This window comes from Hylobates moloch, unplaced genomic scaffold (assembly GCF_009828535.3).
Source record: "Hylobates moloch isolate HMO894 unplaced genomic scaffold, HMol_V3 SCAFFOLD_1, whole genome shotgun sequence".
Classification (NCBI taxonomy): domain Eukaryota; kingdom Metazoa; phylum Chordata; class Mammalia; order Primates; family Hylobatidae; genus Hylobates; species Hylobates moloch.
In genome coordinates, this window is record NW_026652276.1 from 113,124,559 (window position 1) to 113,267,086 (window position 142,528).

General features: G+C 40.7%; 1 protein-coding gene and 4 long non-coding RNA genes across 13 annotated transcripts; 3 read left to right on the forward strand and 2 right to left on the reverse strand.

Moving 5' to 3' along the window:
- Nucleotides 1-33,575: 33,575 nt before the first annotated feature.
- Nucleotides 33,576-41,583, reverse strand: LOC131384306 (uncharacterized). Of its 9 annotated transcripts, none has more exons than XR_009215023.1 (8): nt 41,424-41,583; nt 40,158-40,238; nt 38,715-38,836; nt 37,917-38,136; nt 37,719-37,829; nt 36,860-36,937; nt 36,037-36,160; nt 33,576-33,695 (listed from the first exon to the last, which is right to left on the reverse strand). It is a non-coding gene; the product is annotated as an uncharacterized LOC131384306 (long non-coding RNA). The 9 variants fall into 9 exon arrangements; XR_009215025.1 differs by having other exon boundaries at nt 33,634-33,695; nt 35,930-36,160; nt 37,917-38,090; XR_009215028.1 differs by having other exon boundaries at nt 33,634-33,695; nt 35,930-36,160; nt 37,921-38,136.
- A 6,688-nt stretch (nt 41,584-48,271) lies between these two features.
- Nucleotides 48,272-53,870, forward strand: LOC131384319 (uncharacterized). Its single transcript, XR_009215044.1, has 3 exons — nt 48,272-48,443; nt 52,797-52,944; nt 53,652-53,870. It is a non-coding gene; the product is annotated as an uncharacterized LOC131384319 (long non-coding RNA).
- A 5,369-nt stretch (nt 53,871-59,239) lies between these two features.
- Nucleotides 59,240-108,492, reverse strand: LOC116812113 (zinc finger protein 736). The gene is made up of 6 exons (XM_032757785.2): nt 108,313-108,492; nt 107,556-107,720; nt 102,063-102,343; nt 79,484-79,610; nt 78,886-78,981; nt 59,240-67,770 (listed from the first exon to the last, which is right to left on the reverse strand). Exons 3-6 carry the CDS (start codon nt 102,063-102,065, stop codon nt 66,713-66,715), a joined length of 1,284 nt encoding a protein of 427 aa, XP_032613676.1. The 5' UTR covers nt 102,066-102,343; nt 107,556-107,720; nt 108,313-108,492; the 3' UTR covers nt 59,240-66,712.
- Nucleotides 108,028-119,290, forward strand: LOC131384312 (uncharacterized). Its single transcript, XR_009215036.1, has 3 exons — nt 108,028-108,246; nt 116,248-116,590; nt 119,182-119,290. It is a non-coding gene; the product is annotated as an uncharacterized LOC131384312 (long non-coding RNA).
- Nucleotides 119,291-120,116: 826 nt separating this feature from the next.
- On the forward strand, nt 120,117-121,601 carry LOC131384315 (uncharacterized). Its single transcript, XR_009215040.1, has 3 exons — nt 120,117-120,199; nt 120,462-120,537; nt 121,407-121,601. It is a non-coding gene; the product is annotated as an uncharacterized LOC131384315 (long non-coding RNA).
- Nucleotides 121,602-142,528: the final 20,927 nt, after the last annotated feature.

Genomic DNA, 142,528 nt, shown 5'->3' on the forward strand with positions numbered 1-142,528 from the left:
ATATTAAACTCTTATTGTATATATGGTTTGCTATTGTGAGTATGATGCAATAAACATGCAAATGTATCTATCATTTTAATATAATAAATTCTTTTTTTGGGTAGATTCCCAATGATGAGATTTCTGAATCATATGGTAGTTCTTAGTTATTTGAAAAATTTCCATATTGTTTTTTATAGAGGTTGCATTAATTTATATGCTTTTTGCTGACAGTGTATAGAGTGTTCCCCTTTTTTGACTTTTTTGCCAATGTTTATTATGTTTTTTCTTTTTAATAGTAGCCATTATTGCTAATGTAATATCTCACTGTGGTATTACTTTCTGTTTCTCTGCTATTTAGTGATATTGAGCATTTTTAAAATATGCATATTGGCAATTTGTACGTCTTTTTTGAAAAATGCCTAGTTATTTGCCCATTTTCAATGGGATTCTTTGTTTTTATTACTATGATGATTTGAGTTTGAGTTATTTGTAAATTCTAAATATTAGTTCCATGTTGGCACATAGTTTGCAAATATGTTCTTTTATTCTGTAGGTTGCCTGTTTACCCTGTTATTTTTTTTGCTGTGCCAAAATTTTTTAGTTTGAGTCCCATTTGTCTATTTTCCTTTACTTTTGTTTATTGCATGTTTGAGGTTTTAGTCATGAATACTTTGCATAAACCAATACCCAGAAGAGTTTTTCTCACATCTTCTTTTAGCACTTTTATAGCTTCAGGTCTTACTTTAATTCTTTAATTCATCTTGAGTTGATTTTTGTATATGGTGAGTGATAGGGATCTGTTTCTATTCTTCTGAATATGGTAATCCAATTTTCTCAGCACTATTATTGAACAGGATATTCTTCCTCTAGTGTATCTTGTGATCAGTTTAGTCAAATATCAATTGACTGAAGATATGTGACTTTATTTCTGAGTTTTCTTTTCTTTTTCTTTTTTTTCTTTTCTTTTTTTTGAGATGGAGTCTCACTCTGTCACCAGGCTGGAGTGCAGTGGCACCATCTTGGCTCACTGCAACATCTGCCTCCTGGGTCAAGCGATTCTTCTGCCTCAGCCTCCCAAGTAGCTGGGACTACATGAGCACGCCACCTCCCAAGTAGCTGGGACCACATGAGCATGCCACACACCCAGCTAATTTTTGTATTTTTAGTAGAGACAGGGTTTCACCATGTTGGCCAGGATGGTCTTGATCTCTTGATCCTGGTCTTGATCTCTTGACCTTGTGATCCACCCGCCTTGGCCTCCCAAAGTGCTGCGATTACATATTTCTGGGTTTTCTATTCTGTTTCCTTAATCTACATGTCTATTTTTATACCAGTACCATGCTGCTTTGGTTACTACTGTGTTGCAGTATAATTTGAAGTCAGGTAAGTGATGCCTCCAGCTTTGTTCTTTTTGCTTAGGATTGCTTTGGCTCTTTGGGCCCCTTTCTTATGAATCTTATGATAGTTTTTCTCTAATTCTGTAAAAAATAATGCGGGTATTTTGATAGAGGTTGCATTAAATCTGTAGATTGCTTTGGGCAGTATGGTTATTTTACCAATATTAATTCTTTCGATCCATGAGCATGAGCCATTTTTCTTTTTGTGGCATTTACATTTTGTCTAATCAATGTTTTGTGGTTTACCTGTAGAGATCTCTCATTTACTTGATTAAATATGTTCTTATGTATTTTATCTTTTTTGGTAGCTATTGTAAATGAGATTGCCTTCTTGATTTGGTTCTCAGTTGGATCATTGTTTGTGTATAGAAATACTACTAATTTTTGTATATCGATTTTGTGTCTTGACACTTTACTCAATTCATTTATCATATTTAAAAGACTTTGGTAGAGTTTTTAGGTCTTTCTAAATATAATATCACATCATCAGGGAACAGGAATAATTTAATTTTATTTTTCTAGTTTAGTTGCCTGCCTTTCTTTCTTTCTTTCTTTCTTTCTTTCTTTCTTTCTTTCTTTCTTTCTTTCTTTCTTTCTTTCTTTTGCCTGATTGCTCTGACTAAGACTTCCAAGACTATATTAAATAGGAGTGGTAAAAATGGTATCCTTTTCTTGTTTTGGTTCTTTTTTTTTTTTTTTTTTTTTGAGACGGAGTCTCGCTCTGTCGCCCAGGCTGGAGTGCAGTGGCGCAATCTCGGCTCACTGCAAGCTCCACCTCCCAGGTTCACGCCATTCTCCTGCCTCAGCCTCCCAAGTAGCTGGGACTACAGACGCCTGCCACCACGCCCAGATAATTTTTTTGTATTTTTAGTAGAGACGGGGTTTCACTGTGGTCTCGATCTCCTGACCTCGTGATCCGCCCACCTCGGCCTCCCAAAGTGCTGGGATTACAAGCGTGAGCCACTGCACCTGGCCTTGTTTTGGTTCTTAAAAAGAATTTTTCTCATTCATTATAATTATAATGTTACTTCTATGTTCAATTTATTGAGGGTTTTCATCATGAAGAAATGGTGAGTTTTATTAAATTCTATTTCCACATTTGTTGAGATAACCATATGGTTTCTGTCCTTAATTTTGTTCATGTAGCTTATTATGTATACTGCTTTGTGTACTTTGAACCATTATTGCATCCTTGGTATAGAACCCACTAGATCATGGTATATATATATTTTTATTTTATGTTGGATTCAGTTTAGTAGTATTGTGTTGAAAATTCTTGCATTTATGTTCACAAGGATATTGGCTTATAGTTTGTTGTTGTTGTTGTTGTTGTTGTTGTGTGTCCTTGGCTAGTTTTGGTATCAGGGTGATAATGACCTCAGAATTACTTAGAAAGAATTTCATGGCCGGGCGTGGCGGCTCATCCCTGTAATCCCAGCACTTGGGAGGCCGAGGCGGGCAGATCACGAGGTCAGGAGGCCAAGACCATCCCGGCTAGCACAGTGACATGCCGTCTCTACTAAAAATACAAAAAATTAGCCAGGTATGGTGGTGGGCACCTAGTAGTCCCAGCTACTTGGGAGGCTGAGGCAGGAGAATGGCGTGAACCTGGGAGGCGGAGCTTGCAGTGAGCCGAAGATCGCGCCACTGCACCCCAGCCTGGGAGACAGAGCAAGACTCTGTCTCAAAAAAAAAAAAAAAAAAAAAAAAAAAAAAAAAAAAAAAATTCATTATTCTCAATTTTGGGGAAGAGTTTCAGGAGGATTATTATTAATTCTTTGTACATTTGGTAGAATTTGTGCATTCATCTGGTCCTGAGATTTTCTTTTTCAAGACTTTTGTTATTACTGATTCAATCATGCTACTTATTATTGGTCTTTTCAGACACTCTGTTTCTGCCTGGTTCTATCTTGGGAGGTTGTATATTTCCAGGAATTTATTCATTTTTTTTCTAGGTATTCAGGTTTGTGAGTGTCTAGTTGTTTTTAATAGTTTTTAGTGATCTTTTTTATTACTGTTGTATCCATTGTAATGTCTATTCTTTTACTTCTGATTTTGTTTATTTAGATCTCTCTTATTTTTGCAGTTAGTCTAGCTAGCAATTTATCAATTTTGTCTTTTTGAGGAACTAACTCTTTATTCTGTTGATCATTTGTATTGTTTTTGGTCTTTATTTCATTTGATTCTGTTCTTATTTTTGTTATTTTTTTTCTTCTTCTAACTTGGAATTTGGTTCGTTATTAATTTTCTAGTTTCTTGAAGTGTCATGTTAGGTCCTTAATATGTAAGCTTTCTACTTTTTTGATGCAGGCATTTAGTGCTATAAACTGCTGTCTTAGTACTATTTGTGTGGTGTCTCACAGGTTTTATTATATTGTGTCTCTATTTCCAATCTGTTCCCACAAATTTTTACTTTTCACCTTAATTTTTTACTTGAGATGGGGTCTCACTCTGTCACCCAGGCTGGAGTGTAATGGCATGATCTTGGCTCACTGCAACCTCCACCTCCTAGGCTCAAGTGAGCCTCCCACCTCAGCCTCCTGAGTAGCTGGGACCACAGGTGCACATCACCACACCCAGGTTTTTGTTTTTTTGTATTTTTGGTAGACACAGTGTTTTGCCATGTTTCCCAGGCTAGTCTCAAACTCCTGACTTCAGGTGATCCAACTGCCTCAGCCTCCCAAAGTGCTGGGGTTACAGGTGTGAGCCACCACCCCCAGCTGACCATCTTAATTTCTTAATTGACACGGTGACTGTTTAAGAGCATGTTGTTTAATTTCTTCGTACTTTTAGTTTCTGAAATTCCTCTTCATATTGATTTGTAGTTTATTCTACTGTGGTTTAAAAAGGTGGTTGATATAATTTTGATTTGGGGGGGTACTTTTTTGAGACTTGTTTTATTGCCTACCACATGGTCTATGTTGCAGAATGTTCTGTGTTTTGATGACAGGAGTGTATATTCTACGATTGAGTGGGAAGCATGTTCTGTAGATGTCTTTTAGGTCCATTAGGTCTAAAGTCCAATTTAAGTTCAATAATTATTTTTCAGCTTTTCTATTTCAATGATCTCTCTAATGCTGTGAGTAGAATTTTAAATTTCTCCACTATTATTGTATTGCTGTCTATCTCTTTCTATACGTTTAGTAATTTTTTTAAAAATCTGGGTGCTTTGATGTTGGGTGCATATATATTTAGAATTGTTATATCCTCTTGCTGAATTGAATCTTTATTATTGGATGATTACCCTCTTTATCCTTTTTGTTACTGTTTTTTATTTAAAATCTGTTTTATTTAATGTAAGTATAGATACTCCTGTTTGCTTTTGGTTTCTATTTGTGTTACTATATTCCTCCCTTTACTTTTAGTCTGTATGTGTCTTACAAGTAAGGTGATATTCTTGTAGGCAACATAGTATTGAATCAACTTCTCTTATCCATTTCCTAAATCTATACCACATGATGTGGAATTTAATTGATTTGTATTCAAGGTTAATATTGACATATAAGGTTTTGTTTTTGTCGTAATTTTGTTTTCTAGTTGTTTTTTTAATCTATTTATATTTGTGGTTTGATAAAATTCTGTCGTGTTGTGATTTGATATTTATTCTTTTTCTCTTTTTTTAAGATCTATTTTATACTTTTACATGTTTTAGTGATGGTGAATATCAATCTTTTGGTTTTATATTAGAAATCCTTTGAACATCTCTTGTAGGCCCAGCCTAGTGGTAATTAGTTACCCCAGCATTTATTTGTCAGGGTAAGACTTTATTTCTTCTTCATTTGTGAAGGTTAATCTAGCTTAATGTAAAATTTTTGGCAGGCAGTTTCTTTTCCTTTCATCTTTAAAAGTGCCATCCCATTCTCTTCTGGCCAGTGAAGTTTCTTTTGAGAAGTCTGCTGTTAGTCTGATGTGGTTTCCTTTATAAATGACTAGATGCTATTCTTTTGCTGGTTTTAGAATTATTTCTTTCATTTTGACTTTAGATATTCTGATTATCATACACCATGATGAACCTCTTTTGCAATGTATTTTGCCGTGATGGCTGGGCTTCCTGTATATGGATGTCTAACTAACTCTGTTGAGAGGTTTGAGAAGTTTTCTTAAACTTTGTTTTCAATTATTTTCTTAAATAGGTTTTCTAAAATGTTGATTTTTTTACCCCTCAGAAACACTGATAATTTGTAAGTTTAGTCACTATATTTAGTCCCAAACATCTCAATCTTTGTTCATTCTCTTTTATTCTTTTTTCCTTATTTTTGTCTAAGTAGATTATTTTGAAAGACCTGTTTTCAAGTTCTGAAAATTCATTTTATTCCTGTTCTCATCTATTATTGAATCTTTAAATGTATTTTCTTTTTCCTTCAATAAACCTCCATAATTTTTGTTTGGATTTCTTTTAAAAGATATCTACCTCCTTGATACATTTCTCATTCATTCTCTGAATTTATTTATTTATTTTTGTATTGGTTTTCAGATTTCTCTTGCATCTCTTTGAGCTTCTTTAAAACCTATTTTTTAAAAGTCTTTTAAAGTCTGACATTTCAATGAATTTTTTTGTTAGAATACTGGAAAATTATTGTGTTCTTTTGAACGTGTCATAAACCTTGCTTTTCCATGCTTCCTGTGTCTTTATATTGATTTCTGCACATCTGAAGCAACAGTTTCTTCTTTTTATTTTGAATTTACATTCATTGGAGGAAGCTTATTTTTTGAAGTTATTACCATGATGTTTATTGCATAGGGCCATTTGGCTTTACTTCTAGGTTTGTGCAGTGGCAAAGACTCTGCATAAATTTCTTGAGTATAAACAAATATATATATATACACACACACACACGTGTGTGTGCATGTGTGTGTACAACAAATACAATGTTTTATTGGCTTAGGAGTCATCTTTTATCTGAGGTTGATTTTTAAAACTGAGTCTCAGAAAACAATTGATGTATCTTTGTTGTGTTGGTCATTGAGGTTCAGCACAGTATGACACCTGACTTAATAGGGTGAGGGGTTAGGATGGGGGTAGAAGATGAGAAATTACTTAATGGTTATAATGTACATTATTTGAGTGATGCATGCCCTACAAGCCCTGACCTCACCACTATGGAATATTTGCATGTAATTGAATTATACTTGTACCCCATACATTTGTATAAATAACTTAAAAAGAACCACAAGAGTTTACTGTCTTGTTTGTTTATAAATACAAATACATTATGAATGTTTCCCATGACATTAACTATTATTGATGCAGGAGCTAAAAAGAAATTTTAATTTTAATAAAAAGCAGCCCCCAAATTATTTCTTTTCTAACAGAGCAGTGTGTAAAATTGAGCTGCAGACATAGATAAGCAAGATGGAAGGTTGCACAAATAAATGCCGGCAGTTGTGTCAATAAGAAAAGGTGCTACCTGGGGACTAAGCATGTTCAGAATGGTGGCTCTATCTTCCCTTTCCTTTGTAAACCATGTGTACAGTAAGAAGCAGGTAACATGGTGGTAGGCAACATGGCATCAGCCAGGCAAAGACCCCATTTGCATTATAGAAGATTAGGCAGGGGCAGCCAGCTTCCCCATGCACTGTGTAAACATCACACCTGGCCCAACAAATATTTGGGCCCCTATGTAAATCAGACGCTGCCTCCTCAAGCCAGTCTATAAAATCTGGTGCACTTTGCTGCAGGCCGGAAATCCACTCAGGCAACCCTCTCCCTCACAGGAGAGAGAGCTATTTTCCTTTCTCTTTCTTTTGCCTATTAAACCTCCACTTCTAAACCTACTTCTTGTGTGTCCACATACTCAATTTCCTTGGCATGAGACGACAAAACCCACGTATTTACCCCAGACAGACGACACTGCTTCATTATGTGATAAATTTATTAGTTAAAATTGCTATATTAAGAAATATAGCACATTTTAAGGCTGCTGCTGGACAGTGCAATAACTGCCATATACAAATAGGACACCAATTATACTTAGCGCCCAGGCACGGAGACTCATGCCTGTAATCCCAGCACTTTAGGCTCCCAGGGCAGGTGGATCACTTGAAGTCAGGAGTTTGAGATCAGCCTGACCAAAATGGTGAAACCCCATCTCTACTAAAAATACAAACTTTTTTTTTTAGTAGAAAAAAACTTTTTTCTATTAGTGGGCATGGTGGCACACTCCTGTAGCCCTACAAGGGTGAGTTAAGAGAATCGCTTGAACCCAGGAGGCAGAGGATGCAGTGAGTTGAGATCACATCACTCCAGCCTGGTTGACAGAGTGAGACTTCGTCTCAAAAAAAAAAAAAAAGTATTACAAAGCTCTTGTTTCCCTGCACTTACTATTTATGAATAGTTTAATGAAATATGTTATTTTTAAAAACATTTTCCATTTTGGTATGTAAAAAACTGGCATCTCATTATTTTAATATGCATTTTAGTAACTAGGTAACTCGGTTTTGTATATATTTAGTGTATTACTTTTTGAATTGCCTAGTCATGTCTTCTGCTTATTTTGCTATTCAATTATTTAACATTTTAGTGATTCATATGAGCTCCCCATTATAGTAACCATTTGTCCAAAATTATTATATATATATATATATCTCCATTCAGATTCCAGTGTTCATTCTCGATGTTTTTGAGAGAAAATGACTTCCTCCCCTCTAAAGATTTCCACTCTCTAAAGAGCTTAAACAAGTACCAATTACTCAAACACAATTAGGGAAGTTTAAACATTATCTAATTGAACTTTATTTGTGGAAAATACATGTTCTCACCTTTCCATTATTATTTAACCATGTATAGAAAGGAGCCCATACATTCTGGGCTGATAAATCTCTTTTTAAAAAGGGAAAATGTATTCTGTCAAAGAGGGGACCAAATTCCAAGTTCACACTGCACTTTGCTAAACATATTGCCTTTGTGTTAGCTGTGTTCTCTCTGAAACACAGAGCTGCTCACATCACGGCCCTCTTCCAAAACATTTGATGGCTCAGAGCAGCCAACACAACCGATCCCCTATTCATTTTTCCAAGATCAACACCTCTTATTATCACAACCCTACACAACATTTCCAAACTCTATTCTCTACTCACACTCCGCTTCTTGTCCTGCTTGGTCCTCAAATAAGCCTCATATTTTTATACTCCAAGGCCTATACATAAACTGTTTTTTTCCTAAATGTACATTTTCCCTTTCCCACATCTTTCTCCTCCATATGGCAAGCCCTGCACATTTGAGAGCATTACTTTCTCTTTCCATTTGAATGTTCTCCATGTGTTCTTGCTGTTTGTGAGGCACTGGTGAGTTTTAGAACTGGAATCATATTTTATCCATCTTTGCAGTTCTAGAGCCTTGCACAGGGGTAATTGTCAATAAATGGTTCCCAGTGCAAACTTGCTAATGGTGATATTCAACAGATGAGAAAATGAGCCAGAATGCCTAATAATCCAGATTGCTTTTCACTATTATTTTGCTAAAACTCCCCCACTGTCATTAGCAAAATAACAATGATAATAATGATACTAGTATTAAATACACAAGATAAGTCAGTTATAATTGAGCTGGTAACATGCATGACTTAAATTATCTATTTATTGCTAGTTTCAAGATAGTCCTCATCCACAAACAGGAAAAAACAGGAAACAGACCCTCAAGTGCTTATCACAATGCAAACTCTTCCAATTCTATAACTTGCTCAGGCACCCTCATAAAATAAACGAGGCACACTGGTGACCCCCATCTCAGACACACTCTAAGAGAGATAGAAGGTCTTCCTCTTACTGTCCTCCAGTACACGTGACTCCTCCTGCTTCAAAAACAACAATAGCAAAATAATATCTCCTAGAGGCTATCACACTTGAACTTGGACAAATTTTTAGATTTGATTAGTAATTAGGTCAATACAGTTGTTGCCCTTACTTGACTCATATCACATGTTATAAACCTCTTGGGATCACACCAATACAAATTCCGAGGCAAAACCTTGAGTTTCTATATTACGTAAAATAACAATAACCTCTTATAACATAAAACAATGGACCTGTTCTCAAGGCATTGGCCCTACCCAAAGAAAACTAAATTTCCCAAACACTTATGAAGTTTACAGCTTCAAGTCTCTTCAAAAGTAAGCTACGTATGAGTCTTTGAACAGGGCTCAGCACTTTCAGTGAGGTTAAAAGTGTCCACAGGGAAGGTTTTAAAAGACAGGAGAGTCCCCCACTATCCACCACACAGAAGACCATCAGAATGTTAGAGTCCATGCCCACTTCTCCACTTCTAGGACATCTCCCACCATGTGAAAGACCATCTCCATTCCACAGCCTAGCCTTTCCAATGAGAACATGGTAACAATTCAGTCTTTGGCAGGATTTGTCCAAAGTTTCACTCTACTTTGCCACTGGATCTCACTCTGCCTGCCTTCTGCTTTAGTGTCTTGTTGACCTCCCCTTTTCTAAGGGCACACAAATCCCAGTCAGTTCTTTCATGTACTAACACCACCTCTGCAAGCCCCTCCCTCCACAAAACATCCCTCTCACTTCCTGACCGTCACAGAAGTGAAGGTCTAACTTATGTTTTCAAATACTAGCTAGAATGTGCTGTAATCTATTTCTGGAAGCCAGAACCCTGTGCTGGCACACTTCTTTTTCTCTCTTGGTGTGCCCATCTTTTCCCTTGATGTGCCTCATAGGGAGGCCTCTGCACAGAGGAGGTTTTCAGTTAGTATTTCTTTGGTGAATGGATCATGACTCTGTGGCGGGTAGTCTGGAAGGGGTCAGAAGCACAGCCCTGGAGACACACTTAACAGTTTGAGTTCTAATAGCTGGCCGCCTCCCTGGGTCTCTATTTCCTCATTTGAATCCTGAGGATAATAATTACATCTACATCTCTGTGTAAAAGAGTTGTTGTGATGAATGAATGAGATGTGGCAAGAAAAAAAATTAGGATGCTGGTAGCTAGTGCTCAATAATTGTTAGATCTTCTGACTTCTGCTCCTACTGCTATCATGCTGAGTGTGTTTCTACATAAAAAAGCTAACAACCAATAAAGGGTAAAAATTAAAGTATAACTTTAGATTTTTGACTTGTCAAACTGGAGACCTATTGGGGTAATAAGTCTAGCACAGGCAGAAGAGAAAATGAAATACTTAATTTCTGGTTTATCTGATTTAAAGCAAATACAGGCAGGTCTGGCTAAGAAATGATTTTCACCAAAATTTGTCTGTAACTTGGATGCTGTAGGTTAAACTTATTTAAAAACAGTCTAGACAGATTCATTTGTAATATAAACATGTTATAGTTTCTGATGTTTCAGACTGGATTTCTGTTTGTTTGTCTATTTATTTATTTTCGAGATGGAGTCTCACTCTGTCCCCCAGGCTGGAGTGCAGTGGTGCAATCTTGGCTCGCTGCAACCTCTGCCTCCCGGGTTCAAGCAAGTCTCCTGCTTCAGCCTCCTGAGTAGCTGGGATTACAGTCGCCTGCCACCACGCTCAGCTGATTTTTGTATTTTTTTTTTTTTTTTTTTTTGAGACGGAGTCTTGCTCTGTCGCCCAGGCTGGAGTGCAGTGGCGCGATCTCGGCTCACTGCAACCTCCGCCTCCCGGGTTCATGCCATTCTCCTGCCTCAGCCTCTCCGAGTAGCTGGGACTACAGGCGCCTGCCACCACGCCCGGCTAATTTTTTGTATTTTTCGTAGAGACGGGGTTTCACCGTGGTCTCGATCTCCTGACCTCGTGATCCGCCCGCCTCGGCCTCCCAAAGTGCTGGGATTACAAGCGTGAGCCACCGCGCCCGGCCTGATTTTTGTATTTTTAGTAGAGATGAGGTTTTGGCATGTTGGCCAGGCTGATCTCAAACTGCTGACCTCAGGTGAGCTACCTGCCTTGGCCTCCCAAATTGTTGGGATTACAGGCATGAGCCACTGCGCCCAGCCAGGATTTCTGGGTTTTTTTTTTAGTTTTTTTGAAGGGACACAAGAGACAGCAGTGGCTACTATCAGACTTCTTAGAGACAAGCTGGTCCAATGAGATTTTACAAAATTTCATTTACTGCCAGGCGTGGTGGCTCATGCCTGCAATCCCAGCACTTTGGGAGGCTGAGGTGGGCAGATCACCTGAAGTTAAGAGCTTGAAACCAGCCTGGCCAACATGGTGAAACCCTGTCTCTACTAAAAATACAAAAGTTAGCTAGGCATGGTTGGCAGGTACCTGTAATCCCAGCTACTTGGGAGGGTGAGGTAGGAGAATCGCTTGAACCTGGGAGGCAGAGGTTGCCCTGAGCCAAGATCACCCCACTGCACTCCAGCCTGGGTGACAAAACAAGACTCGTCTCAAAAAAAAAAAAAAAAAAAAAAAAAAAAACTTACTATAAAGGTAATAATGAAATAAATCAGAATCTATAAATAAGAATTTGATCAGTGCTAACCACTCCACTTTCCCAATACACATATACTTCTCCCTTTTTCTTGAGCATAACACAAAACAAACACGTGGCCACCCACCATCTACTCTCCAGTGCAGAACAGATAAACGAAGGTACAAAGCAAGCTTCAGAACACACAGACCACCATGCTTACCCCATCTAAATCAAGAGCTGCTTTAAAAAAGAGGCAAAATCAATGAGAAACTGAGAAAGTGAGTGGCTATTCTGTTCTCAGCACTTATTGTCACAAGAAGATGAAACATGCACACACACTCTCTCATTCTAAGGCAGAACATCCACTTTCCTGAGGAAAAGGTGATTTTACAGCATGTAACCCAATGCCACATTCTTAGCAAGATGACAGTGGTTTGTTTTTTTTTTTTTTTTTGGAATGGAGTCTTGGTCTGTCACCCAGGCTGGAGTGCAATGATGCGATCTCCACTCACTGCAACCTCCACCTCCCAGGTTCAATTGATTCTCCTGCCTCAGCCTCCCGAGTAGCCGGGATTACAGGTGCACACCACCATGGCTGGCTAATTTTTTTTAATTTTAGTAGAGATGGGGTTTTGCCATGTTAGTCAGGCTTGTCACGAACTCCTGACCTCAAGTGATTCACCTGCCTTGGCCTCCCAAACTGCTGGGATTACAGGTGTGAGCCACCGCGCCTAACCAACAGTGGTTTTGAGTGTGCGAAGAATGAGCATATTACAGACACCCTTAAGACACATTACATGGCCTGGCTTACCTGATATAATTTTTAATTTCTCTGAAGTAAACTCACTAAAATTCGAAAACATGTATTTCTTTATTCACTTATTTCATTAATTTTCTCAGGGACTTACAGAAAATATATTCAACTTTCATTCACTTAATCTTACCACAATAGATGGTCTAACATATTTAGAAGATAGCTGTATGTAAGGCATGCCCATACCCCAAAGCATAGCAAATTCAACACACCAGGGCCTTGAGGAAGCCAACACTATAATAGTGCAAATACACAAATATTTTTTTAAAAATTCATCGCCCAACAGACAGCATGTGTGGTCACCACTATCCCGCACTCTTTAAAATAAGTAGCTATGCATGGCTTATCCAAAAGTTAGCTTATACATGCTTGTCACCAAAAATTAGTTCTAAACGTACTATTGATTCCAATCTTGGATATTCACAACAAGGCAATTATCTGGTAAGTTGCATTTATAAATAACATATAATTAGGCTTCTAAACCCACACATATGGTTGGGTAACAGTGAGGCAAAGGACTCTGAGTTATTTGTAGAGTACCTTAAAATTTAAATTTTCAAAAATCACACTTAAGCTTAGTTTTAGAAGTATTCTCTTTAGCATCTCTTCACCAAGCTATTCCAATTTTAAAAAATGAGGAGTAGGGAGGGCTTTTTAAAGTTTGATTCCTTCCTATTCAGTTTATCTTATCTAATAGAGAGATGAAATAAAGTGTGGAGTCTGTCTTAATAGAATTTATGGTTGTGGTTATTCAGAAATATCCATGCTCCCAAGCAAGAGATGAAAAATCACATTCTCCCCAAAATGGAGAGACCAGTGCTCCCTGGGGCCCAAAGGGATGTTCAGGTTGCATCTGTCAGGATTGACACCACAAAAAAGAAACTTCTTTGGAGCACAGTGGGGGTTACCTGAGGTTTTGGCAAGTCATTTAGATGACATCAGAGACAAGCATTGCCCAAAATGAGAGTCCCAATAAGACTTCCATGTGAGATTGTCTTAAGAGGATTGTGGCCCAGTTCACACATAAGAGGATGGCTGTGCAGCCCAGGGAGACAGATAACCTTCTCTCAGGAGCAGAAATCTTCATGTAAAAGATGTCCACTTGCTGAGTAGTTGAAGCACGCCCCGACAGAATTCTCTGGGGATCAGATTGCACACTGTCTCCTGAGTTGCATAAAGCACAGAACAACATGTCTGCATAACAGCTTCTAGCATGTACCAACTCAGCAGAAAACACATCACAATCTATCGTGTTCCAAAAGGATTTTATTTGCCATGGGAAAAAAAATGAATTAGCCTGGGTGTGGTGGCTTACGCCTGTAATCTCAGCACTTTGGGAGGCCGAGACGGGTGGTTCACAAGGTCAGAAGTTCAAGACCAGCCTGGCCAAAATGGTGAAAACCTGTCTCTACTAAAAATACAAAAATTAGCTGGGCACGGTGGCAGGTGCCTGTAATCCCAGCTACTTGGGAGGCTGAGGAAGGAGAGTAGCTTGAAGCTGGGAGGTGGAGGTTGCAGTGAGCTGAGATTGTGCCACTGCACCCCAGCCTGGGTGACAGAGCGAGACTCTGTCTCAAAAAAAAAAAAAGAAAAAAGTGAATGAATATAGTAGGAACCCAAGGGCTGTCTAGGGGTAGATAGTAAGTCTGCCATCACCAAATGTATTTAAATGCTGGCTAGACAATCACTCTGTGGGAATAAGTTTCACTCTTTGCAAAAGGGGTAAATTAGATCTTTTTCTTTGGCACCCACATGTCTAGTGAGATCCTAGCATACAGTAGATACACAGCAACTTTTGTTTACTAAATAAACTTTATTTTCACACAGATTACTGATAAGCAAAATATTGATATAATGCTAAGACATTAAGGGATCAGAAGACCACTCATGTTCTATATGGGGTTCCAATTAAGAAATAAGTTGAAAAATCAGGCAATGAAAGGAGTTCTGACGCTCTTAAGTATCATAAGATCTACTCTGATAGACTTCAGCCATTGTAAAAGTCCCAGCTTGGTTCCTACTAAAAGCCTCTTTCCATGAATGTTATGCTTACAAGTCAAACAGATAAAGCATCACTAAAGCAAACATAAACTACAAAGCTCTTAAAATTTAGGTGTACATTTCATTTGAAAATTATCCAAAAGCTCAGGCCATCTATAAGAAATCTCTTCTTTGACTTTTAGTATCAAGAAATTAAAAAGAAAGAAGAAAAAGGAGAAGTGGGCAGTAGGAAACCATTTAATTATTTTAATAGGTAAGAAAATGACATTGACCTTTTCACTGTTACATGAGTACTTTTCATGCTTCATCCATGCCAGGTACAAAACTTTTAACCAACTAAAACACATTACAAGTAGAGAAAAAGCTAAAAACACGAAAAACATGTACATAACTCTATAAAGGGTAGAAAACATGCTCTGTTCATAAACATTGCTTAATCCAACATTCCAGTATCAGTGAGGCATCAGCATGCACCCAGCTGTAAAAGCCAAGATCGGAAAGTCATCCAGCCCTTCCCAACACCATTCCATTAGCAAGTTTTCCTACCTCTTAAACCTCTACAAATCCATCTGAGCTCCCATCTTTACTGCCACGATGCTCCAGTCCACCACTAGTCTTCAAAATTTTCATAAACTAGCCTTCTAACTGATCTCCTTCCAGAGAGAAGGCCAATTGTTATTTCCTCTTACCAGGGGAAAAATAGTCCTTAACATGTAAATATCATCATGCTGCTTTTTCTTTTTGAGATGGAGTTTCACTCTTGTTGCCCAGGCTGGAGTGCAACAGCGCGATCTCGGCTCACCACAACCTCCGCCTCCCAGATTCTAGTGATTTTCCTGCCTCAGCCTCCCGAGTAGCTAGGATTACAGGTATGTGCCACCACACCCGGCTAATTGTGTATTTTTAGTAGAGATGGGTTTCTCTATGTTGGTCAGGCTGGTCTCAAACTCCCGACCTCAGGTGATCTGCCTGCCTCGGCCTCCCAAAGTGCTGTGATTATAGGCCTGAGCCCCCGTGCCCAGATAATCATCATGCTGCTTTTTGGACCAACACTTTTCACAGCTTTCCACAGTTCTTACAAGGCTGCTCTACTCCCTACCTTCTTCACTATTCCTGTCATTTACTTCATTCAATATTTTTTCTTCTTCCAAACACACTGTACTTCTCTCACTACCCTGGACACATCCACCTTTTCAACCTCAGGGCTTCTGTACCAGCTGTTCTCGGAAGCATTCTTTCCCTCCTGTCACCTATCCCCCAGATATTAGTTAAAATGTCACTTCCACAGGATGCCTTCCTTGACCTGCATCCCAGCATCCTCCATTTCTCCCCCAACACAAAGGCCAAACTTTACTTCATAGGTTCTTGTCATACTTAACTTTTAGCAGTTAACACAGATATAAATAACCTCTTCATGGCTAGATGAGTCTTTTTCAATGTGACATATCCTCTGTGAGACTAGCAACCGTCTCTCTTTATACCAGTCTGTGGCCCAGGGGTTGGAGACCCCAATGTAGGGCAGTTGCATTTATTACCAGCACACCTATGTTGTGTAGTGCCTGGCATAAACCAGGTAGCCAATAAAAAGCTATTGATCAAATGCAGGACTTATAAGGTAAGGTTTATTTTTTCTCTTAAAGGAGAAAAAAATGCTTTAGGTAAAGGTAACATGCTGTACCTGTGTCAGATGCAAATAAGACCTCAGGAGTCTGCCTGAAGAAACTTAAAATAAAAGATCCCTTCATCAAAAGGTCACTTGTTGGATGGTTGTCACAAGTTAGGAATGGGTGTACCACCTGTACCAGCTCAGTGAGATACATGTTCCCCATCACAAAACAAACACATGTCTGCCACACCGGCTTAGAGTCTGAATTTCTGATGAGAAATAAAATGGTATCTAGAAAACCCCAGAGAATGATATTCCATATATCAGTGAGCATCAGTGGCATTTTTAAAAGTATCAGACATCCAGCAAATCCTATATGTACCAGTTTAGCCATATATATATATATTTTTTTTTTTTTTTTTTTTGGGGGTGATGTTCCCCAAATGTGTGCTGGTGCTAGCCCGGAAGCTGTGTAGAATTTTGTAATGGAATGTGAATTGCTCCCCGGATCTGGGCTCACCTTCTATCTCCTAACCAGTAAGCAGAGAGGGAGGACAAATCGGCTAAGCAGGGAAAATTTCTTTCCTCTTCTACATAACCTCTCACTAATGCAGAGCTGACGACGGTCGCCAGCGGCCCATGGCCCTTGCCAAGCGGCCCGCTGGCCAGTGCGTTCTGCGCTGGGTGGGATCCCGGTGCCCTCCAGGGCTCCTCTCTGCCTGGAAAGGAAAGTGCCCCGTTGAGCAGTGGGATCGGCCGCCACGCCCCGGCCTCACACTTGGCCGGGGAATGGGTCACATCCTCGATGCGCCCTTGGCCCAGAAAACATGCAGCTTCCCAGGGAGGGGGTCGGTGATGGGAAGAACCTCCCCTGCGTCTTAGCAAACATGAGGGTAGCAATTTTCTTTTTTTTTTTTTAACTTTACTATTTATTTATTATTTATTTATTTATTATTATACTTTAAGTTTTAGGGTACATGTGCACAACGTGCAGGTTTTTTGCATACCTATACATGTGCCATGTTGGTGTGCTGCACCCATTAACTCGTCATTTAGCATTAGGTATATCTCCTAATGCTATCCTCCCCCCTACCCCCACCCCACAACAGGCCCCGGTGTGATGTTCCCCTTCCTGTGTCCACGTGTTCTCATTGTTCAATTCCCACCTATGAGTGAGAACATGCGGTGTTTGGTTTTTTGTCCTTGCGATAGTTTCCTGAGAATGATGGTTTCCAGTTTCATCCATGTCCCTACAAAGGACATGAACTCATCATTTTTTATGGCTGCATAGTATTCCATGGTGTATATGTGCCACATTTTCTTAATCCAGTCTATTGTTGTTGGATATTTGGGTTGGTTCCAAGTCTTTGCTATTGTGAATAGTGCCGCAATAAACATACGTGTGCATGTGTCTTTATAGCAGCATGATTTATACTCCTTTGGGTATATACCCAGTAATGGGATGGCTGGGTCAAATGGTATTTCTAGTTCTAGATCCCTGAGGAATCGCCACACTGACTTCCACAATGGTTGAACTAGTTTACAGTCCCACCAACAGTGTAAAAGTGTTCCTATTTCTCCACATCCTCTCCAGCAAGTCAATCCTAAGCCAAAAGAACAAAGCTGGAGGCATCACGCTACCTGACTTCAAACTATGCTATGAGGCTACAGTAACCAAAACAGCATGGTACTGGTACCAAAACAGAGATATAGACCAATGGAACAGAACAGAGCCCTCAGAAATAATGCTGCATATCTACAACTATCTGATCTTTGACAAACCTGACAAAAACAAGAAATGGGGAAAGGATTCCCTATTTAATAAATAGTGCTGGGAAAACTGGCTAGTCTTATGTAGAAAGCTGAAACTGGATCCCTTCCTTACGCCTTATACAAAAATTAATTCAAGATGGGTTAAAGACTTACTGTTAGACCTAAAACCATAAAAACCCTAGAAGAAAACCTAGGCAATACCATTCAGGACATAGGCATGGGCAAGGACTTCATGTCTAAAACACCAAAAGCAATGGCAACAAAAGCCAAAATTGACAAATGGGATCTAATTAAACCAAAGAGCTTCTGCACAGCAAAAGAAACTACCATCAGAGTGAACAGGCAACCTACAGAATGGGAGAAAATTTTCGCAACCTACTCATCTGACAAAGGGCTAATATCCAGAATCTACAATGAACTCAAATTTACAAGAAAAAAACAAACAACCCCATCAAAATGTGGGCAAAGGATATGAACAGCCACTTCTCAAAAGAAGACATTTATGCAGCCAAAAAACACATGAAAAAATGCTCATCATCACTGGCCATCAGAGAAATGCAAATCAAAACTGCAGTGAGATACCATCTCACACCAGTTAGAAAGGTGATCATTAAAAAGTCAGGAAACAACAGGGTAGCAGTTTTCTAAGAGAGGCGAGTGGGGAGGGGGCGAGGGGGCCCCGGCAGAGGCTGTTGCTAGGGGCAGAGGTAGCGACACTAGACTGTGGGTCAGTATGAGAAGAGGAAGGAAAGCCCCAGAACTAGCAACAAATTGTTCCAGCGGGGCCGGGGGCAGTGGCTCAAACCTCTAATCCCAGGTCTTTGAGAGGCCAAGGCGGGCGGATCACTTAAGGTCAGGAGTTTGAGCCTGGCCAACATGGCGAAACCCCATCTCTATTAAAAATACAAAAATTAGCCGGGTGTGGTTGGTGCCTGTAGTTCTAGCTATAGGAGCCTGAGGCAGAAGAATCTCTTGAACCCGGGAGGCAGAGGTTGCAGTGAGCCAAGATCATGCCACTGCACTCCAGCCTGGGTGACAGAGCGATACTCCATCTCAAAAAAAAAAAAAAAATTGTTCCAGTGGGACAAGGACTCCTCCCTTTTTTTCTGGGTTCACAATTGCACCCGGCACCAAGCCCCCAACCTTGTGCAAGGATGGTACACTCCACACTGACGGTTTTCAGTAAAACATGTACCCTGCCAATGGAATTTTGAGGAACAATAGATGCCCCCATGACCAGGCCCTGGCCCCCTTCTTTCCTGGGCACCTTAGATAGTAGTAGGACACACCACAGCTGCCAGCCAGGAAAGGGCCAGGGCGCAGGGCTGCTTGCTGCCCCCTTGATGCCAGCGTCCTCTGCCCAGGAGTATCAAAGTCCACAGAGCAGAGCACAGCAGATCCTCCTACCAAGCACCCTCGGGAGGGCACCCCAGGAAGCCACCTCCTAACCAGCACCCCCATACTTTGTGGCTGCAGTGGAAAGCAGGCACCCTAGTCTCCAGGCTTCCCTGTCAGGGAGAGACTGGAAAGAACATAAGAGAAAAGTTCCTCATTCTGCAAGGTGAAGGATGCCAGGAGAGAGAGGGCACAAGATGGGGAGCAGCGTCAGGAAGATGTCTCTGGACTAGAAGACTTGCGCCACAGAATCCTGGTGGTGCTACAAAAAAATAAATTTGGCTGGGCACGGTGGCTCACACCTGTAATCCTAGCACTCTGGGAGGCCAAGGTAGGCGGATCACGAGGCCAGGAGATCGAGACCATCCTGGCTAACACAGTGAAACCCCGTCTCTACTAAAAAATACAAAAATTAGCCGGGCGTGGTGGCGGGCATCTGTAGTCCCAGCTACTTGGGAGGCTGAAGCAGGAGAATGGCGTGAACCCAAGAGGCGATGCTTGCAGTGAGCCGAGATCGTGCCACTGCACTCCAGCACTCCAGCCTGGGCAACAGAGCAAGACTCTGTCTCAATTAATAAATAAATAGATATAAATTCAGCCTAGTATTCTGGGAGGCCAGAAAGCCCCGACTTTAACTGAGGGACACAATGACGTTTTGGGTCCCCTGGAATTAACATCGGCTCAGAGCCAGTGTCCAGTAGTCCCCAAAATGTCTGATCGTTTTCCTTTCCCCACTGCACAATTACCCTGGTAAAAGGACGGAGGTCTGCTTGGGGAAGGATGGGTAAAAGATTCACTACGTAAATTGTCAGTAATGTAGTGGGGTCCTTCCTCAAAACAATCTGGCCTCCCCTTCATTCAAGGGGTTCTGGGTCTGTAAACTGGCTCAAGTCTGGAAATTGATTGAGGTGCCATGATTCTCTGTTTTTATAATTTAAATTAGTCTTTTGTCCATTCAACCTAGAAGTTTCCTCCTTATATAAATTAAGTAGGAATGCAGTAGGCATCCTATCAGTTTCATCTCTAGGAACACTGTGATTAATTAGCCAATGCCAGAGCTCTACACAAGTGAGACTATTCTGACTGCCACTTTGCCTCTGCTGTCCATTATGGTAGCTACACCCACCTTGCCTTTGATGGCTGAGTGCCACCACTTGGCCCCTGCCACCTTGGGATCCAGTGATTCCCATTGAATTTAAATTTTGTAGCTGAGTGACTGCATTTCCCACCATTAGATCTGACATACAGAGAAGAGCAATTACAGGGCTCTGCAAAGATGCAGGTGCTACCCCCACAAATCTGTCACAAACAATATCAGAAGGCATTGGTCAGGGGTATATCTTCTGGACCTTCCCAGCTGGGATGAGTAGGTCTAAAGTGACTAATCCACCCCACCATCCCAATCTCTCTAGGCCTTTTGATACCTTCCTCTACATTAAACCAAGGGAGATCAGGCATTTTCAGCTCACTCACAGAGGGCCATCTTTTAATCCATATTTCAGCTAACCAAGCAAATAAACTATTAGGAACTTTTTCAACTCCCCAGGCTGCAACATGAAAAGCAGAGTCCCTACTTAGTGGGCCCAAATCACTAAATTCAGCCTTATCAAACTCTGTGTTTCTTCCACTGTTATCCCTTACCCTTAGTATCCATTCCCATGCCCATTCTGCAGATTTCTGTTTATATAGAGAACTCAAACAGTTCTTTTGGAGTGTAGCATACCTTCTCAGGGTCACACTCTGAACCCCACCTCTAGGGCCCACAGGGACTTTAGTCTAGTTATAGATCTAGAAGCAAACGGGATGTTGGGGGCGGCTCCTGTGAAGAATCAACATTATCTTGCCTGGCAACTGCCTCAGGGGAGTCCATCTAGAGGAACAGAATATTCTCAGGCAACCCAGGGCTTATCTCCTCAGACAAAGGTGGAAAGGCTGATGGCATGGGTTGGGAAGGGGATGTTGCCACTCCTGGGGATGGGGAAGCTGTTCCTTCTGGTAAAATAGGTTCATCAGAGTTTAAAAATTCAGTATCCGCAGCTTCATCAGGGTACTCCCACACATCCCTATTCCAAGTTTCAGGATCCCATTCTTCTCCAATCAATGCCCTCACTTTAATAGTAGACACCTGGAGAGGCTGTGCATGCATCTTCCATTGCAGGTCAGCCACTCGCATGGTAAAAGCTTCTGTCTGTTTTTCCACAATCTCAGCTCTTTCTCTATAGCAGATAAGACTCTCTTTCAGGGCAATCTTAGCAGATTTGAGGCTCAGTATTTGCTTCTGAAGCCAGGAGATGGCATCTCTGATGTCGTCATTTTCTTTCATCACTTTGTCCACTGAACTTAGGAGAACCAACAAGCTTCACTATGTTCCATGGTTCTCCACATATGGTCAAAGTTATTATGTGTAGAGTCACTAAACTTCTTGCCCCTCACAAGCAGTAAATCAGGAGCGTCAAATGCATTTATTTTGCATAACTCTCTAAACAGTTCATGCCAAGGACTATCAGTGTTCTTCATAATATTAGAAGTAGAGTCCTCAGCATTTTGGGGTCTAATCATATTAAGCAGCCAACTCCAGAAACCCCAAGACCAATGAAAGAACTCCATCCTTAATATTCTGTTAGAACCAATACTGGTACCAAAATCTGTATTAGAGTTCTCTAGGGGGGCAGATTAACAGACTATATATATGTGTGTATATATATATGTGTGTGTATATATATGTATATATGTATATGTGTATATATGTATATATATGTGTGTATATATGTATATATGTATATATGTATATGTGTATATATACACATATATATGTGTATATATACGTATATACGTGTATATATATACGTATATATACGTGTATATATATATACGTATATATATGTGTATGTATATACACACACACATATGTAAATTAATATAAAATATTATATATATAAAATAAACTCCCATATATACGGGAGTTAGTTTATTAAGTATTAACTTACATGATCACAAGGTCCAACAACAGGCTGTCAGCGAGCTGAGGAGCAAGGAGAGCCGGTCCGAGTCCCAAAACTGAAGAACTTAGAATCTGATGTTTGAAGGCAGGAAGCATCCAGCACAAGAGAAAGATGTCAGCTGGAAGGCTAGGCCAGTCTCGCCTTCTCACATTTCTCTACCTGCTTTGTATTCACTGGCAGCTGATTAGATGGCGCCCACCAGATTAAGGGTGGGTCTGCCTTTCCCAGCCTACTGACTCAAATGTTAATCTCCTTTGGCAACACCCTCACAAACACACCCAGAATCAATACTTTGCATTCTTCAATATAATCAAGTTGACATGGAGTATTAACCATCACACCAGGCAAAAGAGTAACATCACCTAGGTGCAGGTTCCACCTTTATTTCACAATGTTCCACGTGGGCAAGGCCCAAGCAGAAAGTCACATCACCTAGGTGATAGGCCCAGAGATATGTCACAATGTCCTCCTTGAAACATGGCCCTGGCAAAAGAGTACCAACACTTGTGTGCTTGATCTAGCAGTATGTCACAATGCCCTCTCTAGGCAGGCCCTAGGAAGGAGGGTCACATAAACTGGGTGCTGGACCCAGCAATATGACAGACTAATACATGTGGAATAAACACAGATGAGGCATGAGAGCCAAAACACCTAAAGGATGGGTCTAAGACATGCCAAAATACCTTCTGTGGCTCTGGAATAGGCAGGAGAGTCACATCATCAGGGTGCTGGGCCCAGCAATATGCCATAATTCCATCTTAATTCAGGACTTAGGCAGAAGAGTAACATCATTTGGGTGCTGGGCCCTGCAACAGATCAAAATTTCCCTTTGTGTGCATGATTCAGAAAAATGAGGATAGTCATATTACCTAAGGGCTGGGCTCAGAAATATGTCACAATCCCCTCATTGTAAAGATCCAGGCAAGAGAAGGAAGTCGTATCAGTTATGTCATGGGCTCAGAGATGTGTTCCAATTTCCCCAGTATGCAGGCTTGAAGTAGAAAAAAAGAGTCTTATCACCTAGGTGCTTCCCTATGTTTTTGTCACAGTCTAACATGTGGGCAGAAACTGGGCAGAAGAACCACATAAACTGAGTGCTGGGTCCTGAGATATGTCATAAGGCTCCCTTAAAACAAAACCCAGGCAAGAGGGTTACATCACCTAGGTGTGGGTTCCACCCACATGTCACAATGCTCCATGTAGTCAGGACCCAAGAAGAAAGTCACATCACCTAGGTGATAGGCCCAGAGATGTGTCACAATGCCCTACGTGAAGCATGGCCCTGGCAAAAGAGTACCATCACCTGTGAGCATGGCATAGCAAAATGTCACTATCCAGGTGAGCAGGACACAAGTAGGAGACCTGCACCACCTAGGTAATAGGCCCAGAGATATGTCACAATGCCCTCCTTTGGGCATGGCCCTGGAAAGAGAGTACCATCACCTGTGTGCCTGGCCTAGCAATATGTCACTATCACCACCCATATGCAGGGCCCATTCCAGAGAGGAGAGTCATGTCAATTAAGTGGTGGACACAGTGACATATCACAGTAATTTCTGTGGTCATGGTGCATGCAAGAATGTAACATCACCGGGGTGCTTGATCCAGATATACGTCACAATCCTTACTGAGAGCAGGCTCCAGGCAGAGTAGTCACATCACAAGAGGTTAGCCCAGATAGATATCACAGTTCCATATATGGGCTGGAAACAATCTGGAGAGTCAAATCACACAGGTGCTTGGCAAAGATATATATCACAATCACACTGGCAGAGAATTCCAGGGATGAGATTTACAATGTCTTGTTTTCATGTGTGAGAGTTGGCTTCATATATGTGAGACAGTGACAGTTCTTACGTCAGCTGGGTGTGCATACAAGACTCAGAATTTCACTTGTGTGCTGGGCCATGTTATGACACTCTCTGTACAACACAGGTCTTTATATAACATGTGTGAGTATTGTAATCTTCTGTGACCTTTATACTAGAAGGAGATCGAGGACATTACCAATGTCCCTAAACCTAGTCATGAGAGTAAAAATTTCTCTTATTGGCTGGGTCCACATATGAGAGTCATTATCATGCCTGTGAGCTGTACCTAGGTATATGTCACAATCCCTTCTGTGGTTTTGACAGGCAGCACAGCCACATCACCTAAATGCTTTTCCAGAAATATTCCAATATTCTCCTTGTAGGCAGTGTCCTGAGAGAACAGTCACCAAACTTGGGGACTAGGCCCAGCTCTATGGCACAATGCCCCTTTTGGGCACTGTCTAGGCAGGAGAGTAGAGTCATATCACACAAATGATGGGCCTAGAGATATTTCACAATGACACCACCCAGGCAAAAGAGTCGTATTGTTTGGTTGCAGTGCTGAGAAATGCTACAATGCTGACTGAAGGCAGGGTCCAGGCAAAAGGCAGGCACATGTAACCTAGATAATGGGTCCAGAGCTGTGTCACAATCCCTGCTGAGGACATTGCTAAGACAGGAGAGTCAAACTATCAAAGTGCTTGGCCCAGGTATGTGTCAAAATCTGTCAAACTTATGCTTTGATTCAGCAAATTCGAAACACTTTTTTTTTGTAGAAATTATGAAGTTATGTATTGTGAAAACACTTTGTGATGTCCTGTTTTATATCACAGAATTGAACTTCATTTTAATGAAACATGCTCCAAATGCTCTTTCTGTAGAAACTGTGATGTGACCTTTCTGGACTTATTGAGCTTTTATAGGAATATACCAATATCCAGCCCTTAATAATAGAAACAAACTATCTGTGAAAACGCTTTGTAATGTGTGGTTTTATATCACAAAAGGGAAACTCTGTTTTGATTCAACAAGTTCTAAACACACTTTTCCTGGAATCTAGAAAGTAAAGTTTCCAAAGCTATTGAGCCTTTATTAGAAAATATAAATATTCAGCCCTAAAAACTAAAAAAAAAAAAAAAGCTATCTCTAAAAATGCTTTCTGATATGCGGTTTTCTATCACAGAATTTAAACTGTGTTTTGATGAAAAAGGTTCCAAACACTCTTTTTGTAGAATCTAAAAAGGGGCATTCCAAACTTTGAGTCCTTATAAGAAAACATGAATATCCAGTCCTAAAACTTAGAAACAAGCTATCTGTAAAAATGTTTTGTGATGTGCTGTTTTATTTCACATGATTAAACCCACATTTTGATGAAACAAGTGCAAAACAATCTTTTTGTGGAATCTTAGTAGTAACATTTCCAAACTTATTTAGCCTTTATGAGAAAATTCAAATATTCAGCCCTAAAAACTATGAACAATGTATCTGTGAAAATGCTTAGGGATTTGCTGTTGTATATCACAGAACTGATCCTGCATTTTTATAAAACAGTGTTCAAAACACTCTTTTTGTAGAGTCTAAAAAGTTACATTTCTGAGCCTACTGGGCCCTTATAAGAATATGCAAATATTCAGTCCCAAGAACTACAAAAAAACCACCTGTGAAAATGCTTTGTCGTGTGCTGTTTTATATCACAGAATAGCACATGCGTTCTGATTCAGCAAGTTACAAACACTCTTCTTGTAAAATCTGAGAAGTGACATTTCTTACCCCATTGAGCCCTTATGGGAAAATATTAATATCTAGCCATAAAAACTAGAAATAAGCGATCTGTGAAAATGCTTTGTGATGTGCTGTTTTATATCACAGAATACAACCTGTGTTTTGATTCAACAAGTTCAAAACACTCTTTTGTAGACTCTAAGAAGTGTTATTTCTGAAGCCTTTGAGCCCCTATACGAAAATACAAAAATCATGCCTTAAAAACTAGAAACCGGCCGGGCGCAGTGGCTCACGTCTGTAATCCCAGCACTTTGGGAGGCTGAGGTGGGTGGATCACGAGGTCAGGAGATCGAGACCATACTGGCTAACATGGTGAAACTCCGTCTCTACTAAAAATACAAAAAATTAGCTGGACATGGTGGCAGGCGCCTGTAATCCCAGCTGCTTGGGAGGCTGAGGCAAGAGAATGTTATGAACCCAGGAGGCGGAGCTTGCAGTGAGCTGAGATCATGCCACTGCACTCCAGCCTGGGCGACAGAGTGAGACTCCATCTCAAAAAAAAAAAAAAAAAAAAATACTAGAAACAAACTATCTGTGAGAATGATTTGTGATATGCTGTTTTATATCATTGAATTGAATCAGCGTTTCTATGAATAGGTTTCAAATGCTCTTTTTTTTAAAATGTAAGAAGTGACATTACTGAACTATTGAACTCTTATAGGAGCATAAGAATATCCAGTCCTAAAAACTAAAACTAGAAACAAGCTTCTGTAAAAACGCTTTGTGATGAGCTGTTTTATATCACAGAATGGAAGTTTTGTTTTGATTCAACAAGTTCAAAACACTCTATGTGGAATCTAAGTAGTGCTATTTGTGAATTAAGACCTAACAAGAAAGTACAAATATCCACCCAAAATACTAGAAACAAGTTATTTGTGAAAATGCTTTGTGTTGTGCCTTTTTATATTACAGCATTGAAACTGTGTTTTGATTCAGCAAGTTTCAAACAGTCTATTTGTAGGATCTAAAAAGTTGTGTTTCTGAACCTATTGAGCATTATGAAAAAATACAAATATCCAGTCCTAAAAAATAGAAATAAGCTGTACATGAAAATGCCTTGTAATGTGCTGTTTTACATCACAGAAAATAACCTGTGTTTTTATTCAATGAGTTCAAAATACTCTTTTGTAGAATCTAAGAGGTGACATCTCAGAACCTATTGAACCCCTATAAGAAAATTAGAATATCAAGCCCTAAAACCTAGGAACAAGCTATTTGTAAAAATGCTTTTGATGTACTGTTTTATGTCCCCAAGTTGAATCAGTGTTTTAATGAAATAGGTTCCAAACACTCTTTTTCTTAGAATTGAAAGAGTGACATTACTGAGCCTACTTAGCTCTTATAGGAACATAAGAAGATCCAGTCCTAAAAAATGGGAACAAGATATCTGTAAAAACGCTTTGTGATGTGCTGTTTTATATGACAGAATGGAGCCTGTATTTTGGTTCAACAAGCTTGAAACATTCTTTTTGTAGAATCTAAGTGGTACCATTTCCAAACTTAATAAGACCTTATTAAAAAGTACAAATATACACATGAAAAACTAGAAACAAGCTATCTGTGAAAACATTTTGTGATCTGCTGTTCTATCTCACAGATTGAACATGCATTTTGATGAAACACATTTGAAACACTCTTTTTGGGGATTCTAGGAATTGACATGTCTGAGTCTATTGAGCACTTATAGGAACATAAAAATACCCAACCCTGAGAACTAGAAACAAGCTATCTGTGAAAACGCTTTATAATGTGCTGTTCTATATCACAAAATGAAACCTGTGTTTTTATTCAACAAGGATGAAACACCCTTTTTATGGAATCTAAAAGCGATGTTTCCAAACTATTGAGTCCTTATAAGAAAATATGAATTTCCAGTCCTAAAAACTAGAAACAATCTATCCGTAAAAATACTTTGTAACGTGCTGTTCTGCATCACAGAATTGAACCTGCATTTTCGTGAAACAGGTTACAAACACTCTTTGTGTAGATGCCAACAAGTGACATTTCCAAGCCTATGAGCCCTTATAGAAACATATGAATACCCAGCCCTAAAAACTTGAAAACAACCTACTTGTGAAAATACTTTGTGATGTGCTGTTTTATATCATGAAATTGAAGCTGCATCTTGATTAAATAGGTTTCAAACACTCTTTTTGTAGAATCCAAGCAGTGACATTTCCAAGACTAATGAGCACTTCTAGGACCATACAAATATCCAGTTTTATAAACTAGAAACAAGATATCTGTGAAAATGCTTTGTGATGTGCTATTTTATATCCAAGAATTCAACCCGCATTTTGATGAAACGGGTTCCAAATAATCTTTTTGTAGAATCTAAGAAGTGACATTTCCCTGCCTAGTGAGCCCTTATAAAAACGTACAAATAGCGTCTTAAAAATTAGAAACAAGCTATCTGTGAAAACGCTTTGTGATGTGCTGTTTTATATCACAGAATTGAACCTGTGTTTTAATGAAACAGGTTCCAAGCAAAAATTACATAGAATCTAAAAGTCACATTTCCTTGCCTATTGAGTTTTTATGAGAACATACTCATATCCAGCTCTACAAACTAGAAAAAAGCATTTTGTGATGTGCTCTTTTTTAACGCAGAATTGAAAGTGCATTTTGATGAAACAGTTTCCAAACACTCTTTTTGTAGATGCTAAAAAGTGACATTTCCAAGCCCAATGAGCCTTATAGGAACATATGAATATCCAGTCCTAAAATCTAGAAACAACCTATTTGTGAAAACCTTTTGTGATTTGCTGTTTTATATCACCAAATGGATCCTCCATTTTGATAAAACATGTTCCAAACACTCTCTTTGCACGATCAAAGAAGTGACATTTCCAAGCCTATTAAGCCCTTATAGGAACAAGTGAATATTCAGTCCTAAAAACTAGAAAAAAAGCTATTTGTGAAAATGCTTTGTGATGTGCTGTTTTATATTTCAGAAGTGAACCTGCATTTTGATGAAACAAGTTCCAAACACTCTTTTGGTAGAAATTAAAAATGGCATTGCTGAGCCTATTGAGCCCTTATAGGAACATACAAATATCCAGTCCTAAAAACTAGAAACAATCTATCTGTGAAAACGCTTTCTGATGTGCTATTTTATAGCACAGCATCGAACTTTTGTTTTGACAAAATAGGTTCCAGTCTTTCTGTAGAATCTTAGAAGTGACATTACTGAGCCTATTGAGCCCCTGTAGTAATATATTAATATCTAGTTCTATAAACTAGAAACAAGCTATATGTAAAAATGCTTTGTGATGTGGTATTTTTATCACAGAATGGAACCTGTGTTTTGATTCAACAAGTTCAAAACACTCTTTTTGTGAAATCTAAGAAGTGACGGCTCCAAACCTATTTCTTCCTATTGGAAGAAAATAGGTATATCCAGCTTTAAAAACTAGAAACAAGCTATCTGTGAGAACACTGTGTGATGTGCTGCATTATGTCACAGATTGGAACCTGTGTTTTGATTCAACAAGTTTGAAAGTCTTTTTGTAGAATCTAATATGTGATGTTACTAAATCTATTGAGCCTTTATAAGAAAATACAAATATCCAGCCCTAAAAAGTAGAAACAAGCTATCTGTGAAAATGCTTGTGTTCTGCTGTTTTGTTTCAAAGAATGTAACCTTGTTTTTATTCAACAAGTTTGAAACACTTTTTTGTAGAATCTATGAAGTGATGATTAGGAACCTATTGAGCTCACATAATAAAATACAAATATCCAGCCCTAAAAACTAGAATCAAGCTATCCGTGAATATGCTTTGTGATGTGCTGTTTTATATCACAGAATTCAATCCACATTTTGATAAAACAGATATTAAACGCTTTTTTGTAGAATCTAAAAAGTGACAGTTCTGAGCCTATTGAGCTTTTATAAGAAAATATGAGTATCTAGCAATATAAACCAGAAACAATCTGTGAAATCTTTCTGTGATGTGCTATTTTTTTTTCACAGAATGGAACCCGTGTTTTGATACAAGTTAGAAACACTATATTTGTAGAACCTAAGAAGTAATTTTCTGAGCCTATTCAGGTTTTATAAGAAAGTAGGAATATCCAGCACTAAATACTAGAGACAAGCTATCTGTAAAAAAGTTTTGTTATTTGCTATTTTACACCACAGAATTGAACTTGCATTTTGATGAAACAGGTTCCAAACATTCTTTTTGTAGAATTCAAAATAACAATTTTGAGCCTATTGAGCCTTTATAGGAACATATGAATATCCAATCTTAAAAGCTAGAAACATGCTATCTGTGAAGACACTTTGTGATGTGCTGTTTTATATCACAGAATGGAATCTATGTTTCGATTCAACAAGTTTAGAACTCTCTTTTTGTAGAATCTAAAAAATGACATTTCTGAACCTGTTGAACCCTTATAAGAAAATACAAATATCTAGCAGTAAAAACTAGAAACAAGCTATCTGTGAAAATACTTTGGAATGTGCTGTTTTTTATTACTAAATTGAACGTGTATTTTGATGAAACATGTTCCAAACATTCTTTTTGTAGAAACTGAGAAGTGACCTTTTTAAAGCTAATTTAGCCCTTATAGTAACATATGAATATCCTGCCCTTAAAATTAGAAACAAACTCTGTATGAAAACACATTGTGATATGCTGTTTTGTACTACAGAATGGAACCTGTGATTTGATTCCACAAGTTCAAAACACTCTTTTTGTAGAATCTAAGAAGAGACATAGATGAGCTTATTGAGCTTTTATACGAAGATACAAATATCCAGTCCAAAAAACTAGAAACAAGCTGTGAGAATGCTTTGTGATGTGCTGTTTTATATCACAGAATGGAAACTATGTTTTGATTAAATAAGTTTGAAACACTTTTTGTAGAATCTAGGATGTGACATTTCTGAATCTATTGAGCCCTTACAAGAAAATACAAATATCCAGCCCTAAAAACTAGAAAATAGCTATCTGTGAAAATGCTTTGTGTTTTGCTGTTTTTTCTTTTTTATCACAGAATGGAACCTGTGTTTTGATTCAACAAGATTGAAACACTCTTTTTGTAGAATCTAAAAAGTGACATTTCTAAACCTATTGAGCCCTTATAAGAAAATACAAATACACAGTCCTAAAAACTAGAAACAAGCTCTCTGTGAAAACTCTTTGTGATGTGCTGTTTTATATGACAGAATTGAACCTGAATTTTGATAAAACAGGTCCCAGACACTGTTCTTGTAGAATCTAAGAAGGAACATTTCCTACAGGAACTTATGAATATCCAGTCCTAAAAACTAGAAACAAGCTATCTGTGAAAATGTTTTGTAATGTGCTATTTTATATCACAGAATAGAACCTGTGTTTTGATTCAATAAGGTCAAAATATGATTTTTGTAGAATCTAAGAAGTGACATTTCTGACCTGTTGAGCCCTGATAAGAAAATATGAATATCCAGGCCTAAAAACTAGTAACAAGCCATCTGTGAAAGTGCTTTGTGATATGCTGTATTAAGCCACAGGATTAAACCTGCATTTTGATAAAACAGGTTCCAAATGCTTTTTTTGTAGAATCTAAAAAGCGACACATTTAAGTGTATTGAGTCCTTATAGCAACATACAAAAATCCAGCCCTGAAAACTACAAACAAGCTATGTGTGAAAACACTTTGTTATTTCCTATTTTATATAACACAATTGTACCTGTTTTGATTCAACAAGTTCGAAACACTCTTTTTATAGATTCTAAAAAGTTATGTTTCTGAACCTATTGAGCCCTTATAAAAAATATGAATATCTAGCCCTAAAACCCAAACATTCTATCTGTAAAAATGTTTTGTGATGTGCTGTTTTATATCACAGAATTAAACCTGCATTTTGATGAAAGAGGTTTCAAACACTTCTTTTGTAGAATCTAAGTGACATTTCAAAGCCTATTGAACCTTTACAGAGACATATGAATATCCAGTTCTAAGAGTGAGTAATAATCTATTTGTGAAAATGCTTTGGGATAGGCTATTTTATATTACAGAATATAAAATATTTTGATTCAACAAGTTTGTAACAGGCTTATTGTAGAATCTAAGAATTGATGTTTCTGAACCTATTGAACTTTTGCATGAAAATAGAAATAACCAGCCCTAAAAACTAGAGATAAGCTATTTGTAAAACACTTTGTGATGTATTGTTTATATCACAGAATTGAACGTGCGTTTTGATGAAACAAGTTCCAAACACTCTTTTTGTAGAATTTAAGAAGTGGCATATCTGAGCCCATTGAGCTTTCATGGGTACATACAAATATCCAGTCCTAAAAGCTAGAAACAAATATCTGAGTAAATGCTTTGTGATGTGCGACCTTATATCAAAGAAAACACCCGTGTTTTGATTCAACAAGTTAAGAACACTTTTTTTATAGTATTTAACAAGTTCACAACTAACTCAGTCAAAATGGAGCATCTGGGAGGCAGGGGATCGCTCTTGTCTGACTCTCTTGATCCTTGTCTGACTCCTCCCATGGGAGACAGGGTTCTTCGAGAGCCTTTCTTTTTTTTTTTTTTTTTTTTTGAGACAGAGTCTTGCTCTGTCGCCCAGGCTGGAGTGCAGTGGCGCGATCTCGGCTCACTGCAACCTCCGCCTCCCGGGTTCACGCCATTCTCCTGCCTCAGCCTCTCCGAGTAGCTGGGACTACAGGCGCCCGCCACCACGCCCGGCTAATTTTTTGTATTTTTGGTAGAGACGGGGTTTCACCATGGTCTCGATCTCCTGACCTCGTGATCCGCCCGCCTCGGCCTCCCAAAGTGCTGGGATTACAAGCGTGAGCCACCGCGCCCGGCCCTCGAGAGCCTTTCTTGCAGAAGGCATGATATGAAAAAGCCAACACATGAAAAATTATATGTTGAGAGAGTCCAAGTGTCATGGAATCATCTGTATCAGCACTGAAAGATTCTGTAACTGTGGGGAGGAAGGCTTCTTAACTCACATCTATAGTAGTCCTCTACCTGCTGCCACAGCTCTTGCATGTCTTAAATCATTTTCCTATGATTTAGAATCACTTTCATCAGATAATGCGCCATTTTCAGTGTGATTTTAAATAATCTGTAATGTTCCTGTTATCCCCATAACTGTACCCTATGTAAATCTATACATAGAAAACATTTTTCACGTGGTTATATAAGTACAGTATGATCAAAAGTGTTGCTATAATGATTCCTCCTGCTTTACTTAATGGTTTCTGAGTTGACAATTGTCTTACCTATTCTCAGTATGTACCTAATTCATCCTTCACTTGTCATCTTTTATCATAAAGCTCTATTCTCCTTGTATTAATATCTTTGCCATATTTCACAGGGCGGAAAAAGGTGGGCTTCTCAACAGGCACAGTCAGTTTGAAGAATGTGGCTGATTCTACAGCAACGTGCTTTTCTAAGGATGACAAAAACTCACACAATCCCTAGAAAGGCTGGTATGAACCTAGATTCCACACAGTCTGACCTGCAATGGGGTCAAGAGATGCTTCACTACTTCACACGTTTTGGTCACTGGTAAATCTTAAGGTACTTTGTTCTCTCTTGTGTGAATTCTCTCTTTAGATATGTCTTCTGACCATTTGTTTCTATTCCTGTGTTAACTGGGTCTAAACATTGTACAAAGGTTGAAAAAAAACACTCCAATGGAAGTTTCCCGAGAGGCTGGTGTTCAATTTCTGAACTCACATGTAGATGTGTATTTTTTCCATAATCAATTTTACCTTTTCCCCTGCCTCTGACAGCTGTCTCTTCTTTTCTGATCACTCACGTTCTTTCATTCTCAGCTTCCTGAGTTGAGAAGGGAAATACATGCACATGATTCACTAGCCCATGTGGGATTCTCTCTTCCCTTCTGACGTCTGAAGGTCATGATTCAAAGGTCATTTGCCAACCTTCCCATAAGTGAAGCAACTGATCCTCACAACTGAAGGAAGAATTGACACCTCCCATTGAGGGACAAAGAAAAATCATACTCTGGCCTGCTAGCAAGTCACCTGTTATTACCAGCTCATCTTAATAGGTCTATAGTCCTATTCTTTAGTAAGTAAGGGCTATTACAAGCTTCAATGAGATGCACTATGTCTGCTTCTGGGGTCAGCCTTGAGATTGACACAGCAAAAGCTCATTTTAGTTTAGTGTGGAAAACCAGACCTCACCAACTCATCAAAACTAACTCCATCAGGATGGAGTAGGGATCGCTACTCATCTTTTTATTTATTTATTTATTTTATTATTATACTTTAGGTTTTAGGGTACATGTGCACAATGTGCAGGTTTGTTACATATGTATCCACATGCCATGTTCTTTTGCTGCGCCCATTAACTCGTCATTTAGCATTAGGTATATCTCCTAATGCTGTCCCTCCCCCCTCCCCCCACCCCACAACAGTCCCCGGAGTGTGATGTTCCCCTTCCTGTGTCCATGAGTTCTCACTGTTCCTACTCATCTTACTCCTCCTGTGGCAGACCTGATTCTCCATCAGAGGCTAATGCCAGAATCCTGACAATCAGTTTTAGAGTGATCCTTCCGGAACATGGTGTCATTAACACTGCAGTTCACTACTGTACATTTCCATAATTGAGGGATGGAACTCTTATCATTGACTTTAAAGATCCTTATTGAGAGATAATGCTAATTTGAGTGCTGGACATATATACTGAATTAGAAATCATCTAAATGGCTCCTTAGTCAGGGTGTTATGTCCTGAAAATTGGTGACAACTGCATATCATCCACCCTGGTGTTGATGATATGGTTCAGTTCATATGATTTTCACAAGGTTCAGTTCATAGAGAGTGAGTGCAGAAAAAGAAAATGGCCTAAAAAGGTAGGTTTGCTGTGTTGCCTTCACACTACTTGATTCATGGTTCTGACTCTAAGGATCTCACTTGGTACTTGATTTCATGTGAAGGACATGTAAAATTCCAATAACTCTAGGAAACAGGAACAAAAACACTTCAAAGAGAAAGTTAATGCACTTGTTTCTGATCACCTAGGCCATCCTTCAACACATGCTGCCTGGAGTGACCTCAAGCAAGGAGTGTGTTGTGAGGTGCTAAAGCTGAAATGGGAGCAGGGTCCTGTCCTCACCCTAAATGAGGTCACAGTTTAGTGCAAGTGAAAAGCTAGTGGGGACATCACTACTCCTGCTGTGCCCTTGGAAACTAGAAACACAAAACCTGAGTCTGGAAGGAATCTAAGGAAGGATTCTGCTCTTGAGCAGACACGAGTGCATCTGAAGTTTCTGATCTCCTGTGAGAACAATGGGAAACACCAGACAGTATACAAAGCCCATAATTTAATTCATCAAATTGCTAACAGAGAAGTAAATGGACATGAGGCTGAGATGAAGAAGAAGAAAACTCAGGAAGAAGGTCAGTCTCACATTTGGAGCCCATTTCCCTGAGTTTCATCATTGGATTCTGAAAGGGACTACTGAGATGCAAAGAAGCAGAGCAGCTTTTGCACACATGCATGGGACTAGATGAAAAAGAAGTGGATTGAGGGTCTGCCAATGAATGTGACCCCTACTGAAGTCCTCTGGCTTTGGCTGGAACCCAGGAGTCACACACCAGCAATAGAGCTGGACAGGAAATACTTTGGCCTTTGTAGGGGCTGAGCCTGCACTGATGACCTCAATTGCTGAGTATGTAGAGGGCTGACTATATAAAGGGCATCCAGGTGTGCTAGGAACCCTGACCATACCCCAGAAGTAGACTCCCATCTTTTCTGCAGCAAGATAAAATGCTAGTAGGCTTCAATTCATTGCTAAAGATTATTAGTCAGCATCCTACAATTAATTTAAGTAGACTATTCACATGGCAGGAAAATACAATGTAATATGACCAAAAGCTAAGACTGTGATAATGAATCCAAAGGTGACCCAAGCATTAAATTGAACGATGCCAGTACCAGTACCTCTTCTTCCCCCTAAAAAATTACAAACGAGAATGTAGGAAGGAAAAGAAAATATGAAGATCGAACTAATAAAGCATGAAGAAAAAACTCAATTTTATACTCACTGAATTTGCCACAAATATTGCAGAAAATATTCTCAAGGACATTGCAGTTGTCTACTTTCATTGGGATATGGTTCATACAACAGTATTTGTGTCAATGAATATCTTACTCTTTCTTGGCAGTCTTTCTTTTTCTGTAGATTTTGTAATTGCCGAGCTTCATCGCCACCTTTTGGACTTCAGCTTCTATAGATCTCCATGAAGCAAAGACGGCTTGCAGGTCAATTTTAATTCCTGGAAAAGATAAACCCCTTTTCTTTGTATGCATGCAAGTGGACCTGAATCCTTGGTTCAGGTAGGAAGAGAAGAAGGTGAGAAATCTGAGGGCAAAATCTGTTTTTTCCCTTTCCAGGGCAAACTCATTTTCATGCTATGGGGACTCTGACAGATAGCATATCTTCCTGGCTAAGGCTATTGGACCTCCAGGCTTTCCACTGTTAATCCATGGATTCATCATCTACATTTCATGACTTTAAGAAAGACTTGAGAGAAGATATTTAGCAAATAATAATTGAGCAATGACATGAATATACTTCAAATAACTGAACTGTAGACTTCAACATGGTTAGATGGTAATTATCATGTTATGAATATTTTACCACAGGTTAAAATGTTTCACAATTTGAAAAAGAAGTAATTACCTTCAGTTTTCTGAGTTCTACAATTTGTAACATTTCATCCCCTGCTTTTTCCTGATCTGCAGCAGAGCATCTTTCTTCTGTTTCTGCTCTGTTCAAAGTCCACTTTCCCTTCCCTGACACCAGCTTCACTGAGGCTGGTTTAAACCTAACAAAACATTCTCACCAACTAATGAATTCTCACAAGGAATTCCATATAGATACTCTATGATCTTAATCTCTTAAGACATGAAATATTTGTTTTCATCATAGCCAAGATGCAATGCAAATCCTGTCACAGACGTGGGTTATATACCTCTGAAATTCCTGAGGTATTTATTGAAATAGCATCTTTCAAGTTCTTTGTAGAAATTTTTTTTTCTGATTTTTGCACCTAGAATAGAAACAAAAACTGTACTAGGATTTTGATAGAAACAACAGGTGATCTAAAAAGATGAAAGAGCAACCACATCTATCCCACAGCCGCTGCTTGGTTTCATGGGAAAAGTAGCTGGCCCAGTTCAGAGCTAGGAGAAATGTCAAACACATGAAGAAATCAGAGGTGATGAAACATTGTGAGTCACCCACAACCTCCCTGCTTAGGAGATGATGCAGAAGTGTGCATCATGAGATGCATGAGAAGGTGCAAAGATGTCCAAGTCAAACAACTCAACTGAACTTTTCTTAATGGAATATTTAAAAAGTGGTTCAATAAAAAACTTTCTCCAATTTACATTGAAAATTCTCTGTTCAAGACTAAGCGGGGTAGGCACTGTTTAATGTGCCTAGATACCTTCAAAACTTATGTATTTTCTGTTTTCTACATATCTTGAAGGGCAGTGCTGAATGATGTGTAATTATCTGGGTTGTAAAACTAAAACATACTTCCTATTTCCTTGAATATAAGAAATTATTGTGGTATTAGCATTTTTTATAGATCATTGTTCAGAAGAAGGTTCAGCCCCTAGACACCCAGACACTTTTACTACGATGAATAGCAAGTGAAAATGTAGAGCTCAGTTTACCCAATAAATAAAAGGCTCAAAAGCTAAATTATGGCACAACTTAGCAGCCAAATTCTTATCAAGTACAGACTTTTGACATACTGATCTCTCTCCAGTTGCAACTGACAACATGCACTTTGAATGATGTCATTTGAAATGACCACTTATTACCCTGTCCAGACACACTTCTTATTTGTTATTTGGAGGGTTTTCTCTTCCTCATGAGATGCAGTGCAGTTCTTTTTTTCACCTTCCAGCAGTTTGTCGCCTCTTCCCTACAATCTTAGAGGAATTTTGTGTCAGTATAATTGTTTATTCCTTGAGCTCTTTAATTTCCCCTAAAAATCACGTGGTGCTCCTATAAATTACCTACATCTCCATCTCTCTCTCCCTTGAGAGGAGGGTGCTCTTTAATCATCAAGAATCTGGCTCTTCTTGCAGTCTCATTTTTTGACTGGCTCCCATGTTTATGTCTGTTAATAAGGTTGTATGTTTTTCTTCTTCTGTTAAGCTGTCTGTTGTCAGTTTATTTCTGCAGTGAACCTTTAGAGAGGAGAGCAGAAGCTTTCCTTCCACCCACACAATAGAACTATAAGGCAGAAAACTTTAGAAATAATTTTCTATTTAAGTGGTGAAACTTCATACTTTATTTCTAATAAAGAACACAATGGTAAAAAAAAAACTTATGGCCGGGCGCGGTGGCTCACGCTTGTAATCCCAGCACTTTGGGAGGCCGAGGCAGGCGGATCACAAGGTCAGGAGATCGAGACCACAGTGAAACGCCGTCTCTACTAAAAATACAAAAAAATTAGCCGGGCGTGGTGGCGGGTGCCTGTAGTCCCAGCTACTCGGAGAGGCTGAGGCAGGAGAATGGCGTGAACCCGGGAGGTGGAGCTTGCAGTGAGCCGAGATCGCGCCACTGCACTCCAGCCTGGGCGACAGAGCGAGACTCCGTCTCAAAAAAAAAAACAAAAAACAAACAAACAAACAAAAACTTATTTTTGACTGAAAGCTCTGTTGACATTCTATCAAATGAACATCAAACTATTTAATTTTCATAATGTTAATGGCAGAGTTTTTATAATTCTTATGCTAATAAATCTTTTCCCTTTTTATTTTGTAAAACACAATATCCATAATGATAATGGCTTCTGATAAGATTCTTACATAGATTCCTCAGGATTTAGCTGTATGTTCTTGAAAACATCTTAATTTTAAATATTTTTTTCAAGATGGTGAATTAAACAGAGACAGCCATTCAACAGGTAGGACCATGAATATGCTGAGTCCTAAATGGAAAGAATTGAATTAGAAATCCATGCAACAATGGGAATAATTTCAGAAACATTGTGTTGAGCAGAATAAGGCAGACACAAAAGAGTACCTATGGCATGGCCTGCATCTATATACGTGAAATTTTAGATAAAGTAAAATTAACCTTTGATGAGAAAGGGATTGGCTGGTAAGAGGGAGAGTTTACTTTCTGGGGTGACATAATATTGTACATCTTGAAAGGGGGTGGGAGTGTGCTGGTTTCAAAATTAGTAAACTCACACTTAAGATTTGTATATTTTCTTCTATGTCATGTTCCTTAGAAGAAAATTTTATTAAAAAGTACTGAATTCAGTTAATGTTAGTCTTGCTAAACCATTCAGTGTGAAGTATGTTGATATTTCCAATTTAGCTGGAAATACATCTAAAATAAGATGAGGTGATGAGTGGATGGAGGAACGGAAAGATGTGTAGATATGCATTAAGTCATGTTCATTAAAATGTTAACAAATCAATGCTGTATGTATGAACATTTTTATAATAAAATGTTGATGGTAATTGCAAAAATCACTTGTCTCATGTCAGTGATTTTTCCTTTCAACAAGAGTTCCAAAATAATTATTATTTATGTTCTATATGTTTGAACAATTTTAAACACAATATCAATTGGATGTTTTCCCTGTCAATTGATCATGGAGTTGCAAAATGCAAGGATACACAGAGAAATCTTGCAAAGGTGCTGCTGTCTAGGTTTTGGTTTTCAGGACAAAGACCAAATGGAAAAATTAAGCCTCATGTCTCTTTCTAAGGTAGAGGATAGACACAGTGTCACATGACTATACAAAGGAATTTTACTTAGTAATGAAAAAGAACAAACCATTAATATTTAAAATGTTATAGATCAATGTGAAAATGATTCTTCTGACTTTAAAGAATCCAGAACAACAAAAATACCTGTCCTGCATGATTCCATTACATGAAGTGGCAGCTCAGGGGAAGAATAATAGAATGGAGGGAGAAGGACAGATGAATTAGAAAGGGGGAGGAGAAAACTTTGGAGAGGGAAGAATGTGTTTATTATCTTGAATCTGGAATGTGGTGATGCTTTCATTGCTGTATCCTTGTGTAAAAGTCAGCAAATTGTATTCTTTAAAAAGATGCTATTTACTATACAGGACATTACAAAACTTAAACTGTAGGAAGGAAATCTGATATCCAAACTATTAGTTTTTATTTATCTGACAAAAACATTGCAAATATTTTTTAAAAAATAATTACAGAACTTTACACAGAAATTTATAATTCAATTTAAAATGGAGATAAAAAATACAAACTTACAATGGTCAGGAAGCCAAGGTCTTTTAAATATTTAGAATTTTGTCATACGTTTTGTGTAATATATCCAAAAATACGCCAGCACTGTTTGGAAAAATAAGAAAAATATAAGAAAAAATCTTAAAGTTATAGATAAAATTATTACATAAAGATATGTTTATATACACACAAAACTGACAGTGGACAGCTGCTATAATAATACCTGGGTTATATTCCAACAACAATAATCAGATTGTTGTTTAGCAGAAGTTTCTAAAAACACTAACCTATAAAAATTAATGTTTACTTGCTGCTGAAACAGGGGACTTTATGTCAGATTTTCAAAGTCCATAAATATTATCATAAAATAGTCTTCTTGGAATTATGATTAATACTGTGAGAATTGAAGTTAGTTAAAAACACAATACCAGGTCACCAATCAGAAAAGTTCACCTTCATATGTTAGAGCATTGCACCCAAAGCAATCAGTAGCAACTTGAAAATCCATATGGAAAGCAATACAAACTTTCTGGAATGAATGGCCAGCACCAAAAAAGGCACAGATATTATTTTACAATCACCAGATTTACAAGTATTGGGAGAGAAAATAAATTCAAAATGTAATTTAGACCAATCCACACACCAAGACTCAGTTTTGTGCATATAAAACCTCTCTATAAAGCAGCCTCTGAGTTCTGTAGCACTTTTGTCTTTAGCCTCACAGAGGAGGTGAGTAAAGCCTGGGCTCCTGGGAGAAATGCACTTTCTGTACCCTCTGTCTGAAAGGAAGCAGGAGCTCTGAACACAATTGTTAGATGTGAATCAGATGCACATGAAAAACAAGCGCCATCATGAGGTGGTGAAAGTCACAATCTTAACCTTTGGCTGGGCCCTGTTATGAAACTCTCTGTACCACCCAAAAAGTTCATACAATACACATTCATGTTTTAAACTATGTGAGCATTGTACAAATATGCAACTCAGAACCTTACTTATTGCCCTAAGCCTAGCTATGAGAGGCAAATATCTCTTATTGTTTGAATCTCAGTATAAGCTTAATTGTCAAGCCTGAGAACTGAAGCGCAGTATATGTCATAATCCCATTTGTGGGCAAAAACTAGGCAGGGGGGTAATATCCTTTAGGTGCTGTGCCAAGCAACATGTTACAATGCCCTCTCTAGGCAGGCCTTAGGAAGAAGGGTAACATTAACTTGGTGCTGGACCTAGCAATAGGACACAATTCCACATGTGGAAAAAACCCAGCCAAGAGATAAAAGACAAAACACCTACAGAATGGGCCCAAGATATGTCAAAATACCATGTGTGGCTCCAGCACACGCAGGAGAGTCACATCATCAGGGTGCTGGGACCAGCAATATGTCATAATTCCCTCTTTATGCAGGACCCAGGCAGAAGAGTGACATCATCTGCATGCTGGGCCCAGCAGTATGTTAAAATTCCCTTTTTGTGGGCATGGTTCAGGAAAGAGGAGAGTCACATTACTTAAGTGCTGGACTCAGCAATATGTCACAATCCCTCCATTGTAAAGGCCCAGGCAGAAGAAAGTCACATCACTTAGGTCATGGGCTCAGAGATATGTCCCAATGTCCCTAATAGGCAGGGCTCAGGCAGAAAAGGAAAATCATATCACCTAGGTGCTTCTCAAGGTGTATATCACAATGTAACATGTGGGCAGAAACCAGGCAGAAGAGCCACATTACCTGGGTGCTGGGTCTTCAATATGTCACAAGCCACCTTAGGACAAGACCCAGGCAAAAGAGTTACATCACCTAAGTGCAGGTTCCACCCTTATGTCACAATGCTCGGGCCCAAGCAGGGTGTCACATCACCTAGGTAACATGCTCAGAGATATGTCACAATACCCTCCTTGGGGAATGGCCCAGGCAAAAGAGTACCATCACCTCTCTGCCTGGCCTACACATATGTCATTATTCTCCCTGTGTGCAGGGCTTATTCAAGAGAGGAGAGTTACATCACCTAAGTGGTGGACACAGTGATATGTCACAGTGATTTCTGTCATCATGGTGCAGGCAAAAATATAACATCACCTGGGTGCTGGATCCAATGATATGTCACAATATTTACTGAGAGAAGGGGCCAGCAAGAAAAGTTACATCACGTAGAGTTTGGCCCAGGTAAATATCACAATCCCATATGTGGGCTGGAACTAGTCTGGAGAGTCAAATTACACAAGCACTTGGCAAAAACTTATATGACAATCACACTGGCAGAAAATTTCAGGAATGAGATTTACTATACCATACATGTCCTGTTTTTATGTATGACAGTTGGCTTCATTCATGTGACAGAGTGACAGTCTTTACTGTCAGCTGGGTGTGCACATGAGACTCAAAATTTCGCCTGTGTGCTGGGCTTTGTTATGGCACTCTCTATATAATCCAAAAGTTTTGTAAAATATGTGTGGGTGTTGTAGGCTTCTGTGAAATTTTTAGCAGAAAAAGATCCAGGACATCACTCCTGTCCCTAAACTTAGTTACGAGAGTCAAAATTTTCCTACTGGCTGGGTCCACATATGAGAGTCGTTATCATGCCTGTGAGCTGTGCCTAGGTATATGTCACAATCCCCTCTGTGGTTTTGAGACAGACAGAACAGCCACATCACTTAAATGCTGGGCCAGAAAAATTCCACTATTACCCTTGTAGGCAATGCCTTGGCAGAAAATTCACATAACTTGAGTGCTAGGCCCAGCTCTGTGGCACAATGCCTCTTGTGGGCAGTGTCTAGGCAGGGGAGGGGATTCATATCACCTAAATGATGGGCCCAGAGGTATGTCACAATGCTTTGTGTGGACAGGGTTCAGACAAGAGTCATATAATTTGGAAGCCGTGCTTGAAAATGCTACAATCTCCACAGGAAGCAGGGTTCAGGCAGAAGAGGAGAATCATGTAACCTAGATGCTGGGTATAAAGGTATGCTACCATCCCCCCTGAGGACACTGTTAAGACAGGAGAGTCAAATCACTAAGGACCCTGACCCTGATATATATCAAAATCTCGGCTGGGCGCGGTGGCTCACGCTTGTAATCCCAGCACTTTGGGAGGCCGAGGTGGGTGGATCACGAGGTCAGGAGATCGAGACCATGGTGAAACCCTGTCTCTACTAAAAATACAAAAAATTAGCCGGGCGTGGTGGCGGGCGCCTGTAGTCCCAGCTACTCAGAGAGGCTGAGGCAGGAGAATGGCGTGAACCTGGGAGGCGGAGCTTGCAGTGAGCCGAGATTGCGCCACTGCACTCTAGCCTGGGCGACAGAGCGAGACTCCGTCTCAAAAAAAAAAAAAAAAAAAAAAAAAAAAAAATCTCATGTGTGAGCTAGACCTAGGAAGGGTTATTAAATCACTCTGGAGCTGGGCAAAGGTATATGTCACAAAAACACCAGTGGAAAGGTCCAGAGATGAGAGTCACCATTCTGCACATGTCTTGGCTTCAGGTATAAGAGGACTGGTCTCAGGTATATGGCACATTATCACCTGTGGGCAGGGAGAAGGTAGAAAAACCACATTGCCTGGGTGGGTGTGGGTCCAGTGAGATGTCACAATCCTCTTTATCCAGGAACCTGTCCCGATAGTCACGTAGGTTCTTTTCTATTTTCCCTAAGCATCAGCCGGTTTGAGAAATAAAGGCACAGAGTACAAAAGAGAGAAATTTTAAAGCTGGGTGTCCGGGGGAGACATCACATGTCGGTAGGTTCCATGATGCCCCACAAGCCGCAAAACCAGCAAGTTTTTATTAGGGACTTTCAAAAGGGGAGGGAGTATATGAATAGGGTGTGGCTCACAGACATCAAGTACTTCACAAGATAATAGAATATCACAAGGCAAATGGAGGCAGGGCGAGATCACAGGACCACAGGACTGGGGCAAAAGTAAAATTGCTAATGAAGTTTCGGGCACCATTGTCATTGATAACATCTTATCAGGAGACAGGGTTTTGAGAGCAAGTGGTCTGACCAAAATTTATTAGGCAGGAATTTCTTCTTCCTAATAAGCCTGGGAGTGCTATGGGAGACTGGGGTCTATTTCACCCCTACAGTCTACAGACCATAAAAGACGGCCATGCCCTGGGGGCCATCTATAGATCTACCGCCAGGCGTGTATTCTCTTTCCCAGGGATGTTCCTTGCTGCGAAAAAGAATTCCGCGATATTTCTCCCATTTGCTTTTGGAAGAAGACAAATATGGCTCTGTTCCACCTGGCTCACCAGCGGTCAGAGTTTAAGGTTGTCTCTCTTATTCCCTGAACAATTGCTGTTTTCCTGTCCTTTTTTTAAGGTGCCCAGATTTCATATTGTTCAAACACACATGCTCTACAATTTGTGCAGTTAATGCAATTATCACAGGGTCCTGAGGTGACATACATCCTCCTCAGCTGACAGGATTAAGAGATTAAAGTAAAGACAGGCATAGGAAATCACAAGGGTATTGATTGGGAAGTGATAAGCATCCATGAAATCTTCACAATTTAGAGATTGCAGTAAAGACAGGCATAAGAAATTACAAAAGTATTAATTTGGGGAACTAATAAATGTCCATGAAATCTTCACAATCCATGTTCTTCTGCCATGGCTTCAGCTGGTCCCTCTGTTTGGGGTCCCTGAATTCCCACAACATCTCTTTATGGGCAGGAACCTGCCCATAGTTTTAAATTGCTTAGGTGCTTGTTCCATGTATCACACAATTTCGTCTGTGGTCTGGGTTTAGGAAGGAGAGTCAAATCACTCAGGGGCTGGGCAAAGTTATATGTCCCAGTCACACACTCGGAAAGGTTAAGAAATAAGTTCCTGCCCATGAAGAGTCACATCACCTGGATACTGGTTTCAGTGATATATCTAAGTCCCCCCTTTGCACAGGGCTTAGGCAAGAGAGGGGACTCACTTCACCTAGGCAATTGGCCTAGATATATGTCACAATGGCTCTTATGTGCAGTACCAAGGCAGAAGAGTGACCTCTCATTGGTGCTGGGCTGAGCAATATGTCAAAATCTCCCCTATGGTCAAGGCCCAGGCAAGAGAGGAGAAACATCACCCAGGTGCTGAGCCAAGTGATATGCTACAAAGCTTCCTGTTGGCAGAGCTCAAAAAGGAGAGTCATGTCACCTGGGTGCAGTACCCAGTTATGTATCATAATGCACCACAAGTGCAGGGACAAGGCAGTAGAAGGGAGTCACATCACTTACGTGATGGATCTAGATATAAGCCACAATGCTCTTTGAAGGCAGGGTTCAGGCACAAAATTCACATCACCTGGGTGCTGGTCCCAGTGATATGTAAAATTTCTCTTTGTAAGTAGAACCTAAGAAGGAGTTTTATATTGCTTAGGTGCTTGTTCCACGTATCACACAATTTCACCTGTGGTCTGGGTTTAGGAAGGAGAGTCAAATCACTCAGGTACTGGGCAAGGTTATATGTCCCAGTCACACGCTTGGAAAGGTTAAGAAATAAGTTACACAGTCCCACACAGGTCTTGGCTTCGGGTATGAGAGTCAACACCTCCTATGAGTTTGGTAGAAGTACAGGAGTCACAGTCTCAACAATGAGAAAGATCCGTGTGTAAGAGCCTCAATCCTAGTTGAAGATTGTGTTCCAGTAGAAGAGTCACAGCCTCACAGGTGTGCTGAATCATAGTTCAAACGTCACGAAACCTACTGTGGATCAGACCTATGTATGAGAGTAACAATTTCAACCTTCAACTGCTTTTTATGTGTGAGATTTAGTACCTCACTTATAGGCTCTGTTTATGTGTGAGAATGACAATCGTGTCAGCTGGATGTGCATCCCAGAGTCACAATCTCACCTGGTTGCTGTTCCCTGTTATGACACTCTTTGTACCACTCAGGCTTTATATAATATGCCTGTGTCATAATCCTCTGTGAACTTTATACAAGTGGAAGAACCAGGATTTTACCCTTGGCCATAAGATTGGCTATGAGAGTCAAAATATCTCTACTGGCTGGGTCCAGGTATAAGGGTTATTATTGTGCATGTGAGCTGAACCCAGGTATATGGCACAATTTCTCCTGTGGACAGGGACAAGGCAGAAGAGTCACATCACCTGGGTAAAGTCTCAAGTAGTATGTTACCAATCCTATTATAGAAAGGGTTTAAGAAAAAGAGAGGAGTCACACTACCTAGTTGCTGGTCTCATAAATATGTAATAATCCCCTCTCTTGGCAGAGTCCAGAATAGAAAGGAGACACATACAACCCAGGGCACAAGCTGGAGAGACACATCATCTAGCTGATAGGCTCAGAGATATATGATAATATCCCCTGTTGACAGGGCCCAGGCAGAAGAGTCACATTACTATGATTCTGACCCAGTGATATGTAACAATGCACCCATGGAAAGGAATTTGAGGAATAAAGTCTCAACACCTGGGTACTAGGCCCAGTGATATGACACAATCTCATCATCTTTGAGGGTTGACACCTTTAACTTTTAGCTGAGTGTCTATATTAGAGGCACAATCTCACGCATGTTCTGGGCCAATATATAACCCTCTCTATGACATCTGAGGGCTTTGTAAAACCTGCATGAGTGTTGCAAACCTCTCTGAGGCCCACATGCTCGTATGGACTCACAATCTTACATATTGCCCTAAACCCAGGTTTGATAGTCAACATCTCTCCTTTAGGCAGGGTTAAGGGAGAAGAACCATTATTATGCCTGTGGGCTGGGTCCAGAAATGCGTCACCATCCCACCTGTGGCCAGATCCACATAGAAAAGTGACAATTCCAACTTTGTGCTGTATTCCATTGTTAGACTCAGGACCTCAAGAGTGGGCACTGTAAACGTGGGATGGTGACAACTTTTAATTTCACCTGGGTGTGTAATTGACAGTCCCAATCTGAACTTTCTGCTGGACCCTGTTAAGAAACTCTCTACCACCAAAGAGTTTATACAATATAAGTTAGTGTTGTAAGCTTCTGTGACCTTGGTACAAATATGCAACCCAGGACCTTACCTACTGCCCCAAGTGTAATGATGAGAGGCAAAATATCTTCTATTTGCTGAATCCCAATATAAGTTTGATCATCATGCCTGTGAACTGAAGTAAGGTATATGTCATAATCCCATTTGTGGGCAAAAACTAGGCAGGAGGGTAACATCACTTAGGTGCTGTGCCAAGCAACATGTCACAATGCTTTCTCTAGGCAGGGTATAGGAAATTGGACCACATTAACTGGGTGCTGGACCCAGCAATATGACACCATCTCATGTGGAAAAACCCAGCCAAGTTATAAGAGCCAAAACACCTACATAATGGGCCCAAGATACGTCAAAATACATTCGGTGGCTCCAGCACAGGCAGGAGAGTCATATCATAAGAATGCTCAGCCAAGAAATATGCAATATGCCATAATTTCCTCTTTTTGCAGAACCCAGGCAGAAGAGTAACATCATCTCAATGCTGGGCCCTGCAATAGGTCAAAATTCCTTTTTTGTGGGCATGGTTCAGGAAAAAGAGGAGAGTAACATATTCTGAGTGCTGGGCTCAGCACTGTGTCAAAATCCTCCTATTGTGAAGGCTGAGGCAGAAAAAGAAGGTCACATCATCTAGGTCATGGGCTCAGAGATATGTCCCAATGTCCCCAGCAGGCAGGGCTCAGACAGACGAGGAGAGTTATATCGCATAGGTGCTTCCCTAGGAATATGTCACAATGTAACATGTGGACAGAGACCAGGCAGAAGAGCCACATCACTTGGGTGCTGGGTCCTGAGACAGGTCACAAGGCTCTCTTAGGACAGCACCCAGCCAAGAGAGTGACATCACCTGGGTACAGGTTCTCTGCTCATGCCACAATACTCCATGTGGGTAGGGTCCAAGGAGGGAGTCACTTCACCTAGATGATAGGCCCAGAGATATGTCACAATGTCCTCCATGAAGCATAGCCCTGGTAAAAGAGTACCATCACCTGTGTGCCTGGCCTAGAAATATGTCACTCTTCAGATTGGCAGGGCCCAAGCAGGAGAGTCACATAACCTAGGTGATATGCCCAGAGCTATGTCACAATGCCCTGCTTTGGGCATGGCTCTGGCAAAAGAGTACTCTCACTTGTGTGCCTGGCCTTGCAATACGTCACTATCCTTCCTTTGTGCAGGGCCCATTCCAGAGAGGAGAGTTACACAACCTATGAGGTGGACACATACCCTAAACTCAGGTATGACAGTCAACATCTCTCCTATAGGCTGGCTTCAGGGATGAGAACATTATTATGCCTGTGAGCTGGGTCCAGAAATGAGTCACCATCCCAACTGTGACCAGAATCACGTAAGAAAGTCACAATTCCAACTTTGTGCTGTCTTCATTTGTTAGACTCAGGACCTCAACAATAGGCTTTGTAAATGTAGGATGGTAACAACTTTTACTTTCACCTGAGTGTGTAGTCAAGAGTCACCATCTTAACTTTTTGCTGGGCCCTGTTATGAAACTCTCTGTACCACCCAAAAAGTTTTTATGATATGAGTTAATGTTGTAAACTTCTGTGAGCTTTGTACAAATATGCAATGAAGGACCTTACCTATTGACATAAACCTAGTGGCGGGGGCAAAATATCTCCTATTGGCTGAATCCCAGTACAAGCTTTATAATCATGCTTTTGAACTGAAGCAAGGTATATGTCATAATCCCATTTGTGGGCAAAAAAAAAAAACAAAAACTAGGCAGAATGTTAACATCACTTAGGTGCTTTGCCAAGGAATATGTCACAATGCCCTCTCTAGGCAGGGCCTAGGAAAGAGGCTCACATTAACCGATGGCTGGAGCCAGCAATATGATACAACCACACGTGGAAGAAACCCAGCAAAGTGATGAGAGCCAAAACACCCACAAAATGGGCCAATGATATGCCAAAACACCTTCTGTGGCTCTGGCACAGGCAGGAGAGTCACATCATTAAGGGGCTGGGCCAAGCAATATGCCATAATTCCCTCTTTATGCATGGCCTCTTTATGCAGAAGAGTAACAGCAACTGGGTGCTGGGCTCTGAAATATGGCAAAAGTCCTGTTCATGGGCATTGTTCAGCAACAAGACGAGAGTCACAATACCGAAGTGCTGGGCTTATCAACATGTCACAATCTTCCCATTGTAAAGGCCCAGACAGAAGAAGAGAGTCTCATCACTTAGGTTAGGGGCTCAGAGATATGGTCCAATGTCACCAGTAGGCAGGGCTCAGGCAGAAGACAGTCATATCATGTAGGTGCTTCTTTAAGTATATGTCACAACTTAATATGTGGGCAGAACCCAGGCTGAAGAGCCACATCACCTGGTCCTGGATTGAGAGATATTCACAAGTCTCCTTTAGAAAAGGACCCAAGCAACAGAGTTCCATCACCTAGGTGCAGGTTCCACCCTTATGTCACAATGCTCGATGTGGGCAGGGCCCAGAAGGAAGTCACATCACCTAGGTGATAGGCCCAGAGATATGTCACAAAGCCTTCCTTAAAGCATGGCCCTGGCAAAAGAGTACCATCACCTTTTTGCCTAGCCTAGCAATATGTCACTATTCAAGTGGCAGGTCCCAAGAAGAAGAGCCACATCATCTACATGATAGGCCTCTGATATGTCAAAATGTTCTCTTTTGGGCATGGCCTTGGCAAAAGAGTATCATCACCTGTATGCCTGGCCTAGGAATATGTCACTATCCTGCCCTGTGTGCAGGGCCCATTCCAGAGAGGAGAGTTACATCTTCTAAGTGATGGACACAGAGATAGGTCACGATGATGTCTGGGCATGGTGCAGCTGGGTACTGGATCCAGTGATGTCACAATTCTTACTGAGAACAGGGCCCAGGCAGAAGAGTTCTTTAACACTTCAAGGTTGGCCCAGGTAGATATCAAAATCCCATATGTAGGCTGGAACCAGTCTGAAGAGTGAAATCTCACAGGTGCTTGGCAAAGATTTATATCACATGAAGTTTATATCAAATGATTATCATGATGAAATAAAATTTTAGGGATTAGGTTTACAATAACACACATTCTGTTTTCATGTAGTACAGTTGCCTTCATCTGTCTGTGATGGTGAAAGTCCTTACTGTCAGCTGGGTGTGCATATGAGACTCACAATTTTCTCCATGTGCTAGGCCCTGTTATGACACTCTCTATACAACCCAAGGGTGTTATAAAATATGCGTGTGTTATAATCTTCCGTGACCTTTTTACCAGAAGGAGACCGTTTACATCACTCATGTCCCTAAACCTAGTTATAAGAGTCAAAATTTCTCCTATTGGCTGGGTCCACATATGAGTCATTATCATGCCTGTTAGCTGCGCCTAGGTATGTGTCGCCATCCCCTCTGTAGTTATTAAACAGGCAGGACAACCACATCACCTAAATCCTAAGCCAGAAATATTCCAATATTCTCTTTGTAGGCAGGGCCCTAACAGAAAAGTCACAAAACTTGGGTGCTAGGCCCAGCTCTATGGCATCATGCCCCTTGTGGAGAACATCCAGGCAGGAGAGGAGAGTCATATCACCTAAATGATGGGCCCAGAGATATGTCACAATAACTCCTGTTAAAAGGGCCCAGGCGAGAGAGTCATGGATGCAGTGCTTAGAAATGCTACACTCTTCGCTGGAAGCAGGGTTCAGGCAGGAGAGGAGAGTCACATAACCTAGATGATGGGTCCAGAGATATGTGATGGTCCCTTCTGAGGACACTGTTAAGATATGAGAGTCGAATCACCAAGGTTCTTGGCCCAGGTATACATCAATATGTCATCTGTGGGCTATAACTAGGCAGGATTATTAAATCACTCAGGAGTTGGGCACAGGTATATGTCACAATAACACCTGTGGAAATGTTCAGGGATGAGTCACCATCCTGCACAAGTCCTGGCTCCAGGTACAAGAGTCGTTATTAGGCCTTTGATCTGGTCTCTGGTATATGGCACAATGTTACCTGTGGGCAGAGAGAAGAAAGGAAAGTCACATCAGCTGAGTGGGTGCTGTTCCAGTGAAATGCCACAATCCTCCTTGTGGGCAGGACTCTGGAAGAAGAGTCACATCACCTGTATGCTGGTTTCACTGATATATCTAAATCCCCCCTGTGGGCAGGGCTTAGGCAGGAGAGGAGTCAAACTTCACCTTGGCAATTGGCCTGGATATGTCACAATGGCCCTTATGTGCAGAACAGACAGGAGAGTGACCTCACCTTGGTGCTGGGTTCAGCAATATGTCATAATCTCTCTGGTGGTCAGGGCCAAGGCAAGAGAGAAGAAACTTCACCTAGGTGCTGAGCCTAGTGATATGTTACAAAGCTTCCTATTGACAGAACCCCCCTCCCCCACCACCAAAAAACAGTCACATCACGTGGGTGCAGTACCCAGTTATGTGTCAGTTCATTGTAGATTCTGGATATTAGCCCTTTGTCAGATGAGTAGGTTGTGAAAATTTTCTCCCATTTTGTAGGTTGCCTGTTCACTCTGATGGTAGTGCACATGTACCCTAAAACTTAAAGTATAATAGTAATAATAATAAAAAGAAAAAAAAATAAAGCCCTATCTAAAATTTCTTGTGGAACAGAGTTCCATCGAAGCCAATGTAAAAGACCTAGGTAAAAATAATTATTCTTGCTGCACTTTATGCAAATAATCAGGCCAAGTATAAGACTAAAGTTTATTTCACAAATAACTCAGTCCTATCATGATTTGTTTGTAACAGAAAAGAGGACTGGATAAAGATTATGTTTCAAAACTTATTACACATTTGTCATTAAATTCTAAACTCATTAGTTTTGAGTTTTTGCCTACATTTTAGACCAACCCTGCTTATTCCTGGGAACCAACTAGCTGATCTTCAACTGCAGCTCAGAAGAAACAAAAAGGGATGGGTAATGTAAAAATATGGATTAATATTCTACTTCTGGGCAATTATTCTGCAAATCCTGCAGAGTGATGGGAATAAATAGGGTGCCCATCCCGATCTCAGCAAGCATAACTATAGCCACTAGTTATCTGGGTGTGTCAAAAGACATTCTTTTCTCTCCCTTGTGGAAAGAGGACTCAATTCCACAGCTTCATCTTAGCATTCAGCTCATGATAATGAGTCTATGCAATCCAGAGACATATTTTTGTCCCAACCTCAATTCCAAGCTTCAAGTTGAAGTCCTAGGAAAGAATACTGGATCTGAGAAATCCACAGGCAGATGATAATGGAGGTTAAAAGGCACAGTGCAGGTGAGCATGACTAATTCCAGCTGATTAAGCCAAGCCTCCCATTTCATAGATAAAGATCATGCTAGGATCTCTAGAATGAGGTCTAGTGAACTCCAGAACCACTGACAGCAGGGGAGATAGGGTAAGAGCAAATATTTCCAGGCCTTCCTGTTAACCAGGTTTAAAGCTGCTTGGACACCGATGGGTGGCACCCTGTCACAATCACTGGGACTCGGGGATACAAGGATGGAAGGGGAAAAGAGAATATTCTTTCTTCTATCTGTCAACATACCCTAGGTATTTGCTAGCACAAAAAAGGAACCAGGAACACCTGCTCCTCTCTTTCTAGATGAGTAGCCATTCATTCATCTTCAGTCTATACCCTTTTCGAATGCATCCTGAACCCTTGGGACTCCTTTAAAAACATGCTTTTTTCCTTTTATCTCCTCTGTCTTCTCTTTACAGATAGGTAATCATGTCTTCATACTATGGGACGGTCCCCTCAGATGCATCCTCCAAGCTTGGAAGAATTAATTTCCCAAACCTTAGACTGGGTGGCTTAAGATTGGACTCAAGACAAAAGAACCCAGAAGCCTGATATGCTGGCAAAAGGGTAAAAGTTTGTTTGTTTTTTCTTTTTTTCCCCAGTCGGGCTTCTGGTCTCCCTCTCCCTATGCAAACTGGTAAAAGACCTTGGAATTTTTGAGTTGTCCTTGCCACCTTCCCCTTGTTTCGTTTTAATACATGTTTTTTAATAACCCAGTTTGATTCTTCCCACCTTCAGGCTACCAAACTTCAGTCACACAACCAGAGCCTTGGACATTGGCCCCTTTCACAGGGAACGCTAAGATAGGCCTCTTAGGGAGATCTGACTGCCATTTTTCTGAAACAGTGCCCCCTGTCAGCAGGAAGCAGTTAAAAGTAATTTTTGTCCTCATCTTTATTTTGATTCTAACAGCAGTTAGATGTACTTCTTTAGAGAGGGAAATAACAGTTAGAAAACAGCCAAGGGTCCTGGGTGAAACCCCGTCTTCAAGCCTAAAACAGCCTGAAGGCTAAAAAAATCAGACTGCTGGTCTCAGATGAAGCCTGCCTTTTTCTAACTGATTCTCTCAAATAATGTCCACCTGCACACTGGAGGAAGGGAGTGGAGCCATGGAAAGGTTACCCCTTGTGCAGGGAGGAGGAGCCTGGCCTCTTCAGTTTCTGTGTGATGGTCTGGTGTTCACCAATCTAGGAGGTGGGGGCCTGTAAACAGGACTTCGACTTTTTTTTTTCTTCTGGTTTTTAACCCAATCAACTGTACTTCTCATCCTTCAGAGTGTCCCTGAGCCTAATCTTTCCTAGTCATGTGACAAGAACCCATTTTTGCTGAAGGAAAGTTCTGCAACATGAGGATTTGGAACCCTCATTTAAGATAAGCTTAGTATATGCATGTGGGTCTCTTTCTGGCTTCTGTTTCAACATTTTTCTGTCTTTATGCCAACACCACAGTATTTTGATTACTGTAAATTTGCAATATATTTTTAAACAAAAAAAGAATAATGCCTCTGAGTTTATTATTTATTTCCAGGTTGTTTGGCTACTTGTGGTTTTTTTGAGTGTTTATAGAAATCATAGGGCAATATTTTGGTGGCTCACTCCTGTGATCCCAGAACTTTGGGAAGCCAAGGCAGGTGGGTTGCTTGAGCCCAGGAGTTTGAGACCAGCTTGGGCAATATGGTGAAACCCCGTCTCTACAAAAAATACAAAAACTTGCTGAGCCTGGTGGCATGCACCTGCAGTCCCAGTTACTTGTAAGACTGAGGTGAGAAAATCAATTGAGCTTAAGAGGTCAAGGCTACAGTGAGCCATGATTATGACACTGCACTGCAGCCTGGGTGACACAACTAAATATTGACTCAAACATTCTAGAATATTTTAGTGCTTCTGCAAAAAGTACCATTGGTTTTTTTTTGAAAGAGATCTCATTGATTTGTAGATCATTTCGAATACCATTAACGTCTGAAGAAATCTGCATGTTCTAACTCTTGAAAAATAGTATGCTAAAGAATTTGTCGAGTTTTCATATATATGCAGGCATGCTAGTTTTCTTTTGGCTTTTAACTTCCAGTTATATTTCATTGTAGTCACAAATAATACTTTTTATGATTACCATTTGTTTATGCTAAAACTTGCATTCCAGCTTAGAAGTTTGCCTATCTTAGAATACGTGCCATATGCAATTAGAAATACTATGTATTATGCTATTGTCGAGTGAAATGTTTTGTAGATTATTCCCAGGTCTTATTTTTAACTTTTTATTTCTCTCTGCATTTGCCTTTATCTTTCTCTTTTTTATTTACTTTCTTTTCTATTAATTTTATTTTTATTTTTTTCTCATTACATTCTCTTAATTTCAAATTTTCTAGAATTTTTCATTTGTAATGTTTTAATTTCTTGTATCTTTTATTTCCATTCATATCCCCTCATATTATTTTTCTCCATGTTTTTCTCATTCTTAAAATTTTCTTATTTTATTGCAAATTATTCCATTTGTTCACTTCTCTTGTTTTTATTGTATTTTATCTTCATCTTCATTTTATTTTCACTGATCTTAATTACATTTGTTTTTATTTCAGTTTGTCCTTACTATTTTTCAATTACTTTAAATTTATTTTTAAATTTTATTTTCTTTCTCTTGATTTGTTTCACTTTATTTTTCTGCATTTTGCTTTGTAAAACAGAAGGGATGAGCTATTTTAGACTGACCTAGCCATAGTGGTCAAGACTCATTTGCTGAGGCTCTCTGGCAGCCACTCTACCCCAGGAGTCTCCAACCCAGGGTATAGTCAGGGCCTCCTAGCGAGATTGCTAAGATCCCTCAGCACATCTTTCATTGCTATAGGCCCATCTAGCATTCAGTGTCATGGGCCATTTCTGCTGCTTTCTGAAGCCCCCTGTAAGCCTTAGTGTTGCTAGGCCAAGATCCTGACTGCCTCTTTGTGTCCCAGTGGATCCCCCACACATAATCCAGGGCACTGACTTCTTTCCCAGGAGAGGGCCACACCCACTCCACTGCACCAGGGCATGTCTGGACCATATGTGTGTCTTTTCTTTGTTATAATTTTTTTGTTTTTTGAGATGGAGTCTTGCTCTGTCACCCAGGGTGGAGTGCAGTGATGTGATCTCAGCTCACTGCAAACTGCAATCTGTGCCTCCCAGGTTCAAGTGATTCTCCTGCCTCAGCCTCCCAAGTAGCTGGGATTACAGGTGTCTGCCACCACAACCAGCTAATTTTTTTTCTTTTTTGTATTTTTAGTAGAGACAGGGTTTCACCATGTTGGCCAGGCTGGTTTCAAACTCCTGACCTCAGGTGATCCACCTGCCTCAGCCTCCAAAAAAAGTGCTGGGATTACATGTGTCAGCCACTATGCCCAGTTGAGAAAAAAAAAATTTTTATCTTGACATATAACAGACTTATTATGAAAACATCAGCTTTATTGGTAGATATACATGCAAATATATGCAAAAATGCTAATCATGTGAGATGAACATTTCTACATTTTATTTAATGATTTCATAGAGTTGCTATTTTACCCTTTCCTGTCTTTATATGTTCAATGGGAAAATCCTCAGTGAAGACTCCTCAGTATGACAGACAAAATGTTGTGCAATCTAATCACTGATAGATGCAGTGAAGTAACTTCTGGTTTTCATTTGGAGCTCTCACAGCTAGGGTTAAAAACTCTTGGTTGTAAACTCACATGATGAGGAGTTATAGTATGCTGTCCTCTTCTGCACATTTGTCTGCAGTCATAATTTTTTCAACTTGCCAAGGGAGAAAGTGGGAAATTCTTTCCCTCAGACCTACTCATCTCCCTTTCATAGGTTTTCAGGTTGTGTACTGTCCAGATTGCTTAGAAGCTCATGATCACAGAGGTCGTTATTTGTCAAGAGAGAGCTTTGTTGCAGGATTAAGTGAAGGTGTTTACCACTCAGGGCCTATGGTTCCTCCAGAGGCAGGATGAACTTAAAAATCATTCCTGAATCCAGAAAGGAATGACAGAAGTTGGGGGCTGCCCACAGGAGAAAAAAAAATGCTCCCTTTTGCTTTCCAAGTGGTCACTGCTTATTCTGGCATTAATCATGCTTCTGACCACGATGTGTTTCTTAGTCATCTTTCTTGGTATTCCACTGATTGTGCATCTAAGGAAAAGAGGCCTGGATGAGAGTGGTAAAGAGAACAACTGCATCCTTATATACCTGATGCCTTGGTGAGCTTTGAAGCACACTGAGCAGAGTCTGAAATCCTTCCTCACTATGGGGTAAGTTGTGTCAAATTCGACTCCCATGGAAATGGCACCAGGTTCAAGATGTCAAAGAAGAGACTCAGAACCAGTGAATGAGATATGGAGTTTTACTGGGGACTTACATAGACAGAAGGTCCAGTGTCAGTGGGCTTAGCAGGATAACCATGCCCACTTGCAAAAAGCATGCAGTTTGTATGGCATTTTTATTTAGCACTTTTTTCTGAATAACCTTTCACCTATCAGACTTCCTTTAGCAAAAAAGGAATGGCCTCAATCCCGTGTGGCCTGTGTTCCATGCCACAGGATGGGACAGACCAGGGGCTCAGATGTTCCTCATAGATAAAACAATAATCTCCAGATTGGCCCCTACTAAATTTTTTAGCTTAAGACTCTGAACATTCAGAAGCATTTTTTTTATACATGGTCAGTCTCCAGGTATGCCCAAGTCAAGTTAACACTGTCAGTTGCATCCATCATACAGGCTGGTTCAGGCAGTAGAGGTTCTTCTTCCTGAGACTCTAGATTCAAAAAAGTTTTTGCTTTTTCTGGAATCATTGGGTTGACAGTTTACTAAAAGGCCTGATGTGTGTGCACATTGCTGGTACAGTTGTCTAAGTTAATGAGATGTCTTCATTGTTGGTAGGGCCTGTTCCTGTTACAGGTGTGACTGGGTGTGTACAAGCTGCTGGGGTGCCTCTTCTCCACTTTCATTGGACCATGACATTCTGGGGCCCCAGTTCCACTATTTTCCAAGGTGGGACATGCTGAACCAGACCCTGGAATTGTGGTTCAAGGTGACCAGGCTGAGGCTGCTCTTTAAAAGGCAGAACTGCCAGGTCTGTGTCTTATTTTCCTTGTCATTCTAATGTATCTTTTGGCAGTGACCAGAAAAGAGTCTGTGACAGCCCTCCTGCTAGGGTTGGTACTATTTATACATGACTCTTAAGTGTCAAGGTAGGTTGAGAGAATCTCTCTTCCTGGCACAGCCTGAGTAGGCCAGAACACCGTGACCCTTAATGCTTGGTTCATACAGTCTTCAGAGGAATTTCAAAAACCATAGGATGTGGGGGGCAGAGAAAGAGCTGGTACAAATGACAAGTTGCAGGTGAAATAATTGGAGCCAGGAAGAGAATGGGACCTGCTTGGGACAGTACACACACTGCCTGGGTACAGCTGAACAGTCAAGCCAGTTCTGATTTGGGCCTTGTGCAGTGGGATTAACAGGCCCACTTCCACTCTGGCCTGGATGCTGAACACTTTGGTTCTAGACCAAATGTGAATTCCAGACTCAGGAATTCCAGTTGGGTTTCACAGGCCAGTGGAGTGAGGAGGCCCAGGTGGGCCCACAAAAGTGGCTGTGGGTAGGCTTACCACACATGACTGGTTGCTTCTATGCCTACACTCACAAGAAAGAGAGATCTTCTTCCTCAAAGGCAAGCCCAGGGAGATCTGAGGCTCATGGGAGCAAATGAAGAAAACAGGTGATGCCTTAGCCCAGTGCTTTTGCCCCTCCTGGCTTGTGGCTTTGGGGGCTCAAATTGCTCATCAGAAAAATAGGCAATGAAAGCCTCTGAGTGATTGGCTGCTCATCCCTTTTACCAGGACACTGCACTGTGCTCACTCTGCAGCTCTAGGTACAGCCTGTGCTTCAAAAAGCTGGGGGATCTCTGGGCTGAGTTCAGGGCTGAGAGGGTTCTCCCCCTCAGGGATTCCTCCTGTCTACCCCTCTGTGCCCACCTGACAGCTCACCATGTCTGCTGTGTGCTACCCTTATTGCATGCTCTTTCCAAGCCCATGTCTCCCTGGGTTGGCTTGGGGCACATGCCCACTGAAGCCCAGGTGGCCTGACCATCCTTCCTCCAATGTACAGCCTCAGGCAGGTGCCACCCAGGTTTTCTCCTAGAATGTGATCTCAGGGGATCACAGTAGCATATTCTGCTCTAACTTATTGACTAGTTAATCAGTAAGTCACTTAATGTGCCAAGATGGGTGTGGGCCTTGACACTCTTAATCTCCTTCCTCTAGTGGGGCTGCACTGGGGGTTGCCATCCTGATTTCTTGGTGGAAAAAGCTAGCAGGCGAGGCAGGACTCAATGGCCAGGGACAAGACAGAGCACCGTGGCTGGCCTCACCCAGGGCCCTCTGAGGCTCCTGCATGCAGGAGGGCTCCATGGAGCCCCAGACCCCTTTTCTAGGATGGTGCCCACAGCCCCTTCCTGGACCTTCAAGAAGGGCCTACTCTTTCTGCAACCTGTACCTACTGGTCTCTAGAAGGTGAGCATTCATTTATCTTTGTGGACATGGCCTTCTGCTTCATTTCCATAAGAAATGCCTAGGGAATCCTGGGCCTGTGCCAGAGGTTCTCTAAGTGTCAAAGTCAGTAAGAGTCTCAAGAATATAATAGTACTTTCTGTACATTACTATCTCAGGGTTACTTTTGCCCAAAAATGTGTAAAAACAAATATTAAGATTTTTATCCTTTACATTATCTTAATTAGGTCATCATACAAACCTTTTATTTTCCTCCCAATCATTGAATTTTTGTTTTCTTCTTTGTTCAAATCGTTATCTGCTTTAGAGGAAAAAACTTAAAAAAAAAAAATGCTACACAAATACTAACAGCTAACAGCAATTTATTTAAAATGTAATTAGATTTCTTAAATAAGTAAATAATTTAAGTAAACTTAGTTTATATTACTTGTATAAATTATTTTACATCTCACCCTCAATCTTAAAAAAAAAATCTAGCTAGGTATGCAATTCAAAATTGATAGATTTTTTTTTTAAATAGGCAACTTAAAAACATTTTATTGGACAAGATGGGTAATATTAATTCTCAAATATTTTATCTTAGAACTCAACACACTTGACAATTGATATTCATAGTATCTATGAAAGTGACATTCTGAACGTGCTTTTATACTTGCCACAAACTTAAGAGAAAAAAATCTATTCTGGCCTTCAGTAGTAAAACTTAAAGAAATAACATTAAATTTACTGGCTAAATTACCCACAAAAACTGAAATAGATTCATTTACTTGTTCTTTATCTTTCAGCATCTGATAATGAACAGATTTTAAGATGTTCAGAATCTACTTCAGTATAGCAATAAGGCCAAACAGCTCTTGTGAAAGAATCATTAAAATACACAGAACAAACCTATCATTTATATTACTTTAAAAAATCACCCAATTCATAGTCCAAAAGAATACCAACCTTACTGGATTTTACTACTGGCAGAAAGTGGGTTTTCTCAGGACCTGATGCAGCATAACCACTCTATATATCATCCAATTGCCCCCAAATTAATCCAGAACTGAAGGCTGATCCTGCCAGGTCCTAAGAAGACAGTCTTGACACACACATAATTTTCATTTAGGCTTGTTTCCCACTTCTACCTCCCAGTAATGTCTGTCAGAACTACACTTCTGACAGCCCAGGAAAGCAGGGCAGAAATAAAATCTCCTTGGGTTATAACATACATTTGGCTTTGTTCTTCCATCACACAGCTTTTCTATCCTCGGAGACAATAAGTTGAGGATGTGCTGTGTTAAGATCTAAAATCGAGGACAGGTGTGGTGGCTCACCCATGTATTCCCAGCACTTTGGAAGGCTGAGATGGGTGGATCATGAGGTCAGGAGATCAAGACCATCCTGGCTAACATGGTGAAACCCCATCTCTACTAAAAATACAAAAAATTAGCTGGGCCTGGTGACGGGCACCAGTAGTCTCAGCTATTTGGGAGGGTGAGGCAGGAGAATTGCTTGAACCTGGGAGGCGGAGGTTGCAGTGAGCTGAGATCACGCCACTAAACACCAGCTTGGGTGACAGAGCGAGACTCCATCTCAAAAAGAGAAAAAAAAAATAAATCTAGAATTAAATCTACTTGAAATGGCTTGATAGTTCTGTCTAAGACAGAATATAGAGGAGGAAGACTAAAACCATATTTTATATTTTGTTAATCTATATGAAAAGAGTTAGGGCATTTTAGGTTTCAATACCTGTGGTGCATACTCTTAACGTGTCAGCAATTCCAGGTTTGACTGCATAGAATTGGCCTCTACCTCCCCCAGTAGATGTTTAAATGTAGAAACAAAATCTGAAAATTTTACAAGGTTTTCACTTAGTTTTGCTAAAATGTCCATCTCTTCATCTTGTTTCAATTGTAAGAGTCAATTGTGTGGCATGGATACAATTATGCTCTCTTCATATGCAGAATTAACGTCATTTTTTTTTTACTATAGATATTTTCCATTTTTCACCTGAGACCACAGGCTAATTTCAAAAAGAATATTTACTTCTAATTATGTAGCTTCTATTACATAGCTAGTATTGTCTTTGTTTACTTCATGTATATGCTAAAAAGACCTCATGAATTATGAAACATTCAACTGTTTACTTAAATTGGCCCAATAAATTTAATAAACTCAATTATGTCAATTTTACAAAGTAAAATGAACAATAAAAATTGGAATAGCATTCTCTAATTGAAACAAAATATAAAATATACTAAATAACATACAATACACGCACTATGAAATTACTCACGTGAAAATTATTTTGTGAACACCATTAAATTTTATCAAAGTCACTTTTATAATCTCTGAGGGGATTATACAAAGAATGTTTTATGAAATTAGATGAAAATTACATATTATGTCTATGGTGAGCAACAGACAGACAAACAACAAAAAAAGAGAATTTGCACAAGATGATTCTAAGCCAGGAGCAATAACATTTTAGATAAATCAATTTAATATACAGCAGAGAAAACAGATTTGCTTTCAAAATCTTTGAAGTTTCTGGTTTGCTAGTAAGTGATCAACACTTGTAAAATTATGTTTCATTCTAATATTTTTCTTTTCTTCTCAAAGTAGGTACACAACCATAAACACATAAGATTACTTTCTCTATAAATCTGTTACATCTGAAGTTTATTTTACAGTTATATATCTATACATTTAAATCCATGTAAACCAAAACTAAAGGTCTGTATGTTTAGCAGACCAGAGAAGTCATATGTTCAACAGAAAAAAAGTAGGATAAAATTTTGTAAATAGTTGTTCAGAATTCAGAAACATATAGCTCCAATTATAATCTTGGTTATAACCATCATAATAACCTGTAGTTACAAGAAAACAAAAATGTAAGTTGTAGAAACCATATTCTCTAAATTATTTTAAGTTAAAGACCACTGACAAAGGGATCACTAGAGATGTTAGTCCACCGTCACCCAATAGTATATTGTTACCTACAACCTTGGGTTAAGATGGGATAAATTAACATCAATGGCAAGATACACATTCAATGTAAAATAGCCTTAACACAATAACAACAATTTTGGTTTATTAAAACAAATTAAGTTCACACATTGTCATTAAAAAGGCATTTTGAAATTCACTGTATTTTAATTACCTTAATTTGCAAATGGTAAGGCAATTTCCTTCTAAAATTCAAATTGTTTCTCTTACTAAGCAGATTATTATCCTGATCACTTACCACACTCCTATCATCCTGTCATTTACGATACTGCTGTAAACTAACTACTAAGTGGCCTTTCCACTTAGAATTTCTTCATGTATCTTAGATTTCAGTTTATGTAATCTTCCATGGAAAAGTATATAAACCTGTCCATCTAACATAGAAGAACCTCTCATAACTCTGGTGCAGCAACCATTGACCATGTTCTTTCACATAAATTCTAGAAATGAAGACACAGCATCAAATATAAGAGTTAAATTACATCAAAATTTGCTTTTGAAAAATACTGAATCCTTTTAATATAAAAAAGTAGGTTCCTTTTAGAGAAAAGTGATCGAGATTGCTGATTAGAAGCAGCTAGACTGTGTAGTTCTCATAGACAGTAATGCAAGGTATACATAAATACAGCACCTGCAACTGAAACATCCAGGTACTTGCATTGAGAATAATCAAAGAAACAACTTATGGAGAATGGAGTAAAGCAAGGCAGGACAATGGGCCACTGGGGAAGAACATGGAGCCAAGGGAACCTCCCCACCCAGTAAAGCAGTGAGTGCATGTGTGACCCTAGGAACCCATGATTCTCCTACAGATCTCTGCAACCTTTAGGTGAGGAGATACCCTCATGAACCCACTTCACCAAGGCCTTCAGTTTAACACACAGAGCTACATGGAGTCTCAGCAGAGCAGCCACTCAGGCCTGTGCAGATTCAAGAGCCTTAGATACTGGCTTTCCAGAAAAAGTAGCTGCAACTCGAGCAAAGCAGGAGGTTACACCCCTGAACATACCCATAGGAAAGAGGCAGAATCCAGGGGGCTGATAGTGATGGTCTGTGGGACTCACTTCAACAATGCCTCACACGGTAAGACCTACTGGCTTAGAGTCTAGCCAACCATTGGTAGCAGCACTGCACCTCCCTGGGATGGAGCTACCAGAAAGAGGAGTGGGCCACCACCTTTGCTGCTTGGGCAACTTAGCCATTCCAGCCTTCAGGCTTTGAAGAGCCCAAGCTGACCGGGGTGCAGAAAGGATCTCCTAGCACAGTACAGGTGCTCTAAAAAGACATGGACAGACTGTCTGTTAAAGCAGGTCCCCCGTTTCCTTCCTTCTCACTGGAAAGTGCTTCCCAATGAGGGTCTCCAGCTACCACCACCAGCGCTCTTTGGTTGATGGAGTTCTGAAACCCCTTTGGGATACAGTTCCTAGAGGGAGGAGTGAGCTGCCATTTTTGCTGTTTGTGTGAGTTAGCTGTTCCAGCCTTCTGGCTTTGGAGAATCCAAATAAACTGGGGGTGGAAGTGGTACCTCTGAACAGCAGAGCTGTCCTACAAAAATATGGCTAGACTGCTTTCTTAAGTGGGTCCCCAATCATGTTTTCCTCACTGGGTAAGACCTTCAACAGGGGCTTCCAGCTACCTCCTACAGGTGCTTTTGTGCTGGAAACAGGTCTATACCTACCTGGGATGGCACTCCCAGAGAAAAGGGCATGCTGCCATTGTTGCTGTTTTGCAGCATTCAGTGGTGGTAACTTCCAGTACTGGAAAATCTGAGGTGAGTAGAAACTGCAGTGGACACCCAGCATACTGCAGCAGCCCTTCAGAAGTGGTCAGATTGTTACGTGAGTGCCTGTTCTCATATATTCTCACGAGGCAGGTTCGCCAGGCCTGGGCCACTAGCCAATCATTGCCAGAGCTACTGAGCCAGTAGCAACTTAGCAACTCCCTGGACAGAGCATCCAGGGGCCTCTGCAGTACAACTGTCCTTGCTACCCTCAGACTAATAAAAAATCCAAAACCCTAAGTGCCTTACTCACACCTCAAACTGCAGTTTACTCAAGGAGAGGAAGCCAGCCCATTGTCCATGGGTCCCACAAACTACCCACTGCTCCTCACCAGACAGTAAAATCCTAACTTAGCCAAAAGTAGAGATCCTCCATCCTGGGCTGGCTGCACTGAGTAATTGCTGACCTACAGCTCTCTGAGATGCAGCCCCCAGAAGACAAGAAAAAAGATGAGGCAGCAACCCAGCTCATGTGGTGGCCAGAGGGTTTGGTGCAAGAGCATCTGCAGTAAAGTGTGGCCAGTGATGGCCATTTCCATAGGCTCAACTTTCTCCCATAAGAGACTTTAGCCCTAGGAGAACTGTTGGGCCTAATTTCTGCAGGATGGTCTTGCAAATCAGAAGAAGCTGGTCCAACTGAGCACTCCTTGGTCTGCTGGCCTCTCCCAGGGACCCAGTCTGGCCACAGCTGCTTAAGGGGCAGTCTCAGGTACCCTGGAAGCTCATAACAGAGCATATGCACTGGAGGGACATGCCTGACTCATGAAGAGCTCCAGCAAGGCAGCCCCTATGACTGCACCAGCCCACATTTCTTCCCCATACTGCAGCTTCCTGCGATACCATTGCAACTCCCCATATTTCTTTGCTGGCACATGTCTGCAAAGGCACGTTTGGCTTTGCTTGCCCCACGAGCAAATGGGAATGCAATATGCCCTGCCACCCCCAGCAACTGCCATTGTAGATGAAACTTTGGTGGGCAGAGAGCCAGAAAACTCCACCCCTGCCTTTGTGGTAAAACTGTGCAGAGAACAGGGTATCCTCCCACACTCTGAACAATCATTCCTTCTTGAGGGGCACAGAGAAGGCATCAAAACCTTTACTGGCTAGTATCCTGCCCCAAGCCAACACCACCTTTAGTGCAACAGCATGCAGTCTCCAACAGGTATCCCCCACTCCCCTCCCAGCTGCTTTGCTCCTGCCACTGAGGTGAATACCCAAAGACAGGCAGAAACCCCATATCCACTAGCACTCTGCTCCAGCTATAGCACCTTAGACCCACAGAATCACAAACTCCAAATCTCAAGGAGCCAGAGAACACAGTTGGGGCTCAAAACAAGTCCCCCGGAGTTAAGAGTATGCAGACTCTGGGTTGTGAGCTGAGCACTGCCCGCCCACCACCACCACCAAACAAAACAAAACAAAAAAACCTCCCAGGAACAAAGCCTGTTGGCTGCATCCATCTTATACCACAATCAAATACTCAAGACCATCAAATAGAATTAAAAAAAAAAAAAAGCCCATTCAAAGGTCAGCAACCTCAAAGATATACCCACAAAGATAAGACAAAATCAGTGCAAAGATAAAAACACAAAAAGCCAGAGTGGACTTCTTTCATCCAAATGACCAAATTACGTTTCCAGCAAGGCCTAAGATGACAGAAGTAGAATTCAGAATATGGGTAGAAATAAACTTCACTGAGTTACAAAAGTAAGTTGCAACCCAATGCAAGGAAGGAAAAAAAAATTGCAGGAACTGATGGAAAAAACAGCCAGTCTGGAGAAAAAATGTGGCCGACCTGATAGAACTGAAAAACACAATACAAAACCTTTATAATGTAATCACAAATATTAACAGCAGAATAGGCCAAGCAGAGGAAAGAATCTCAGAGCTTCAAGACTGGCTTTCTGAAATCAGACAGACAAGAATAGTGAAAAAAGAATAAAGAGGAATGAACAAAACCTCTAAGAAATATGGGATTATGTAAAGAAACCAAATCTATGATGCAAGAGATTGCCTGAAAGTGATGGGGAGAATGAAAACAACTTGAAATACATATTTCAGGATAACATCCATGAGAACTTCCCCAACCTAGAGAGGCCAACATTCAAATGCAGGAAATGTGGAGAACCCCAGTAAGATACCCCACGAGAAGGTCATCCTCAAGACACATAATCATGAGATTCTCCAAGGTCAAAATGAAAGAAAAAATATGTTAAAGGCAGCTAGAGAGAAAGGCCAGGTCACTTCTAAAAAGAAGCTCATGAGAAAAACAATGAATCTTTCAGCTGAAATCCTACAAGTCAAAAGAGATTAGGGGCCAATATTCAACATTCTTAAAAAAAGAATTCCAACACAGAATTTCATATCTGACCAAGGAAAGCTTCAGAAGTAAAAAACATATATGATCCTATTCAGATAAGCAAATGCTGAGAAAATCTGTTACTACAGGATCTGTCTTAAAAGAGCTTCTGAAAAAAGCATTAAATAAGAAAAAGACTATTACCAGTCACTACAAAAGCACACTAAAGTATACAAACTGCGGACACTATAAAGCAACCACAGAAACAAATGTGCAAAATAGCCAGCTAAGATCCTAATAACAGAATCCAATCCACACATATGAATACTAACTTTAAATGTAAATGGGCTAAATACCCAAATTAAAACACAGATGGCAAGCTGAAAAAAGAATCAAGATCTAATGGTATGCTTTAATCGAGACACCCATCTCAAATAAACTCAAAATAAAGGGAAAAAGAAAAGCCTACCAAGCAAATAGAAAACAAGAAGCAGGGGTTGCAATCCCAGTTTCTGACAAAACAGACTTGAAATTAACATAGATTAAAAAAAAGGGGGGCATTACATAATAGCAAAGCGCTATATATGCACCCAACATATAAGCAACCAGATTATAAAGTAAGTTCTTAGAGACCCTCTAAGATGATAAATGTTCTTCCACTGTCATTACATTTATACTGCATTTGTTCAGTATTAAATTTCAGATGTTGAACACAGTATGAGGACTTGGTAAAGGCTTTTCCACATTTTTAACACTTGTGGAGCTTCTCTCTAGTATGAATTCTCTTATGTCTGATGAGGTGTGAAAACCAGCTCGATGCTTTGCCACATTCTTCACATTTGTAGGGTTTCTCTCCAGTGTGAATTCTCTTATGATTAGTCAGGTCTGAGAAGCACTTAAAAGTTTTGCCACATTCTTCACATTTGTAAGGTCTCTCTTCCATATGAATTCTCTTGTGGTTAAAAAGGGTTGACGAGCGGGTAAAGGCTTTGCCACATTCTTCACAGATGTAGGGTTTCTCTCCAGTATGAATTCTCTTATGTTTACTAAGGGCCGAGAACCACTTAAAAGCTTTTCCACATTCATTACATTTGTAGGGTTTGTCTCCAGTATGAATTATCTTATGTTTAGCAAGGTCTGAGAACCACCTATAGGCTTTGTTACATTCTTCACATTTGTAGGGTTTCTCTCCAGTATGAATTCTCTTATGATTAGTAAGGTCTGAGAAGCACTTAAAGGCTTTGCCACATTCTTCACATTTGTAGGGTCTGTCTCCAGTATGATTTCTCTTGTGCTTAATAAGGGTTGAGGAGCAGGTAAAAGTTTTGCCACATCCTTCACATTTGTAAGGTTTCTCTCCAGTATGAACTCTCTTATGTTCAGTAAGGTTTGAAAACTTTTTAAAGGCTTTGCCGCATTCTTCACATTTGTAGCATCTCTCTGCAGTATGAATTTTCTTATGTCTAGTAAAATCTGAGAACAACCTACAGTCTTTGCCACATTCTTCACATTTGTAGCATTTCTCTCTGCTAAAAATGTCTTTTTGTTCAGTGAAGATTGAGCACAACTGAAAAGCTCTGCCACATTTATTACACTGACAGGTTTTGCTATGGGTAGTTGACAAACATTGATGAAGGCCATTATAACTGCTTTTCTGCCCCTTGCAATTACCCACACTTTGGTTGTCTTTCTTTAAATGTAAATTATTAAGGTCACAGCTTCTATATTTTCTCAGAATCACTTTTCGAAATGCATCTTTTATGTCATGCTCCGGCAACATCTCTGCAGTAAAATGAAAAGAGCCAGCTGGAGAAAAAAAATAAAATTCTCCCTCATTAGACTCAGGTGAATATACTTCACAAATACATACTTATACAAAGCGCATTAATGAAATGACAATAAAATACCACAGGCTCCATATTCTTATAGACATACAAACCTAACAGAAATATACGGACCAAAATGCCTTTGCAAGAAGTCTAAGACCCAGTTAAGCATTTGTGGCACACCAAGTGAGCAAAATGCCAAGAACCACATAGAAATGTAATAAAAGTATTTCATATTTACCCACCACAGCCATTCTTCATCTTATGATGACTCTAACTATAGACTCCAAACTCCTGTCTTCCCCCTCCAAAAATAAATAAAATAGTGGCACATGTGTCCATGCTTCTGGCTTATTGAGATCTTACCAAAGACTAATTTCTATATTCCATGACAGTGTTGAAAGGAAAGGTGGTATACATTGACAGTTTTGGAGAGCTGAGACCAAAGGTAAATGACTGTTAAAAGAGAAGAAAGACTTCAGTATCATAGACAGACAATGGGTATAGCAAGTGACTAAGGGATCTCAATAAGAAACATAGTGAATGGCCACGAGTGGTGGCTCACACTTGTAATCCCAGCACTTTGGGAGGATGAGGCAGGTGGACCACCTGAGGTCAGATGTTCAAGACCAGACAAGCCAACATGGTGAAACCTTGTCTCAACTAAAAATACAAAAATTAGCAGGGTGTGGTGGCAGATGCCTGTAATCCCAGCTACTTGGGAGGCTAAGGCAGAAGAAAGGAGAATCACTTGAACTCAGGAGGTGGGGGTTGCAATGAGCCAAGCTCGTAACATTGCACTCCAGTCTGGGCAACAAGAGTAACACTCAAAAACAAAACATGAGGAATATTTTTTAACTAAAAAACACACAAACTCAGAGAAAACATCCACAGAACAGGCTTGAGAGACTCCAAGAATCTCTAGCCTAAAAAATTGGTATCATATTTGCTCAGACAAAAGTCACTTAATACAGATTTTGACATGTGGCTTTTTATTATACAAATTGCAACATTACAACATATACAAAACATCAAGATAATATGGCTCAAAGATAAAAATGAATATCCAGAAATCAATTAAAAAAAGAAGATGTAAAAATTACGTGAGACAATTTGAATTAAAGTCTCGATCTATTTTTTAAAAGAAAAAAAATAAATTACCCTAGAAAATCAAAATTACATCTCAATGATGCTCAATTAGTAAAATGGAAGTTAAAAAAATGAAATAACAAAAATGAAACCAACAAAAAGATAAAAAGCACAGAAAGAAATAAAAATTTTGTAGTAGAACTACAAAAAAAGACTAATATGCACTTCAACATTAGTAAAAAATATAATAAAATCAAGAAGCTCAGCAAATTTCAACTAAGATTAACACAAAGAGATTTCTAACAAGACATAACATAAGCAATGTTTTAAAAGTCGCAGACAAGAAGAGAATCTGGAATTTAGGAAGAAGAAAGAGACGTGTTATTTATATGCATGCTTCTGCAAGATTACGAGTAAATTTAAGAACATAAATCTTTCAGGCAAGAAGCGAGTAGGATGACATAGTTAAAGCACTGGAAAAAAAAAAGTCTAAGCAAGAATACTATATCCAGCAAAGGTATCCTTCAAAATGAAAAAAAAATCTAACTATATCATGATATATATCAAGATCTATATCAAGATCTAACTATATCATGTCTTCAAGAGATTCACTTTAGATCCAATAAAAAAAAGACTGAAAATGGCAGGATGAAAAATAGATTTTATGCGAGTGTTAACCAAATGAGAGGAGAAGAGGCAACAATTAAGTTGAAAACTGTCATATTTCACATAATTTACTTTAAGTCAAAATTGACAAGAGACAAAGTAGGACATTCAATTATAGTAAGAGGGTTCATTCACTGAGAACCTATAAATACAAGACAGTTTTCCCAAACACATAAAATACACATTGACAGAATTGAAGCAAAAATAGACAGCAATATAATAATGGAAGGATACATCAACATCCCACTTTCACTAATAAATAAAGCAAGACAGAATATCAATGAGGGAACAAAAAACCTGAATGCACTATAAAATAATTACACCTAACAAATGTATACAGACAGCAGAATACACATTCTTTCCAATAGCTCATGAAACATTTTCCTAGATGGATGACCTGTGACACCACAAAAGTCTTAACAATTTTTTTTAATTGAAATTTTATGGACAATTATTTATGGTCCAAATGGAATGATTTGAACTAGTTAGAAATCAGTTAACAGAAGAAAAGCTGAAAAATTCAAAAAAGCATAAAAATTAAACAACACACTTTTTTTTTTTAAGATGGAGTATTGCTCTGTCACCAGACAAGTGCAGTGGCATGATCTCGGCTCACTGCAACCTCCACCTCCAGGGTTCATGTGATTCCCCTGCCTCAGCCTCCCCTCCCGAGTAGCTGGGACTACAGGCATGCACCACCAAGCCCAGCTAATTTTTTGTATTTTAGTAGAGACAAGGTTTCACCATGTTGGCCAGGATGGTCTCGATCTCCTTACCTTATGATGTGCCCAACTCAGCCTCCCAAAGTGCTGGGATGACAGGCATGAGCCACCACACCCAACAAACACACTTTTGAGCATGCTCTTTTTCAAGGGTTGGAAGACATAATATTGTGAAGATGTCCATGCTGCTTAAAGTGACCCACACATTCAACACACCCACCCCTTTTTCAATTTTAAATTTTACTTTTCCTGGCCAGGCGTGGTGGCTCACGCCTGTAATCCCAGCACTTTGGGAGGCCGAGGTGGGCGGATCATGAGATCAGGAGATCGCGACCATCCTGGCTAACATAGGGAAACCCCGTCTCCACTAAAAAAAAAAAAAAATTAGCCAGGTGCAGTGGCGAGCACCTGTAGTCCCAGCTACTCCAGAGGCTGAGGCAGAAGAATGGTGTGAACCCGGGAGGCAGAGCTTGCAGTGAGCCGAGATCATGCCACTGCACTCCGGCCTGGGCGACAGAGCGAGACTCCATCTCAAAAAAAATAAATATATAAAAAATAAAATAAATTTTACTTTTCCAAAAAGAAAAAAAACCCACAAAATTACGTAAGGTCTCAAGGGAACATGAAAAGCCTGACAATCTTTAAAAAGAAGAAAAATATTGGAAGCATTATGCTCAACAATTTCCAAACACAAAACAAACCTACAGCAATCAAAGCACTTTGGTACTGGTATAAAGGTAGAACACCAAAGTAATGAAACACAATGCAGCATAGATATAAACTCTTTAATATATGGTCAAGTGAGTTATTTGTACACCATATTGAAGCATTATCCACAAAAGCCAATAGGTAAAAGCAATTTAAACTTTCCTTACCAAATGAATTGATAAATATAATTTAAAATACAAAAAAGGGAATATTAATCAGCTTTTTAACAGCAGGAAATCTTCTAATATTTATTATAAAGACAAATTTTGAAGACAACATGCTAAATTAGTAAGCCAGCCACACACAAAAAAATACTGTATGAATCTACTTACACGGAATATCTAAAATAGTTACATCCTTAAAAACAGAAAATAGAATGATGTTTGTAAAGGGCCAGACAATGGGAAAAATGACTAGTGGATTCATATGTATAGCATATTTCTTTTACAAAAATAAAATGTTCTAAAGATACGTTGCTAAAAATGTCAATATACTTAACAAAGCTGAACTATATATCTGAAAATATTAAAGAGTATACATTTTTTATTTTTTAGACAGAGTTTTGCTCTTCAAGCCCAGGCTGGAGTGCAGTGGTGCCGTCTCGGCTCACTGCAACCTCTGCCTCCCAGGTTCAAGTGATTCTTCTGCCTCAGCATCTGCAGGAGCTGGGATTACAGGTGCACACCACCACACCTGGCTAATTTTATACTTTTACTAGAGACGGGGTTTTGCCATGTTGGCCAGGCTGGTCTTGAACTTCTGACCTCAGGTGATCTGCCTGCCTTCGCCTCCCAAAGTGAAGGGATTACAGGTGTGAGCCACCATGCTCGGCCCTTGTATTTCTTACAATTAAGAATAAAACAATCATTGACTACTAACAACAACAACAAAAAAGCAAATATACAAGTAATAAAATAGGGGTAATATTTACACAGGCAAACAAACACAGAAATAATTATATCGGCAACATATGTATGATTAATATCTGACTTTTGTCCAAACGTTTTAATGTGTACAGAGTTGAATTATTGTCATACAAAATTATGATACATAAATAAAAACTAAAAACACAATTAATGTGACATAGCCTACTGTAAAACATAAGCCACTAAAATATAAAACGGTGGAACAAAATTTAACAAAAAATTAACCAAAAAATATTTAATCAACATAGTGTACTACTAAACAATAATTATTCTAGATAGCCATGCATTTTAACTGTGACTGCACATATTTTGGTATTTTTGTTTAATTTCAACTTTTCCTATAGGTTCAGAGGCCACATGTCTAGGTTTGTTACATGGGTATATTATGTATTGCTAAGGTTTGGAATAACTGCTACTACTACTCAGGTAGATAGCACAGTACCCCATAGGTAGCTTTTCGGGCCTTGTCTCTTTCCTCCCTTCCTCCTCTAGTGGTCCCCAGTGTCTATTGTTTTCATTTTTATATCCATGTATACCCAATATTTAGCTCTCACTGCATGTAAGAACATGCAGTATTTGTCTTTCTGGGTTTTTTTTTTCCATTAATTTACTTAAGTTAATGGCTTTCAGCTGCATCAGTGTTGCTACAAAGAACATAATTTTTTTTGGCTGTGTAGTATTTCAATGTGTATATAGGTACCACATATTCTTTATCCAGTCCACCACTGGTGGGCAACTAGATTGATTTCATGTCATTGCTGTTGAAGACAATAAAGTTTGAATCACTAGTATACAGTGAAAGCATAACGTTTTATAGAAAATGCATTATAATCATTCATAAAAAGCTTTGATGAGAAAACATGAATAGGCACTTAAATAACATTAGACACACTTATTATGTCATTAATGTATAGCTGCTATTTTTGCACAAAATGTAGGCAAGGCGACCTTTGGAAGCAAAGCATTACATACTAAATAATATAAACAACATAAATACAGTACAATATGGTATAAATAAAATAATTAGAAATAAATTTATACAATCACATAGACAAAGTTTGAGAAAAGTTGATGAAAATGCTAGTAACTTTTTGTATGCAGTAAACTTAAACATATAAATCAAAGATTATAATATATGGTGTGCCTATTATCTAGTTCACTTTTTATATAACATATGTATTTGAGCACATTACTTCAGAACTTGTGAAATTACAGGCTAGTTGTTACACACAAATCAGAAAGAAAAACATATATATAAGACACAGCCCTAGTAGTCTTCATAGTAAAGATAAAATTATAAAATAATAGTTATTAAGAAATAGGTAACAATTTGGAATTTACTATGTGCTGGACAGTGTTCTAAGTAACCTATGGTATTAGTGTTTTTAGGAATTCTGTGAGGTGAGTAGATAAAATCAACTATTCCACAGTAGAGGCATTTGTCATATAGAATTTAAATTTCTAAGTTTAGTTCCTGCTAAGAAAAATATACTTTTGAAGTGAAATAGATGTTTAGATTTTCTTGTACTTAATCGGATGCTTTGTGCTCTGATAAAAGTTCTCACTTTCATTTTCTGTATGATCAACTGACTGGAAATTATAAAGCAGAAACATGTAACATCTGTCCCGGGCCTCTCTCAAATCTCTTAACCAAATCTCCCTACTCCTCTCACAGATGTCTAACATAACTATGCACAGATTTTTAAAAAACAGCTTCAAAAATTTGGACAAATTTTCCAGATCCCTCAAAGCAATAGAAGAGCAGTTATTTAGATCCTTACAGCATAAAAAGGAGTTGTCTCTCACTGTGAATGCACCAGCAGATTAAATGGATAGAAGACTTAAAGAATTCAAAAGCTTAATAAGCATACATCAAAAAATTGTCCTCCATGACAGTAAGAGACTTTTCAAGAATAGCCTCCCAATCCACATTTTAAACTCTTGTTTTCTCCTTCACTTATGGACCTTTCATATGTGTTATCTGCTAAATCATTCATACCTATCTGAGTGTATGGCTATTCTTTCCACTCATTTCACATCCAGTCCAGTAATACTTTCTATGCTGCAGAAGGTAACCAGGTCTAGCTTAAAGACTTTCCAACACAACTGTTCTTTCCTTCAACAGCAATTGGTCTAAGTAAAACACAATCAACTCCCAGTATTATCCTCAGGAGAAATCTAAAACAATGGGTCTGTTTAAAGTTCTGATTAATAGAGTCTGTCTCCCTTAATATGAAAATGATGGAGTATTGAGAATTACAGTTTGTATCTGCTAGAAGGTGAATGTTGTTATAATACTAGAGGAACTGCCATGCCACAGTCATCTAAGGAAGCAAAAGATTATAGAATCTGACAAGAAAATGAGGAAAAATCTCTTTAACTTAGAAATTACACACAAAAGTCCAAAGACATAACTGAGAACATGTTTGTGAAGCACTAAAAAATCTATAGCCTGGCTCATTGCTACAGCCATTCTTTAAGCAAGTCTTTAAATATAGATTAGATGGCTGTTTTTAAGTTTTCAAATTTCATAAAAGGATCACATAACAAAAAAACAGAAAACATACCCCACTTGAAGAAATAAATTTCCAAAACTCAATCCTTAAGAAAAGATCTTTGCATTATCTGACAAAGATGTCAAAATAATGATACTAAGTATGCTCAATAACAAAAATAGAACAAAGATTTTAAAAAAAGAACCCAGTAGAAATTGTGGCAGAAAAATAATTGTTGAAAAATTTTGTAGAGTCACAACAGAATTAATGATCAGAAAACAAAAATCAGAAAACTAAAGACATTTATAAACATTGAGTCATGAAAAAAATAAAACAAAAAAAGTTGAAAAACATCAACATGGAATATGTAACTTATTATATATGATTAAGGAGACCAATGTATTCATGACAGGAGTCTTTGAAGAAGAATGCAGGGGAAAAGTCATAGAGAGGTTATTTGAAGAAAAAAGGGACTCACTAAGAACTTCCTAAATTTCAAAGTGATGAAAAAAAAATGCTACCAACCAAGGATACTTAATCTGGGAGAAATTTACTTTAAAAATAAGACAAAAATAAAGACTTTCTAATATGAACCAAAGGTAAGGGTGTTCATTACCCCTAGAAGAGTCTTATAAGAACTACTACATGGAGTCCATTACGTTGACAGACATGGTGGTTCACACCTGTAATACTAGCAACTTTGTAGGCTGAGGCAGAAGAAGAATCATTTTAGGCTGGGAGTTTGAGACCAGCCTGGGTGATATAGTGAGACTCCTTCTCAAAGAAGAGACCTTGATAATAATTTTGTTTTTCAGGGACAGGGTTTTAAAACCTGCTAGAACTAAAGATTGATTGGAGTCATTTTGAAAAGGCAGGTCCTCATATAGGTGGCAAACTTGAAAACCCTTGGTCTTTGGCTACAGCTCAAGAAATGGTTCAACTATTTTGACTTAAAATTCTGTAGTGACTCCATAACCATCTCCAGCTCCTTCCAGCCATAGCCTAGGAGTGGTTCTGCATATCCAGAGACCCAGGGAAAGATGCCTATTTGTGGTTATAGCAGTAGGTCTGCAGACCTTGGCCTTTACTGTGCTCTCTGAAACAGTTCAGTGACTCAGTTTCAGCACTGAGAGTCACAGTCTGTGGCAAGTTCTGCCAACCTAAGTATTCAAAGAGTGACTTGGGGAAATCTTGCCACATAGTAAGAAACACACACATCAGGCACACCATATACCAGCCGCACTGCAGAACACTGCCCTAGTGCTGGCCCTACAGATCAAAGTCCTAAAGGGAATTCAGTCTGCCAAGAAGTAAGACAGGATTAACAACTACCCAGGCTCCTGGTAACAAACCCACTAAAGGCAAACTCCACAACAGACCAAGAAGCAGCCATGCAACCCACGTATAACCCCTCTCCACTGCATACCCAAAAAGATTCTATCAGCTAATTGACCCAAGAGAAGATTTGTACCTGCTGAGAGCAGTCTATAAAATTGGAAAATTTAGATTCAATAAATGCCCTATTAAAATTTTAGTAAAATTTTTCAAAGTAATAGAAAATTCAATCTTAAAATTTATATGGAATTACAAGAAACGCTGAATATCCAAAGTAGTTTTGAGGATTAAAAACAAAGCTAGAGGCATTATACTTTCTGATTTTAAACTACATCTGAAGACTACTGTAATAAAAACAGGATGATGTGTGCATAAAAATGCACACCGATATCAGTGGAGCAGAATGGAGAGCCCAGAAACAAATCCATCCATGTAAGATCAACTCATCTTTGACACTGAGCCACTGAGAATGCATAATGCAGAAAGTACAGTCTCTTCCATGCTTGGGGCTGGGAAAAGGGAATACCCACAAGTAAAATAAAATTAGACCACTTTTCTTATAATATTTAAAAATTAAATATAAAATAAGGACTCTAATGAATGACATAAATTCTTAATAATCCTAAAAGAAAACATATGAAGAAACCTTAATATTGGTCTTGAAGTGAATTTTTGGATACGACTGCAAAAGTACAGCAATAAAAGCAAATATAAACAAATTAAACTGCATCAAACTAAAACACTTCTGTAGAACCAAGAAAAAATAGAATAAGAAAACCACATCTGGTAAGTAGTTAGTATCAAAAATATATAAGAAACTGATGCAAATAAAAGGCAACAACTATAATAGTAATAATAACAAAATTTAAAAATAAGCCAAGGACTAAATAAATGTTTACAAATGAAAACATACAGTTGGGCAACAGGTATATAGAAAGGTGCTCAATGTCACCAATCTGGCAGATGCAAATTAAATTCATTGTGAGATATTACTTTATACCTGTTAGGACTGCTAATATCAAGAAGAAGATGTATAACAAGCGTTGACAAGAATATATTAAAGAAAAGATGCTGTACAATTTTGGTGACGTGCAATTTTTTAGAGACATTATGAAAGCTAGTGTGTAGGTTCCTTTGAAATTTTTTTAATAGTACTACTTACTATACAATTCAGCTATCTCATTTCTGCATATACAATAAATTTACTATCTCAAAGCAATACCTGCACCTCCATGTTCATTGAAACATTTTTCACAATTGTCAAGATATGAAAGCACCAGCTACTCGGAGAGGCTGAGGCAGGAGAATGGCGTGAACCCGGGAGGCGGAGGTTGCAGTGAGCCGAGATCGCGCCACTGCACTCCAGCCTGGGCGACAGAGCAAGACTCCGTCTCAAAAAAAAAAAAAAAAGAAAAGATATGAAAGCAATCTAAAGTGTTTGTGGAAACTGACTGTACAAAAAAAACCATGGTATATATACAAAATAGAATATTATTCAGCCATAAAAAATAATAAAACTCTGCCATTTCTACAACATGGATGGACCTAGATGACGTTATGCCAAGTGAAACAGCACAGAAACAGAAAAATACTGTACGATCTCACTTCTATGGAGAATATAAGGTTGGACTCCTAGAAGAAGAGAGTATAGAGGTGAGTGCTAGGCCCTGGAGGTGGAGAAAGTGGAGTATGTTGTTCAAATGGTACAAATTTTCAGTTAAAAGGCAAACAAGTTATGGTAACCTAAGGTACAGCTTTATGACTACCGAAAGTAATACTGTTACGTATGCTGAAAATTTGCTGAGAGATCTTAATTGTTCTCACTACAAAAAAGGTAACTTGTAAGGTCATAAATGTGTTTGTTCATTAATTTGATTGTATTAATCATTTCTTTATGTATACACATATAAAATCAATATATTGTATACAATACATAGGTATTCAATTATTATTTGTGAAAAAATTCGCGTTACTGGGATTATATGTGTGTCATACACATGCATATATAAATGTGTTTATATATATACATATGAATGACACAATCACAGTAAGCTTTATACTAAATAAAATCACAAAATGATGTTATTTAAAATAAAGTTAAAATTGAGAGTTTAATATGGACTCAGCAGGCCGGGCGCAGTGGCTCATACCTGTAATCCCAGCACTTTGGGAGGCCAAGGCAGGCAGATCACCTGAGGTTGGGAGTTCGAGACCAGCCTGACCAATATGGAGAAACCCCGTTTCTACTAAAAATACAAAATTAGCCAGGTGTGGTGGCACATGCCTGTAATCCCAGCTACTAGGGAGGCTGAGGCAGAAGAATCGCTTGAACCTGGGAGGTTCAGATCGCGCCATTGCACTCCAGCTTGGGCAACAAGAGCAAAACTCTGTCTCAAAAAACAGAAAACAAAACAAAACAAAAAATACTCAGCAATGTTTTAAGCTCCCCAATGACATAGTATATTTAATAAACGTATGAAGTAGATACACTGAACTATATTACATACAGTTGCGGAATTTGGCCATATTTCCCAACATTTGTTTATATGAAAAGAACATTTGAAGTAACACAATTTTAGAGTTTGTTTCATTTAGGGAGATGCTTAGTGTTTTGATATAATTACTGAGCATAAATTTCTGTAAAATCACATTTGAAGGCTCCATAGAATAGAAAATTATAAAGCAGGAAGTATACATCTTTTTGTGGTGTTCCTGGGATTTCTGATCCAAATTGTAATATCACCAAAACTTATATATTTAGACACTATCCAAAAACAGAACTTAAAAAATGGTTTAATATAGTTTCTCAAAAATACAGATATTGCTGTTTCCCCAAAGCAATGGAAAAGCAGTCAAATCACACATTTTCTGTCAAGCCATGAAAGACTTTCATTATTGCTGTAAACTAAAAACAAAACAAAACACACACACACACACACACACACACATTACTGAAGGGGAAGTACAGTGCTTGGAAAATTCACAAGAATGGGACAAAAAATGTCCCTATGTTAAAGCAAGAGAAAGAAATGAAGGTTTCTCAGAAACCATTTCCACTGGAGCAGAGCTTCTGGAAGCATGTTTAAAGGTCTGGCTTCCTCCTTGACATTGGGAACCGCCATTTGTGTCATTTGCTTCATTCACTCCCACCTACCTGGGTGTTTGGCTACTGCCTCCTGTCTCTTCACTTTCCAGGGCTCTTTTCTTTGCTCCAGACAGGTCATCAAGTCTGGCTTAAAGATAGCAAGACCTGTTTTATTAGAAAAAAATAACATGACTCTTGCTAGGATAATCCGATTACTAATCTAGTACTGTGCTCAGCAGAGAAGAGAGAACATTATAGAAGACTCTAGAAAATTAATTTCAATATACTGTTTCCTAACAGAAACTTTAGAATATTTAGAAAGTATTTTAAATTTGTGGTTCTTAGCTCTATTACCCAGTAATACTGAATCAAAAATCAGCTGTGAAAATTGCATTTTTAGGTGTGGGTAACAATATTTTATGCTACTAAATTTCTGATATTACCACTAATTTAGACTGAAGTATACAGATGAGCTCAAAAAAGGGAAAGATTAACGTTAAGATGAAACATCTTGAAAATTATATTTTCTACCTCAACAGATACCCAATTTTTTCTTTTTGAAGCAGGATTCTGAAACTCATTTATGCAAAGCAGAACCTCCAAAAGAACCAGAAGAAAACAAAATATTTAATGTAGAATATGAGTTGTATATTGAAGTTATTCTCACCCAAGGAGACCAGGTTTCCATAGTTCTCTAACATCACATCCCTATACAAATGCTGCTGAGCAGAGTCCAGGCATTCCCACTCTTCTGGGGAGAATTCTATGGCCACATCCCTGAATGTCAACACTCCCTGGAAAACAAAACATATTTACCAAGTGACCATAGAAAGAATTCTTGATTTGACATCAGGTAAAATGACAGTAAAGAGAGCTGGCTCTGACTGATGTGAGTTACTGGAGTTATCCAATAGGATACTTTCTAGCACAGAAATATTCTCTAGTGTATTTTTAACTCTGAGAAAAGATGGCATAAGATCATGAAACCAGTGTATGTGCAATACTTTTCTTGATGATACAGTATAAAATAAAGGACATTAACACAGGCATGTACATTTCTTAATGCTGTATTTACATAATACAAGAAAAGTTGTCTATAGCTCCCATATGGAAACTTCATGGTGAGTTAAAAGCATACTTCTCAAATCTTATTGTGTATAGCAATGAACAGGAGATCTTGTTAAAACCTAGATTTTGACTCTGAAGATCTAGGGTAAAGCTTGAGTTTCCAAATTTGTAAGAAGTTTGCCAGTGGTATCGTTGCTTCTGGCCCAAGGAGAATATTTTGTCAAAAATTCAGTAAGTGGCACAGCCTAGGTTTTTTTGACCAATAAAGATGAGAGTCTTCATTTTCCATAGCAAACGATATGCAAAGAGAAGGTAGGAAGAAAGAAGAGCTGTCAGATTAAACATGGCTTAATCTTGTTTTTGCACATCACTTGATAAAACTCCCCAAGGTACCTATTAATAGAGAAAAATAATTAACTGTAGAGTGAAAAATACCTGTCAGAGAGCATATTTACCAAGTAAATAAATTAAGATCAACTATATTAAAAGAAATTTGTATCAGGTGCTGATTAACAAAGAAGGATACAAGACTACTGTGCTATTATTAACATTAACACAAAAAAGGGTCAACTTAATCTGAGTCTAGTCATGAGGAAACATCAGTTTTAAGCAAAATGTAAGCTACAAATATCTCCCATGTTCCATAAGCTCTAATTTTTGGTTAAACTTTTTTTTTTTTTTAAACTTTAAGTTCTGGGATACGTGTGCAGAATGTGCAGGTTTGTTATATAGGTATACATGTGTCATGGTGGATTGCTGCACCTATCAACCCGTCATCTAGGTTTTAAGCCCAACATGCATTAGGTATTTGTCCTAATGCTCTCCCTCCCATTGCTCCCATCTGCTGACAGGCCCTGGTATGTGAGGTTTCCCTCCCTGTGTCCATGTGTTCTCACTGTTCAAATCCTACTTATGAGTGAGAACACGCGGGGTTTGGTTTTCTGTTCCTGTGTTAGTTTGTTAGTTTGCTGAGAATGATGGTTCCAGCTTCATCCACGTCCCAGCAAAGGACATGAACTCATTCCTTTTTATGGCTGCATAGTATTCCATGGTGTATATGCGCCACATTTTCTTTATCCAGTCTATCATTGATGGGCATTTGGGTTGGTTGCAAGTCTTTGCTATTGTAAATAGTGCTGCAGTAAACATACGTGTGCATGTGTCTTTATAGTAGAATGATTTATAATCCTTTGTGCATATACCCAGTAATGAGATTGCTGGGTCAAATGGTATTTCTGGTTCTAGATCCTTGAGGAATCACCACACTGTCTTCCACAATGGTTGAACTAATTTACACTCCCACCAACAGTGTAAAAGCATTCCTATTTCTCCACATCCTCACCAGTATCTGTTTCCTGACTTTTTAATGCTCGCCATTCTAACTGGTGTGAGATAGTATCTCACTGTGGTTTTGATTTGCATTCCTCTAACGACCAGTGATGATGAACTTTTATGTTTGTTGGCTGCATAAATGTCTTCTTTTGAGAAATGTCTGTTCACATCCCTCGCCCACTTTTTGATGGGGTTGCTTTTTTCTTGTAAATTTGTTTAAGTTCCTTGTAGATTCTGGGTATTTGCCCTTTGTCAGATGGATAGATTGCAAAAATTTTTTCCCATTCTGTAGGCTGCCTGTTCACTCTGATGACAGTTTCTTTTGCTATGCAGAAGCTCTTTGGTTTAATTAGATCCCATTTGTCAATTTTGGCTTTTGTTGCCATTGCTTTTGGTGTTTTAGTCATGAAGTCTTTGCCCACGCCTGTGTCCTAAATGGTACTACCTAGGTTTTCTTCTAGGGTTTTCATGGTTTTAGGTTTTACATTTAAGTCTTTAATCCATCTTGAGTTAATTTTTGTATAAGGTGTAAGGAATGGGGGTCCAGTTTCTGTTTTCTGCATATGGCTAGCTGGTTTTCCAAGCACCATTTATTAAATAGGGAATCCATTCCCCATTGCTTATTTTTGTCAGGTTTGTCAAAGATAAGATGGTTGTATATGTGTGGTGTTATTTCTGAGGCCTCTGTTCTGTTACATTGGTCTGTATATCTGTTTTGGTACCAGTACCATGCTGTTTTGGTTACTGTAGCCTTGTAGTATAGTTTGAAGTCAGGTAGTGTGATGCCTCCAGCTTTTTTCTTTTTGCTTATGACTGTGTTGACTATATGGGCTCTTTTATGGTTCCATATGAAATTTAAAGTATTTTTTCTAATTCTGTGAAGAAAATCAATAGTAGTGTGATCGGAATAGCATCGAATCTATAAATTACTTTGGGTAGTATTGCCATTTTCATGATATGGATTCTTCCTATCCATGAGCATGGATTTTTTTTTTTTCCATTTGTTTGTGTCCTCTTTTATTTCCTTGCTTTAGCATCCTAGAGAGAAGTCTCTTCTATTTTTTATTCAGAACTTTCTGAGTTATCCTGGGCAATAAAGACCATTCTCATTAAATGTGCATTTTTCTAAGCAGTTTTGTATAGATTTAATGGAAGCTAAACAGTACATGGTCTCCTTCTTCACTGATAACCAAAGACCTGATCCCATCTCAAACAGGAATCTTGGGCCTCCACACCCTTCCATGTTGGACAGCCACAAAAGAAACATTTGTAATGTTGCAGGTATAAATTCATGGTGACAATTTTTTCACGGCTTATTAAAAGCTGGGATGTAGGGAATAAGGAGAAGGCTCTGGTATATAAGGAAAAGGTATTTCTCAGAGCCCCTTGACTATCATGAGAATAAAAAGTGAAAAAGGAGTTAAACTGATAAGGCAAAACATCACAAGTAGCATGTTGTGTGAAGTCAGGGACCCTGAATGGAGGGAACAACTGGAGCTGCGGCAGAGGAATATGAATTGTGAAAATTTCATGGACATTTATCAGTTCCCGAATAATACTTTTGTAATTTCTTATGCCTGTCTTTAATCTCAATCTGTTATCTTCATAAGCTGAGGATGTACGTCACCTCAGGACCACTGTGATAATTGTGTTAACCGTACAAATTGATTGTAAAACGTGTGTTTAAACAATATGAAATCATTGCACCTTGAAGAAGAACAGAATAACAGCAATTTTTAGGGAACAAGGGAAGACAACCATAAGGTCTGAGTGCCTGCAGGGTCAGGCAAAAAGAGCCATATTTTTCTTCTTGCAGAGAGCCTATAAACGGGCATGCAAGTAGGAGAGATATCACTAAATTCTTTTCCTAGCAAGGAATATTAATATTAATACCCTGGGAAAGGAATGCACTCCTGGGGGTGGTCTATAAATGGCAGCTCTGGGAGTGTCTGTCTTGTGTGGTTGAGATAAGGACTGAGATACACCCTGGTTTCCTGCAGTACCCTCAGGCTTATTAGGGTGGGGAAAAACTCCGCCCGGTAAATTTGTGGTCAGACCAGTTCTCTGCTCTTGAAACCTGTTTTCTGTTGTTTAAGATGTTTATCAAGACAATATGTGCACAGCTGAACCCAGACCCTTATCAGTTCTGTTTTGCCTTTTGTCCTGTTGCGTCAGAAGCATGTGATCTTTGTCCTGCTTTTTGCCCTTCGAAGCATGTGATCTTTGTACCTACTCCCTGTTTTACACCCCCTCCCCTTTTGAAACCCTTAATAAAAACTTGCTAGTCTGAGACTCAGGTGGGTATCACAGTCCTATGGATATGTGATGTCACCCCTGGTGGCCCAGCTGTAAAATTCCTCTTTTTGTACTCTTTCTCTTTATTTCTCAGCCGGCCGGCACTTATGGAAAATAGAAAGAACCTATGTTGAAATACTGGGGGCAGGTTCCCCCGATAGTAGAGAAGTAAACATTTGCAAGTTCTACACACATGATATTTCAGAAGAAAAAGTGGACACAGTCTCTAACCTGAGACACATTCACCTCAAAATAAGCCATTTCTTTCTTTTTCTCCTTCTCTGTGATCCCTTTCCAGGTGTGATTATCTGCACAAATTACACCTGTTTCTTGAGAATATGCCTTTGAAGTATAAGCAAAACTCCTTCCCCTGAAACCACCACACCCACAGGCAGAAGGACCTAGAATTGCAGATAAAGTCTGCCTTTGTCCTTTATCACAAGAGAGGTTCAGAACCAGTAAAGTCCTACATAAAACCCAAAATGTGAGTTTCCTCTTTCCAACACTCAGTTGCCTTTCTCTGCCACAGACGCCAGAAATTTCTATTGCAGTAATGGGAATATGGGCCACACTGACCTGCCCCTACCAAATCCAAGCAGAGCAGTCTCTATGATCTTCATTTGGAACTAAAGCTAAACTCACCTCTCGTGAATGTATCTGAAAGCACTCGTGATTGACCCCGGGCTCACCTTAGCCTCACTAGCCTCACATGTGGCACTTAATTCAAACAACATGGCTGCAGGGGAAGTGGAGCAAGATGACTAAATAGCACCCTCCAGCAATCATCCCCCAGATAAAACACCAAACAGAATGACCATCCAAATAAGAAGCATCTTCAGAAGAGCAAAAAACTCTGGGGAGTGATCACAGGACCTAGTTTTAGCATCAAATCAAAGAGGCATTGAAGAGGGTAAAAAAGAAAGCCGTTAATTGCCAACAGCAGCCCTCCTCCATTCCCTGGCAGTGCAGCTCAGCAGAGAGAGAAAATCCGCATTCTCCCTTACAGAAGGGAGAGTGCGGTGATGGTGAGACTGTGCAGTAAAACTCAGTGCTGCCTGTCATAGCAGAAAGCAGCATGGGGCAGAATTCAGCCAGAGCCTACAGACGGAGCACTCGGACTAGCCCTAGTCAGAGAGGAATTGTCCATTTCAGTAATCAAAACCTGAGTTTCAGGTAGCCCCACCACCATGGGCTAAAGCACTCTGGGGTTCTAAATAAACTTGAAAGGCAGTCTAAGCCACTGGGACTGCAACTCCTGGGCAAATCCTGGTGCTTTGCTAGGCTCAGAGCCAGAAAACTTGAAGTGCATGTGACCTTGTGAGATGCCAACTGGGATGGCCAAGAAAGTGCCTGCATTACCCTTACCCTAGGCACAGGCAGTGCAGTTCACAGCTCCAGGAGAAAATCTTTCTTTCTACTTGAGGAAAGAGAGAAGAGTTAAAAAAAACTTTGTCCTGCAACTGGGACATCATCTCAGCCACAGTAGAATATGGCACCAGAAAAAGCCCTGAGGCCCCTATTCTAGGACTTAGTTCCTGAGTGACAGTTCTAGACATACCTTGGGCGAGAAGAAAACACACTGCCTTGAAGGGAAGGTATCAGTTTTGGCAGGATTCATCACCTGCTGAGTAAAGAGCCCTTGGGCCTTGAATAAACATCAGCAGTAACCAGTAAGCAGTAACTTGCTGCAGCCCTTTGGCTGGTGAGACCCAGTGCAGTGCAATCCATGCTGCCGCAGCCATGTGGAGAGACTCCTGCTTGAGGAAAAGAGAGGGAAGAAGAAGAGACTTTGTCTTGAAGCTTGATTACCAGCTCAGCCATAGTGGGGTAGCTGTAAGAAGATAGCTCCTGAGGTCTCTGATTTCAGGCCTTGGCTCCTGGATGACATTTCTGGAATGACCCTAGGTCAGAAAAAAACCCACTTCCCGGCCGGGGGCATTGGCTCACGCCTGTAATCCCAGCACTTTGGGAGGCCGAGGCGGGCAGATCACAAGGTCAGGAGATGGAGACCATCCTGGCTAACATGGTGAAACCCCGTCTCCACTAAAAAATACAAAAAAATTAGCCAATGTGGTGGTGGGTGCCTGTAGTCCCAGCTACTTGGGAGGCTGAGGCAGGAGAATGGCGGGTACCCGGGAGGCAGAGCTTGCAGTGAGCCAAGATTGCTCCACTGCACTCCAACCCGGGCTACAGAGCAAGACTCCGTCTGAAAAACAAAACAAAACAAAAAAACCCCACTTCCCTGAAGCAAAAGAAGCAGGCTTGGCAGAGTTCACCACAAGCTGACCGAAGACTCCTTAGGTCTTGAGTGGATATCAGCAGTACTTGTTGTGGACTCTGGGTGGTGGTGGTCATGGGGAGTGGCTTCTTATGCTTGATAAAGGAGAAAAAAGAGTAGGAAGGATGTTGTCTCATGGCCTCGGTGCCAGCTAAGCCACAGCAGAATAGGGCACCAAGTAGATTCCTAAGGTTTCTGACTCCATGTTCTTGCTACCAAAGGCATTTTGCTACCCCCAGCCCAGAGCTCACTGTCCTGAAGGAAAGGACATGAGCCTGGCTGGATTCACCACCTACTGAAGAGAACTTGGGTCTTGAGTGAACATCTGCAGTAGCTAGGTAGTGGTCACTGTGGGCCTTATGTGACAGCCAGTCCTGTGCTAGCTTGGGGTCTGACTTAGTGTAGTCCTAGTGATGGTGGCCACAGGGGTGCTTGTGTTACACCCACCTCAGCTCCAGGCAGCTTAGCATGGAGAGAGAGAGAAATTCCATTCATTTGGCAGAATGTAAAAAAATAGAAAGAGTCTGCCTGGTAACCCACAGACTCTCTTGGATCTTACCTATGACCACCAAAGTGGTACCTCTACAAATCTGCAAGCATCACAGTGTTATTTAGGTTGGGGTGCCCCCTAATGCAGATACGACTGCAATGATCAAAGACTTAGATTACAACACTCAATTCCCTTTGAATACTTGGAAAGCCTTTCTAAGAAGGACAGGTATTAAAAAGCCCAGAATGCAAAAACTAAAATAAATACCTAACTCATTAATGCCCAGACTTCAATGAACATCCACAAAAATTAAGACTATTCAGGAAAACACAACCTCATTAAATGAGCTAAATAAGGCACTAGTGTGCAAATCCTGAGACAGAGATATGTAACCTTTCAGACAGGAAATTCAAAAAAGCTCAGCAAAATTCAAAATAACAAAAAAAAAAAAAGAAGAAATTCAGAATCTGATCCAATAAACTTGATAAATTGATTAAAATCATTTTGAAGAATCTAGCAAAAATTCTGGTGCTGAAAATTCAAAAGACATTGAAGAATGCATTAGTCTCTCAACAGCAGAACTGATTAAGCAGAAGAATTAGTGAGTTTGAACACAGGTTATTTGAAAAGATACAGTGAGATGAGACCAAAAAAAAAAAAAAAAAGCCTCAAGAGGGCAACTCTAAGAAATATGGCCTTAAAGAGGAGGTAGAGAAAAAGTTCTGGGTAGAAAGTTTATTCAAAGGGATAACTAGAACTTCTCATACCTAAAAAAAAAGTATTAATATTCAAGTACAAGAAGGTTATAGAATACCAAGCACAATTCACTTAAATATGACCACCTGAAGTTGTTTTTTTTTTAGACAGAGTCTCGCTCTGTCACCCAGGCTGGAGGGCAGTTGCACAATCTCGGCTCACTGCAAGCTCCACCTCCCAGGTTCACGCCATTCTCCTGCCTCAGCCTCCCAAGTAGCTGGGACTACAGGCGCCCACCACCACGCTTGGCTAATTTTTGGTATTTTTTAAGTAGAGACAGGGTTTCACCGTGTTAGCCAGGATGGTCTCGATCTCCTGACTTCATGATCCGCCCACCTCAGACTCCCAAAGAGCTGGGATTACAGGCATGAGCCATCGCGCCCGGCCGACTACCTGAAGATCTTTAATAAAACTCTCAAAGGTCAAAGACAAAGGATTCTAAAAGCAGCAAGAGAAAAGAAACAAATAACATTCAAACAAGCACCAATATGTTTGACAGTGGACTATTCAGTGGAAATCTTACAGGCCAGGAGATGGAAATCTTACAGGCCAGAACTTTTATCCTAGAACAATACATCCAGCAAAAATATTCTTCTACCATAAAAAAAAAAAAAAACTGACAAACAAGCTGAGAGATTTTATTAACACCCCCAGACCTGTCCCACAAAAAATGCTAAAGGCAGTTCTTCAATCTAAATGAATAGGACATTAATGAGCAATAAGAAAACATGTGGTACAAAACTCACTGGTAATATGAAGGACACAGACAAAGACAAAATTTCTAGTACTATAAATGTGGTGTGTAAACTATTCATATTTTGAGAAGACTAAAAGATTAGTCTATAACTACTTGTAATTATGAAAAGTAATAACTCTTTCTCTACCTCCTTAAGGCCATAACTCACATTTCTAGTTTTGAGGCAGTTACAGTTATTAAAAATACTAACCACAACAAGTTTAAGACATAGACAGTATAAGATATAAATACAAACAATAAAATGTTAAAAAGTTGGGAGATAAACTGTAGTTATTAGTTTTCTCTTTGCTTTCTTGTTTGTTCATTTTTACAATATGTGTTAAGTTGCCATCAGTTTAAAATCATCGGTTATGTTACTTGCAAGCCTCATGGTAACCTCAAATAAAAAACCTGTAATAGACACACATACATAAAATCAAAAAATTAAAACGTACCACTAGAAAAAATCATCTTTACTAAAAGAAAGACAGGATGAATGGGAGAGCAAAAAGGAGAGAAAAGACCACAAAACAGCAAGAAAGCAGGTAACAGAATGGCAGGTGTAAGTCTTTATTTATTAATAACAACACTGAATATAAATTAACTCCCCAATCAAAAGACACGAATTGACCAAATGAGTTAAAACAAACAAACAAATAAAAAAACCCAAGACCCGACAATTTGTTTCTTACAAGACACACACTTCACATATGAAGACACAGAAAGACTGAAAATAAAGGGATAGAAAAAGATATTTTACGCAAATGGAAACCAAAAAAGAGGAGGAATAGCTATGTTAAACAAAATAGACTTTAAGACAAAAACTATAAAAACAGACAACAAAAGTTATTATAATAAAGTGGCCAATTCAGCAAGAGAATACAACAACTGCAAATTTATATGCACCTAACATTGGAGAACTCAGACATATGAAGCAAATATTAGAGCTAAAGAGAGAGAGATCAACCCCAATACAACAGAGACTTTCAACAGTAGACAGATCATCCAGATAGTAAAATCAACAAATAAACATTGAACTTAATCTGCACTATGAACCAAATAGACCTAATAGAAATTTACAAAGCATTTCATCAAAAAGCTACAGAATACAAATGCTACACTTTAGCCCCTGGATTATTCTCAAGGATGGACCATAAGCTAGGTCACAAAATAACTCTTAAAATAATCTCCCCCCAAATAAGATTATATCAAGTATTTTCTCTGATGATAATAGAATAAAACTAGTAATCACTAACAGAAAAAACTTTGGAAACTATACAAAACACAGAGAAATTAAAATATGCTCCTGAATGACTAGTAGGCCAATAAGGAATTTAAGAAAAAAATTAAAAATGTTCTTGAAACAAATGAAAATGAAAACATAACAAAACTATGAATACAATGAAAGAAGTACTAAGAAGGTTTATAGCAGTAAGTGCCTACATCAAAAAAAAGTTAAAAAAAAATCTCCAAATAAACTATTGATGTATCATACAGAACTAGAAAAGAGCAAACCAAACCCAAAATTAGCAAGAAAAAATAAAAACTATAGCAGAAATAAATGAATATAAAAACAAAAATTCAAAAGAAACATAATGAAAAGTTAGTTTTTTGAAAAGATAAAATTTACAAAACATTAGCCCATTGGCTAAAGATTTGGGATTCAGGGTCCCATGGTGTTTGAATTACTTTCAGGTCTGAAGGTGCCAAGTGCATTGAAAGATGGGGCTGGAATGGCTGATTACTGTGCTGTGAAGCTATTTTTCTACAAATCTGGCTGAAGTGCTCTGGAAGGGACTGTGTATTAAAAATAGGCAGATAAATATTCTGCCTGCAGATTTTGGGGCAAGCCAAAGAGAGAAAAGCCTCTCTGAACTAAAGCCTTGTGTGTACCTCCTGTGTTTATATCCTGTCTGGTAATTCTGTACAGTGTTTGGAAAACATAATTAAAAACAAAATTATCTCCAACTTCAGAGACACTCTAAAATGGTAGAAGAGAAAGAAAATTTTTTTTTACATAATTAAACCACAATGTGATATCCATCATAGGCAATCTGCTGAGGTTACAAAAGCAGAAATAAAAATCACCATATTTAGTCTTTAAGTAGAAGACTTAACAGCATAATTTGTCATATATAGTTCATCCTAAATTAATCAGGTAATTGAGAAGCCTATATGTATATTGGGTATATTCAATGAAAATTTAAATTGGCTATATTCAAAAGCAAAATAAGCTTTCCTTGGCTTCATAATATTTTATGAAGTTACCTACTGTAGGACAGAAAGGTAATCCATTTACATTTCAATGCAATGGTTTCCAGGTCCTAGAGAAAGACATTTCTAAGTTAAAAAGGCTGACAACGTCCTATTTAACTATTTAAATGATGTACATATATTTAATAGAGATACAAAATAAATTTACATATAAAATTTTTCTAAAATTATTTTTTAAAAGGAGAGCAAAATGTCTTATCTTCAAGTTTGATAATTTAAGTCTGGTATTTCTAATTTTTATTTGCCCTTACAACAGCCAAGTCTAAGACCATGACCTTGAACTCATGGACATCTGATTTCCAGTAGGCATTTGAATCAGGCACCCGAGGAGTGGCATTGGGTACAATTTGTTCACATGAAAGAGGGTTTAGTCAGGAAGTAAAGGCAGAAGAAAGATGCTATGAAGGACTGTTAATCTGAAATAATCTGAATAATCAATAAAGCCTCAAAATCCAATTTTAGAGTTTATTCAAGTGAAAAGCTAGAAATAGTCATCCCGGAGACAAAAGCTCTAGTGAAATAAGTTGAGTGCTTCATAGGTGAAAGTTAAGTTCTTATTTCTACAGGCAAAAAACAAATTTAACAAGACTACAACAGTTTCTATACAAGGCTAGCTTAAGATTTACAAAAAATTAATTGGTTACAGTATTTTTCCAACTTTTCTTTTTTACAACTGGTTTTTCTTTCCTTTTCAACCTAAGCGTGTATTTAACATTTCATCTTAAGACAATGCAATAGCCATAGGTAAGAGGGAGGTTAATCTATAATGGAAGTCAATAGTGAAGGGGAAAGAGGTCTTCCATAGGGCACTTTGGCCATTTACAACACCTGACAAAAGAATGCAGATGTAGAAGTAGGTGTAATCCATAAACTGAAAAACAAAGGTTACAGCTGCCTTGTTACTGCTGCCTGTCATATTACCCAGATTTTGTACTTACATTCCTTTAAGGCCCAGAATAATTTAGAGTATCAAACAGCTTAAATTTTGAATTATTTAGTTTCATAGGACCTATGGGCAGGGGAAATTCCAGAGTTAGTGGAAAGACTAATTTGTGCTACAGATAGTGGCTCAGAAAGGGTTAGGCTCTGGCTTATTTCTGTGTCTATGCAGGTAAATGAGACTATGATCAGGTGACTCAGAAGCCCAGTTGACTGGATGGAGCAGGTTGTTGCCACAGATTTAGCGTCTGAGGACAGGGATAAGTCTAAAGTCTTCTAGGCACTTGTATCTGGCTGAAAACTCTGGGAGCAAAGAAAATGTGGATGCAATTTGTAAGCATGGAGATTTGTCCCAAGAGGATTGTGAGCACATTATTATATAGTGTGCATGTGTCCAGGGGGGCAAAATCACATACTGGTAGCTAAATGGGAGAAGGAGTCTGCCCTCATAACTCACTTCCTATGTGTCCTCAGTTCCTGTTGACCTTGGAAGAAACGTGGTATCACAGAACAATTTACAGTGACAGTCTGTGTGCAATAGAGCAGAACCTCCCTTTTCTGAGACACCTGGAGTCTCCCTTCAGCCTAGGGCCTGCCTGACACATGCTGAGTGATTCACAGGCACGCACATGTCCTTGGCTCCTCTTATGTTATTTGTTGTAGATGATTGACTCCAGTGTCAAAAACATGAGCAAAACAACTCCATTTCCTTTTGAGTAACCCAGGGCATATTGTCAGAAATTATTATAGCATGAGCATGAAGATATTTTTATCCCAGCTTTGTTGGAAAATGAACAAATTAAAACAAATCAGCAACAATGGATATGTGGTAGGAACAGATGGAAGCCTTTGACAATTATGCCATGAATCCATATTTTATAATATCCAAGTAATAAAGCAGAATATAACTGCATTAAGAGATAAGATTATGTTTTCAAATAGTTTGTATGTGTTTACTATGAATTTTTGTACCACAAATATCCCCTGCTTTTAGGTATTTATTTTTTTACTTTTTTAAAAAAATCAACTTTTAAGTTCCGGGATACATATGCAGGATATGCAGGTTTGTTACACAGGTAAATGTGTGTCATGGTACTTTGCTGCACAGATCAACCCATCATCCAGGTATTAAGCTCAGCACCCATTAGCTGCTCTTCCTGATGCTTTCCCTCCCCCTGACAGGCCCCAGGGTGTGTTGTTCCCCCAATGTGTCCATGTATCTCATCATTCAGTTTCCACTTATTAGTATGAGAGCAAGCAGCATTTGGTTTTCTGTTCCTGTGTTAAGTTTGCTGAGAATAGCAGCTTCCAGCTCCATCAACGTCCCTGTCAAGGACATGATCTTTTTCCTTCTTATGCCTGCATAGTATTCCATGGTATATATCTACCACATTTTCTTTATCCAGTCTACTGTTGAAAGCAATGTGGGTTAATTCCATGTCTTTGCTATTGTGAATAGTATTTTTTTTGTTTGTTTTACTTTTAAAAACAATATACTGCTTAAGGTTAACTGAAAAAATAAATTTTTAAAATATACTTTGAGAGCACGGAACCTATTGAAATATAATCACAAGTGTTTCGTGCTCAACAAGCAACTTTAGCTTAATATTTGTTATGAATATTTGTTGACTGTGTTTCAAAATTTCTTATCTGGTATTTTAAAAAAATGTTTATTACTTCAAATGAGTGCCCATAATATGGTAAAGATACAAGAGATTTCGAATAAAAAAGAACTCACAGAATTTATGTTTCGAGGAAAATAGCTGTAATTGGTTAGAATTTACATAAAGGCAGATGTCTTTATACAAACACATAAGACAGAAAAGCAGAGCAAAACTGTGGTTTGCACCAGGCAAGATAAGGAAAAAAAGAAGGAGCTAAAGAAGGGAATCCTGATAAACAGTGTGGTTAAAGACTGTAAGTTTAGGTGGCCCTAGAAAGGCCTTACTAAGAATTAAGAGGTTTTAGTAATTAAGTAATAGAGAGTGACTAAGTAGTTTTGTAAAGAGTAAACAGAAAGACATACATTTTTTATAGAATTAAAATGTTGATGGTCCTACTAGACTATTATCTAATCTATTCCAATAATTGACATATTCTTATTACTGTTATCTCAGTTAATTACACTAATAAATATTTTAATTTTCAAGTCAGGATATTACTTCTGTCTCTTAACATACTCAACAATAAATAATCAGTTATTATTATTATTTCTGTTTCACAGACAAGAGCTGTGAGACACAAAGAGGCTGTGTAACTTATAAAAGTTGACTTTTTAATTGTGGGAATAAGTTTCAGGTCCTTTTTAAAGCGAACTTTCTTCTCTATTAGATGTCTTTTGTCACATTCTCAGCTGTAATTTTAGAAATGTCTGTATCTTCACTCCTGTTCACACTGTATTTTGATGTCACGAGTTACTATCTTAACACTTCTTAAAACAGTGCTTGGCATATTGTACATAGCATTATCAAACATGATTCCCAAAGGAAAAAATAAAAACATAATTTCTATTTGTAGATGATATACTATACCTAGAAACTCAAGAGATTCAACAAATACCAAGATTTAGCATAGTGGCAGCATAAAAAATAAACCTGTTTATAAAATAAATATAAAAATTGATGTTCTATCATATTGAGATACCACTTGACACACATGAGAATGGCTATTATACGAAAAACAACAGCATAATCCCTAAAAGAACAAGCAGTAAAAAGAAGAGGGAGAAATTAGAATGATGTTTAACTCCTGGTGCAAATGTAAAATGGTGTAGCCACTATAAAAAACAATGTGGACATTTCTTAAAAAAAAAAAAAAAAAAACACATAAAATGTACCTTCTTCTATGTTTAGAACATAGAATTATATGATCCAGCTATTTCATTGCTAAATTCATAGACTGTAGTTCAACAACATATAGCTTATCACTAATCAATGTTATTTCTGCAAACTAACGAGAATTCCTGACAATGGCCAACTACTTATTCTGCTTCTTACTTTATAAACCATATTAAAAAGGCCAAAGTTCGTATCTTGGGTAACATGCATCTGAGTCTTCCAGGCAGCTGTCCTCACCTTGGCTGAAGTAAATTCTTTTTTTTTTTTTGAGACAGAGTCTCGCTCTGTTGCCCTGGCTGGAGTGCAGTGGCACAATCTCGGCTCACTGCAAGCTCCGTCTCCTGGGTTCATGCCATTCTCCTGCCTCAGCCTCCCGAGTAGCTGGGACTACAGGTGCCCACCACCACGCCTGGCTAATTTTTTGTATTTTTAGTAGTGATGGGGTTTCATCGTGTTAGCCAGGATGGTCTCGATCTCCTGACCTCGTGATCCACCCACCTCGGCCTCCCAAAGTGCTGGGATTACAGGCATGAGCCACCGTGCCCAGCAGTAAATTCTTTAAAATTTTATTTTTTTGCCCCTGCTTCTTCCTTTAGATTGATATTTCTGGTGCTGTAAGCAGGATTCAGAGGGACACCAACCATCCAACATCCCTCTTGAACTCAGAAACTAGCCAATGAGAACTCCTTGTATTCTTCCAGCTCCCAGTACATCATTGAGTGTAAGGGGTGAGTCCTCCTGAATTCAGATCTCCCTACTATTTCGTGAGGTCAAGACTTTGCTTGAGCTGTTCTTTTCAACCCTCACTTTCTAGAAAAAAGATTTCCATTTTTGGCTAAAGTCAGGAGATTTTAATTTCAATATTTTTAACTGCTTTCTCTGCTTCTGTCTCAAGACAGAAAATCTGGGTTATAATACTGGCAGTCTAGCCCTGGTGGTTTTACTTCTTTTGTTCTAAAATTAGGTAACATGCTTTAAAAAACACAGCTGTTTTAGCCTGGGCGACAGGGTGAGACTCCGTATCAAAAAAAAAAAAAAAAAAAAAACCACACACAGCTGTTTTCTATTGCTTCTAATTTGAACTTGACTTTTTGGGACCTTCAAATCAAAAGGTGCATGGGAGTGAATTCTCTCATCCCAAAGAGAAAAGGCAATTTCTTTAACTGACTCATTTGGGTGCTTTAGGCAACTAGAGACTTTGTAGAGGTGTTAGGATGATTTTCAATGCTGTATACCAGTTTCACAGGGTCTTCCCAAAAGAAAAACACCTGCAGAGACTTTTAACTAAGCTGGAAGGTAAACATAAGCATTGCTCACCCAGCATTATAATCAGCAACTCTCGGTTGACACCTTGAGGAGTGATGCTCATACACAGCACACTTAGACCCGGTACACTGTTCTGGCCATGATCACCTTTGAAAAGTTTCTAAATTATGGAAAACTGATCATCAAAATCATTCTTTTCCTTCTAGGTAACATCCCTTAGAAACATACGCTGAACTTATGTATAATACCTATAGAGCTTCATCTTGCAAATGCCTGGGTAAATGGACTGACATGACTTCAGATGACCCCAAAATGCAATGACAAAAATGAAGGTCTTATGACATTTCTAAATTAATATATTTCCATGCACAATTGGAAATGGCAGGTTTTAGAATGAAATTTAATGAAAAGCCTTCTTTCTGTTTTGCCTGGCTACATTCTAATAAGAGATTTCAAAGTACATTTTAAGAGGGCTCTTTCACTTCCTCAAAAGAAAACCTTTTAAATGTTCAAACTGCCTGTTTGATTGCTGCAGAATTTACAATACATACTTTAACTTTTTCCAGTCTTTTCTTGGACTCTCGGAGATGTAAATCTTACCATGTATTTGAAATGTTAACATCCAGAGAAGTAGCAGAACAGCATTCTAGCTGAGATCAAATTGGAAAAAAAAAATTGAAGATTTTTTAGACCAAACCTCAAAATTTTATTTCTCAATGAATTATCTCTAGCTTAGGCAAAATACATTACATACATAATAATTAATTACTAATGTATTTGTTTTTATTATTTGATTTTTGCTCTTGACCTTCTGGAGTCCACATTTGTAAACTTGTCTACTCCCATAGACAGCTTTCCTTCTCCTGTTTTACCAACCATTTCTTAAAATCTTGTGTCTGGCCTTTGTGGGTAGATGGTAAGCTGAGAAGCTGAGATACTAAAAAATGTGGCCTGAAAATATAGATTGCAACCCATTTGCAGTAAACTGTTCTTAGGAGAAGTTTTGATTACAGAAGAGCTACAATTTTTTTGTTATTTCTCTGAAGTTTTAAAGTCATACAGGATTTCTTGGATTTGGCCTCATGAATGTTTGTGTTGGTTTTTAGTCACGAGTTCAGGTATGCCTTTAACTTAAAATTTCAGTTTATATTTAGAGTGTAATAGAAACTTTTGTTGTTTTGTTTGTTTAGTCTTCTCTCTGGAACTAAATAAAACCATATACTGTGGTTTGGAAAAAAGAAAACTATTTACTGAAAAATTTCAAAGAGAAACAGCTTTGAATAGTGATTACCCTAGGCCTCCAGTAAACAAAAATGCCCCATCTCCAAAATTCCTTCTTGATGTAAATTCTTGATGAAAGAAAAAGACAAGTAAAGAAATGTTTTTGTCTGAGCGTGGTGGCTCACACTTGCAATCCCAGCACTTGGGAGGCAGAGGCAGGCAGATCACAAGGTCAGGAGTTCGAGACCAGCCTGGCCAACATGGTGAAACCCCGTCTCTACTAAAAATACAAAAAATTAGCCAGGCATGGTGGCAGGCACCTGTAATCCCAGCTACTTGGGAGGCTGAGGCAGGAGAATTGCTCGAACCCGGGAGGCGGAGGTTGCAGTGAGCCGAGACCACTTGACTCCACTCCAGCCTGGGCAACAGAGCAAGACTCTGTCTCAAAAAAAAAAAAAAAAAAAAAAAAGGAAGAAATGTTTTCTATTTACCTGGGTAAAATCTAATTTTAAAAAATTTAAAAGCTCTACAGTCAAAAGTCCATTTATTTAAAATTGACAGGCAGATATATATATACACATATATATACACACACACACACACACACACACATACACATATTTTATATATATACACACACACACATACATATATATACATATTTGAGGCCTATGGTTTTCCCATATAAGGTCTTTAGTTAACTGAATTTCTCTCTCCCTAAACTAGCATCTCTATGTGCCTGTTTCTTCTCTTGCCGACATGACTTTTGCCAAGGATAATGTAAAACTTTACTGGCCTTTTGGAAAACAAAATCTTCTCAAACTGTCTCCTCTGGAATTAATTCTTCCATTTACCTCTATCTGTCTCATGTTCCACTTAAAACCTTTTTTCCCTATAGAGGACAACTAAAGGAAACTTCTAGCAGCCTGAGACCCCTTGAAGAGCACAGATAAAGCACCACAGGCTTCTCCTTTTTGGCAGGGTACCTCTGTTTTTCCTCATGAAGCCCCCACAGTTGTGGGTAAACAGGTTCTTTTGAGGTCTGAAGCTCTACTCCCTTTTACAATGAACTCCCTCTCTAGGGCTTTTAGATACAAACATGAGTAAGTTATATGTTGTGTCTACATGTATATATGTCTATAAATGTCTTTGTGTATTATCTACATGGTACTGAATTAACTTAAAGATAATTGCTCATGAATTAAAAAAATAAGCCCAATATTTTTAAGAATATGTGAATTGAGTAAATCTTTTGGTAAACATGACTAGTTTAATATTGTTAGTTTAATTAAAAAAAAGTCTTTTGACTTCTCAGCAAAATATGTATATATTTAAGTTTATTGCTTTTATGATATTTGCCCAACACAGTAATATAAAAATGGATAATAGGAAGTTTAACTTTAGATGAGTAGATTAGTCTGTTTCATGAGATTTTACAAAAATAATTGTTAAGAATAAATAAAACATGTAAATGGGACAAAAGTTTATAAGCTTACAATACTAATTGTTTTGTAATGTGTTTAGTTTAAACAGTTTCTCAAATCTTTACGGAAACTATACTCGCAGACTGTTGCTAAGCTATATTCAATGATGGCTATTCATTAAACATCTAAGTTTTCTCCAAGTAAGACAAAATGCTAAGGTATTAATTTTTAAATATAAGTTTAAGCTAAATATTTTTGGTTTCTTCACAGAAACAAAAGATATTTAGATCTGCTGTATGTTCTATTCCACATTAAAAATGTTTCCATTTAAAATCCTATGTTTCTAAAAATTATAAAATATATATTTATAAAATTTTAGTACATGACTAATAGTTAAAATTGCTTACTTCTCAGGCTTTCACTATAAATTAAGATTATTCGAAGTTAAAATTCTGCCTAAGATTAATAACTAAAACTATTGCTAAGGAGGGAAACAACTTTACATACACTGTACAAAGAAAATGTGTTTCTTGATGAAAAAATATTTTAGAAACAGACATGAGGATGTGGCTTTTCTTAAAGAAAAGGCAATTTTGCTGAGTTTAGAGGTTATTTAAAAAATACATAAAATCGAGAGAAAAAAGATAAAGAAAATGAGGTAAACTTAATGGATATAGAAAGCTGAAGAAAGAAAGAGGAAAATAAAATTTTAAGGGGTTATAAAAGGTTTATAGAAATCTTGTATGGTCAAAGCTGATTGAGATTGAATACATCTGTTTATAATGCTTTTCTAAAATTAGCTTTAATATTAATAATATAAAAATAAAATTTGATTTTCTATTTTTATGAAGAAGATTTACTCCAAATTTGTTGGAAGGAACCCTATTAGATTTTCTTGGCCAGTACCTGTGCCACTAAATTGAAGGGTAATGTCTTTTAAAATATCTGGTCACTGATCTCTCTATACATAGCTCTGAAAAAACCCAGCACTGGACAAATTCTCTAAACTTTTCCACAGGCATGGCCACCAATCTGTTTTAGATTAAGATTCTATTTGAAAAAAATCTGCTAATTATCTGCCTGGCTTTCAAAAAACAGCTTCATTCATTTTATTGGAAAAAATGTTTTTGCCTTGGTGAGGTGTCACCTCCCATGAACATATGATCAAAAATATTTTTATAAGCTTAGAAAAAATTACTGATAAAACTGTTACATCCATTGCAGCTCAAAAAAAAGCTACTGATTCACTGACTACGATTATACTAGACAATCATATTGTTTTAGGTTATATATATTACCTGAGCAAAGATATGTATGTATGGTGGGAAATATCTTTTTATTGTGTACACATAAATACTTCCTACGAAGTAGAAATTTTTAAAAAAAATGAGTTGGCCACTGTCACAAATCCTCCACCCTGCACAAGACAGAAACTGATGTTTTCATGAATGTTTTGTAATTTACGTGTTAATCTACCACATTTTCTTGTAGAAATGTATTTATTTTTCTGCAGGCGTCATAAGAGAGACATTTCCTCTGTCTTTTCCCAGGTAGCATTCCCAAAGCTAAGCCCTGGGATTCTGTTTGAAATCATGCTTAATAGAACAGACCTCAGAATCTTACCACACTCACTGTGCGAAATATAAAAGGTAAATGAGAATTTTCAACCAATGGAATATAAACTATTTTTTTCTAAAATCTACCTCTTTTCTCTTAGAAACATTTTTTTTTTTAATCTTTCAAGCTCTAATGATAAAATCCATTATACAATTAATGAAAAACTGAAATTGAAATAACTGAACATATATATTGAAGGTGACAAAACACAGGGAGAAGTAGCGCTGACTGGAACACAGATGTATTAGACTCATGTGTCAATCACTTGAGATTCTCCCACCCCCATTCTGCTCACTAAAGTACATGATCATCACTCTCCCAAAAGACACTGCACTTGCCCCCTGTGTGGCAGATGTGTATTTTGCTTTGCAAATTTATACACTCCCTCACTAGGGTGGATCTTTCCTGTACTTTGAGACAGTTATTCTCCTTCACAAGCCTGAGAGAAACCAGAGGGCAAGATGAAATTTGTGCCTTTTTCCCTCAATACCAGCACCTGATTGGTTGACCACCAATGTGTCTGCAAGAAATGAAAACTAGGATTGAGGGGAAAAAAATCTTAATGTTAAAGCAGTTAGCTTTTTAGAGGAAGGGTGTATCAGGAAACTGCTCTCAGCACGAGGGCATCCAGCTGCTCCCCTGAGAGGCTCCACCCAATACTTCAGGCTCTTCTCTGAAAGGAGATGACCCAGGGGCTAATGTTTGCTGGACACTCCAAGAGACATGGTCCTTGTGGGCATCTTGGATCATCTCCAGAAAGTTGTAACACCTGGACCAGGAAAATACAGGAGAGTGGCTGAGGACACATCACCCTGCAAAGGATCCAAAGATATTCTGGGAAGGCGCACGTGCCTAGAGAAGATGAGAGGAGACGCGCAGTGTCAGGTGATTACTCTTTGCTTTTCTGTCCTGTGAAATATGCACAAACAGACTAACATATTAAAAAGAGCCACCCACGGCTCTGTTAAACAAAAATAAACAAAATGCCACATCCGTTTTAAAATTAAATAAAGAACTGATAGTTCCTAATGTGATTTGGAGAGGGATAGTTGGCATTTGGGAATGTGGGAAAGAAATTGGAAATTTAGAATTTTATACGGTTCCTAGAACAGTTAGGCTGGGAGAACAGTTTTAGATTTGAGACCCTGCTTGCCAAACACTTGAAAAATGCAGAGAAAAAGAGAAAACCAACGACCCTGTGGAGCATTAAAATAATTAAATAGCTAGCAATTAGGCTGAAGTGGCCATGGTGCCCTGGGATTCTGCCTAAGGAAACCTAACTACGTCGAAGGAATTTCTGGTAAATTACTAACTTTGAGAAAAAATAACAACAACAACAAAACAACTTAGGCTTAACCAACCACAAGCTGCCAATAAAAAGCTCTAATTACATAACCAGGACACTTCCACCGGAGGGCTGCAAATACAATACGTAACTGTAACCAATCAAATATTGAATCTGGTTTGCTTCCTCATACCTCTTAAAAAAAAAAAAAAGCTTTTTGTTCCAAGACCCTCCTTTGAGCCCCCAAACAAATCATAGCTGGGTGTTCTCTGATTCATAAATTGCTGTTTGTGCAAATAAACTATTTGTATTAATCGCTTCTGGCATTACTATAAATACCTCAGACTGGGTAATTTATAAGAGGATTAATTGGCTCATGGTTCCACAGGCTGTATAGAAAGCATAACACCAGCGTCTGCTTCTGGGGAGGCCCCACCCAGAAAGCTTAAGATCATGGACGAAGGTGAAGCAAGAGCTTGAAAAGGAGGCAAGGTGGGGTGCTGTACACTTTTAAATGATGAACTTCAGGGAACTCACTCACTATTGAGAGGACAATGCCAAGAGGAATGGTGCTAAACTATTCATGAGAAATCCGCGCTCATAATCCTTCCACCAGGCCCCACCTCCAACATGGGGGATTACATTTAAATAGGAGATTTGAGCTGGAAAACACATCCAAACTATATCCTAAAGTTGCCTCAATTTAGGCTAGGGTAGTGGCTCATGCATGTAATCCCGGCACTTTAGGAGGCCCGAGGCGGGCGGATCACCTGAGACCTGAGCTCAGGGAGTTCGAGACCAGCCTGAGCAACATGGCAAAAGCCCGTCTCTACAAAAACAAACAATCAAAACAAAACAGGCGTGGTGGCGCACCCCTCTAGTCCTAGCTACTTGGGGGCCTGGGGTGAGAGGATCATCTGAGCCCAGGAGGTGGAGGCTGCAGTGAGCCGAAATGCACTTTAGCCTGGGCAACAGAGTGAGACACTGTCTCAAAAATAAATAAATAAAAAAAGGGCCACAATTTTATTTTTAAAAGGAGAAAGGAGGGACTAGGGACCCCACGGCCCACTGCTTCTTCCACGGAGGAACTCCAGACCCTAAATGAGGATTCCCGTCTTATGACACTTCCATCATTCCCACACAATCTGGAGGACGGAGACTCGAGGTTGCGGCACAGAGCTGCCCAGAAAGGGCTCTGAGCTGGGGAGAAATTCAAGTTTATGGACAAAACAAAGACGTAGGGTTTTGGCTGCTGGCTCAGCCCCTAATCTGCGATGGAGGGAAATGAGGATTGAGCTGTGGTCGCGGGGACTCGGGGATGCAGACTCCAGAGCGACCGCGAGAAGGCCCAGATACCACCGCAGCCGGTTCCGGCCGGATTCAAACAGCCTCTTCCCCATTCTCGGGACACCCACTCCACGCACTCACCATTTCCCAGCCTCCAGATGTTCCGCCGTCCTCCCTATGGATCTCCCAGTACTTGCAGGTCACAGGATAACAGAAGCTATGGTAGAGTCACCGAGGAACTCCAGGAACGGAGGAGATGTAACAGTGGAGACGCGAACTGGGATCAGAGCCCGGAAGCTAGGAGACAAAGGCCCCGCCATATTGAAGAGGCCGCCTCTTCCTCTGTAGCTGCGCACCTGATTGGACAGCTTCACGCTAGCGCCAGTGATTGGCTAGGGCTCCAGGCCCCACCCATTTCAATCCTAAGTGACAGAAGATGTAATCAGACACTGGGCTGAATGAGGCAAGAGTGATAGGTTTTTGCCTGCAGCATATTCAGGCGAGTCCTCCCTGTGCTGGGGGCCTGGCCCTGCCTGAGAGACATTTGTATTTAACCTTGCATATATATCACTTTCTGATTATATTTACGTGTGTGTGTATATATTACATTCTGAGTTACAGTTATGTGTATGCTGCAGACCCTGTCTCAGCATCCTGTCTTTCCCTTTAGCTGCAGGAGATGAAAGTCCTCCAGGAGATGCAGCTGCACTAGCCGGTTGCAGACAGTTATCACCTTCAGTCTGTGAAGTAATTTTGGGTCTGCTTCCAATTAATGGCGTGTCTCAGTGAGACTGAGTGGTGAGGGCCTAGCAGATTGGTTAGAGGTGCCACTCGCCCAGGCCTCCCAAAACACGTGTCTCTTTCCCACCAAAGCTGAGCCTGCCTGAGGACCTAAACAAGCATAGAGAACCAAGATGGGACCCTAGTCAGGAATAGTGCTGGGCTGTGGGGTAAAGTCAGCTAGGTCAGGGCCTCCAGGTGCGGGGAGGAGCCGGCCTCTTCTCTAGGGCCCCGGGCAAGTCACTGCCCTCTTTGGGCCTCTGTTTTCTTATCCAAAAAATGTAGGGATGATGAGCCTCACAGGGTAATGATGAGCTTCAAAGGAGAAAAGAAATTTGAGAGTGCTTGTGCCTGGCTCTTCCTGAGAGAGATGATGATGATAACAATGGTAACGACTACATATAACTTGAGTCCTCACGAGGCCCAGTGAGGTAGGTGTGGTTCCCATCACACTTTCAAGTTGAGAAACAGTCTCAGGGAGGCCTGGCTGCATGCCGAAGGTTCCACACACAGTGAGTGTCGCAGCAGGGAGTGAATCTAGAATCAGAGCTTACTGCAGGTGGCAGGAGCACTGGACCAGCTTACTCACACCAGTTATCCAGGGTACCAGGTCAGTGTAACTGGGCATAACTGGGTGAAGGGAGCCTAATATCACCAACCTTGTCCTTGACCCTGGCAGGTGAAGACACCCAAGTTGGCCACCCTAGAGAAGAAACCACAGAGAGCCGGGATGAGGCTAAAGCAGCAAAAAGGCAGTGTCCCTGTGATGGGGAGGAGCTCCGGGGAGTCAGAGGGAAGAGCTCCTCCCTCCCAGCTGGAGGCCTCCACATCAAAAGAGTAAGGGGCCTTTCTCCCTCAGCCCTTCCCTCCTGTGGCAACAGTCCCTGAAATGCCTCTATAAGAGAAATCAGAGTAAAGGCCTGGAAGAGCTGGGCTGAGTGGATTTGGGAAATGGTGGCGCTAGGGACCACATAACATTGTGACAAGGGAGTGCTTCATGTTTTTGGAGGCCAGCTAGGAAGAGGGGAGAGAGTTGGGGAGAGGTAGCTGCGAATCTTTGGCTTTTTCAAGTAAAAGATGTGGATAGGAGAGTCCAGGAGACAGGGGCTTATGAGATTTCAGGAACAGGCCTTGAATGGACACCCAAAAGTGGATAGTCATCCCCATCACCACCCGATAGCACAGGGTGTTGCTGACTTTCACCTCCCCACTCTCTCCCAATGTTGCCCCAGCTGCTCACCTTCCTTTTCTTTCTGGGTGTTATATTTCCCTAGAAGTCAGCCAATGTTCATCAGAAAGGCCTCTTGGACCCTGACTAGGTCCCCTCCCCACACATACTGCATTATTGCCAGGGCCACCAGGGTCAGGGGATGTGCACAAAGCAGGACTTGGGTCTGCATCAGGTTCTGGGGTTCAAAGGGGACAATGGGAGCTGAGGCTCAGGGACCTCCCACCCCAACTCTCTTTGATGACAGACATAAAAACTGAGGGCTCCCATTAAAAAAAGTGCTCAGCCAGGCCAGGCACGGTGGCTCACACCTGTAATCCCAGCACTTTGGGAGGCTGAGGCAGGTGGATCACAAGGTCAGGAGTTCGAGACCAGCCTGGCCAAGATGGCGAAACCCCGTCTCTTACTAAAAGTACAAAAATTAGCTAGGCATGGTGGTGGGCACCTGTAATCCCAGCTACTAGGGAGGCTGAGGCAGAGAATTGCTTGAACCTGGGAGGCAGAGTTTGCAGTGAGCCAAGATCACGCCACTGCACTCCAGCCTGGGCGACAGAGGAGGCTCCATCTCAAAAAAAACAAAAACAAAACAAAACAAAAAAACAAAAGTGCTCAGCCACATACGAGCTGCCTGCCCTTGGAGAGGCCTAAGTTTACTATCCTTTTATTGGCACCATCTGAGGGAGAGTCTGAGTCCAGCTCAGGCAAAACCTCACTGGGCTTTGCCAGCAGGCACCTCTGCAGCTTCACCACTCTGGGAACAGAGACTGGTGGCTGATGTGGAATCTTCAACATTCATAGGGAAGAGGGGCCTGATGCCTCAGCTCACAGAGGCAGCCATGAGGCTCTCATGAGAGGAAGTTTGCCAAGTGCTGAGATCTAAGGGTGTAGTCCTGGATTCTCTTCTCCCAAGCCTCAGGATTCTGGTTCCAGCCCTGCCCATCCCAGGCTCACTCCCATCCATATAATCTTTTCTGGCAGGGTCTGCCATCACCAGATAACTGGAAAATGTGCCCAGGATGGAGGCAACACCCTGTGCCGTCAGGTGGTGATGGGGATGACTACTCACTTTTGGGTGTCCATTCAAGGCCTGTCCCTTGAAATCTCATAATCCCTTGTCTCCTGGATCCTCCTATCCACATCTTCCACTTGTCCCTCCCTTTAGCTGCAGGAGATCAAAGTTCTCCAGGAGATGCAGCTGCTTCAGCTGTCTGTAGACAATTACCACCTTCAGCCTGTGGAGCAATTTTGGGTCTGCCTCCAGTTAATGAAGTGGCTCAGTGAGACTGAGAGGTGAGGGTCCAGCAGATCAGCACAGGTTACGGAGAATATTTATTTTGGGTCAGCTGCCAAGAGCCTGTGGCCATGGCACCCTGCTGCATGGTGACCCCTGGGGCCCAGCACTCCAGCTGGGCAGGCACTGGGAAGGAGACTAGGGGTGTGGCTCCTACATAGAGGCCTCACATCTGCCTCTATGACTTGTAGCTACAACCTGTCCTGCCAGCTGGATCGCTTATCCCAGTAGGCCAGCAACTCCTTAAGGCCATGGAGAACATGCCATGATGAATCTTAGGAGACACTGACTGCCTGGACCAGCAGGAGCAATGTGCCTTAGAGCTCAGTGACATTTGGGCTAGGCATGGGATCCAGGTGTCAGACAGCTACACTGGGCCCCCAGCTCCACTACTGACCAGCCCTGTGACTGGGGCAGAGGGCTCACTGCTATGGTACTTGAGGCCCCATTGTCATAAATATAACGCACACTGCCAATTCCTTTTTCTCATTTATCTGTTTATTTATAATCAACAGGTACTACTGATCTCTGTTGGTGTTTTTATTGAAAATTAAAAAGCATGTGGTACATTTTTTATCATTCTTCCTCATGATTTCTTTACTATATGATTCTTCTCATGTGTGGTACTTAAGAGTAGTTAAATTCACAGACACACAAAGTAGGAGAGTGTTTCCCAGGGGCTACAGGGAGAACAAGGAGTTGTTGTTTAATGGGTACAGATTCAGTTTCAAAAAATGGAATATGCTTTTTATATATGGAAATGATGGTAGCAAAATAATGAGTGTACTCAATTCATCTCAACTGAAACCTTTAAAATGGTTAAAATAGTTAATTTTATGTGTATTTTAACATAATGTATAAAATTATTTTAAATTTTTATATTATTTTTTAAGAGACAGAGTCTTGCTCTGTTACCCAGATGGGAGTGCCGGAGTGCAATTATCGTTTCCTGCAGCCTTGAACTCATGGGCTCAGCTGATCTTTCTGCCTCAGCCTTCTGAGTAGCTGGAATAACAGGCACATGCCACTGTGCCTGGCTAATTTTTAATTTTTTTGCAGAGAGAGGGTCTCACTCTATTGCCCAGGCTGGTCTAAAATTCCCAGCCACAAGTGATCCTCCCACCTTAACCTCCTAAAATATTTTAGGCTGAGCATGTTGGCTCATGCCTGTAATCTCAGTGCTTACATATCTACAGCAGGATTGATGAATACTACAAATATGATGTACAAAAGAAAGTATATGTAAAAGTATACATACTATATAATATCATTTATGTAAAATCCAAAAAGAATATAAAATTGAGGTTTTGGTTTTCAGTAATAGTGGAGTAGTTTGTTGAACACTACTCTTACAAATAATGGTAAAATCTGGATACAATGTCATATTGTTATATAGAAACACACATCTACATATCATACATATGATACATGTGGGGATAAGAAGTGAATGATAATTTTAGCTGTGCCCACTGAAAGGGAGACAGGTATTTGAATTTGAATCCACCAAATTAACTCCCTCTTCAAAAATTAACAACGCTCTTCAAAGAAATACAACAGGATCCAGAGTCTCTGTAAGCATTATTTATAGTTTTTAAAATACAATTTTAAAATTTAAGAGACATGAGAAGAAACATAAAAATGTTATGCATACACAAGATAAAACATAGGCATTAGAAGCTATCCCCAAAATGTCCAAGATGTTGTTATCAGCAGTCAAGTATTTGAGAGCAGCCACTAAAACTATACTCATGGGGTGAAGAAAAACATTCTCATAATGAATGAATACATGTGGAATCTCAGCAGAGAAATGCACATTATTAAAAAGAACCAAATAGAAAGATAATGAAATTTTTAAATAGTACTTTTAGGTTGATTCATAGTTTAGAAAAAGAACAATAGAAATTACTCAATTTGAAAAAAAGAGTAAAAAAAGTTTGAAGAAAATGAACAGAGTCTTACCAATCTGTGGGCAGATTGTGTCCCAGAAAGAGTGATGGGACCGAAAAATTAAATGGGGTGCAAAAGTAACAATTAATAGCTGAAAACTTGCAAAAATTGGTCAAAACCCCACATTTTATATCCAAGCAGTCAACAAATTCCAAAAAGAAAATCCAAGTAAAATCATACAAAGGCCATATTGTGATTTAAGAAACTGGCCAGACAGGGCTTCCAATTGACTTTCTAAAATTTCTAATTTTTACTAATTATAATGATGGAAAATAGGTTATCCTTGAGAGATTTATCTAGGAGAAAGTCTCACATATCACAACAGATGACTAAGGGTTATTAAAGGCAGATGACTTTCTAGCCTTGTTTTAGAGTTTTAATTTCTTACCTTGGAAATAAATTTGTTTCTTACAAATCTTGTAGTAAAAGTGATTCTCCAGAAAGATGTGCCCAGGATATTCTCTCCTGCTGCATCCTCCCTTCACAGAATTGAAGCTGTGCGTACTTCAATTTCAGAAACGTACAGTATGAATTACTTAGTTAATCTGAAAAACTAAAAGAAAAACATGAATTAAGATAATTACTGTTATGTTCCTTCAGCAAATTACTAAAAGTGGTTCCAGAGAGATATTTAAAAGTGAATATTAAAAGTGTTTTTAAGGGAGCCCTATTCAGGGCAAAAAGACATTGTACGTTACCTCAGTACACAAACTTTCCTAATGTTTTGGGAAGGACCTAGGGTCCTGTTTTGTCCTTTTGGCCCGTGTTGACACTAGGACACCTGATTCCTGGGAACCAGCCTGTGTGGGAGTCACAGAGTGGTGGATGTGGCTCCCAAAGTGGCTTAAAGGGGTCCCTTCTCTGTGCAGTTGAGTATTCTGATTGTATGAAGGAGTCAGTCCTTTCCCCTGTGACGTTTTCTCCTCTTTATTACAGTGGCAGGCGCATCCCTGCGAGAGGTCTGACCCAGGTGTGTAGGCCAAGCAGCCAGCCTGGAAATCCAATGGGGTGTTCTTGGGGTACAGAGGAGGATCTGTGACAGTCCAGAGAGACAGAAAGGAAAAGGTGGCTTTGAAGAGGTAAGTGCAAAGATACCAGAGATAGGGTATTGTCATTTTAGGCAGTTAATTGACGGTTTCACTTACCAGGGAGCTCCCATCATGGGCTCCCAAAACGTCTGACAACTGCTAGGCCAGCGGGCCATTAGTTCCACCTTTACGGAGGGGCTGCACTATGCATCTCTGAAAGCCGCGTGGGAAAGAGGAAGGGGCAGGGATGAGGGAAAGGACGCGGTGAGGGAAGGAAGGGAGGGTAAACCTAACTACGGCAACCTTGAGCAGGCTGGAAGAGGCTTCTTCAGGTAGAGGTGATGTCACAATCACAGGTTGAGATCAGCTGCCCGGGCCACGCTGGCTCCCCGCAGGCAGGCGAGATTTGGGGACAGGCAGGATCCTCTCCGCAAGGCAGAACAGTTCTAGACGCGCAGAGGGGCGGAGTCCAAACGGATGCCATCACCGTACATCCTGGGAGCTGTAGTCTCTTAACCGCTCGTAGCCCGTTGGTGGCAAGGCGACAGTATTACAATCACAGCATGCGCAAGTCTGGAGGCGGTGCGAAGCCCTGGGGACACGGCGGTGCGCGCCTTGCTAGACATGCTGAGAGTTGTAGTCTCTTAACCGCTCGCAGTCCCTAGGTTGCAGGACTGCAGGACTACAATCCCGGCATGCTCCGGGCTCGGGGTTTGGGCATAGCCTTAGAAAGAGAGGCAGGGCGGCAGGGCCCGGTGGTTTTCGCCTATAATCCCAGCTCTCTGGGAAGCCGACGCGGGCGGATCACGAGGTCAGGAAATCGAGACTATCCTGGCTAACACGGTGAAACCCCGTCTCTACTAAAAATACAAAAAATTAGCCGCGCGTGGTGGCGGGCGCCTGTAGTCCCAAACTACTCGGGAGGCTGAGGCAGGAGGATCTCTTGAACCCCGGAGGCGGAGCTTGCAGTGAGCCGAGATCGCGCCACTGCACTCCAGCCTGGGCGACAGAGGGAGACTCCGTCTCAAAAAAAAAAAAAAAAAAAGAAGAAGAAGAAGAAAGAGAGGCAGGGCGCTGCGCACCTCGCCGGGCGTGCGGAGACGTTGTAGTCTCTTAACGACTCCCGGTTCTTTGGTCGCCTGGCTGCAGGACTACAATTCCAGCAGGCGCCGGGCTCAGTGGGAGGGGCAGGGTGGTGTGGACCTGGCAAAGCAGTGCTGCCCGCTCACCCCCTGCTGCCCCCTCTCCATGGGGAGTGAGTTTGGAGAGAGATATGAGGGATAAATCTGGGCTTTTGCCCAAATCTGGCAGGTCCCACCTCCGGCTGAGCAGCTCGGTTTCCTCTCTTTATCCTTGCCCGCTGGTCTTTCCATGGCATCGCGCCTCCTCCAGCCCATGGAGCCGCCTGCTTTCCTAAAGTACTACAGAAACTGGCCTGATGTCTGTCTGAGACATTGTACATTGTGTCACCCGCCTCTGCTTACTCCAGGCAGAGCGCCAGTTCAGCAGCATTTGGGAGAAACTTGCTGCCTGGGCCGCCCGTATACAACTTCAACTTTGCAGTGGGTAACATGGGCTGTGGTTTGGTGAAAATGTCAACCTCACTGACCCCTTTTTCGTGGAAGTAGAAGTCGAGACATGAGGGAGAGTAATTATTGGCTTACCCGGGATCTGCTAAAAGCAGAGGAGAAAGCCCCAATGTTTCCAGGCAGGTGTCTGGTGGGTCATTTTCACCAACCCATTTAAGGGGCTAGGCTTCCAAAAATCAACCTAAAGGTGATGATTGTTTTGATATTTTACACATGTAATCATGGCCTCATCTCACCTTAGACCTGACTGGCCAGTGTCTCAAAGACATAGATGGTGACCAGCTCTCTCTGGAACAGATGGCGCTCCAGCTTTGTGGGAGCAACTTTCAAGGTGTAGATCATTTGGAAGGCATTTGAACCTGTGAGGTTTAACATCTCTGCTTTGGATGGAACACTCATGACCTGCAGTCAGGGATGTAACTGAACTTGCTGGGACTGATCTGTTGAAATGTTCTGTCTAGATAGTGGAGTCATCCAGGAGCACTTCTGCTTCCATGTAGCCTCTTAATAATTGATGTCCCTAAAATACTAAGTACTCAGAAACAGTTACTTTTGGCGGGGCACAGTGGCTCACACCTGTAATCCCAGCACTTTGGGAGGCCAAGGCGTGTGGATCACCTGAGGCCAGGAGTTTGAGACCAGCCTGGCCAACATGGTGAAACCCCATCTCTACTAAAAATACAAAAATTAGCTGGGCATGGTAGTGTGTGCCTGTAATCTCAGCTACATGGGAGGCTGAGGCAGGAGGTGGAGGTTGCAGTGATCTGAGGTCGCACCACTGCACTCCAGCCTGGGTGACAGAGCAAGACTCCATCTCAGAAAAAAAAAGAAAGTTACTTTCAGAAAGTTGGTACCAGCTTTCTTGTTTTTATATCTAATCTATAATAATCCGGGTGTTAATCTACAGGAAAGTAATAGTGCATTCATGTCACACATTCCAATAGTTTTTCATTTGTGATTTGTGAATGTGGTACACTATCAAAAAAATGATAAAACATGATTGTGACCATGGAAATCTATTACTGTACTTGTGAAACTTGTGAAGAATTTACCACTTCAGGATTAATTACACCTGGATTCATCACTGCCTTTGTAAAGAAAGGAAGAGAAACCATGTGTCATCTATGCAGGTGGCAAGGGGAGATGTTCTGTCTAGATAGTGGAGTCATCCAGGGAGATGACAGCACAATACTAGGGCTCTAGTCTTTTTTTTTTTTTCTTTGAGATGGAGTCTCATTCTGTCACCCAGGTTGGAATGAAGTGGTGCAATCTCAGCTCACTGCAAGCTCCACCTCCCGGGTTCATGCAATTTTCCTGCCTCAGCCTCCCAAGTAGCTGGGTTTACAGGCATTTGCCATCATGCCCGGCTAATTTTTGTGTATTTAGTAGAGACAAGGCTTCATGATGTTGGCCAGGCTGGTCTCAAACTCTTGACCTCAGGTGATCCACCCTCCTCGGCCTCCCAACCTGCTGGGGTTACAGGCGTGAGCCACCACGCCAGCCGGGTGCTGCTCTTTTTAAAAGTAAGGTCCTTAGTGACAGTCTGTGTGGTAAAGTGCTTGCATCCCTCCCCTATCCCTCAGTATTCTCACCCTACTCCCTGTTCCCTCTTTAGGTAAGGGTGTCTGATTATCCTTGCTCAAAAGTGTTGAAAGGGAATGTTGTAACGTGAACCTATGCATCATTTTAAAATGAGGATTAACGGAGAGGAGTCTTGGGACCTGTGTTTAGATGCACTGCTGTGTGGTGTGTGGCTGCAAAGACACTGTGCTGTCAGCCATCTCACAGCAGCTGTCTGAGAAGGTTGGTCCTGATGCAGCCACAGCTGCTGTGCACGGAGCAGGAGCTCCTTGCAATTTGGTGTCTTCTGGTTAGATTTTGTGGCTCCTCTGCTCTCCCATTCCTGGTACTATCTGCTGGGTTGCGTGGTTCGTTCCACTTTTTTCCTGTTAACCTGTTGTGTAACTGTATTTCACAGGGTCTTTAGGGATTCTACCCTTACTAGACTAGTCACTGGACATTGGCCAGGTACTTATCTTGCTGGAGCCCCCATGCTCATTCTCTTCAGTGGAGCTGTGAAGAATTCAACTTACTTGTCAGTCTTCTCATTCGGATATTGCTGGACTGTTTATGAATCTGGGAATCATGTCTTTGGTCTCATCAACATTATCTCTTTTATGTATTTTGAAGTCTGATACCTTTTTGTTTTGTTTTGTTTTGTTCGACACAGAGTCTTGCTCTGTTGCCCAGGCTGGAGTGCAGTGGCAGGATCTCGGCTCACTGCAACCTCTGCCTCCTGGGTTCAAGTGATTCTCCTACCTCAGCCTCCTGGAGTATCTAAGACTACAGGTGCCCACCACTACCATGCCCAGCTAATTTTTGTATTTTTAGTAGAGACAGAGTTTCCCCATTTTGGCCAGGCTGGTCTCGAACTACTGACCTCAGGTGATCCATCTGCCTCGGCCTCCCAAAGTGCTGGGATCACAGGCATGAGCCACTGCAGCTGGCCACTGATACTATTTTATTAATAATGTGGACACTTGCAGTAACCACCATTTTTAAATATTAGTGAATTTAGGTTGGGCACGGTGGCTCACGCCTGTGCCACTTTACTCCAGCCTAGGCGACAGAGCGAGATTCTGTCTCAAAAAAAAAAAAAAAAAGAATTTAACTCTGGCAACAATTTGATGAAGTAGGCATAGATCCCCATTTTACAGGTTAGAAAACTGACACCCAGAGGTTGAGTCATTTCATTAACACCACACAAGTTTTTGGAGCATTTCAAATCTTAACCTAGAAATCTTTCTCTAGGATATTTAAGCATATCTCATATTCTACTTTGTTTCTCACTGCCAGAGTCCCGAAGGGTACAGATCTCATTCTCACTCCATTTTCTTCTTGTCGATACAAAACTGGCAAAAAATAGCCTCATGGGGAGGGAGGAAACTAGTTGGAGCTGGGCCTTCCCTTTTCTATTTCTTACCTTGATAATTGTTAGTTTTTTTGAGTGAGCTGGAGAAGTGACGGAGCCTGGCCAGTCCTCACCTTTAAAGTTTATTATGTAAAGCTAATCCACTTACTTTTTGCAGGTGTGATTATTCTATTCTTTTTTTTTTTTTTTTGAGACAGGTGGAGTCCTGCTCTTTTCACCCATGCTGGAGTGTGATGGTGTAATCTTGGCTTATTGCAACCTCTGCCTCCTGGGTTCAAGAGATTCTCCTACTTCAGCCACCTGAGTAGCTGGGATTACAGGCGTCTGTCATCATACCCGGCCAACTTTTTGTATTTTTAGTAGAGATAGAGTTTCACCATGTTGGCCAGACTGGTCTCAAACCCCTGACCTCAGGTGATCCCCCCACCTAAGCGTCCCAAAGTGCTGGGATTACAGGCATGAGCCACAGCGCCCAGACTTACCCTAATTATTTTTCTGGGTTTTCTCTTATAAGTTCCTGCTGTGCATTAAAATACAATGCAAATATTGATGAAAATAAAACTTTTGCCCTCCTAATAAATGGCAAAACACCCTTTTTTTTTTTTTTTGACAGAGTATCCCTCTTGTTGCACAGGCTGGAGTGCAATGGCGCGACCTCGGCTCACTGCAACCTCCGCCTCCTGGGTTTAAGCAATTCTCCTGCCTCAGTCTCTCGAGTAGCTGGGACTACAGGAACGTACCACCATGCCCAGCTAATTTTTGTATTTTTTCTAGAGACAGGGTTTTGCTATGTTGGCCAGGCTGGTCTTGAGCTCCTGACCTCAGGTGATCCACCTGCTTCAGCCTCCCAAATTGCTGGGATTATAGGCTTGTTTGGACTGAGTTCCAGATCTGGGCTATCATGGAACATAACAGGGACCCTTCATGGGGACAGCAAGAAGGTTCACTGACCTAATTCAGAGGAAGGAGGAGCCTGGCCTTCAAAATTACTATGACCGTCAGAATGCCCTAGGAGATCAAAGAAATAATGGAGTGGGTGTGAGACCTTTTACAAATGTGTGCACTCAAGCAGTGCAGAGACAAACCTCCCGGTGGGTAATCAGAGTTCAGACCCCACTTCTACCCTCACAGAAGTCTCATTTGGATTTTTGGCTGCTGTCAAAGACCTGCCGGTTAGGATTCCAAGCCTCTTTTTTGAGTCGTAGCTCTTGTAGTAGACAGAATTTCTAAAATGGTTCCCCAAAGATGTCCAAATCTCGGGAACTTCTGAATATGATAGGATTTCAGTCCCGTGATTGTGTTATGTTTCAAGATAGGAAGATTATCCAGGTCAGCCTGGCCTAACCATGCAGGCCTTTGAGAGCACAGAGCTTTCTCTAAGTCAGAGATTCAAAGTAGGAGGGAAATGCGATGTGCTTTTCCTGACTTGGAAGATGGAGGGGGCAATTTGAGAAAAATGTGAGGAAACATCTACTTACAGAGAGTGGGTCCTAGCTAGCAGCGAGCAAGGGAACAAGGATCCCAGTCCTACAACCATGAGGAATTGGAAATTGGCAACGATCAGAATGGGTTTAGAAATGGGTTCTTCCCAGCACCTCTAGATGAGAGCCCAGACTGTTTGATACTCTGACTTTAGCGTTTTGAAAACTAAAGCAGAGAGCCCAACGGAGCCTGCCGTACTCTGAACCATAAGTTCTACAGAACCATGAGCTAATAAATGGGTGTGTTCTTAGCCACTAATTTTGTGGTGACCTGTTACGGAGCAATAGAAGACTAATATGCCTCTCATGCCCTGTGCAGGGTTGACCTCAGCAGCACCTTCTAGGTCTAGGGGACTCATGTAATATATTCTTTTTTTTTTTTTTCCTGAGACAGTCTTGCTCTGTCACCCAGGCTAGAGTTCAGTGGTATGACCTTAGCTCACTGCAACCTCCGCCGCCCAGGTTCAAGCGATTCTCCTGCCTCAGCCTCTTGAGTAGCTGGGATTACAGATGCACACCACCACGCCTGGCTAATTTTTGTATTTTTAGTAGAGACAGGGTTTTACCATATTGGCCAGGCTGGTCTCGAACTCCTGACCTTAAGCGATCTGCCCATCTCGGCCTCCCAAAGTGCTGGGATTACAGGCGTGAGCCACCACACCCAGTCTTTGACTCTATTTCTTGGGTCCTGCCTTTAAGAGGTGTTGTGACATACCTTTGGGTTAATCACTTAGGAATGTGACTTACTTCTGTTCCCTAGGACCTGTCTACAAGCAACATTGTAACATATTTCTGAGCCCATCACATGGATAACGTGACCCTTCTCTTTTTGTCCTGCCCCAGGTGAAGATTGTGACATGTCACCAGGCCCTTTGTCTAGGCAATGTGACTCTTCTCTCCTGTCTGGGTCCTGATTACAAGAGGGATTGTGACAATCACTGGGCCCATCACATAGATGATATGACTTTCTCTTCCTGCCTGGGCCTTTTCTACAGAAAACATTAAGACATCACTGGGCCAAGCACCCACATGATGTCACTTGCCTGCCTGCATTCTGCCTACAGTGGGTATTGTGACATATCCCTGGCACAGAACCAAGGTAATGTGACTCACCTACCTGGTTCCTGCCCACTGATGGGATTGTGATATATACCTAGGCCCAGCTCACAGGCATGATGATAACTGTCATATGTGGACCCAGCCAATAAGAGAGATTTTTGCTCTTAGGCTTATTACAACAGGTATGCTTCTGGGTATTCTACATATAGAGAGGTCACAGACTATTAGGACGCTCATGCATATTTTATAAAGACCTTGGGTGGTACAAAGATGTTGTAACAGGCCAGTGCACATGTGAAATTGTGACTCCCATAGGCATCCCCAGCCAATAATTAAGATTTTCACCCTCAATGCATGCATACAGCCCACTCTTGAGGTTCTCAATATCACACCTGGTAGCAGTCAAAATTTGGAATTGTGACTCTCATATGGGGATTTGATTGACAGGTAAAATTATAACTTTTTTTTTTTTTTTTTGAGACGGAGTCTCTCTCTGTCGCTCAGGCTGGAGTGCAGCGGCATGATCTCAGCACACTGCAACCTCCACCTCCCGAGTTCAAGCGATTCTCCTGCCTCAGCTCTTGGACAAAACTTCAGCACTCCTGCTAGGGTGTGTCTGCCCTACTAAGACACTGTGCACAGGTGGAGTTGAGGCTCTTATGTATGGATCCTGTCCACCGTTGAGACTGTGAATTGCATGCGTAGACTCAACTCACAGGAGGTGTTGACTCACAAACCTCCAGACGGGACATGTGCAAGATTAGAAATTTTGTTTCTGGATCTTTTTGCAAGTGCGATTGTGACATCTACCTTTGCCTAGCACCTGACTGCTTTTACTTTTTTGCCTGGGCCCAGCCTATAGTTGAAATTGTGACATATACTTGGGCTACATAGATGATGTGCTGCTCCTGCCGGGGCCCTGCCTTCAGGAGAAATTGTTACATATCTCTGGGCCAATCACCTGGTGATGTGAGTCTCCCTTTCTTTCTAGGCCCAGCTTTCAGAAGGCATTGCGACAGATCTCTGGGCTCATTACCTAGGAGATGTGACTCTACACTCCAGGTTGGGCCGAGCCCCACTGAAGATTGTGACATACTACTGAGCCCATAAACTAGGTGACATGACTGTGCTCCCCGGCCTAAGGTATAATTAAAGGGGACGTTGAGACATATTGCTGTGCCCAGCACCTATGTGATGTGACCCTCCTTTCCTGCCCAGGCTGTGCCTAAAAGAAATTGTTACATATCGTGGAGCCAAGATCCCAGTTGATTTAACTTTCCTCCTGGGCCCTGCTGACATGGGAAATATTGGCATATTCCTTGCCTAGCACTCAGGTGATGTGAACTTCTGCCTGGTCCCTGCCCATATGTGAGATTGTGACATATACCTAAGCCCAACTCACAGGCATAATGATGACTCTCTTACCTGGACCAAGACGATAGAAAATATTTTGACTCTTCTAAATAGGCTTATGGAAATAGACAATTTACTGGGTCTTTTACTTGTAGAAAGATCAGAGATTACAACACTCATATGCATATTTTATAAAGTTCCTGAGTGGCACAGAGAGTGTCATAACAGGGCTGAGCACACAGGTGGGATGGTGACTCTCATGGGCACAGCCAACAGTCAGGATTGTCACTTTGCCATATGGACATAGCACAGTCACTGCTAAGCTTCTGAATCTTATGCTCAGAGACAGTCAAAAGTTGGAACTGTGACTCTTATATGTGAATCTGTTCCACAAAAAAAGATGATGACTCTCAAATATTCAGCACACGTGTGAAGCTGTTACTATTCTACCAGGAAAAAGTCTGCAGGGGTCTTGGGGCTCTCATGCAGGAATCCAGGTCACCACTGAGATTCTGACTTGCAAACTTGTACCCAACTCACAAGTGTTTACTCCCATACCTGGTGTTGGGACCAATGTGAGATTGTGAATCTAATCTCTGGACATTCCTACAGGTGTGATTGTGCATATACCTTTGCCCAGCTTGTGAGATTTGATTATTTTGCCTGGATAAAACCAACAAATGAGACAGTGACATACATTTGGGCCATACACCTTGGCGATATTACTCTCCTGTCTTGGCCCTTTTCTCAGGGGAAATTTGGACATATCTCCGGACCTATCACCTAGGTTATGTTACCATCTTTTTCTGCCTGAACCTTGTCCATAGGGGAAATTGTGATATATTTTTAGACCCACCCCCTAGGTGACGTGATTCTTCCCTTCTGCCTGGGTCCTGCTTCCAGTAAGGATTGTAACATATCGCTGGATCCTGCACCCAAATGATGTGATTCTTCTGCCTGGGCCATGCCGACAGTGGGAATTGTGACATGTTTCTGGGCCCAATATATAAGTGATGTGACTATCATTTTATGTCCACGGAAGGCATTGTAACGTATCACTAAGCCCAGCACTCAGGTGATGTGGCTTTCCTGCCGTGGCACTGCACACAAGAAGAATGTTGACATATTCCTTGCCCAGAATTCAGGTGATGTGACTCTTGCCTGATCCATACCCAGAGGTGAAATTGTTACATATACCCAGGCCCAGTTAGCAGACATGATAATGACTCTCATACATAGATCCAGCCAAAACAACAGATTTTTTACTCTCCTGGCTAGACTTAGGGACACAGGTAAGGTTCTAGGTTTTCTTATAAAAGGTCACAGGAGATTATGACACAAATATTTTATAAAGCCCTTGGGTGGTATGAGCTGTGTCATAACACGGTCCAACACGCAGGTGAGATTGTGACTCCCATAGGTGCACCCAGCCGACAATGGGATTGTCACCCTTAAACCTAGACACAGCCCACTGGTGAGGTTATAAATCTCACATATGGATGCAGACCACAGTTGGAATCGTGACTGTCATATGTGGATTTGGCCACAGGTCGAAGGGAAGTCATTTCTTGACTAACTCACAGGCACAGTGTTGTCTCTTACACTTGAACCAAGCTAATAGAAGAGACGTTGACTCTCATTGTTATGCTTGGGAAAATGGGGATGTTTCTGGGTTTTCTACTTGTACGAAGGTCACAAAAAATCACAACACATACAACATAGAAATCACATACAGCATAATGCCCTGTGGTGGTACAGAGTGTGTCAACACAGCCCAATACAAAGTTGAGACTTATACGCACAGCCAGCTGACAGTAAGAATTGTCACCTGCACACATGGGCAGATCCCACTAGTGACATCCTGACTTTGCCTTGTGGACACAGTTCACAGTTGAAATTGTGACTGTCATATATGGATCTGACCACAGGTAAGATTGTGACTCATTTCTGGACCCAGCTCACAAATATAGTGGTGACTCTCATACCTGGACCCAGACAAGATAAATTATGTTGACTTCTGCCTGGGCTTAGGGTAACAGGTAAGATCTTGGATTCATAAAAACAAAGTTCTCAGAGCAGAATTCCACTCTCAAGCATGTTGTGTGACGACCTCAGATGGTACAAAGAGTGTCATAACAGAGCCAAAAACATAGAGGAAACTGTGAATCTCGTATGCATACCCAGGCAACAATAGGATGGTCACTCTCCCATATAGACACAGCTCACTGTTGAGGTTCTGAATCTCACACTCAGAGGCAATGAAAAGTTGAAAGTTTGACTCACATACATGCATCTGGTCAACAGGTAGGATAGTGACTCTGAGACCAAGATTCAGCACCCTGGTGAGGCTGTGCCTGTCTTATGGGGACTCTGTTTGCAGGTGGAGATGGAGCTCTCATGCACGGATCCTGTCCAGTGTTAAGACTCTGTCTCATGTATTTGGATGCAACTCACCAGAGGTGTTGACTCTCAGACCTAAAGCTGGGAAATATACAGAATTGTGAATTTTATTCCTGAACCTTCCCACAGGTGTGATTGTGGCATATACTTTCACACAGCATCTATTTTACAGTTTGTTTGAACTCAGCCAACTGTTGGGACTGTGACATATACCTGGACCAAGTTCCTAGGTGATGTAACTCTCCAGCCTGGGACTTAACCACACGGTACGTTGTGACATATCTTTGGACTTATCACCTGTGTGATGTGACTCTACTGTCTTGTCTTGTCTTGGCCTCCCCTGGGGATTGTGACATATTTCTGTGCCCAGTACCTAAGTTATGTGACTCTTCTTTCCTGCTTGTGCATTTAGAAGTGATTGTGACATATTGCTGGGCCAAGAACCTAGGTGATGTGACTCTCCTGCCTTGGCCCTGCCTTCAGGGGAAATTGTGACATGACTCTGGGTTTATTACCTAGATGATGTAACTCTCATGTGCTGCATGGGCAAACCCAAAGGGGTCATTGTGACATATCTCTGGGCACATCAAAGAAATGGTGTAATTTTTCTCTCATGCCAGGACTCTAGTCTCAGTAGGGATTGTAACATATCACTGGGCCCATAACCTATGTAATGTGATTCTAGTATCCTGCTTGGGCCCTGCTTACAGGAAAGATTGTGACATATGGCTGGGCCCATCACCTAGTTAATGTGACTCTCCTTTTCTTCCTGTGCCCTGCCCTCAGTGGAGATTGTGACAAATTTCTGGGCCAATCAGCTGTGCAATATGACTCTGCTCTTTCCTGGGCCCTGCTATCAGGGAGCATTGTGACATATCGCCAGGCTCAGCACCTAGGTGATGTGACTCTTCTTGCTGCCTGGGCCCTACTTACAGAAGGGATTTTGATGTATTGCTGAACCAAGAATTCAGATGATGTGACTCTCCTGCCTGTGCCCTGTCTACAGTGGGCATTGTGACATATCATTGGGTCTAGCACCCAGGTGATGTGAATCTCCTGCCTTGTTCCTGCCCACAGGTGAAATTGTGGCATCTACCTGGGTCCAGATCACAGGCACAATGATGACTCTCTTACCTGGACACAGCCAGTGGGAGATATTTTGACTTTTGTAGCCAGGCTTCGGGCCACAGGTAATGTCCTGGGTCCCTTACTTGTATAAAATTTACAGAACATTACAACACTCAGGACTATCATAGGAAGCCCTAGAGTGATACAGAGTGTTTGTAACAGGGCCTAGCTAACAGCTGAGATTGTGACTCTTGTATGCAGACCCAGCCGACAGGCTCTTCATTCTTACATATAAATAGAGCCTACGAATGAGGCACTTAATCTCACACATAAAAACAGTTGCAAGTTGGATTTGTTACTCCCATATGTGGATCTGGTTTCCAGGTGGTTTGGTGACTCTGGAACCATGATTCAGCAGACCTGTGAGGCTGTGAGTTCCCTATCGGAACACAATCTGCAGGTGAGATTGGGGCTGTTGTGCATGGATTTGTGCATTGTTGAGACTGTAACTCCTTTACTTGAACCCCACTTACAGGAGGGGTTGCCTCTCATACACAAAGCCAGGACTCATATGCAACTGTGAAACTTATTTCTGTACATCCCCAAGTGTGTGATTGGGAAATATACCTTTGCCCAGAACCTGAGTGATTTGACTCTTTCCTAGGCCCAGCCCACAGATAAAATTGTGACATATACCTGGACCACCCACCTAAGTAATGTGAAACTCCTTCCTGGGCTCTGCCCGTCAAGGGCATTTTTACATTTCACTGCGACCAGCATCCACCCGTGCTGTGACTCCTGCCTGCTCCCTGCCTACAAGAGCATTGTGACTTATTTCTGGGTTCATTATGTAGGTGACGTGACTTCATTCTACTGCCTTGGCTCTGCACTTAGAGTGCACTGTGACATTTAGCTGGGTACTGCACTCAGGTAATGTGATTCTCCTGACTGAGTTCTTCCTACAGGAAGCATTGGAACAGATCACTTAGCCCAGCATCTAGGTGATGGGATTCCCCTCTCTTGCCTGGTTCCTGCCCACTGGAGAGATTGTGACCCATTGCTGAGCACAGCAGCAAGGTGATGTCACTCTCCTGTGTTGGCTGTGCCCATGAGGGCCACTGTGACACATGTCTAGGCTAATTACTTAGGTGAAGTGAGTCTCCTTTCCTGCCTATGCTCTGCCTACAGGGGGGATTTTGATATGTCACTGGGCCCAGCAGCCAGGCGATGCGACTCTTCTGCCAGGGTCCTGTCTACAAGGGGGATTGTGACATATCTCTGGACCAGCGCCCAAGTGATGTGTCTTTTCTGGCCTCTCCCTCCCCACAGATTGTATTGTGTCATATACCTGGGACCAAATTACAAGCACAATGATGAATCTTTTACCTGGAGTCAAGACATGTGCAGGATGATGGAACTTATCACTGGACCTTTCCACAGTGTTATTGTGACATATGCCTTTGTCCAACATGTGGTGATTTGACTCTCCAGACTGGGCCGAGTTCACAAATAAAATTGTGCCATATACTTGGGCCAAGAACCTAATAGGTGTGACTCTTGTGCCTGGGCCCTGCTCTCAGAAAGATAGTGACATTACACTGCACCCAGCACCTAAGACATGTGATTCTCCTCTTCTACATGGGGCCTGCCTACAGCAAGACTTCTGACATATCAATGGGCTCAGCACTCAGGTGATGTGACTGTCATTTTTCTTCCTGGGCCCTGCCCACATGGATAATTGTGACGTATCACTGGCCCCAACTATCAGGTGATGTGACTCTTTTGTCTGGGACCTGTCAACAAAGGGCATTGTGACATACTTCTTTTTTCCCCCCCCAGACACAGTCTTGCTCTGTCACCCAGGCTGGAGTGCAGTGGTGTGATCTCAGCTCCCTGCAACCTCTGTCTTCCAGGTTCAAGTGATTCTCCTGCTTCAGCCTCGTAAGTTGCTGGGACTACAGGCATGCACCACCATGCCTGGCTAATTTTTTTGTATTTTTATTAGAGACGGGATTTTACTATGTTGGCCAGGCTGGTCTCAAACTCCAGGCCTCAAATGATCCACCCACCTTGACCTCCCAAAGTGCTGGGATTACAGGCATAAGCCAGAGCTCCTGGCATGACATATTTATAAGCTCAGCACCGAAGTGCTGTGACTCTCCTGACTAGGCCCTCCCAACGAGGAGAATTGTGACATATCCCTTAGGCCACATGACCCTACTTTTTTACGTAGGCCCAGCCCACAAAAGTAATTGTGACATATCACTGGGCCCAGCATCCAAGAGATGTTATTTTTCTGCCTAGGCCCTGCCAACAGAAATACTTTTTTCATATCCCTGCTTCAGCACCAGGTGATGTAACATGTTTCCTGGTTCACACCCACAGCTGTGATTTTAACATATACCTTTTCCTAGCACCTGAGCGATTTGCCACTTTAGTCTGGGCTAATCCCACAAATAGAATTGTGACATATACCTGGCACAGGCACCTAGGTGACATAACTCTTGCCTTGGTGCTGTTCTTAGAGGGGATTGTAATATATCACTGGGCCCAGCACCCGGTGATGTGGCTCATGTCATTTTCCCTGGGCCCTGCCCCAGTGGGGATTGTAAATATCCTTGGGCCCTGTATCCATGTGATGTGACCTGGGCCCTACCCACAGAGGCATTGTGACATCTCTGGGCCCATCCCTTAGGTGGTGTAATTCTCCTTTTGTGCCCAAGTGCTGCCTTCAGGAGGGATTGTGACATATGCCTGGACCAAGGGCCTGGATGATGTGACACTCGTGCATGAGCCCTGCCCTAAGGGGATATTTTTACATGTTGCTGAACTCAGCATCTAGGCGATGTGACTCTACTCTCCTGTGTGGACCCTGCCCACAGGGGACATTGAATCATTTCACTCGGCTCAGCACCAAGAAGTTGTTACTCTGCTACTGGGACCTCTCCCACACGGGACACCTAGATGATGTGATTTTTCTTCATGGTTCCTGCCCAGAGTTCAAATTGTGACATATATCTGGGCCCAAAACACAAGTTAAGGTAATAACTCTCATACCTGGACCAAGACAATAGAGATTTTGACTCCTGTAGCTAGGCTTAGAACAATGGGTACATATTCCTGACCCAGCTCCCAGGTGATATGACCCTCCTACCTGGTTAGTGCTCACAGGTAGGATTGTTACCTATGTTTGGACTCAGCTCACAGGCGTGGTGGTGACTCTCATACCTGGACCTAGCCAACAAAAAAAAATATTGACTCATACCTCAAAATAGAAAATCAGGTAAGATCATGGGTCCATACCAGAATGAAGTTCTCAGAGCTGATTGCAACTTTCATGCATATCATATAAAGCTCTCCAGTGGTACAGAGAGTATCGTAACAGAGCCCAGCACACAGCTATGATTGTGACCCTCGTATGTACACCCAGCTGACAGTAAGGATTGTCAGTCTACCATGTGAACACAGCACACTGTTGAGGTTCTGAATCTCACAACCGGAGACAGTCAAAAGTTGGAACTGTGATCCTCGTATGTGAATGCAGTCCACAGGTTGGATGGTGACTCTGATACCAGGATTAAACACACCTAATAGGCTGTGATTTTTCTACCAAGACATAGTGTGCAGGTATGATTGGGGTTCTCATGCACAAATAAAGTCCAGTGTTAAGATTGTGACTCATGTATTTGAACCCAACTCACAGGAGATGTTGACTCTCATACTTGGAGCTGAGACGTGCTGGATTGTGAATCTCATGTTTGGATTTTACCGAAGGTGTGATTGTGACATATACCTTTGTCTAACATCTGAGTAATGTGACTCTCATGTGTGGGCCCAGCACACATCAGATGGGATTGTTACATACACCTGGGCCAAGCACTTAGGCGATGTGACTCTCCTGCCAGGGCGAGCCCTGTAGTAAGGAGGATTTTAACATATTGCTGTACTCAGCACCTAGGTGATGTGATTTTTCTTCCTGGTACCTGCCCAAAGTTCAAATTGTGACATATATCTGGGCCCAAAACATAGGTAAGGTAATAACTCTTATATCTGGACTAAGACAATAGAGAGATTTTGCCTCTTGTAGATAAGCTTAGAACAATGGGTATGCCCAGGTCTCCTACTTGCACAAAGTACACAGAAGACTATGACACTAAAAGATGCCATATAAAGCCCTCAGGCTATACACAGAGTGTCATAACTGGACCCAACACAGAGATAAGTTTACTCCTTTCCTGTGCACACCCAGCTGACAGGATTGTCACCCTCACACATGGACAGAGACCAATGGTGAGAGCCTGAATCTCACTTGTAGGCACAGTTTACAGTTGGAATTGTACCTATTATATGTAGATCCAGCCACAGATAAGATGATGATTCATTTCTGAACCTCGCTTACAGGCAAGGTGATAACTTTCATACTTGAACCCAGCCAATAAGAGAAGTATCGACTCTTGTGCCTGGGCTTAATTAAGCCCATGGGTAGTATCATGGGATTATACCACCACTAAAGTTTCAGAGCAGGCTGAAACTCTCACACATACCCTATTAAGCTTTCTGTGGTACAAAGAGTGTAATAACAGGGCCTAGCACACAGGTGAGATTGTTACCCTTGTATGTATACCCAGCCAACAGTAAGAACTTACACCCTCTCACATAAACACAGCCCACTGAATTTTACATCTGAAGGAAGTTGAAAGGTGACATTGTGACTCTTCTGTGTGGATCTGGTCCACAGTTAGGAGGGTGACTCTCAAACTAAGATTCAGCACAACTGTGAGCATATGGCTACCCTACTGAGACACTGTTCACAGATGGAGTTGAGGCTCTCATTCACGGATCCTGTCCACCATTGAGATTCTGTCTCACATACTTGGACAAAACTCACAGAAGGTGTTGACTCTTATACCTGAACCCTGAAAATGTGTGGGATTATGAATCTTATTCACAGGGCTTCCTGCAGGTGTAACATACTTTTGCCCAGCAGCTGATTGATTTTTCTGTCCTGTGGAAGCCTAGCCAACAATTGGAGTTGAGATTACGAAATATACCTGAACCAGGCCCCTAGGTGATGTGAGTCTCTGACCTGGGCTCAGCCCACAGGGGACATTGTGACATGTCTCTGGGCCCATCACTTAAGCGATGTGACTCTAGTTTCTTGCTTATGTTCTGCCTCCATTAAGGATTTTGACATGTCACTGAGCTCACCAGTTTGTGATATGGCTCTCTATTGGCTGTGCCCTGCTAACCAAAACAATTGTGACATATAGCTGAGCCAAGCACCTAGGTAATGTGACTCTCTTTTGCTACCTGTGCCCTTTCTACATAAAGGATTATAATGCCATTGGGCCAGGGCCAGGCACAGTGGCTCACGCCTGTAATCTCAGCACTTTGGGAGGCCGAGGTGGGCGGATCACAAGGTCAGGAGATTGAGACCATCCTGGCTAACATGGTGAAACTCTGTCTCTACTAAAAATACAAAAAATTAGCCGGGCATGGTGGCAGGCACATATGGTCCCAGTTACTCAGGAGGCTGAGGCAGGAGAATGGCATGAATCCGGGAGGTGGAGTTTGCAGTGAGCTGAGATCGAGTTGCTGCACTCCAGCCTGGGTGACAGAGCCAGACTCCGTCTCAAAAAAAAAAAAAAAAAAAAAAAAATGCCACTGGGCCAAGCACCCAGGTAATGTGACTCTCCTGCCTGTAGCCTGCCTACACAGGGCATTGTGCCCTATCACTGAGCCTAGCACCTAGGTGATGTAACTCCTTTTTATGGACTGTCAACAGAAAGAATTGTGACATATCAATGGCCCATCACCCAAGTGATATGACTTTCTTTTCACACACAGGTAGAATTGTGACTTCTACCTAGGCCCAGCACACAGAAATTATAATGTCTCTCACATGTAGAACCAGCCAACTGGTGAGATTTTGACTGTCATAGATAGGTTTAGGGCAAATGATAAGGTCCTGAATCGCCTACTTGTAAAAAGGTTACAGAAGGTTCCTACGCACACACATCTATTATGAAGTCCTTGGCTGGTACAGACAGTGTCATAATACAAACTAGAACACAGGTGAAATTGTGACTTTCATAGGCACACCCAGCAGAAGATTAGGATTGTCACTGTCATACATGGACAGAGCCTACTGGTAAGCTCCTGAATCTCACATGCTGATTAAGTCCACAGTTGGAATTGTGACTGTTACATGTAAATCTGGCCACAGGTGGGATGGTGACTCATTTCTGGTCCCAGCTCATAGGCATGGTAAGGACTGTAATACCAAGACCCAGCCAATAGAAGAGATGTTTACTTCAGTAACTAGGCTTAGGGCAGCAGGTAATGTCCTGGGTTTCTTACTTGTACAAAAGTCAAAGAGCCTTACAACATGCAAGCATATTATACAATGCCCTCAGGAGGTATAGAGAATTTCATAACAGGGCCCAGCACACAGATGAAACTGTGACTCTTGTTTTTACACTCAGCTGATGGTAAGGATTATTACCCTTCCACATGGACACAGCCCATTGTTGAGGTTCTGAATCTCACAACTGGAGGCAATTGAAAGTTGGATGTGTGATTCTTATACATGGATCCAGATCACAGGTGAGATGATGACTTCTGAATCAAGATCAAACACCCTTGTGAGGCTGTGTCACTCCCCAGCACCTAACTGATTTTACATTTCTGCATGGGTTCAGACTAAATGTGGGATTGTGACATATACGCAGGCCAAGCACATAGGTGATGGGACTCTCCTGCCTGGGCCAATCTCTCAGAGGTGATTTAGAAATATCTTATGCACCCATCACCTAGGTAATGTGACTCTCCTCTCCTGCCTGGGCTCAGCCCACAAGGGGCATTGTGACATACTACTGGATTCATCACCTAGGTGACATGACTCTCCTCTTCTGCCTGGGCCCCACCCCCATTTGGAATTTGGACATATCCCTGGGCCTATCACCTAGGTGATACGAATCTCTTCTTTTGCCTTGGACCTGCTTACATTGGGAATTGAGGCAAATTACTGGGCCCAGCACCTAGAAGATGTTACTGTCTTTTTGCCTGGATCTTGCCTACAGAAGGGATTGTGACAAATCAGTGGGCCAAGTATCCAGGTGATCTGGCTCTTCTGTCTTAGCAGTGCCTATATATAGTTGGGATTGTGACATATACCTGGGCCAAACATCTGGTAATGCAACTCTTCTTTCTGAGACCTTTTCTCACAGAACATCATGATATATCTCTATGCTCATCACCTAAGTCATGCAAGCCTCCTCTTTTTCCTGGGCTCTGTTCACAGGGTAATTTGTGACATACTGCTGGACCCAGCACCCAGATCATTTGACTCTCCTGCCTTGGTCCTGCCCACAAAGGGCATTGTGACATATGAGTGGGCTCAGCAGCCAGATGATGTGACCTTCCTGCCAGGACTCTTCCAACAGAAGGGACATTGACCTACTCAGTCTCAGTATTCAGGTGATGTGGCTTTCCTTCCTAGTCCCTGCTTGCAGGTGGTATTGTGACATATATCTGGATCCAGTTCATAGGCATGCTGATGACTATCATACATGGATGCAACCAACAGAAAAGATTTTGACTCTTCTAGCTGGATTTATGACAATGTATAATGTCTTCAGTCTCCAGCTTCTGGTAAGATCACAAAGTATGAGGAAGCTTATGCATATTCTATAATGCCCTTGGTGGTACAGAGCATGTCATTCCAGAGCCCAGCACATAGCCAACAGTTAAAATTGTCAATCTCACACATGGACAGGGCCCACAGTTAAGGTCCTGAATGTCACTAATAAACACAGTTTACAGTTGGAATTTTGACTGTCATATGTGGATCTGGCCACAGGTAAAATGGTGACTTATTGCTGGACCTAGCCCATAGGCATGGTAATGACTCTTATATCTAAACCAGTCAACAGCAGAGATGTTGAATCTCATCCCTAGACTTGGAGAAATGAGTAAGATCATGGGTTCATATAGGCACAAAGGTTTCAGAGTGCATCGCAAGTCTTACACATATATACAGCTGCACATGATGCAAAGAGTAATATAACAAGGTCCAGTACACAGTTGAGATTTTGACTCTCATATGCATATACTGCCAACAGTAAAGAATGTCACACTCCGACATAGACACAGCCCACTGTTGAGGTTCTGAATTTCACACCCAAAGGCAGTCAGAAGTTGGTATTGTTACTCTTATATGTGAATCTAGCCTTCAGGGGAGACGATGAGTCTTTGACCAAGATTCAGCACCTATGTTAGGCTCTAACTCCAATAGGTGCTGTCTGAGGTTTGGCTGTCATGCATGGATTCAAGTTGCTGTTGAAATTGTGACATGCAGCTGGGCATGGTGGCTCATGCCTGTAATCCCAGCACTTTGGGAGGCCAAGGCAGGTGGATCACCTGAGGTCAGGAGTTCAAGGCCAGCCTGGCCAACATGGCAAAACCTTGTCTCTACTAAAAATGCAAAAATTATCTGGGTGTGGTGGCACACACCTGTAATCCCAGCTGCTTGGGAGCCTGAGGCAGGAGAATCACTTGAACCCAGGAGGCAGTGGTTGCAGTGAGCTGAGATCATGCCACTGCACTCCACCCTGGGCAACATGAGTGCAACTCTGTCTCCAAAAAAAATAAAATATTAAAATAAATAAATAATAAAAAAGGAAAGAAAGGAAAAGGAATTGTGATTTGCATTCTTGGACACATGAGGTTTGTAAAAGTTCATGAGGTGTGTACTTTTATACCTGGACCCAGAACATGTTCAGGAATGTAAATTCCATTCCTAGACCTTCTCACAGGTATGATTGTGACATAATAACTTTGCCCAGCCAGAACTTGACTGATTAGACTATACAGCCTTAATAAAGCCCGCAGTTTGAATTGTGACATATGCCTAAGCCAATAGCCTCGGTACAGTGACCCTCCTGCCTAATCCCTTCTTGCAGGTGGCATTGTGATATACCTCTGGTCTCATTTCCAGAGGTGTGATTGTCATCTCCTGCCTGGGCCCTGTTCACAAGGGGATTGTGACGTATTGCTGAGGCCAGCACTTCTGTGATGTAAACCTTCAGCCAGGGTTCTGCCCACAGGGGGTATTGTGACACATCACTGGTCCCAGCACCGTAGTGATGTGAATTTCCTACCAGCACTCAACTCACAGGGGGGATACTAATATACCGCTGGCTCAGTATTCAGATGATGTGACTCTCCTGCCTGGTTCTGCCCACAGGTGGGATTCTGGCATATACCTAGGTTCAGATCACAGGAATAATAGTGAGTGTTATATGACAGCCCAGCCAATAGAATAGTTCTGACTCTCATGGCTGAGCTTAGAACAATCAGTAAGGTTCTGGGTCTCCTAATCGTATCACAATTACAGGGGATTATGACACTCATAAATATTCTATAAAATATTTGCATCATATCAGAGCTCATTACAGAGGTAAAATTGTGCCTCTCATATGAGGCACACTATCCAACAATTTGGATTGTCACTCACACATGGACAAAGCCCACTGGTGAGGTCCTGAATCTCACATGTGCAAACAGTCCACAGTTGAATTTGGGACTGTCATATGTGGATCTGGCCACAGGGTCAGAAGGTGACTCATTTCTGGACCCAGCCCATAGGCATAACAATGACTCTCATACCTGGTCCCAGTTAATAGAAGAGATGTTGACTCTTGTATCTAGGCTTAGGGCAATGGATAAGGTCCTGGATTTCCTACTTTTACAGAGGTCTCAGAGAATTACAACACTCATGCATATTGTGTAATGCCCTCAGGTGGTACCAAAAGTGTCAAAACAGGGCTCCTGTCAAAATTGAGATTGTGACTCATGCGTACACAGGCCACAGTTTGGATGGTAACTATTAAATGTGAACGATCTACTCATGAGGTCCTGGATGTCACTCACAGAAATAGTCACAGTTGGAATTGTGACTGTCATATATGGATCCATCCACGAGTGGGATGGTGACAAATTTCTGGACCCAGCTTACAGGCATACTGATGACTCTTATACCTGGACCCAACAAATAAGAGAAATGTTGACTCTCATACCTGAACTTGGGGCAATATGTAGGATAATGAGTTTATACCAGTATGAACGTCTCAGAGCAGGTTTTCATTCTCATGCATAAAAAATATAAAAAATAGAAAGCTCTTGAGTAGAACAGAGGATGTCATACAAAGGCCCAGCACACAGGTGACGTTGTGATTCTTCTGTGCACACACAACATACAGTGAGGAATGTCATCATTCCATATGGACACAGCCCATTGTTGAGGTTCTGAGTATCACTCCTACATCCATTGAAAGTTGAATCTGTTACATGGAGGCAGTTCACAGGTAGAATGGTGATTTTATACCAAAACTCAACACACCTGTGAGGCTGTGCCTGTCCTAATGAGATAGTGTTTGCAGGTGAGGCTGGAGCTCTTATGCATGAATTCTGTCCACAATTGAGATTGTAACTTGTGTACTTAAATACAATTCACAAAAGGTGTTTTCTCTTATACCTTGAGCCAGGAAATATGTGGGACTGGGAATCTCATCCCTGGACCTTACTGCAGGTGTGACTCTGACATATAATTTTTTCCCAGCACCTGATTGACTTTACCATCTTGCCTGAGCTCAGGCAACAGTTGGGATTGTGACATACCTGGCCCAAACACCTAGGTGATGTGACTGTCCTGCCTGGGCCCTGCCCACAAGAGGCATTGTAAGGTATCTCTGAGACCATCCCCTAGGTGAGGAGACTCTACTTTCCTGACTACCCCTTTCTCCAGTAAGATTTGTGACATATAATCTGGGCATGTTATCTAGGTGATACGACTCTCCTTTCATGACTGGGCCCTGTTAACAGGGTGGATTGTGACACATTACTTGGCCCAGCACCTAGGTGATGTGACTCCCCTTTCCTGCATGGGCCTTGCCTACACAAAGGATTGTGATATATTGCTAAGCTAAGCACCAAGGTGATGTGGCTCTTGACTGGGTTCTTCCTAAGTGGGCATTGAGACATATTACTAAGCCTAGCATAAAGGTGATATGGCTTTCCTGCATGGGTCCTATTGACATTTCCCTGGCCCAGCATTCAGATGATGTGACTTTCCTCCCTGATTCTGCCCACAGGTGGGATTATGACCTATATCGAGGCCCAGGCAACAGTCATGATGACGTCTTTCTTACATGGACCCAGCCAATAGGAGAAATTTAGACTTTAATAGCTAGGCTTAGGGCAACAACTAAAAGCCTTGGTCTAGTAATTATAAAAAGGTCACAAAAGATTATGACACTCACATGTATTTTATAAAGCCATTGGGTTGTATAGAGAGTGATAAACAGGGCTCAGCACACAGGGGGGATTGTGACTCTCATAGACACATGTAGCCAACAATCGGAATTGTCACCTTCACACATGGACAGAGTGCTCTGGTGAGATTCTGAATCACACATGGATGCAGTCCAGAGTTGGAATTGTGACTGTCATATGTGGATCCGGCCTCAGGCTGCATGGTGAGTAATTTCTAGATCCAGCTTACAAGCATGGTGTTGACTCTCATGCTTAGACCAAGCCAATCGGACAGATACTGACTCACAGCTAGACTTAGGACCATGGGTAAGGTCCTGCTTTTCCTACCTGTACGGAGGTCACAGAGGACTATGAATCCCTAACATATAGTATAACTGGTATAATTCCCTCAGGTGGTACAGGCAGAGTATGTCAAAACAGGGCCCAGCACAGAGTTAAGATTGTTAATCTCATATACACATCTAGTCAAAAATTAAGATTGTCACCCTCACACACAGACAATGATCACTGCTGAGGTCCTAAATCTCTTGTGGATGCAGTTCACAGTTGATATTGTGATGGTCATATATGGATCTGCACAAAGGTGGGATAGTGACTCATTTCTGGACCCCTCTCACAGGCACAGTAATAAATCTCATTCCTAGGCACAGCAAATAGGACTGATGTTGACTCTCCTCTCTGGGCTTAATCAGTAAGATCATGTGTCCACATAAGCATGCAAATCTCAGAGAGTATTGTGACTCTTGTGCATACCTTATAATTCCCTCAGGTACTACAGAGGGCATTATAAAAGGGCACAAAACACAGGTGAAATTGTTACTCTTGTAAGCACAACCAGCCAACAGAATGGTCACTTTCCAAATGAACACAGTGCACTGTTAAGGTTCTGAATCTCACACTTAGAGACAGTCAAAGTTGGCATTGTTACTATCATACATGGATTCCGTACACCTCTTGGACCAAGATTCAGCACGCCTTTGATATTTTGACTTTTTTAGTGGAACACTGTCTTCAGGTGGAGTTGTGGCTCTCAAACATGGATCCAGTCCACTGTTGAGGTTGTTACTTGCCTTTTGGGTGCAACTCGCAGGAGGTATTGACTCTGATCCTGAAGTTGGGCATGTGAGAGATTGTAAATTGTATTTCTGGACACTTTCACACGTGTGATTGTGACATATACCTTCACTCAGTATCTGACTGATTTTCCTCTTTGCCTAGGCTGCACCTACAGTTTAGATTGTAAAGTATACTTAGGTTGAGCGCCTAGATAATGTGAATTTCCTGCTTGGGCTCTGCCCTCCTGGGATATTGTGAGATATCTCTGGGCCAATCACCTAGGCAATGTGACTTTCCCTTTCTGCCTGGGCCAGTCCACAGGGGTTACCATGAAATATCCTTTGGCCCATCACCTATGTTATGTGACTCTTTTTTGCCTTGAATCTGTTTACAGGAGAAATGGTTACATATCACTGGACCCATCACCTAGATGGTGTGACCGTCTTCTACCTGGAACATGTTTACATGGTGGATTGTGACATATTGCTTTTCCTAGCACCCAGGAGATGTGACTTTTATTGTCAGGACCCTGCCTTTAGTAAAAATATTGACATATCACTGGGCCACCACCTAGTTGATGTGACTGTCCCTCCTAGTCTTTGCCCACAGGTGGGATGGTCATACATTTGGCCCAGCTCACAGGTATGATGAAGACTCGCATATGTGAACCCAGCCAATAGAAGAAATTTTAACTCTTCTAGCTAGGCTTAGAAAAACAGGAAATGATCTGGGCCTTCTACATGTAGAAAGATCACACAATATATCACACTCATGGATATTCTATAAAGTCTTTGGGTGATATAAAGAGTGTCATATCAGCATCCAGCACAGAAGTAAAATTGTGACTCTTATAGGCACACCCAGTGGACAATTAAAATTGTCTCCCTCACACATTGACAAAACTTACTGGTGAGGTCCTGACTCTCATATGAGGACACAATACACAGTTAGAATATTGACCATCCAATGTGGATCTGGCCAAAGATCAGATGGTGGATCATATCTGGACCCAGCTTACAGGCCCAGTGATGACTCTTACACCTGGACCCCACCAATAAGAGAGGTGTTGACCCTCTCTCATAGCTGGGATTAGGCCAAAAAATAAAGTTCTGGGTTTTCTACTTTAAAAAATATCACAGGTGATTACCACACACATGCATATTCTGTAAAGCCCTCAGATGGTACAGAGAGTGTCATCATGGGGACCAGCACAGCACTGAGGTTGTGACTATTGTATGCACACTCAGCTGACTGTTAAAATTGTCACCTTTACATAGGAGAGAGCAAAATAGTGAGTTCCTGAATCTCACTGACAGACACAGTCCACAGTTGGATCATGTCTGTCACATGTGGATTGAGCCACAGGAGGAATGTTGACTGATTTCTGTAACCAGATAACAGGAACAAAAATGACTCTCCTACCTGGACCCAAAAATAAGAGAGATGTTTACTCTCATGCCTGGGCTTAGGGCAATGGGTGAGATCCTACATTTGGTATTGTAAGAAACACCTGGGCAAGCACAAAGGTCTCAAAGCAGATTGTGAGTCTCACATGTGCCATATAAAACACTCAGGTGGTACAGCAAGTGTCATAACAGAAACCAGCAAACAGGTCAGATTCTGACTCTCATATGCACACCTGACTGACAATAAGGATTGTCATCCTCCCACCTGAACACAGCCTCCTTACAGCATCCTGAATCTCACACTCAGAGGCAGTCAAAAGTTGGAATTGTGACTCTCATATGTGAATGCAGTCCACAGGTAGGATGGTGACTCTCACACCAAGATTCACTGTTGCGGGAAGTCAGGGACCCCAAATAGAGGGACTGGCTGAAGCCATGGCAGAAGAACATAAATTGTGAAGATTTCATGGACATTTATTAGTTCCCCAAATTAATGCTTTTGTAATTTCTTACACCTGTCTTTACTGTAATCTCTGAACATAAATTGTGAAGATTTAATGGACACTCATCACTTCCCCAATCAATACTCTTGTGATTTCCTATGCCTGTCTTTACTTTAATCTCTTAATCCTGTCATCTTCGTAAGCTGAGGATGAATGTCACCTCAGGACCCTGTGATAATTGCATTAACTGCACAAATTGTCTAAACAATATGAAATCTGGGCACCTTGAAAAAAGAACAGGATAGTAGCAATGTTTGGGAAACAAGGGGGATAACCTTAAGCTCTGGCTGCCTGTGGGCTGGGCGGAACAGAGCCATATTTCTCTTCTTTCAAAAGCAAATAGGAGAAATATTGCTGAATTCTTTTTCTCAGCAAGGAACATCCCTGAGAAAGAGAATGCATCCCTAAGGGGAGGCCTCTGAAATGGCTGCTTTGGAGATGGCTGTCTTTTACAGTTGTAGCGGAGGGATGAAATAAGCCCTGGTCTCCCATAGCACTCCCAGGCTTATTAGGATGAGGAAATTCCCGCCTAATAAATTTTGGTCAGACTGGTTGTCTGCTTTCAAACCCTATCTCCTGATAAGATGTTATCAATGACAATGTGTGCCCGAAACTTCATTAGCAATTTTAATTTCACCACGGTCCTGTGTTCCTGTGATCTCATCCTGCCTCCATTTGCCTTGTGATATTTTATTACCTTGTGAAGCATGTGATCTCTGTGACCCACACCCTATTCATACACTCCCTCCCCTTTCAAAAATCATAATAAAAACTTGCTGGTTTTGCGGCTTGGGGGGCATCATGGAACCTGCCGACATGTGATGTCTCCCCCAGACACCCAGCTTTAAAATTTCTCTCTTTGTACTCTTTCCCTTTATTTCTCAGACTGGCCAGCACTTAGGGAAAATAGAAAAGGACCCACATGAAATATCGGGGGTGAATTTCACCCAATATCTGGTGCCCATGTGGTCTTTCTTTTTTCCTAAGTGCATGTGGGAACCTGATTCCCTTTGGTAGGTGTGGAGAAACGTCATCAGTTTGGTCCACATATACACATGTTCGACTCCCTGACAACCAGTGAGTAGTCTGTGTATGGTCCGGGTTAACTATGGGTCATGCTACTTTTTATTAACAATTGTACTTCATTCCATTTATATCACCCTTCTTCACTGTTTCAATGCTTTCTGCACTTCATATCAGTGAAAAACAGGCCAGCTGGTGCCAGGAAATTGGTGTTTTGCTTAGTGCTACTTTAAGAGTAATGATGAAGAGCACTTGTCTGAATCATTCCCATGTGCCAAACACTGTGATTTGGCCTAAAGTACACATATTTATTATTTTCCTCTAAATGTACTAATGAAATAAAATTCTTAGCTAAGAAAGGCTTGATCTCATTCAAATATGTTTAATGAAATTTGGTTGACATTTCAGTGTCTCTGACTTAAATGGAATATTGAAAATTTCCATGAATCCAAATAGAGTGTTATACATGAACAGTCTTTTACTAAAAGCCTTTCTGAGGCAGAGTAAGATTCATAAAATTTCCTTATAATATAGAAGAAATGTGGTTAACTATGTTCCCAGCATCAACTTGGAACACTGAGCATTCTCAGTTCTCAGTATTCACCCTGAGTCATTCAGGAAAAACTGGTATCTCTGTAAGGAGACAGAAAAAGGTGCTTGGGGGAGGGTCACAATATTGCACATAAATGCTTTCTACATGCACCTATTAGGATATTAATCTAATTGGTCTATCATTTGCATGGCTAGATTGTTACTGAATATAATCATACTATTTTGTCTTTTGCAGCTAATGACATCCATTACCTTTAAGTTTCATACAATGACTTGCTCAGCTGAGACATGAACCTTTGTTAATTTACCCTCAATTGAGGGACTAGATTTGCAATTTCCAATCTTTCAATGTTAAAGCAAATCAGAGAAGAGTAGTGTGGGTATGAGCATGCATTTTCTTGCCTAACTATCAAAATTCTTCTCATATTGCCTTGGACACTCTAGGCAGCCACCTAAAAAATATTCCCTCCTAATATTTTAGCCAGGATATTAGATTTTAAAAGGTCAAGGACTTAATAATTGGGCAAAGCAAAAATCTTGTCTTTGCTTCTTGACCATTTCAAACAGCATAGCAATTATGCCAAGCCATTGAAAGATGTGGTTCTGATGACTCATTTTATTTCAAATGTTTTCTCTAATTGTTAGTCTCATTGTGTTAATCTAAAAGAGAAACTATCTACATCACAATTTGTGCATTCAAGAAATATGTTAAGATGTTCAAAGTTCGATATTCTATTACAGAACAGTAGAATTCTCTGAAATTTCAATGTTAAATTATTATTAATAAATTCATTTTTTTTCTTTTTTTTGAGACGGAGTCTCGCTCTGTCGCCCAGGCTGGAGTGCAGTGGCGCGATCTCGGCTCACTGCAAGCTCTGCCTCCCAGGTTCAGGCCATTCTCCTGCCTCAGCCTCTCTGAGTAGCTGGGACTACAGGCGCCCGCCACCACGCCCGGCTAATTTTTTGTATTTTTAGTAGAGACGGGGTTTCACCGTGGTCTCGATCTCCTGACCTCGTGATCCGCCCGCCTCGGCCTCCCAAAGTGCTGGGATTACAAGCGTGAGCCACTGCGCCCGGCCAATTCATTATTTTTTCAACATTTTCCAATGTTGAAATTAAATAATTGGGTATGCTTTTTCATGATAAGTTCAATTCTAGGAGAGTACTTACTGGTCTGTCTGGTATTTTTGTCATGAATTATGTAAACCTGAGTTAACGGAATGGAACAGAAATGCTAATTTAATCAGAATGAGAATGAATTCAGCCTTGGTGGTAGACTATTGGTATCCCAGAGGCTGATCATTTACTTTGGCTGTGTAGACATTGCTTCTTAATGTCAGTGAGCCCTTTCAACCAAGTTGCCTTTGTTTCCCATTGATGTGGTCATGTTCTGGTCTCTGTTTTTATTAAGCTGTCCCAGATGAAGGTCACGTGATTATTTCTTACATAAGTGAGATCTCATCTCTTTTCTCTGCCATGAGATCCTCCAATTATCCCTACAGAAAGCAACATGTTGAAGGCAGAAATGGAGGGAATATACAAATATATCCATTGCCATGTGGCCACCACAATCAGCTTACAACATGGCTTACTTAGAAGTTCGATTAATTTCAGGGAAGCAGGGGTGTTTTTCCATGATGTGCTTTTTCTTTTAAAAACACCTCTGATTAAATTTAGTCTAATCAAGATAATTTCTCTTATGATAAACAGGAAGCCAATACATTAGTAACCTAATTACATGAAAAATGTCCTGCCAGAGTCACACACATTTTCTCACACTCAGGAGAAAAGGATTAAACAGCAGGTGTGCACTGAAGTGGGAACCTGAGGGTCATCTGAGAATTTTGCCTACCCTCCTGAATAGGTATCTAAAATAGCCTTTCTGTTGCTTTTGTTGTGTTTCTAAGTAAACAAAGATATCATCTGCAAATAATAATTTCACTGCTTTACAATTTTATTCATTAAAATAATTATCTTTTTCTGGCTTATATGAAGTATTTTTCATTTATATTATACATTCACATAGGTACGTATATAACAGTACAAATGTATCCTTTTTAATTTTTGTTAAATTTTTAAGAATGGATGTTTGGTGGAGCCAAGATGGCCAAATAAGAACAGCTCCAGTCTACAGCTCCCAGCCTGAGCGACACAGAAGATGGGTGATTTCTGCATCTCCGTTTAAGGTACCGGGTTCATCTCACTATGGAGTGCCAAACAGAGGGTGCAGGACAGCCGGTGCAGCACACTGTGCATGAGCCAAAGCAGGGAGAGGCATTGCCTCACTCAGGAAGCCCAAGGGGTCAAGGAGTTCCCTTTCCTAGTCAAAGAAAGGCGTAACAGACGGCACCTGGAAAATCGGGTCAGTCCCACCCTAATAAACTGCTCTTCTCCAACAGGCTTGGAAAATGGCAAACCAGTAGATTGTGTCCTGCACCTGGCTCGGAGGGTCCTATGCCCACGGAGCCTCGCTGATTGCTAGCACAGCAGTCTGAGATCAAACTGCAAGGCGGCAGCGAGGCTAGGGGAGGGACGCCCGCCATTGCCCAGGCTTGCTTAGGTAAACAAAGCAACCAGGAAGCTCGAACTGGGTGCAGCCCACCACAGCTCAAGGAGGCCTGCCTGCCTCTGTAGGCTCCACCTCTGGGGGCAGGGCACAGACAAACAAAAACTCAGCAGGAACCTCTGCAGACTTAAATGTCCCTGTCTGACTGATAGCTTTGAAGAGAGTAGTGGTTCTCCCAGCACGCAGCTGGAGATCTGAGAACGGACAGACTGCCTACTAAAGTGGGTCCCTGACCCCCGAGCTGCCTAACTGGGAGGCACCCTCCAGTAGGGACAGATTGACACCTCACTCAGCCGGGTACTCCTCTGAGACAAAACTTCCAGAGGAACCATCAGACAGCTGAATTTGTGGTCTCACGAAAATCCGCTGTTCTGCAGCCACCACTGCTGACACCCAGCCAAACAGGGTCGGGAGTGGACCTCTAGCAAATTCCAACAGACCTGCAGCTGAGGGTCCTGTCTGGTAGAAGGAAAACTAACAAACAGAAAGGACATCCACACCAAAAACCCATCTGTACATCACCATCATCAAAGACCAAAAGTAGATAAAACCACAAAGACGGGGAAAAAACAGAGCAGAAAAACTGGAAACTCTAAAAAGCAGAGCACCTCTCCTCCTCCAAAGGAATGCAGTTCCTCACCAGCAATGGAACAAAGCTGGATGGAGAATGACTTTGACGAGTTGAGAGAAGAAGGCTTCAGACAATCAAACTACTCCGAGCTACGGGAGGAAATTCAAAACAATAGCAAAGAAGTTAAAAACTTTGAAAAAAAATTAGATGAATGGATAACTAGAATAAACAATGGAGAGAAGGGCTTAAAGGGGCTGATGGAGCTGAAAGCCAAGTATCGAGAACTACATGAAGATTGCAGAAGCCTCAGTAGCCGATGCGATCAACTGGAAGAAAGGGTATCAGTGATAGAAGATGAAATGAATGAAAAGAAGTGAGAAGGGAAGTTTAGAGAAAAAAGGATAAAAAGAAATGAACAAATCCTCCAAGAAATATGGGACTATGTGAAAAGACCAAATCTACATATGATTGGTGTACCTGAAAGTGATGAGGAGAATGGAACCAAGTTGGAAAACACTCTGCAGGATATTATCCAGGAGAACTTCCCCAATCTAGCAAGGCAGGCCAACATTCAAATTCAGGAAATATGGAGAATGCCACAAAGATACTCATCGAGAAGAGCAACTCAAAGACACATAATTGTCAGATTCACCAAAGTTGAAATGAAGGAAAAAATGTTAAGGGCAGCCAGAGAGAAAGGTCGGGCTACCCACAAAAGGAAGCCCATCAGACTAACAGCTGATCTCTGGGCAGAAACTCTGCAAGCCAGAAGAGAGTGGGGGCTGATATTCAACATTCTTAAACAAAAGAATTTTCAACCCAGAATTTCATATCCAGCCAAACTAAGCTTCATAAGTGAAGAAGAAATAAAATACTTTACAGACAAGCAAATGCTGAGTGATTTTGTCAACACCAGGCCTGCCCTAAAAGAGCTCCTGAAGGAAGCACTAAATATGGAAAGGAACAACTGGTACCAGCCCCTGCAAAAACATGCCAAATTGTAAAGACCATCCAGGCTAGGAAGAAACTGCATCAACTAACGAGCAAAATAACCAACTAACATCATAATGACAGGATCACATTCACAGATAACAATAATAACTTTAAATGTAAATGGGCTAAATGCTCCAATTAAGACCCATCAGTGTGCTGTATTCAGGAAACCCATCTAACGTGCAGAGACACGCATAGACTCAAAATAAAGGGATGGAGGAAGATCTATCAAGCAAATGGAAAACAAAAAAAGGCAGGGGTTGCAATCCTAGACTCTGATAAAATAGACTTTAAACCAACAAAGATCAAAAGAGACAAAGAAGGCCATTACATAATGGTAAAGGGATCAATTCAACAAGAAGAGCTAACTATCCTAAATATATATTCACCCAACACAGGAGCACCCAGATTCATAAAGCAAGTCCTCAGTGACATACAAAGGGACTTAAACTCCCACACAATAATAATGGGAGATTTTAACACCCCACTGTCAACATTAGACAGATCAACAAGACAGAAAGTTAACAAGGATATCCAGGAATAGAACTCAGCTCTGCACCAAGCGGACCTAATAGACATCTACAGAACTCTCCCCAAATCAACAGAATATACATTTTTTTCAGCACCACACCACACCTACTCCAAAATTGACCACATAGTTGGAAGTAAAGTTCTCCTCAGCAAATGTAAAAGAAGAGAAATTATAACAAACTGTCTCTCAGACCACAATGCAATCAAACTAGAACTCAGGATTAAGAAACTCACTCAAAACCGCTCAACTACCTGGAAACTGAACAACCTGCTCATGAATGACTATTGGGTACATAATGAAATGAAGGCAGAAATAAGGATGTTCTTTGAAACCAACGAGAACAAAGACACAACATACCAGAATCTCTGGGACACATTCAAAGCAGTGTGTAGAGGGAAATTTATAGCACTAAATGCCCACAGGAGAAAGCAGGAAAGTTCCAAAATTGACACCCTAACATCACAATTAAAAGAACTAGAAAAGCAAGAGCAAACACATTCAAAAGCTAGCAGAAGGCTAGAAATAACTAAAATCAGAGCAGAACTGAAGGAAATCGAGACACAAAAAACCCTTCAAAAAATTAATGAATCCAGGAGCTGGTTTTTTGAAAAGATCAACAAAATTGATGGACCGCTAGCAAGACTAATAAAGAAGAAAAGAGAGAAGAATCAAATAGATGCAATAAAAAATGAAAAAGGGGATATCACCACCGATCCCACAGAAATACAATCTACCAACAAAGAATACTACAAACACCTCTATGCAAATAAACTAGAAAACCTAGAAGAAATGGATAAATTCCTCGACAAATAAAGAGACCTGATGGATTCACACCGAATCTACCAAAGGTACAAGGAAGAATTCGGTATCTTCCTTCTGAAATATTCAATCGATGAAAAAAAGTTATGAAGCCAGCATCATCCTGATACCTAAGCCTGGCAGAGACATAACCAAAAAATAGAATTTCAGACCAATATCCTTGATGAACATTGATGCAAAAATCCTCAATAAAATACTGGCAAACCGAATCCAGCAGCACATCAAAAAGCTTATCCACCATGATCAAGTGGGCTTCATCCCTGGGATGCAAGGCTGGTTCAACATACACAAATCAATAAATGTAATCCAGCATATAAACAGAACCAAAGACAAAAACCACATGATTATCTCAATAGATGCAGAAAAGGCCTTTGACAAAATTCAGCAACCCTTCATGCTAAAAACTCTCAATAAATTAGGTATTGATGGGACATATCTCAAAATAATAAGAGCTATCTATGACAAACCCACAGACAATATCATACTGAATGGGCAAAAACTGGAAGCATTCCCTTTGAAAACTGGCACAAGGCAGGGATGCCGTCTCTCACCGCTCCTATTCAACATAGTGCTGGACGTTCTGGCCAGGGCAATCAGGCAGGAGAAGGAAATAAAGGATATTCAATTAGGAAAAGAGGAAGTCAAATTGTTGCTGTCTGCAGATGACATGATTGTAAATCTAGAAAACCCCATCATCTCAGCCCAAAATCTCCTTAAGCCTATAAGCAACTTCATCAAAGTCTCAGGATACAAAATCAATGTACAAAAATCACAAGCATTCTTATACACCAATCACAGACAAACAGAGAGCCAAATCATGAGTGAGCAATTCACAATTGCTTCAAAGAGAATAAAATACCTAGGAATCCAACTTACAAGGGATGTAAAGAACCTCTTCAAGGAGAACTACAAACCACTGCTCAATGAAATAAAAAGGGATACAAACAAATGGAAGAACATTCCATGCTCATGGGTAGGAAGAATCAATATTGTGAAAATGGCCATACTTCCCAAGGTAATTTATAGATTCAATGCCATCCCCATCAAGCTACCAATGACTTTATTCACAAAACTGGAAAAAACTACTTTAAAGTTC

Excerpts from the sequence above, each read along its gene's own strand:
- LOC116812113 (XM_032757785.2), bottom strand. Across the intron at positions 78,982-79,483 it reads TGGAAACCTGGTCTCCTTGG|GTCTTGCTATCTTTAAGCCA; the intron begins GTGAGAATAACT and ends CTAATAAAACAG. Across the intron at positions 67,771-78,885 it reads GGCAGTAGCCAAACACCCAG|CTGGCTCTTTTCATTTTACT; the intron begins GTAGGTGGGAGT and ends TTTTTTCTCCAG.